The sequence below is a fragment of the Quercus robur genome, chromosome 5, assembly GCF_932294415.1.
Source record: "Quercus robur chromosome 5, dhQueRobu3.1, whole genome shotgun sequence".
Classification (NCBI taxonomy): Eukaryota; Viridiplantae; Streptophyta; class Magnoliopsida; order Fagales; family Fagaceae; genus Quercus; species Quercus robur.
Window position 1 is genome coordinate 61214285 of NC_065538.1, and position 121896 is coordinate 61336180.

Genomic DNA, 121896 nt, shown 5'->3' on the forward strand with positions numbered 1-121896 from the left:
GAACAATCAAGGGTCCGGTTGAGAATGGCGGCCATTAAGATAGCGTTCTTGAACTCGGAAACCTGGTTGGTGAACCCACTGTGGGGCGCGTACCAGAGGAATTTTTGGGCTAATTGGGAAATGGGGCATTGGGGGAATTGGGTTTCTGTAGAGGGTGAGATGTGGTAATTGGGGGTACTGACGGAATAGTAGGAGAGGAAGAAGAGAAGAGAGAAGAGAAGAGTGAGGAGAGAGAGAGAGAGAGAGAGAGAGAGGAGAGGGGATCTGTGTGAAGGTTTTTTAAGTCTGTTGGAGTTGAGGAACTGGTTCATGGCTCACTGGTGGTGGTGGATTTTGATCTTTCGGACCGGTCATATACGAATACAAGCGAGTTTTAACCTTTTTAAGTTCCCACTCTTTTATTTTTAAAGTAAAAAAAAAAGTTTTTTTTTTTTTTTTGACAAACAGAAAAATTAAAATCTCATAATATTTTTTTAAAAAGAAAATCTTAATACCACAATTCTATGTATCATATTGCGAGATGGTGGAGAAAAAAATGGCGGTTATATGTGAAATTAATAAGTAGTCATTCACAATTAGATATATCAAAAGTTTTCAAAAAACCAAAAAAAAAAAAAAAAAAAAAAAAAAAAAAATCCAAAACCAAAACCATAACTCTCTAAAAAAATTCTTGAAGGCTAAAAAAAATTATTGCATCCATTTAATTTTCCCCTCCCCAAAAAAAAGGAGGGTTTCTATAAAGTCCTTAGTAGTTTCAAATTTATAAAAATAAGCACAGATACTATCAAATAGGCTATCCTTATATAGTACAACTAGGTGTGGACTGTGGTATCTAATATCTATTATCTATTAAAATTTGAATCGTTTATAGCGTAATCTTTTATTTATATCTATAAAAGGAACTGTGGAAATTAAAACACCTAAAAATACATGATTATGATTCTATTTTTTGTGGATTGGATTTGGAATGTATAAAGTATGTCTTGCATAGACATGTACTAAATTACACATCAATATAAACTATTTAAACGATTATAAGGAACATTAAATATTTTTATGAATAACACCAATAGACATTTATTTAAAAATAAAATAAATGGAGATGGGAAGATTCAAACACAAGTTTTCCCTATAGAAAAACAAGGCTTCACAAAAGGCTTATAGAATTTCTATGTCCTCAAATCTAAGATACTGAAATAATCAAACGTCACTGTAGTAGTAGTACTCATCATTGAGTTCTCAATGAATCCATCTGCCATAATTTGTTCTTGGCTTTACATCCATGAGCTGACCATGTTAAGTGCCTAATTTATCACCTTCAAACATTCTATGATAGTTTGGAAGATCCAGAATTATCATCTTATTTTAGATTTCAATCAAACATATAGATTTGTACAATACCTATTTAAACATCTCGGAAAAAGGTACTTAAAAGTTAAAACTGACGATTAAACTTATTTCATCAAGTTGGTTTTCATACATAAAAATGAGCATGTAAGTGTCAGGAAACTAACATGCAAATAACAAAACCAAAAGCTTATATCAATTTCTTGTTTTTCTTGGGTTATCAGTATATCAAGCCTTTTCAATTAAAATGATCCATTTTCTTTAAACATCAAAATAGTTCCAAATAGGAGACAAAAATCAAAACCAACAACAGCTCTTAATGGTGAACATAAATCAAATTTCAACACAAACTGTGTAAAAGGTCTATTTCAAAACCTCAATTGTAGAAGCAACTTTGCTTCAAGTATAAAGTTTATAATTAAACCATAGTACAAAATATTCTAAACACTCATATCACCAACCACCTATGGAAAAGCAAAATAAACAATGAAACAAACACTTGTGTGGGTGCAGACAGAAAACACCTAGAAGATAATAAGTCATACTGTCTGATTCATCACATCACTTCAAGCAAAAATTTCATGGTAAACTTAAATCAAATCTCCAATAATCATAAACAAGAAGAATGTCAAATTTTATGATTAACACCAATAGACATTTATTTAAAAATAAAACAAATGGAGATGGGAGGATTCAAACACAAGTTTTCACTGTAGAAAAACAAGGCTTCACAAACGGCTTATAGAATTTCTATGTCCTCAAATCTAAGATACTAAAATAATCAAACGTCACTGTAGTACTAATCATTGAGTTCTCAATGAATACATCTGCCATAATTTGTTCTTGGCTTTACATCCATGAGCTGACTATGTTAAGTGCCTAATCTATCATCTTCAAACATTCTATGATAGTTTGGAGGATCCAGATTTATCATCTTATTTTAGATTTCAATCAAACCTATCAGATTTGTACAATGCCTATTTAAATATCTCGAAAAATGGTACTTAAAAGTTAAAACTGATGATTAAACTTATTTCATCATACATAAAAATGAGCATGTAAGTGTCAAGAAGGAAACTAACATGCAAATAACAAAACCAAAAGCTTATATCAATTTCTTGTTTTTCTTGGGTTATCAGTATATCAAGCCTTTTCAATTAAAATGATCCATTTTCTTTAAACATCAAAATAGTTCCAAATAGGAGACAAAAATCAAAACCAACAATAGCTCTTAATGGTGAACATAACTCAAATTTCAACACAAACTGTGTAAAAGGTTTAATTCAAAACCTCAATTGTAGAAGTAACTTTGCTTCAAGTATAAAGTTCATAATTAAACCATAGTACAAAATATTCTATACACTCATATCACCAACCACCTATGGAAAAGCAAAATAAACAACGAAACAAACACTTGTGTGGGTGTAGACAGAGAACACCTGGAAGATAATAAGTCATACTGTCTGATTCATCGCATCACTTCAAGCAAAAATTTCATGATAAACTTAAATCAAATCTCCAATAATCATAAACAAGAAGAATGTCACATTTTTTATCAGATTGATTCAAGCAGAAAAGTTCTGAAATTCAAAATGTTTTTTACTTCTATAATTTTAGCAGAGACAATTGCTCTTCAATAGAACAACCCACATGACAAGACGAACGACAGGAGGAAGGGATGAGAATAAGACCAAGGCACCACTATTCCATTGGAGAAGTAGAGGAGCGTCTACACACCAGTTGTCTGTTGTAGTGGCAAGGCTACCTTTGGTATGGCTTCAAATATGGGCACTGTGGTGAGCGTGCCTTCTGGAACATGGCTGGGGAGAAGAAAAACTGGAGCCGCTACGTTGATACGGTGCATCTGAGGATCTTTGGCTTTGATGACACACTTTGGCGCCAAGAAGTTCTTGGAGATAGGTGTGTAGTCCAAGATCTAATGGGTTGCCCTAAGTTGGCCGTCTGTATGAACGAACACCTCAGCTTTCAATATCTTGTCCAAACTCTGATGGTTCATAAAACCGAAGTTGTGCAAAGCGGCATTTTTATCTGGGAAACCACAAAGAGAAATAGGAAAACATTGTTAGCAGAGGAAATATACAGAGTTGATCAAAGAAAAACTTATATAATTATCCAAACCTAGACCTAAGACCCCTCCTGGTTGCCCTTCTCTTGTTGGGCAAGGGAGGTCATCATGCCATTCCCCTAATACAATCAAGAAGTCTTTGTTTGAGCCTTTATTGAAGTCAGGGAGGCATTGAATAAGCCTGACCGCGGGGTATCTAGACTTGAGGTAATACTCCTGCCCAGTGAGGTGGTGGAGATTGTAGATCCAATTGACATCGCAGTGAGTCAATCCTAAGCCCATTTTTTCATTGAGGGCATCTACACACCCAAGTATCCTGAACATATTTAGGGCGCACTGGGTAGGAGCTTGCCTATGGGCCCTAAGGTAGTCTCAGGTAACAATACCCATAGGGATTCTCATCCCTCCTTCTATGAAGGCAATCATCGAGATTACTACTTCTCCCTCTTGCCTATCTGCGTGCCATTGACCGTCTTTACAGTACCTAGTGCCTACTCCGGGAGGAATCTTATATTTAGCCCTAAAGTTTGCCATTCCCTCCTTGGATTCTACTAAGCTCTTGAATCTACCCATTTCTAAGAAGGGTTGAGAGAACTAAAAAGATTGAGAAAAGAGAGAGTGGAGCCGAGGAGGAGAAAAATATAGAGAAAAGAAAAATATATGGAAAAACAAAAGGTAAAGGTTTAGGAAGACTTACAGAAAGAAAGGAAGTATCCTCAGTCTGTCTTTTTGTATTTAAGAAGGCACAAATGAGATAGAAGAATTCACAGGTTTAGTGTATATGCGCTAAAACGAAATGAATGCTAAGACAAGATGAATGATTGATTTGAAGAGTATTTATATTGAATACAGGGTTAGAGGCGAGAGAATTCCCGCTCAGGTCCTAGCGAAATCCTCAATCATTGGATTCGCATCAAGTTGTAGAACGTAGGGGATAGAGAGTAGTAAAAATTTAATGAAAAGTGCGTCTCGTATGCCGATGCATCAGGAGCATGTCTTGGGTAGGTAAAAAGGCGCCTACACAAGTAAAGGTGAGGCATGAGGAGCACAAACTAGCTAGGGTGAAGTTGAAATCCTCCTTTCTTGCCGAGGAGTCAGAAAGAAGAATCCCGAGGGGCTATTGTAGGGATATTGGGCCCAGGAGTTCATTACCTATTTGTATATTGGGCTTGTGGCCCAAGCCGAGGACAACGTTTTGTCTAAGGAGAAGGAATCTTTGTCAGAAAAGACTGTGTTAGTAAATAAAGAAGTTAGTTTTGGTCATAATGGCTCAACAGGATGGGTCGAGAATAAACATCTCCTCGACTTGCAAAGGCAGAGGTCCAAAGAGGTAGTCTGTCGACCAAGGTAACGTTCTAGGAAGTTTTGTTGGTGCGGATAAGCAATGCAGAGGCATCAGACAAGTAAGGAGAAAGCTGCTACTTCTGCATTAAATGCACTGCAGCTAATTCCCTGGCCGCATTAATGTGGAGGTGATATCTGAATAGTGAATTTCAGCTTTACAGCTACTACATGAAGACTTACGGAAGGTTCTGATGGGACAAGTATCAACATCAACTATCTGTCATGCACGTGGAGTGAAAAGGATGAAAGGAAGAAGGAGTATAAGAGAAAGAGGAAGAAATGAAAGAGGGGGATCGAAAATCAGAAAAGAAATATTGTATCAATCTAGAACCAGACTTGTAACCACATTTAAGAGCATTATATAAGAACTAGTCTCCTTGGACTTTGCCAAGGACATTTTCTCTTCAGTTTAAACTTGTCTATTTTCACTCTTTTGTCACCAACCTACTTTACTTGTTGTTTGATTAACTAAAACCCAATTTTCTAACTCTTTCTCTACAAATTCATTGTTTTGGGCCTCTAAGTCCATTCATACTTTGGGTTAGGAATTCAAATCTGGTCCTTACACTCTCTATTTAGTAAACCCAATGAATATGGTAAGCCTTTTGATATTTTTTTTATATTTTACATTGAAAATTATATAACAATTTTTTTTTAATAATTAGGAATGGGGTCATCCTAATGTTTCCAATGGCAATGTCTAGAAATTAAATCCTCCCTCTCTCGGCTATCGAATTGTCAAAAAAAAAAAAACATGAGACAGAACCAAAATTTCACCTTTAAAGGTCAAAGTATGAAAAAAAAAATTCATCATTTAAGAATTACTTAGAATTTATAAAAAGATTCAACATTTAATTATTACATGAAAAAATTAAACTAACATCAATTTAAAGTTAACAAAATATAGTTAAAAATTTTCTAAATATATAACTCGTTTTTTTAATTCCTAAAATCATATATGACTGATTTATGTACTAAATTTCATGGTAGTTTCTCTTGACTCTAAAGCTAGAGACTACCGTTCTCTTATATAAACAAAAATATGTTGTCATAATCTACTATCTACCTTCAAATCCCCCCACCCCCCCCCCCCCCCCCCCCAAAAAAAATGATGATTATGACAATGAGAAAAATATAACTTTGAGAAAATTTAAAAACTAAAACCAAACTTTTTGGCATAAAAATAATGTTTTCAATTTGACTCTATAAAAAATAATCAACACTATAATTTATTCACAAAAAATGATTGTTGTTTTTCATAACATAATTTGTTTCCCTTTATCTTATATATAGTTATATCATCACCTAAGTTATATATAGACATAGTTAGCCTTTATTATTATTATTTAATTCTTATAACTAGAGTGAAATTTCTTGGGAATTAAAAAGAAAATAAAATGAAAGAGCTAATAAATTTTCCATTTCTAAAGTTTAAAGCTTTTTCTAATTAACATCATCATTAATTAGATCAATCAAATTTTCTTTGTAGAGTTCCTCAAAAAAAAAAAAAAAAATTCTTTGTAGAGAGAGAGATGCTTAGTTGATTTGTGATAACATTTAGAACCTTGAGGTAAATCATGCTTAGATTGTAATATTTAAAAAGGTTAAAAAAATTACCAATTAACTTTAATTTACATCTCACAAGGGTGAAGTAATTGCATAGATCCACATCCGACCCCTTTAATATTATGCTAATTACTCAAGTTTGTGTATTAAATTAACCTTTGTTCTTTAAGAGGTCAATAGATTTGGGCCAATTATTTCTAATTCATGAGGTCTCTTTGGGCCAATTTGATTTTTCATAGGGAATCAGGTATAAATTTTAAGAAGTTAACATAAAATTTTAACTATATTCTATAAAACTAAACTATATACTATAATTACTTTTTTTTTTTTTTTGAAGAGATACTATAATTACTTTTTAACAATATGTATTTAAAAAAAAAAAAAAAAAAAAAAAACCAAGGTGCCACCGCCCTTTGGTCCAAACTTAGTTCAGTCTCTATTATCTATACTACTATTTAAGAAGTTTTCTCTAATTGAATCAGATTTTTTTTTTTTTTTTGGTTCCAAAATACCCCCTATTTCCTTGGGTTTAAGTAGAGACAAAACCAAAGGATAATTTGATAAAACTACGTCTTTTAACTCCTACTAAAACATTACCAATAAAATAGGACCAATTTTTTTGTGATAAATAGGACAACTCTCTTGGTTAAAGATTTTCAATTTTTTTTAATAGAATTTTCTTTCCTTACTCCATGATGTCACATTTGTTTGTTTGTTTTTTTCTTTTTCTTTTTTTCAAATATCATCTTATTTATTTTGAATTTAAAGGGAAAAAAAAAAAAAACTCCTATTAAAAATCTATTACTATAACTTCCCATCCATATCCTTAAATTAAGCAAATTATTAAAAAAGTACCGGCCTCATCACACGCGCTCCATACGTACAATTAGGCTCTTTTTTTTCTTTTTCTTTTTTTCTTTTCCTTTTTACTTTAATGTAATTTTTCAATTTGAATTTATCCACTATTAGTGAGGTTGCACGGGAAGGAATATGTAGAAACTAAAATTTAAAATTTAAAATTTAAAATAGAGTAAACTACTAGGTTTAGTGAGTGCTAATTTTTAGGGAAAAAAAATATTAAATATGTGTGAGATATATTTAAATATAGAGTGTACTAATTTTTAGGAAAAAAAATTTCTTGGTAGTTTTTTTTTTTTTTTTTAAATTTTGTTAAATTATAATTTTAACCCTATTTTTTATTTTTTAAGAATAAAGATGATCTAATTAGATTATGGGTATTTTTGACATTTTTTTTTTGAAGTCATAACTAACTTTCTGAATCTTTTTAATATATAACTAACCTTCACGCGCATGCTCAAAGGCTCTTCTATTTTTTAGGTAAGGGTTAATTTAGAGCATTTATTATAATTTGAGATTACTACATTTTCTAATCACAAAAAAACCTAAGGGTGTGATGAGTCATGAGTATTATGTGTGGTGAAATAATTTTTCATCACGCTCCTAGGTTTTTTTTTTTTTTTTTTTTTTTTTTTTTTTTTTTTTTTTTGTGATCGAAAAATGTAGTAATCTGAAATTATAATAATTGCTCTAAATTAACCCTTACCCAAAAAATAAAAAAACTCAGAGGCTAGTCTATATTACTAATTACTTGATTCCTTATTTGGGTTTCATCATTTTCCGCATCAAAATACCTTCAAATTCATATGTTTAAAAAGATTAAATAATAAGGTTAGATATGTAAAAGTACTAATGTAAACACTCATGAATTTTAGTTACTTATCCATATCCCTTAAAATTAGGCACTTCCATTTCCCCTTATTCCTTCTTACTTAAGATTTGACTAAATAAATATTTCATTTTACAATGACATATTTTCAAGTTTGACAGAATAGGTATCATAAGAGTTTCCCATGCTATCATAGTCATTTATATTACCTGAATATACAATCTGTAAAAATGCAGCTTTATTCAGGATAAATAGGTGAGAATTATCACCTATAGCTGTAGAATTATATTAATGACAAAAAAAAAAAATTACAGAATTATTTGCGGGTACATAATCTATATCACCTAAAACTCCAAAATTATCACCACCAAATGTATGTGGATTACATAAAACAGATTATTGTTAATGCCTAGTTATATGTTCTCAAATCGTCCAAGGTTTGTTATTTTTCTTGGCTTGCATACTTTGAACTTGAATCTCCAACACTTGTAGCAGCAACCTTTGCTTCTCCAACCCTTGTAGTAGTTTCAGTTACAAAAAACAGCACTTGTAATAGCAGCAATCCACCTCCAACACTTGTTGTAGCCTTGTAGGTGTCTTCTGACCATTGGTAGACAATGCATCCTACATTATAACACACAAAACAATATACATAAGCATCAAAATATTAATCCCCCCTAAAAAATAAAAATAACTTAGAGCACATAGCTAGCCTTGCCTCATTAAGATTCTTGAACATGAATTAGCCCATTAAGATTTCTGAACCTTCCCCCATGATGAATCTCAAATTTTAAATCATCTTCCCCCCTGTTGTTGTTGTCTCTGTTCTGCATTAAATATTAGCTTTAGTTGGAATAAATAAATAGAAGCTTTCTCATAGGCTTTAGACAGTGGTTTCAAATTTGGGAAGAAATAGACCATTTCATTCCTTACTTGGACAGAATTGATCATTTGACTCAGAGTCTACCAATCCACCTGAATTGTGATTCTCACTTATTTGAATGCAAAAACATTACTCCAATATCAGAAGACCTTGTTCGTGCAAATCTTCTACAAAATACACAAAACCAATAGACAAAATCAACATGCCACAATTTACTGATAGAATTATATAAAAAATTGTAAAATCAAAAAGAAAGAAACAAAACAAAAAGGCAGTAAACAAAAAAACTAAAAATTTAAAAAGAACATGAGAGGGAGAGAGGGATGCCTAGCATATAAATGAGATAGACCAACAATTGTATGAAATCCTTGCCGATAAACTTCTGCCTACACACCACCAAATTGAAACAAATAAATATATCACTACCTATGAAAACCACAACACATAAAACTAAAATATCAATAACAGAATACATAAGGACAAATTAGAGTACCCACCTTTCATTTTTTATTTTGAGCGATGGCCTTCTTTGCACGTTTCTCTGCCAATTTTTTTATTTTTATTTTTTTTGGTTTGATACTAGACCTCTCAGGCTCTTAACGTAGCAAAGATTGTTTGTTTATTTTTATTTTATTTTTTTAATTTGAATTTGCAGATGGGATGTGAGGATAAGGATGGACAGAGTCAAATAAAATTGTAACTGCTAGACTCTATTTGTTTGATGATAATGGGGAGTTAAATTTTCTTTTTCCTTTTTTCTTTTAATATGAGGGGAGTTTAAACTTGTACATGGGTAAAAGAGTGGATGAATTTTTAAAAGTGTTTTTTTATTGTTCAAAAGATAATTGTTGTGATAATTGGATTGAGATAAGAATTGTGGTAACATTTACTCTTTTTTTATAAAGGTAATTGATTTGGAGATGTGTGTGTGTGTGTGTGTGTGTTTTTTTTTTTTTTTTTTTTTTAATTATCATGGCAGATGTATTCACAAACAAACGTGTGTTTGTTTTAATTTAATTTAATTTTTTTTATATAAATGGAAGATTACTCTAACTTCCCAGCCATGTCTTTAAACTTAGCAAATTATTAACATATACCTCTCCTTCTCTTTATCTTTGGTTTTTTTTTTTTTTTTTTAATGGAATTATGTATGGTTAGTTGGTTACTTTAAAGAAAAGAAGCAAACTCTCCTATCAAAATCAAGCACTTTTTTTTTCTTCCTCCCAAAAAAAAAAAAAAAAAAATCAAGCACATTTTTCATTAAAAAAAAAAAAAAAATCAATCACATGTTTATTTTTGTTTTTTTTAATCTCAAACAAAAAGAATCAAATTTAAAATAAAGTGATAAGCTTCAAACTAAACAGTTTTTAACAGTTTTCTTAATGCTCGCCTTTTACTAACTCACGTTCAAATAATTTACACAACTAACAAGCACCAACACTTCTCCTTGCTATAAAAACAACACAAACTTCTCCTCCCTCAAACCATTTCCAAAAACACAAAGCAGATGCTGATGGTGAATCCTTATCAACATCTCCCATTGTTCATGTTTATTCATTTTTATCTCTATTTTTTACTTAAAAATTTTAGAACACAGGCTTTTTCAACAAGAATCAATAGATCCTATCAGGATTTTCATACCAAAAGACTGAGCCTTGGCGTCTTCATCTTCTCCATCAATGACTTAGTAGCCAACGACTTTAGAGAGAAGAAGCACTAACATGGTCATGCAAACCTTTCTTTCACACTTCAAAGTAGAGAAGAATCCTTCCCATCAAAAAGTAATAATTTTTCTTTATAAATTTCAAGCCTAAAATAGGCATTCTTCATAAATATATTTCCTTCTTTTATCAGTTTGTGATATTTGAATCACACAATTGTATGTTGTTTGAAGTGACATGATTATATGTCTTTTTTATTTCATTTAATAGGATTAAACCAATTTTGATCTTATTGTTTCCCTTTAGACTTCACTTTAAAGCTTAGAAACATTAATCATCAATATTTATGGGTTGGGTTCTTTCTTTGTCGTTATATTGTGACAGATTTATTTACTCACATAATCTCACTGTGATTTGCAATTTCTCTATGATAGAACAATTTAAATAGAGATTAACAGGAGAGAACTAAGATAATTGATTATACCAAAAAAAAAAAAAAATTCAATTTAAACTTCTCCCCCGTCTTTTTTTTGGAATATTTATCTTTTGAGTGGTTTGTTCTTTAAAATGGAATTTACACCTTAAAATTTGAATTGAACGGATCATCTTAAAACTCAATGTTTGAACTTATACATTATTAATATTAGCTAAAGAGAGTGTGGATCTTACTTAATTCAAAGATGAGTTTACTAATTGTGCTATTAGGTCATGGGCTTATTATAGTTGCAGAATTAACACTGTTGTATTGTTCAAAATTGGATAATAGCTCCTTCTATTTTTCTATAAGTAACAGATTTCAACAATATACCACTAAACACGTGCACAACCAAGTATCAAAAACTAAGAAAATTTATTAATCATTTAGTTTCTTATAAACACGTGCACAACCAAGTATCAAAAACTAAGAAAATTTATTAATCATTTAGTTTCTTATAAGCGTGACCTCTCCATTGGTATGTTATTGACTTATTGTGTGGAGGCAGAGGTTATTTTGATGTAAGTTTAGATATGAATTAGGAAGAAAGAACCATTAGGTGCATTTGTAAAGAGAAAGGATACGCTTTTTTTTTTTTTTTTTTTTTTTTTTTTTTTTTTTTTTTTTTTATACTATTTTTTGGCAAACTTTGTTCCTAATTGAAGCTTCTAAGTCTAAGACAGGTAAATGTTTTGGTGTTTCATTTCAGTGTAGAAATTGTAGAGGTTGCAATATTTCAAGATTCAGAGGAAGACTACTACTATACTGTTATCTTTGAGGGTTCTTTTTATCCTGCTTTTAGACATGAGAAGGAATTGTATTATATTGATGACAACTAGCAAAGAGGTAGCCAATTCAACTCGGGAACAAATAAGACCAAGATGGCTAGACAAGGTGATGCTAAGGCATTTTGAAAATATATGGAAGAATATGGGTGTGTTTGGATACCGCTTATTTTGTTGAAACTGAAAAATTATTACTGAAAGTATTGTAGATAACGGTAAAAGTTAGTTGAAATAGTAAAGTTAGTTGAAATAGTAAAGTAGAGCCCCTGAATAGTGTCAAAAGTGCAGTGGGGCTTATGAATAGTTGCAAAAAATAAGCTGAATAGTGAAATAATTTTCATTTTTGATCCTAACCCAAATGCACACTAAGTAGTTAAGTACTGAATAACCCATCAAGCATTTTTGTGTCCCTTCCTATCTAAAAATAGGGAAATAGAGGGAATTAGCTAAAAAAGCTTCATTGCTCTATATATTTCTTATTTGGACTTAAGTTCCATGTAAAGTATATATTTTGTACAGTGGATGTTTGATGTATTTGCCTTGATGTAAAAAAAAAAAAATAATAATAATAATAAAAAAAAAACAACGCGAGGATTTAAACTGAAATCAACACTGGCTCAGAAACTCTTCTATTTTTTTGGGTGAAAGTTAATCATTAGCATCCATTATAATTTTGGATTACAACATTTTCCATTCACAAAAAAACCAAGGGGTTGAGTGTAATGAAAAAATTATTTAATCTATAAATGTATAATACTTATCACACCCCTAAGGGTTTTTTTTTTTATTTTTTTTTTATTTTTTATATTCTAAAATGTAGTAATCCTAAACTAGCCTCTAAGCACGCACTCATGTGCATGCTCAGAGACTCTTCTATTTTTTGGTAAATGTTAATAATTTGCATCTATTATAATTTGGAATTACTACATTTTTCAATAATAAAAAAACCTAGGGGTGTGATGAAAAAAAATATTTCACCCACAAATGCATAACACTCATCACACCCTTAGGTTTTTTTGTAATTGGAAAATATAGTAATCCTAAATTATAATAGATGCAAATTATTAGCCTTTATCAAAAAAATAGAAGAGTTTCCAAATCTTTGGGGTTTGGAAGTGAATGCACACAAGTAAGCTCACAATTTATTCCCAAATATCTTTGATTTAATTTGGCAAGGAACTTTTTCCATCACCCATAGTTATGGTTATTTCACTTAGCTTTCTGGTCAAACATCCTGGCTTGTGTTCAGCCTATAGTTCCCAATCAAATCGTTTACTTTTTTCTACCTAAAATAAAAAATCGTTCACTTTTTTATTTATTTTTAAACTACAAATTGTGTAAGTTGGGTGGTAAAGTAATCAAGACCAAATCGTATGTTCAACATTTTGGGACTATCAGATTCGGAAGACTTGTAAGCTGAAGATAGACGTCCATTGGTAGGTGGACAGTTCAGAGCGTGGGTGGGCTGGAGAAAGTACTGAGGAAATCTTGGGTATGCTCTCCACCACGCGTGTAAGTCCAAAGGATTTGACTCACGACCCTTCTCCCCAATTAAGTTATAAACCTATTCCCTCTCCAACTGGGCCTAAACCACATATAGACCTTTCCACATCTAAAGCCCAGCCCATAACCTCAATACAAACGTCTCCCTATCCGAAGCCTTCTAGAAAAATTGGACCATCAAGCCCACCACGCAGTTCTCCTCATCAAACCAAGGCCCACTTTGAAAATCATTCCTTACCATGAGATTCATCCCAATAGCTCAGTTAAACGTAAATCCACTAACCCATATGAATCCTTTCCTCTTCACTCGCAGGTGGTGAGAAAAAAAAAAAAAAAAAAACCACAACCTTGGGAAGAAAAGATCCTACGACTTTCCATGAGATTGTTGAAACCAAAAGTCCATAGGTTTACACATACATTTTGGCCGTAGTAGCTTTTTAGTTGGGATACGAATGTTTTTCATTGTGATATAAAAACAAGGTTTTTATACTCATTTTAAAGCTGGCCAACAATTCTCAAAATGGATCTCTAAGATATCGAAAAATTGGTGCGTTCAAGATGAAAGCTTGGGAATTCAAAAACAGTATTTAGGGACCTATTTGTGTAGTATAAAATGATGCTTAGTGAGAAGTCTGGTCATTTTAGAATTATATTTATTTGGAGTTCGTAAGAATCGGGTTTTAGGCCTAGAAAGGTCTTGTGTTTTGTGCAATATTGGTAAAGCAATTTTGTAAAATCAAAATTAGCCACAGAAACTGTAGTTGAACTCCTAAAACTCATTCTGAGACTTTATTTGGGTGGTCTTTAGGGCTGCGGTTAGAGGGGTTTGATGGGAGCTTATTTTGGAAGCTTAAAGATAGTTTAACTTAATATTTAAAAAAATTGGGTTTTCATATCATTTAGGGTAATCATGTAGTTAAGAAAGAGGTTTTTGATGGACTAAAATTGGAGTCTGAGTACTGCTTTGGATTTTTTTGGGGGTTGTCTTAATGGGTTTGAAGGGTTAAGCACACATAAGTAAGCATTTATATCATATACTTATGAATAGATGTGTTTCTATTTTTCTATTGATTTAATTTCCCGTCAGTAGAGCTAGTTTTAGTCTTGTGTCATTTTGATGGGGTTGTGCTATTGTTCATTAGGTTCAAGTTGACGTTGCTTGGCTCACTCAAGTTGAAGTTGGTTGGCCTTGTGAGGCAACTGGTAAGTAGAATTTGCTTAATTGGGATTTCCTTAAAACAGCAGTAGTTATTTTCAAACTCATTGTTTTGTAAGGAAATAAGAGAGCTACTTGTAAGTATCTTGTTATGACATTGTGAAAGATTTTAATAATTATACATTTTACAAAGAATGCTTGTGGGATGAGCTAAATTTTAACATGTATATGAATGTCTTTGATGAGGCTTCTTGTTATTGTTGTTGTTGTATATGAACGTCTTCAATGAGACATTTTAAGTGTGTACATGTTTTTAGAAACTTATGTTCAAATTGCATTTGATTTTTTATGAGGAATTTATTGCTCATTTTACTCATGATGTCTTGAGAAATTATCAGGGTCTGCAATTATGAATACTTTGTTCATGATTTTTTGGATGTGTAATTTTTTTGGTTCAATCTAATTGAGAAAAAAATAGAGAGAAGTCAATGAGTTCTAGCTCAAATGGTACCTCATTTCCGCATAAGAGGGTGTATCCCATGGTTGTGTGTAAACTTACCCCAAAAAAACTTAAATTTGCATTAGCTGTGTATATTGAGGTGAAGTTTATGTCCTTTTGAATGTTTTAATTGAGAATTTTATCTCATTTTGGTGCACTATTTTCAGCAGGTGGCCATGTAGAAAATTAGCCTCTTGGCCATTTGATAGTTGTTTCCTGTTAGACTGTGGGAGTTACTGACTCCAGGTTCGTATTGTTAACCATGCAGATGTTGGTTGACAGATAGTTCGGCAATCACCACATGCACCTGTACTATCATAAATAAGAAATTATATTACCATTAGTTGAAAATCTTGTTTAGTCAATGAAAAAGCAATTATGATGGGTTATCTCATTTATTGATATGTACAGTTAAACAGTTAGTATTTTCTTTTTCTTTTTCTAGCGATTGTTGGCTCTACATTACATAGTTTGTAATTGTGTTTTTTCTAATGTGGACAGATGTGTGGTTATTTTGTTCTTTCTTCATCACTGATAATTTTTTATCAGTGGTTTACTCCCCAGGAGTGGGTCCCAAGGGCCCTTCCACATCTTTAAAAGAAAAAAACTGATATTTTATTTGTCCTTTTTAGTTATACTTCTTGCAACATTTGGCACAAATAGTTTCTAGATTTTCTTTATTCCTTGAGCTTTCATTAGCAGCTGATTTTCTTTTCTTGTTCTTTTTTTTTTTTTTTTTTTGGTTCCCTATTGTATGCAGCCTGTGTACTTGGGCAGTGCTTTTTTCTTTTTGATTTTTAATGAATTTATTTACTTATCCAAAAAAAAAAAAAAGAGATGATACAAATATTTTAATTCTGCTTGGATGAAGAAATGTGTAATAGGAGATAAAATGAGGTAAACCGCATGATTCTGTTGGTAATGATAGAAAATTCCAGCTATGATGCAGTGAGAGGTTGTCTAGAAGTGGACCTTAAACATTATAATGTCTTCTACAAGAGTGCATTGCATGGGCTTGATGATAATGGAATTCAGAATCAAAGCACTGATTTTGTAAACAGGTACTAGTTGACTTAGATTTGTTCAAAAAGAAGTCTTTCATGCAAATATTCAGTTTCATGCACTTGTTTTAGATGGAGACAACCTTACCTATCAATGGGGCAGAGCCTAGTGACAATAAAGTGGGGTGAGGTTGGGATAGATCTAAGGTTTGGTTGTCAATGATGCTGAATTCAGCCATGCATACTAGCTACTTTATTTCGGGGGGAGGGAGGGTAGTTGGTGCGTCTTGCTCTCAACCGCGTGTGTGTCAAGTATGCTCTGAGGCAATCTTGGTTCATATTTTTTTTTTTGTTTGAATGATACCTTTGTAAGGGTACATTTCCATATCTTGAATGTTGATGCTGCGCTTGTAGTCTAGCCAGTACTTCTGCTGTTATGCCTTATTAATTTCATCACCATATCTATGAGGACTTTAGTGTGATTTTGGGTGTCTCTTAAAAACCAAAACAGGACACAATTAAAATTTTCTATTTTTGCTATGTGAAGGTTCTTTCTGTCAGAAGAGGGATGCTAATAATCTGCATTAAATTAAAGGAACGTATATATCTGATGATGATAACATTTTACTCTTTTTGTATTGGATGAATTCAACCCCACCAATTTATTAGAAAACAAGTACATAGTAAATTTTTCCAGTGCAGAGAAATGGCAAAAGGTCTCATATGGGCAACAGCAGAGGATTTGGCAAGGAATAGAGGACGTGTTCTCTCTCTTTATCGCCAGATATTGCGGAGCATCAACTCCCCAAAGCTTCCACTCACTTTTGCAGCAAGATTGGCTAAGAAAGCAGAGGTTCGTGCTATCTTCCTGTTGGCTTCTGAAGAGACATCCCTGCATAACATTGAAGACCTTATTGACACTGCTGAGTATTCTCTTTCCCTTCTAAGTTCTAAGAAAAGGTGAAATCCCCAAATATATACAATGAGTAAGTCATGTCTCTCTCTCTCTCTCTCTCTCTCTCTCTCTCTCTCTAAGTGGTTGAATCTCACTCAACCTATACAAGATACACATGGAACAAACTCATTATGATGAACTACTTTGATGTGACTTCTTATTTACTGAAATAAAAACTTTAGTCCTTTGTTCGTGATGCATGAATGTGTGTTTCTTGTGCACCCATCTATGACCATAAGCTAGCCAATTAATTCTCAAAAGCCTTCTTTTAGTTCCAAATTAATTAATTTATTGATAAATAATGTACTTTATTGAAAAGGAAAAACGCTGTTTACAGGGAGTACACTAGAGACCATCATAGTCATATATGTAAATTACAATGATCAATAAAATCTAAAAGAGAAGTGAAGGAAAAGGAACCCAAAGATGGCAGCCAATGAATTAAGGAATTCTGTAAAAACAACTTCAGATCAGGAATGGTCCTTTCACGGTCCTCAAACTTCAGGCATTGCGTTCCTGCTATAAACACCACATTAAGAAATGAGGAACTGCTTCCCAAATTCTTTTATACTGGTGATGCCCAAAACGGCCTTTCCAAGAAGATAACTTATCCAAAACTCTTAGTGGCATAACCCACTTTCCACAATTTTGAAGCTATAGGGCAAGGAAGCAAAAAGTGATCCACAGACTCCTCAAGAATTTTGCATATTCAACACAAATCTATCATTATAATGTCTTTGGGAAAACAATAGTTCCAAATTTATTTAAGTTGATTCATCATATATCTTTGTGAAAACAATAGTTTTGTGCTTCTCTTTCCATCTTGTCTATCTGTGAGGAACATTGCTTATATAATATGGTTTATATTGATTTTGTGTTTGGGATAATCGCTCATTATGGAGAAATCAGAAAATCACTTCCCATATGCTATTAACTATCCGATTTAGACAATGAATACAAATAATGAACTAATGCATTGTTCAATACGATAAGCCTTGCCTTTATGGTAATGCCAACATATGTCCTCTAATGCACAATGAAGCTTGTGAGGAATTTCAACCAGGTCTTTGATATAAATATAAGTGACATGATCAGAAGAATTATCATCCCCATTCAGCTTTACATATTATAATGTGGAAGAGAATTAAAAATAATGTGAGATGTGATTTGGAATAAAATATATAACTCTAGGTCAACTAAACAACTTGTGATGACGAGATTGCAACACAAAGGTTATCTTATGCTTTTTTTTGGGTGATAATTGAAGGTTATCTTATCTTTTTTAGTAAAAAGAAAGAAGTATCAAGAAATGGATTAGTGGCTTCATTCATTCATAATTGAACATGTGAATATTTGGAGGCAAAATTTGCATATCTTAAAAATATCTTTTGGTCAATATATTTTCTTTTGTACGCAGAATTTTTTTTTTTTTTTTTTTTTTGAGAAGTTGCAGAATTTTTTTTTTTAATTGCATAGATCCATATCCGACACCTTCAATATTATGCTAATTACTCAAGTTTGTGTATTAAATTAACCTTTGTTTTTTTAAGGGGTCTATAGATTTGGGCCAGTTATTCCTAATTCATGAGGTCTCTTTGGACCAATTTGATTTTTCATAGGGAATCAGGCATAAATTTTAAGAAGTTAACATAAAATTTTTACTATATTATATAAAAACTAAACTATATACTATAATTATTTTTTAAAAATTTTTATTTAAAAAAAAAAAAAAAAAAAAAAAAAAAAAACCAGGATGCCACCGCCCTTTGGTCCAAACCTAGTCCTATCCCTATTATTAATGATGATCATCCTTAATAATGGTGATCGATCATTTAGATTTAAATGATTATTAACATTTATCATTTTTATTAATTCGTTTAAAATGTTTTATTAATGAAACAAAGTTTCAAAGTTTATTAATTGTTTGGTTGAAAATATCAAGATTTGAGATTCCTCTCGTTGCTTGTTGTGGCTATGGAGGCACATACAATAATGGCGGTTGTGGAGGAAAATTCCCGGTCAATGGAAGCCAAATATTTGTTGGTTCATGTGAACACCTTAGAGTAAATTGGGATGAAATTCACTATACAGAAGCTGCTAACAAGTTTGTTTTCGACCAAATTTCAACCGGAGCCTTTTCCGATCCACCCGTACCCTTGGAAATGGCTTGTCACAACATTTAGATTCTTAGGCACTTATATATAAAAATAAGGGATAATTGCAGCAAACCCACCTGAGGTTTGGCCCATTTGCGCTTTGCCTACCCGTGGTTCAAAACTTTACACTTTGCCCACCTAAACTTCAATCCGTTACCCATCTGTTACCCACCTCTCCCTTTGCCGTTAGAAAAACATATTTTTAAAGAAAAACAAACATAACAAAGATCAAAAAGTTAGGGTTTTTTATTGCTTAAGAACTTTTGTGAGAATAGGATAGGATTGAGAAACAAATTCATTTCGTACAAGTAATCCATGGATTTTACAACCCATGTCGAGAAATCCAATCCTTGCACAAGCGGTGAGAGCATTGATAAGAGTAACCTCATTCGGCCTTGCATTAACATCAGACTTGAGCATTTCATCAAACACCTTCAAAGCATCCCAATAACAACGTCCTTGTATACACCCAAAAACCATACTGTTCCAAGACACCACATCACGAACAGAGAGTGGTATTTGATCGAAGACTTGGCGAGCATTATGAAGCAAGCCGCAGAAGGAGTACATGGAAAGCAAAGCGTTTTGGACAAAGACATCGTGTTGGAGACCGAGTTTGAATGTGAGGGAGTGAAGCTCTTGACCTTTGTGGGAAAGTGAGAGACGGGCACAAGCTTTGAAGAGGAAAGGGAAAGAATGGCAGTCCGGGAAAAGCCCGAAACAGCGGCGCATAAGATTGTAAAGAGAGATGCATTGTTGTGGTGAAGCAGTAGTGTTACTGTTAATGTTACTGTGTGAGTAAGCTTTGAACATGAAATTCCAAGTGAAGATATTGGGGTTCTGAATTTGAGAGAAAAGGGTGTAAGGGAAGTGGAGATTGTTGGCATTGGAGTGTGGAGGAGAGGCTGATTGCGCCATTGAGGGTGTGGGTTGTTGGATAGGATTGGAAGGAAGTGGGGTTTGGGGAAAGTGGTGCGGATTTAAATTTGAATTTGAATTCAAGTTCGACTTCTGGTTCTGGGAGTGATGGTGAAGATTATGGGATTGAGAAACCAGGTTGGGGAAGAAACCAGGCCAGTTTTGACAATGTTGTCCTTGTCCTTGTTGTTTTTGTTGTTATTTGCTTCGATATATCTTTTGTTTAACATGGAGATTGGTTAAAATTCATTATGCATTGAGAAAATTTGTTCTCATAGAAGTTCTTAAGCAATAAAAAACTCTAACTTTTTGATCTTTGTTATGTTTGTTTTTCCTTAAAAATATGTTTTTCTAACGGCAAAGGAAGAGGTGGGTAACGGATTGAAGTTCAGGTGGGCAAAGTGTAAAGTTTTGAACCATGGGTAGGCAAAGCGCAAACGGGCCAAACCTCAGGTGAGTTTGCTGTAATTATCCCTAAAAATAAATAAATAAATAAATTCTTGTACCATGGGTTATTAACTTATTATGAACTTTTAAATTATTTTCTTCTTTATTGCTACGAATAATATTGCTTGGGTAAATAAAATAGAAAATTTGAGTATTTTTGGTCTTCATTCTCTACTTTATTTTTCTTTATGAGCTTTTTGAGTTTGAGCGTGTGTATATTCTTTTCCTACTAACTTCAAATATAAAATTTATTATTTGAGTGAAAACTGAAATTTTTTATTGATCCTAAAATTGAAAATTCCAAAAAGATTGGGTCTTCGTTTGGAGAAATTATACAGTTCGCTGGTGGATCACGTCACTTGTTCACCATTCCACTAAAAAACTCCCACTTGTTTAAAATTGCTGAGTCAATAATTAATTTTTGTTTAAAAAAAATTTCTAACTTAGCAATTTTAAACAGGTGAGAGTCTTTTAGTGGAATGGTAGACTACGTCACTTATCCACCATGAAGATGTTATAATTTCTCGTAAGTTTGGGTCTTTAGCATAAAATGACACCACTTCTGTGTCTTCTTTCTTCTTTTCTTTTGAACTACAAGCTTGACAGTTGCAATGTGCTTGATAAGTTTTGACAAATTTCTATATAGGGTTAGTCTTCCTCAACACTTCCCCTAGAGTTGGGGTTGATATTCATGATACCCAACTTGCCAAGAAGAAATTTTGTTTATGATTAACTCATTTTGGAGTTTCTCACGTAATATATGGTAGTTTATTTCTATGTGCTTTGTGCATTCATAGAAGACAGGATTTGAATCTATATGAATGGCAACCTTGATGCCATAGTATAATTGGGTCGGTTATGAGTGTGATATACTAAGGTTTTCTAAGAGAGGTTTTAGTAAGGTGACCTCACAAAAAAGTAGTCGCCATTGATCTGAATTCTGCCACGTATAGCTAAGCTATTGAATGATAGATTGTTTTGTTTCTTGTTTTTCTGGGAAACAAGTGATTTACCAAGTAGTATGCTTTATCCAATAATTGATTTACAAGTGTCTTTGCATTTAGTCGAAGTTGTGTCATAATATGCTTGCAATTGGATTGAACTATCAAATGTCATGAAATTCCTTTTCTTGGTGTTTGTTTGCTATATCTCAATACTCAATGTGTTGCATCTAGATTGGGTACTCAAGGCTTGTCCATGAACTAACTTAGTATATGTATCACATATGTCAAATTTGGTTAGGTATATCAGTTTATCCAATTTGTCGATGGTAGATAGGATGAGTGGTGTGGACACCACATGATAGCACATCTGTGGAGATTAGTTTTATCATTTATGTTATCTTTATTTGTGTTTATCTTTAGTATTGGATTAGTATTTGAGATTGTTAGGATTATCATATTAGTATTTGAGATTATTGTAGAGATTGCATAGTGTTTGTTTGGTGGTGATTCCAAACACCTTAGGTGGAAAGCCTAAGGTTCTACGGTAGGACTAATCTAGGTGGGAAGCCTAGGTTGTCCTACATCAACTTGGTATCAAAGCCCAACCCGATCTCCCTTTTCAACAACCCAAAATCACGACTGATAACCCATAGCCACACTCACCATCAGCAAACAAATCAACCTCCAGACATGCCATTACTCAAATACTTACCCCACGAGATTTGCAAACCAAAGCAACCCAATTTCCTACCTCACGAGATCTGCAAACCAAAACTTGAACCAATCTGTACCATATACCCCCTTTGGCCACACGAATTCTTCATCCCAAAACCAATAGAGAAACCCACTACTCCCTCCAAGCCTGTGACCCCCATTCGTGCTCAACTTTAGGACCACCACCAAAAAAAAAAAAAAAAAAACGATCCATAACTTCAAATCCACCGTCGAAATCATCACTAACAACCGCCGCTGACACGTCGTCACCATCACTCCCACCATACTGCTTCACGGGTTCCGAGATCTAACTCACCAGCTCCAATCTCCACCTTTAAGTGCCGTTGACAGCCATCGCCGACGAGCCCATGCCGCCTCTTCGCCGTTGACTCCAACGATATTTCGTACTTTGCTTCGCCACTTCTTCTCTTTTAGTTTTCCTCTGTTTTTAGTTTCTTTAGTTTTAGTGTTAAATGTTTCAGTTTGACATGTTACTATTCGACACTAGCAGATTTTAGTTTTATATTATAGTCTTTCTTTATTGTGTTTCAAAAAAAAAGAAAAAAGTTAAGTCAGGTCAAGCAGAAGTCTCAAGAAGGTTCTAGTGCCACTACACGTGAGGAACACAAGCCCAACTTCCCATTATTAGTAGCGTGACCCACTGTTCAGTGAGGCCCAGGTTGTTAAGTCAGCCCAACCAAGGTGTGGACTTTCCTATCTTCTTGAATTGAAATGCACTTTCAAATTTAATATCAATATGTCTACTATGTGCCTTAACTTTACCTTCAGTAACATCCTACTGCCTTCATCTTTTATTCTGCTTAAACTTTCACATGAATTTAATATTTTAGCTGCTAGTTTATTTTCTTTCAGCCTTTTATTTTAGCCACAAAAAAAATATATTAAAAAAATCCTTTAATGTAATTAATTCTCAGTATTAGTAGTTGAACTAGCCTAATCACATTGCAACAATTAGGTCATTTTAATTTAATTTTTATTGAAGCTAGTATTGCTTGAACGCAACAACCTGTGGAATTCATGACTTCTCTTCACATATAATTTAACTTGAGTATTATCCTTACTATTCACTTGCTAGAATTAGTTTGTTGATATCTTTGCATGCATTTACGTAGTGGTCGTGTAGTAACTAGTTTTGAAGAACAGTCTAATTCCAAATCAGAGTCTAGTTCTGAATTCCACTCTAGTCCCCAATCCCACCTAAACATGGATCCTTCTCCTCTAGATGAATTAAGACAAGTCATTGCAGAGCTTACTGCCTATCTAGGCCACTTAGAGGCTAGGTATGACGAGGATAATGCACATAATGGAAGAAATAATAATAGACATGGACCTCATCTAGACAAGACCATAGAGACAATGAAGACAACTCAGCAAAGCATATCAAAGTAGAGGCCCCTACCTTTAATGGTGTTAGGAACCCTCAGGTCTACAATGATTGGGTGCAAGAGATGGTGCATTTTTTTGAGCGATATGAATTGTCTAAGGATAGAAAAGTTAGGTTTGCCAAAATGAAACTTGTAGGAAGAGCAAAACTCCATTGGGACAGTGTTGTTAACCACCTCCGCAAGACCCGCCAACCACCCATAACTCTTTGGGATGAAATGAAGGCCAAGCTCAATGAAAAGTACTTCCCAGTATCTCATCAAGGCAACTTGTTGGATCAATGACATGATTTGAGACAAGACAATAGGTATGCTATTGAGTACATAGAACAATTTGAAGAGTACATGATACATAGCAATGCAAATGAAGTTGAGCCAATTACCTTGAGTAGATTTAGGAAAGGTCTCAATTATGATCTTCAACGAGAATTGGTGGCCCGAAAAATCTCAACTCTTGATGATGCTTATACCTTAGTGCAAGATTTAGAGCTAATCCCTAAGTCACAAGATGGAAGGAGATTTGACAATCACATGTTGCCTCACAACAATTTTGAAGCTCCCCAAGGTAGATACCTCCAAGGTACCCAAAATAGGCCTTATCCCAACAATAGACCCTTACAAATAGAAGAGAATCCTCAGGGTAGATACCAACAAGGTCCCTAAAATAGACCCAATCCCAACAATAGGCCTTTGCGCTCGGAAGACAAAGGGAAGAGTGTGGTTAGAGAGACATTTAGGCCCAATTCTAGAATCTAGTGTTTTAAGTATCAAGGCTTTGGTCATATGGCTGCCCAATGTCCTAATAAGACTTTGTTGATTGAAGAATTGGATGGAGAGGAAGAGGTAGAAGTAGTTTATGAGCCTAACATTGAAGACATTGTAGAAATAGGAGAGGATGATTCCACCCAATTAGCTTGCATTAGAGTCCTACCATCTTTTGATAATCTCAGTGAGGGTAGTCTTGATACTCCTGTAATGAGTGTTGTTAGGTGTACTCTAGCGCAGTCCAAAGAAAGTGATGATTGGAAAAGAAATACTATCTTCCAAACCTTTATCAAGTATGGAACCACAAATTGCAAGGTTATCATTGACAGTGGAAGTTGCATTAATGCAGTTTCTTCTAAACTTGTCTCCCTCTTAGGTTTGAAGTTAGTTGCCCATCCTAAACCCTATAAGGTTTCTTGGGTAGATGATTCATCTATCACCATTAAGGAAAGGTGTCTTGTTCCTATTCATATCATCTCATACAAGGCTCAGATTTCATGTGATGTGATTCTAATGGATGTAGGACACATAATTTTGGGACGACCATGGCTCTATGATTTAGATGTCACTCTTTATGGTCGCTCGAACTCTTGTTCCTTCATGCACAATGGACAAAGGATTAAGCTTAGCCCAGTCAAAACTAAGTTTGTTAGTGCAAGTAAAAAAGAACCCAAAAAGTAAAGTAGAACCCAAAAAGTAAAGTATGAACCTCATAAATCCAAAAGAACTTGAAAGAGCTGTCAATCAAGACTCCATCATCTTTGCTTTGGTTGTTAAGGAAGCTGCACTAGATAGCTTTAAAGAACCAAGAAAAGAAGTACGGTCAGTGCTTCAAGAGTTCCAAGATGTTTTCCCTAAGGAGCTCCCAAATCAATTGCCTCATATGGATGATATTCAACACGCCATAGATCTTGTCCCAAGAGCAGTACTTCCAAATTTGCCCCACTATAAAATGAGCCCTCCTCAACATGATGAAATGGTTAGACAAGTGGATGAGCTCTTACACAAAGGATTTGTGCGTGAAAGCTTAAGCCCATGTGCAGTCCCTGCACTCTTGACCCTAAAGAAAGATGGATCCTCGAGAATGTGCGTGGATAGTTGCGCAATCAATAAGATTACTGTGAAGTATCATTTTCCTATCCCTAGGTTAGATGATATGTTTGATATGATGTCAGAAGCCACAATCATTTCGAAAATTGGTTTGACAAGTGGATTCCACCAAATTAGGATCCGCTTAGGTGATGAATGGAAGACTGCTTTTAAGACAAAGGATGGTCTATATGAGTAGCTTGTGATGCCCTTTGGTTTATCAAATGCTCCTAGCACTTTTATGAGAATGATGACACAAGTACTAAGGCCTTTCATGGGCAAATTTGTGGTAGTGTACTTTGATGACATCCTCATTTATAGTAAATCAAAGGAGAAACATTTGGACCATCTTAAACAAGTTTGTTCCACTTTGAGGAGAGAAAACTTGTGTCCCCACCTAAAGAAATGCTCTTTCTTCATTGATAGTGTCATTTTCTTAGGTTTTGTGATCTCATCTAAAGGAGTTTCTATTGACCCACAATAGGTCAAGGCCATAGTGGATTGGTCCAAACCCAAGAACATCCATGAGGTTCGTAGTTTTCATGGGCTTGTAACTTTCTATTGCCACTTCATACGTGGATTTAGTACAATCATGGCACCAATCACCGATGGTATGAAGCAAGGCAAAATTCCAATGGTCAAATGCTACTGGTAAAGCATTTCAAGAAATCAAGAAGAAGATGATAGAAGCACCGGTGATGCGCCTACCAGACTTTGATAAGTACTTTGAAGTGGAATGTGATGCGTCTAGTGTAGTCATAGAAGGAGTTCTTAGCCAAGATTGTCACCCAATAGCTTACTTTAGTGAGAAATTAAATGAGGCTAAGAAAAAGTATTCAACATATGACAAATAACTCTATGTTGTGGTACAAGCTTTAAGATATTGTAGCCATTATTTGACACCCCATGAGTTTTTCATTTATTCTGATCATGATGCTCTTCACCACATCAACTCCCAAAAGAAATTAAATGCTCGTCATGTCCCTTAGGCTGAGTATTTGCAAAGATTCTCTTTTGTTTTAAGACATAAATATGGTGTTGAGAATAAGGTAGTTGACGCTTTGAGTCGTTAAGTCACCTTAATTTCTTTGAAGAACACAAAAGTCATAGGGTTTGAAAAGTTACAAAAGGAGTATGAATCTTGCCCTGATTTTGGAGAAGTGTACACTACACTTAGGACTGAGCATCTTCAAGTTGTTGATAATTTTATCCTCCGAGATGGCTACTTGTTTAAAGCCAATAAGCTTTGTATCCCCCGCACATCAGTTAAAGACTTTTTGGTTTGGGAAGTGCACACGGGAGGACTTTCAGGACATTTTGGACGTGATAAGACAATTGAAGAGGTAGAGAGGCAGTTCTATTGGCCAAGTCTTAAGGGGGATGTTGCCAAGATAATTGGTTAATGTTGTCAATGTCAACTGGCTAAGCATTGCAACCAAGATACTGGCCATTACACTCCTCTACTAGTTCCACACTGTCCTTGGGAGGATATTAGCATGGACTTTATACTAGGTCACTCCTGTATCCTTAGGAAGTTTGATTCCATTCTTGTAGTAGTAGACCGGTTTTCTAAGATGGCTTACTTTCTTCCATGCTCTAAGACATCTGACGCATCCAAGGTAGCCAAGATTTTCTTTGATGAGATTGTTAAGTTGTATGGGTTACCTAAAACAATTGTGTCAGATAGGGATGTTAAATTCATGAGCTATTTTTGGAAGACCCTTTGCCACATGATGGGAACAAAGTTGAAATTCTCCATAGCATACCATCCTCAAACTGATGATCAAACTGAGGTTGTCAATAAGAGTCTAGGAAATCTTCTGAGGTGTTTCATAGGTGAGAATGGTAGGACTTGGGAATCTATACTCCCTGTAGCCCAATTTGCACACAATAACTCAGTCAATAGGTCCATAGGTATGAGTCCATTTGAAGTTGTTCATGGTTATACACCTAGGAGACCTTTAGACCTTCTCCCAATGTCCCCACATGATAGGGTTTCTATGTCTACAATAGAGTTTGCTAGTCACATGCATGAGCTGCATAAAGAGATCAACAAACGAATTCCTGCTAGTAATCTTAAGTATAAGACTCAGGTTGATTTACATCGACGTCATTTAGACTTTGACGTAGGAGATTATGTTATGATTCGTATTAGGCGTGAATGGTATCCTTCAGGAACCGTTAAGAAACTACAAGCCTGCAGTGCTGGCCCATTCAAGGTATTAAAGAAACTTGGACCTAATGCTTATGTGATTGATATACCTTCAAATTATGGTATTAGTTCTACTTTTAATATTGCTTATTTAATTACTTTTAAAGGTCCAGCAGTTATTCCCTATGACCCTTTTAATGATCCTCCCTTTTCTTCTTTGGCTAACCCTGTCCCTGGTCCTACACCATCTTATTTCCAAAAGGCACATAGAGATATTATTGATGTTATTTTGGATGAGCAATCTCTTTTCACTAGAGATGGAACAATTTAGCGCTTTTTGGTTCACTAGCGAGGACGGCCTGATTCTGATTGTACATGGATCACCAGAGAGGAGTTACAGCAGCTTGATCTCACTCTTTTGGAGGCTTACTTGGATACACTTGCTACCACCTCATCTCTACCTCCTATCACCCGCACATATGAGCGTCGACGGAGGCGCCATGCTAACCCAGTGAGCTTGTGGCTTGATGGAGCTTATTCTGATGTCACTTGATCCTTATGAACTTTACTCGACAGGGTCGAGTTTCTCCCACCCCAGGGGAGTTGGTGCGGACACCACATGATAGCACATCTGTGGAGATTAGCTTTATCATTTATGTTATCTTTATTTGTGTTTATCTTTAGTATTGGATTAATATTTGAGATTGTTAGGATTATCAGAATAGTATTTGAGATTATTGCAGAGATTGCATAGTGTTTGTTTGGTGGTGATTCCAAACACCTTAGGTGGGAAGCCTAAGGTTCTACGGTAGGACTAATCTAGATGGGAAGCCTAGATTGTCCTACATCAATGAGGGAGTTGGAATAGGGTCTCCATCACCTCATTAAGTGACAAGTTTTGCTCCATCAGGACTTAGAACTAAAAGTCTAAAAGAAGTTTTGCAAATAGATGAAAACACTTCAATTAATGTACTTAATTATATAATAAAGAGACTTGATTCTTTTCCAAATGCATATTTCGCTTACATAATATTACTACCAATACCAGTTATAATTGCATAGGTAGAAAGAATTTTTTCAAATTAAAATTAGTAAAGGTCTACTTAAGGTCGAATATGCCACAAGAAAAATTAAGTGGATTAATTATAATATCAATAAAACAAAAATGTTACCGTAACTTGAATACAAAAACTTAAGTAGTAATTGCATCTTAAAAGTAAGAAAAATAGATTTAAATAAAAAAAATAAGTATTTTTTTTAATTAATATTTAAATATAAGAAAAGTTTCCACTTTGGCTCAAAATTTGTTGAGCCTACTTTTGAAAGTGACAACAAATATGTAAGGATCAATATGATAATTTCACCTTCATAAAATATATATTTTATTCTCAACCAAACCAAAAAAAAAAAAAAAAAAAAAAAACTTTATATTTATTTTTTATTTTTTCATTTTTTCAACCAAACACACGTGAAAAAGTAAAATTTTGTTTTCTATTTTCTCATTTTTTTTATTTTATTTTATCCTTTTATAGTTCTATTGGAACAAGCCAAGTAGCCAACATTGGAACCCCAAATAAGGAACTCTACCCAAATCTTTGGGGTTTGAAAATGAATTGTTATTGGCACACAAGTAAGCTCACAATTTATTCCCAAATATCTTTGATTTAATTTGACAAGGAACTTTTTCCATCACCCATAGTTATGGTTATTTTACTTAGCTTTCAAGTCAAACATCCTGGCTTGTGTTTAGCAATTTAGTTCCCAATCAAATTAGGGACATAACCAGAATTCAAACTTAGGGAGGGAGGGTCAAAGTTCTTTGTTCAAGAATTTTAAAAAGTTGGAATATTAATACTAGAGGTTGACAACGATGCATTATTCGTATTAATTTTTTAAATTTTTTTTGTATTTTTCTTCTTTTTTTTTAAATCAATAATAGATATTTATAATCAAAAGTTCTGTAAGTTAATTGGCACTTCTTGATATTTTCAAGATTTGACTGAGGTTAGACCAATTCTTTATTCTATCCACATTATAAATCTTTAAAAAAAATATCTATTTATTTTTTTCACATAATTCTATACCTAATAACTTCATAATGCTATATATAAAAGATTCTATTAAAAAAAAAATACAAAAACTATAGTTAAAAGTTCAAATCCATGTCTAGTATTACTTAATAAAACAACTAAAATAATGGTTAATCAACATCATGCACTAATATTCAACAAAAAAAAGGGTGAGACAATTATTGGTGTCTTGGTTAAGGATTTTTTTTTTAAATTTTTATAATTAGTTGGTTAAGGTTGAGGTAGTGTAAAGATGTGAGATCTTTTCCCTTAAAAAATTACTATTTTGAAAAAGTAGTAAAAAAAGAAAACAAAAAGAGATCTGTTAAACAAGCACATGATAATGAACGCTAACTTTGAGTCTTCAACTATGTAAATAATTAATAAAGCTTTTCCCATCACTACATTAATTTAGCTAAGGCACAAAATTTATTACCAATAGACTAATCACACACATGCTCTAGTGGCAGTTTAGGTAAGACACAAAATAGTAGATTGTTGTTGTTTCACACGTGTACGTATTACATTTATGCATGCATGCCAAGTGTGTCCCAAAGTTAATAAAACATTAAAAATTAATTAATAAAATTCTAGCATTAAAAAGAAAAATTCCACAAGTTGCATTTAAGAGCAGCAGCTATTTAAAAAAATTAAAAAAAAAAAATTCATGGATTGAATTAAAGACACTAACTGATCCAAGTTGCTAGTGACACTAATAGGTGTGTGGATGGTGTGATTAGCAGCGTAGGAGTTGTTTATGTGACTATGGGATGGAGTCATTTGAGAGGGACAAAGAACTCTTAAATGAGAGGTAGAAATTTGGTAAAGATTATTGGGTTTTGTGATTTGTTTTGCTAAGATTTATAATTAATTTGTTATATATATATATATATATAATACTTAGATTGTGTCCAAAGATTTTTCTTTATTTTTTATTTGAATATGTGAATTGTTTTGTAGATTTTCCTTGTCGTTCAGATTTGTAAATTGTCCAAATGTTTAGCTAAATTTTTTTCTTGATATTCTTGGGACAACCAAACAAGGTATGATTTGATAATTTTTTTCATTTTGGTTTCATGGGTCAGCTTGTAAATTGTTTGGAAGAGAGGGCAAGTATATTAATTTTAGAGCCAAAAGTAAATTTTTTATGCTAATATATATATATTGTAAACACATGTTTCCACAACACTTTCTAAAATACAGTTTTCTCATCATTTTAAACAACGATACTAGAAATCTCCAACCAAACAGCCCCTAATAACTAAAAAGGTAATTATAGTTGCATATAGAGTAGATAGGGTTTGGCTTACCTTTAGTGCATTTTCAACTTGATATCTCTTTTTGTTTTAAGGATACAATGATAAGTGGTAGTGTACTTTAATCTCCACATTTTATTTAGTTAGTATATGATGTGGCAATTTCTCACTAAAACAATAGGAAATTCCAATTAAAAAAATATATATTGGAGATAAGCCAAACCTGAGTAGATATATATACTATGTGCATCCACCAATGTGAAACCTCTAGTGTAAGAAGATAAATAAAATAGAGAAGTGTAATATTTTTTTATTTTTGGTAAACCAATGATGATATAAATTAACTACGAATAAGTCTATTACAAAAAAGCTCGGCTTTATCAAAAGCCAGCAAGGTCCTCCGCCATATATTAACATAGTTAAAAGATAGTGGCTCTAAACATAGCCAATGCATCAACACATTGATTCGATTCATTCTCTACTTTCCGTCTTTTTGTTAGTTGTGAGTTTGATCGAGCGTGTGTATACACACTATCCAACCAACTTCAAACAAACTTCAAACAGAAAATTTAAGTTCCCTTATCTCCAAAATACTTTTTGTCACTTCTTTTCTCCCACTATTTAATGACTTGGAAAAGGTATTCTTGTGGAAACGAGCAGGAAATCATAGTGAACTATCCAGTAGCATAAAACTTGGAAGTTTCTCCGACTCTTCTAGTCTTCTCTTCTCTGTAGTAGTCAAGAAGACTTTTGTGGAAGTTTGTAGTTTGCTTGAAACGTTAAGATGACAGTATCCCTTATCCACCACAAGGACCACAACTAATGATAGAGTGCATGATTAATTTTTCAATTGAGTAAGTCAGTTTTTTTTTTTTTTTTTTTTTTTTTTTTTTTTTTTTTTTTAAGGTTAGTAGAAGTGTATGCATAAAAGACAAATTAACTTACACCCATATCTTTCTAATTATTTCAGGAAAAAAATTTTCTAATCACTACTAAAATAAACTTAAACCAGATATAAGTAATGTTGAATGCTTCCCACTAATTTTCCAAAGACAAGTATATAAAATCACCATGCACGTGGATACAAATACCAGGGGAAAAAAGCATCACATCTCCCAATCCTATTAAAAAAATTTATATAAAAAATAAATAAATAAATAAAAACCTAATGATATCATTTTTCTTTTTTGGTGAGGAAAAATATATGATGAGAAATGAGAGAAATACTTTTGTCAAGCTTTTTAAAATTTTAACGTTTGTAAACGTTTATGCGTTTTCTTATATTGACTTGGTTCTCAAAGAATGAATAATTTCTCCTATAAAAGTGAACTCTACAGATAAATTTCATACACTCTCTTTTTTTCTTTGGTGAAAATATCTAATGAACTCTTATTGAATGTTTTTAGAGTATCTATTAATCGAACCTTATCTTTTAGTTAAAGTTTATTTACGAGATAAGTTAGTATAGAATAAAACAATAATTTTGTAATAAATGTGGAAATTATAGTTGCATGTAGAGTAGATAGGGTTTGGCTTTATCTCCAGTGCATTTTCAACTCAATATATCTTCTTGTTTTTTTTTTTTTTTTTTTTTTTTTTGAGAAAATCTTGCTTTTTTTTTTTTTTTTTTTTTTTTTAGTATACAATAATAAATGGTAGTGTGTTTTAATCTCTACCTTTTATTTAGTTAGTGTATAATGTTACCGTTTCTCATTAAAATAATAGAATATTCTAATTTTTTTTTAAAATATTGGAGATAAGCCAAAACTTATATATATATATAGACACACACTATGTGCATCCATCAATGTGAAACCTCTAGGGTAAGAAGATAAATAAAATAGAGAAGTGTCCGCTTTTTTTCTTTTTGGTAAACCAATGCTGATATATATTAACTACGAATAAGTCTATTACAAAAAAAAAGCTTGGTTTTGTCAAAAATCAGCAAATCCTCCACAACATATTAACAGAGTCAAAAGATAGGGTAGTTTCAAACTCAATGCATCAACATATTGATTCGATTCATTCTCTACTTTCCCTCTTTTTGTTAGCTGTGAGTTTGAGCGTGTGTATACACTATCCAACCAACTTCAAACAGAAAATTTATTATTTGAGAAAAAACTAATGAGTGTGTATCATGAAAAATCTAATGATTAACGTGGGGGAGACCCTTCCAGCCAGTCAAGCTCTCTTTTCCACACAACCCTCAAAGTGGACTTTGCTAAAGTAGGAGAGATTTTAAAATAGTCTGGACAAGGGAGGAAAGTACGGTCAAAAAAAAAAAAAAAAAAAAGGAGATATGAAAAGAGAATAATTCAGGAGACACAATCCCACAAGGAAATTACAGCGGGAGGCGTTCGTCAAAAAAGACAGACAATGGTGTCCTCTAACGATTTTCACGCGGACAAATTATCTAAACTCATACGCCAGTTTGGTTACATCAGCAAAAATGCAAACTAACCAAAAATCATGTGGGCCTTTTTTTTTTTTTTTTTTTTCTTGAGAAAATCATGTGGGCTTATATCTACTATATTTTAAAAAAAATAATAATAATTGAACCGAATTTTTTTTATAATTTTTTCACACTGAAAACTATGTCCACAACAATTTTTACAACAAAACTTGTCATAAATTTAATGTCCAATAGTTAATTATTTATTAATAAAATAAAATTTAATTATTAAAAATGAAAAGTCTAAATATATAAATTTGATACTCAAAGTCTAATTCACAGTGATATTTGTTTTTTTTTTTTTTAAATCAAATTATAAGAAAGAATAAAAAAGTAAGCAAACAAATTATAAGAATGGTGTAGATTTCTTGTTAGGAAGGAGGGGCAGTGAGCACTCAGTACTCTCTTTTTTTGGAGGGTCCCAGGAGGAAATTTCTAAGTAACCTAAGCATTGACTTGGGTGTTTAATCCCTGTGCCTAGTGCAAAGGATTATTATCCTAATACTAGTACAAAAGGAACAATCAATCGAGCAAGATCTTGAAGCACATCCAAACACAACAGAATAAATCTCTGTTGAGAAACATATATATAGTTCGCTCAAGACCAAACTATAGTAGAGATACAAGGTTCTTAGTAATTATTACGTATTTTCACTATCATGCATCAATTTGAGTAGAATAAGCCTTTAAATAAAATGTCATAGGGATAAGATAAACTCTAATCTTAAATTCTTGTATTTAGTTTAAGAAATAAATTTCTGTGACTAAATACATATTTCTATAAAATCCATAATAACAAACATTATTTAAAAAAACATTATTCATATTGACATAATAACAACAAACATATTTGACTTTAATTATTTTGATCTTAAAACAATTAAATTTATAGAACGATTATAAAATGAGATCATTAGTTTTAAGCTCCTTCTTTTCGTATATCATTTCATTCAAAGTGCAAATATTTCCATGCTTACCTACTTGCGAATAAGAGGAAGGTGTTGAATTTGATAGAAAATGTCTTCATTTTTTTGTTTTTAATAATTTGATAATTGAGGAAGGGGGATTAAACCTTGAACATGTCTATTGAATATTGATATATTAGGGAGTACTGTTAAGCTAAATGCTCTGAAATAAAATTTCTTAATTAAAATTTTTTCATAAATCTTTGTAAACTCAATGCACATTGCCATGATAAGACCATAACAAACTTTATTTTTGATGTTTTTATGCCGCTCCTAGAGTAATTGTCATTTTATTTTTGGTTTAAAATAGGGGAGAGTTAGTAAAAATCTAACCGACCCAATGGACAAACAAAAGATTGAAAAGAAGGAAAACAAATTATTTGACATTGTTAAACCTTCCTTTTCAATTCATTTCATATGCAGATATTTGTGGCCAAGCATATCTACATATGCGAGAATACAAAACGCAACATAACATAATTTAGAAAAGGATTGACCAAGGCTTGGGTTGATCATGTTTGCTAAACGCACCATAACAAAAAGCACTATAGTAATTTCATAATTTGGTGTATAGGATTCTCTCTCTCTCTCTCTCTCTCTCTCTCTCTCTCTCTCTCTATATATATATATATATATAACGCACCATAATATAATTTACAAAAAGATTGACCACCTAAAAAAGAAATAATATCAATCAAACACACCCAAAATAATAAAATGACACTAGTTAATAGTAAAAGCCACCATACCAAATATTCATATTGTAAATAATCATTAAAGGCTCTTCATCTATAAGCTCAAAATAAAAATAATTCACAAAGATCTTCACTAGCACTGTTTCATTAGGTTTCCTTCAAAAGAAGAAATGCATTTTTGGACAAAATAGAGACATATCATAACAAAATCGTTGCAGTTGAAGAATCTACTGGAGTTCTTGGTGGGGAAGACAAGAAAGGCTTGGGAGGCATTTGCAAGAAATCAAGGCTTCCTTCCAACATATCCACCACTTTACTCATTGATGGTCGGTTTGAGGGATCAGTCTGTATGCACCACAAACTCACTATTATCATCTTCCTTGCACTTTCTTCATCCTCTTTGTTAATGAGGCCTTGCAATCCTAGTTCTTTATCTAGTTCAAGACGTTTGTAAATCCAATGTGGAAAATATATTTCACTAGTACGATCAACGCTAACATCAATATTCTTTCTTCCCCCAATCATTTCTAAAATCATCATTCCATAACTGTAGACATCTGACTTGTGAGAGACCCCTCCAAAATTTCTACAAAATAGTTCTGGAGCTATATATCCTATAGTCCCTCTTGCTCCAACCATTGATATGATGCTCTCTTCTCTAGAGCATATTTTTGCAAGGCCAAAATCAGAAATCTTAGGGCAAAAGTTCTCATCCAAAAGAATGTTGTGAGGCTTTATATCAAAATGCAAGATTCGTGTGTTGCAACCTCTATGCAAGTATTCTAATCCCCGAGCAATACAAACTGCAATCTTGTATGATGTTTCCCACGCCAATTGACGATCAACATTTGTGGAAAAATCTTTATATATGAACTTTTCAAGAGATCCATTTGGCATAAACTCATAGATCAGAGCTCTTTTAGAATATTCAAAGCAAAAGCCCATAAGAGTGACAATGTTAACATGAGAGGTTCTACTAATGCTTGCAACCTCATTTAGGAATTCCTCTCCATTACCTTTTGATTCTTTCAAAACTTTCACAGCCACAAAACGACCATCTTTTAACTTCCCCTTGTATACACCACCATAGCCCCCTTGCCCCAGTTTATATTTGAAAGTGTTGGTCATTTTCTTTATATCTAAATAACTGTATCTTCTAATACCAAGTGGACCGTGATTCTTTATAAAGGCTTCTACACTCTGATAGGTTAGAGTTTGCTTTTTCCAAAGAAAAATAGTTTTAGTAAATGAGAGCAATCCCAAGAAGTAGCAAATTATGACCATCAGAACTCCAATTCCAGCAAATGAAGTGACTGTAATCAAAGAATATATATCACAAAGTTATACGGTGCATAAAATAGTGTAACTCAAATTACTTGCTGAGAATCTCTTGAACTTCTAAAATTTGCATTCAATTGTGGTAACACCAGACTAGCAATGAAGAAAAAAATATATGTAAGAATTACTTGGCATTGGAGTTAGGTTTGATTTGATTGGAGAAGAAGTTATGAACATTAAAAGATTATCTATTGTTGGTCAACAAAGATGCATCATTAATTGTGATTGAAAATTTGAAGACATCTCTTTTAAAATCTTCTAATGGATTCTCTGAATAAAAGATAATAGAGTAATTTGAAAACTTATCATTGCATGAAAAATATATTTTGGTACATACTGTAAAGCCTTAATTATTAGCCGTACTCAAGAAGAAAATCATGATTGCTTGTGTTTGGCACTTAATATGTATTGAAAAATAAAATATATTACTTGTAAGATGGAATAATTTAATTTCCTTGCAAACTCGAATATTTATTGCAACACGATATCTGATTGAAGAGGCATCTTACCTAATGCTATCATTAGTACTACCCTGCTTCTATTATTCCCTGCATAACAAAAATTGTGTTAGTTAAACAGGGAAGATCAAGAGGACGCAGCTACGAATATGATTGAAGAGGAATGCTTGGAAATCTTAGCAATTTTACACGAACTATTAAAAACAGCTCCTATGTATCTTATAACCTAAATTTGAAACTAATTCGAATCAGGTAAAGCTTCTTCTGTAAAGAGTGGATTACGGCATGGAGCAGAAATAGCAGCACAGATATAAGAAATATAACTGCAACCAAAAAATATGAAGAAACATATGTGCTTTTTCCTTAATATATTTCAGTGCATATTCAAACATTTTTGCATTATTCCTGTACCCATACCTTTCGTTCCTTTGGTACAATAAGATTCTCCTTTGTTGTCAGTCTTACATTGACCTCCTTCGCTATGACACTCGCGACAATCTTCAGTCACACGCACTTCAAGAGAAATCTTGGCAGATAACAATCTAAACAGGTCATTACCTTTATATTGCCAGTTCCATGGGAGCTGAATGATTGGACATTTAGGTGGAGCGAGGGTTAAATTATAATGTGGAGGACTATAATAGATGTCATAGTTACTGCAATTTGTTCTATTAAAACCTGTAGGGGGAGGAATATTGAGAGTGCGGTCGCATTTGAACAGGTTCAGGTTGCGTGAGACTAGATGAAAAGAGATGAATGGAGATCTGGGACTGGGAAGAGGCCAATTTTTTAAGGATTCGCAACGATTGGAATCCAACACAGACTGCAATTGTGGGTCCTTGAATTGTATGATATTAGCCTGAGAGATGGTTTCAACATCGTACGACAGTAGTGTTCCATTCCTCTCCAGTTTGATCTTCGGGGTTTTCATTTGACGTGGATCTCCGCAATCATGTAAGATGAGCAAACCGCATTCTGGGCTTGTGTCATCGGCGAAAGGAAAACGAATCATGCCGACTGTTCCGCAAACAAAGGGTGGACAGCCTGGGGGGTATATCACTTCTCCTACAGCCGAATAAAGAAACACAAGGTGGGAGAGAAAAAGGAAAACAAACAGAAAGACAGAAGCCATTCCAAGATTCCACTCACCACCAAGGATAATCTCTTTACTCTAAATTAAAACCAAGTTCTCCTATCACGAGGTGAGAGAAAATTAAGATCAGAAAAAAAGAAGAAAGGAAACAGAGGCCACTCTACACCAGAAACCATATGTTTATTTTTTAAGTTCCCTTATCTCCAAAATACTTTGGAAAAGGTATTTTCGTGGAAACGGGCAGGAAATCATAGTGAACTATCCAATAGCATAAAACTAGGAAGTCTCTCCGAGTCTTCTCTTCTCTGTAGTAGTCAAGAAGACTTTCGTGGAAAAGTCTGTAGTTTGCTTGAAACGTTAAGATGACGGTATCCTTATCCACCACAAGGACCACAATTAATGATAGAGCGCATGATTAATTTTTCAATTGAGTCGATTTTACTCTTTTTTTTTTTTTTTTTTTTGAATTGTATTTCATGAATTGCAATTGAGATCTAAAACTGCTTGTGTTACAATTCAATAAAATAATCGGATTCATCAAAAAAATAATAATAATAAGATCGGGTATGTGAGCGCTTGTTTTCCAATGTCTTTACCTTCCTTCAAATTAGAAGAATTGAAATTCTTCCCTTGATATTACTGACCTCTTCTACAACACTTGTAACAATTAATGAGCTTTATGGAAAAAGCTTTGCACTTGCCTCTAATACCTTTTCTTTGCCAATTTCCACCTTATGAGCAAGTGACAACTCTCCAACAATAAGGAAACACTTGACCGCTTCAACGCATGCTTTTCATGAAGGAATCAGTGGTTTTTTTTTTTGAAAACAAGGAATCAGTGGTTAACAGTACAAAAAACAGGTTATTGTTTCTCCTTACATAACGGTAAAAGTTAAATGGTTGAATATCGAGGTCTATAATACATGTCATATTCTAAGGAGTATAGATACTTTATTTAGAGTGATGTATCCATATCATACCGATGTCATAATAGCCATTTTATGTTATAATTTTTTTAAAATTGCTTGTGCTCGTGTCCGTGCTTCCTAGATCATATTATTGAGAGTGTGATTGCATTTTATGGGTTCCAATTTGTTAGGCATTATGGGTGAATAAGGAAAGAACACAAAACAAATTTTTAATGGTTCGAAGGAATGAATAATTATATATGTATCCATATTGGGAGGACAAGTTGGCAAATGAAACAAAACAAGAAAAAAAAAAAGTCAAAGATGTTTTGGAATGAAAGGCATGAAAGAGTATTGGCCACCACTAGGTTCTAAAAGATTAGCATCTGAGGATGCAAAAAAAAAAAAAAAAAAAAAAAAAAAAAAAAAAAAAAACCTATTTTACATATTTTACATTAAAAAAAAAAATCTATTTTACCAACATATTTTACAACTCACCTTACATCCCAGTTTTTAGGGGGTGTTTGGTACATGTGTTTGAAAACATATGTTTTGCTGTTTGAAAACATGTGTGAAAATACGTGTGGGTAAAAAAGTATATGAAAATGCGTGTAATATTGTTTAAAAACTGAAAATGTGTATTTGAGTGGTGTATCAAACACTCCCTTATTTTTACATACAACTCAATAAAATAACATAACTACCAAATAAAATAATATAAACATTACTTTATGAAAGAGATGCGAGAGAGGAGAAAAGTTGACAAGAAAGGGAGGCAACCAATGAGAGAAGGAGAGAGAGAGAGAAGTGATAAGAAAAAATAATTAAAAAAGGCAAGCAACTGCTACAGTAAAATAGCAACCCAGTTGGAGCTTGTTTTTGTGAATTTGGTGAGTAAAATAGCAACTTGGGGAGTTTTACATCCCCAATATTGCTAATGCTCTAAAACACTTAGAGCATTCTCATCAACTCTCTCATAAAAAATGCCATTTTGACACTCCAAAATCCTACTTTATCATTTTAGCACGTCATTTTACAACATACCATTTATCAGATGTTCTATACTTCAATTCTATATATTAAAATAATATATTTCAATATTAAAATAACATTAAAAAAACCAACAATATATAAAAATACAAAATAAAAAAACCAACCACCCCCACCACAACCCACAGCCCACCCCTGTTGCCAGCAACCATCAACGCCCCACCCACATCTCATCCACCACCGTCTCACACCAGAAATAACACAGCAAACCACCAAAACCACCACCATAGAAAAACAAAAACAACAAAAAATACGATCCAACCGCATCCCACACACCCACCCACTGCCGCCGCTAACCCATCCACCACCGACGCACCCACTGCCGCCACTAACCCATCCACCGCCGACCCACCCACCTATCAACACCCCACATCCCACCCCACCACCGTCTCACACTAGAACCACCACAGCAGGACACCAAAACCACCACCACAGAAAAACAAAAACAACAACAAAAAAACATAGAGATCGGCATCAGGTGGCGTGGCGAGGCTAAACGGAGAAGAGGTCGCCACACACTGCCGAACCCACCCATCAAATCACTGCAAAAAAAAAAAAAAAAAAAAAAAAAAAAAAACACAAAAACAAAAACAAAAACAAAAAAACAAAAAAAACAACCCACAGCTATAGAGATCGGCATCAAGTGGCGCGGTGAGGCTGAACGGAAGAGAGGTCGCCACCCACTGCCAAACCCACCCATTAAATCACTGCAAAAAAAAAAAAAAAAAAAAAAAAAAAAAAAAAAAAACCCATAGCAACAGAGATCGGTGAGGCTGAACAGAAGAGAGAAAAGCCACAACAATGAGAAAAAAAAAAGAGTGAAAGAAGAGATGGGATGATAGGAATGTCTGAGGAGAAAAAAAAAAGTGATGAGAGAGGAGAGAGAAAGATGAATAAACAAACAATAAACGAAAATAGCATTTGGATCCGTACGCTCTCAAAAATGAGAGCGTACTGTAGCATGTTCTATATTTTTAGCACATTTAGCATACCTGATGAGGGTCCGTTTTTGTGTTTAGTGTACCAAATGTGCCAAATATTTGGCATTTGGCACATTTGAAAGACCTGATGAGAGTGCTCTTACTACAATTCTAAGATAAATTTATTTTTAATTTCTTCCGAGACTATAATAAAGTAATAATTAGTGTATTACCCTTTTTTGCATCACCCTAGGAGGATAAACTTACCATCAACAAATTTTCAAAATTCAATTATAAAAAGTCAACAGGTCTCCACTCAAAACTTAATTTAATTGAGAAAAAGAAAACAAATTTTTAGTGGTTTTGAAAAAGAGCATTATCAAGAGCGGACGCCATAAATTGAAATTCTCTAAAAAATTAAAAAATAAATAAAATAAAAAAAGTATTTATACAAATATACCTTCACTCTTTCAACCTCTGCTGCCGACAACTCAACCCTTTGTGTATCTTGTATTATAGCATCTATATTGTAAATATAAGGTGGAAGCAGAGTAACAAAAGAGATTGGAAAACAATAAATGCTTAACTGTTAATACAACATTTCTCCCTCAGCACTATCACAGATCTTGATGCCTTCATTTGTATATGAAACCTGAAGCCTGAAGGCCAAGCCTATATGGCCATATGTGACAGACCCCTCAATCCTAACAAGCCCATATATGATTAGTCCCCCTTCCTCTTGGAAAGCATCAATTTAAAGCTTGCCAAGACATCTTTCTAAATTTAAAGTTTCACTTGAGCACTGCATGTAAAAATCAATACCCATATCAACACAAGCCAATTTTACAATCAAGGTGAAAGTGATAAATAGACCATTAATATGAGTTTGTATAGTATTAAACATTCTTGTAGTAAATGTGAAAATTTTATGGAGTATATCAAAGCGAGATTTTATTAATGTTATTATGTTGTAACTACTGAGGAAGTTATGGTCGCACAGTTGCACGTGGAATATGTTTATATAACATACATTCGGTCAACTTGAAACCAAGAGTGTGAAGATAAATAAAATAGGAAATAGCCTTTTCCCTCTTCATTCTGTATGTATGGCCTATCAAGAGAGAGTTTCATGCGAGCTCTCTTTTCCATGCAACCCTCCAAGCAACTTTTTTTAGTTAAAACAGGAATAGATATATAAGAAGAGGACAAGGTCAGTAAAAAAGAAAAAAGAGGATTAGAAAAAGATGAATTCATGGGGGACACAAGGAGGAAAGTCGATCACAAATTCCCGTCATTATTAGGTCACCAAATTTCTTGACCTTTCGACACTAGGTAGAGTCATTTTCCATACATGATTATTGGACTTTTTAGACACCTATGTCTATGGTAAATAGTCACTTGAGCTTGGTTACTGCGACTCCCTTTGTGAGGATGCATCCCTTATCTTGAAGTTCAGAGGCTATTTTGCGGAGTTCCTCAGAGAAAGTTGTCTAAATCTCACCTAGAAATTAACCACTTTTTCTCATCAATTCCATGATGAACCTTCTGGGTGTTTGCAAGTATTGTTTTTATAACACAATGAGCTCTAAAAGATGACATTGAAAGCTTCATTAACCATAAGCTAGAACAACTCTCCTGTTTTCAAAATAGAATACCCAACAAAGGAAACCCGTCCTCTACTACACGCAGGAATTGCAGATCTCACAAGCCTCAGAAGTACTATTCCAACCACCATCTTCATTCCCATACCATATGACAAAGGAAGTCCCTTGGAATTACACCCAAAAAGTCTTGTCCTTAAAATAGGAAATTAAATTTGGAAACCTGTAATAGAGATTGTATAGGGTGTAACTAGTGGGGGGAAGATCTTTGTATCTGATGAAGAAGAGATCTAGAAAAGGAGAAAATAAGCTCTACCATGGATGTTGAAATAGCTAGTCACTGAACAACAGTTTACAAACTTATTAAAAATAATGCAAAGTGAATGCAATGTCGTCCCAAGACTGAAGAACCTGCCTGCCTAGATCTCAATACTCGTTTCATCTTGACATCAAAGACACCTCATACAATACTTTGCTAAAAATTTTAAATGAAACGTGCTTGGAAAATCTTACAAGTTCCATATGGCCACCAACCATATCATCTTCTTTGATGAAGAACTTTCACCTGAAGGGATAAGACACATCCAGGCCCTCCACATTACTATCAAATCCGAAGACATGATATATAGTAGCTCAAGTTTTTACCGATCATGGCTCCACATTTAACCCACTATCTACTTTACACAACCTGAAGGTGGATTGTGCACAACTTATATCAAGTACCATGATTGTTCCAGAATTCAATGATACCAAAGGAGAGGTTTTTGGAGAAATAAACCTGGAAGTAGAAATTGGGCTGACCATATTCAAGGTCTTTCAAGACTTGGTCGTGGATGTAGCTTTGTAACCTTCTCCCAGGTAGACCTGTATACACAAATTAGGGGAAGTCCGCTCCTTGCTACATTAAAATGTTATTAGGGGCAATTAGATAATCACAGTGATGGAAAAAGAACCTTTTGATTGTCTATATAAAGATCCATCAATCCCCAATGTAGGAGCTGATACCTTAGTGTACCTTTCACACCCTCCAATCATACATACAATTCACTAGCTGATAGTAGCTCAACCTCATACCCCACAGGCATCATGATGGTTGAATCAGCATATGCCTCTGGAAGAGGACTTAAGAATAATCTATCTAGGAATCTCTGAGCCCATCAAAATCAACCTTAATTTACTTCGTTGAATTTAGTTTGGGCTATGAGCCAACAAAAGAAGAGTGGATAAAAATAACCGCTGACCGAAAGGAGCATCAATTTACGGTAGACTAGTCATCCTAGAGAAAAGGAAGCCAAGGGGAAAAATATATTTTACATCCCAAACATCAAACAAACATTCCAAAGCTATCATAATTCACACACTCTGATTTCAGCAATTGGGCCAATAAGTATTTGGAAAGCCTTCCCCCTTTCTTTAATAGGAAGTCTAGTTCTCTATAGTCTATCCTAACAAACACAAAGCAGGAAACATTGACCATCCATCCATGTCACTAAAGATAGTATTACCAATTGGATCCTCGAAAATGATTTCTCATCCCAATTATTTAAGACCATTGTTAATTGGATGTATGTGTAGCATACTACAGTCTTACTCTTACAACTTTCGTTATTTACACTTCACACATATTAATAATGTGGTTTTCAAAATTCTTCTTTAGAAAATACTAGAGCCGTAAACTTTTACAAACCACTTATGTGATGAGTACTTATTAATAAGTGAAAAAGTAATTTTAGTTGTGGGCTCATATAAGAACCAGTAAAAATCGATAACAATTATAGTTTGTAAAAATATTGTAAAGTTTATAATTATACCGTTACTCTCCTTATTTACAATGATTCCCTGCTTCGGAAACCATGTGCAAGCCTCTCCATATTCCTTTTATCACCATTGCCTATTGGATGCCCAAGGTCACCAAAAGCTCATGGTCCATGGTCTGGCCCGGTATTGTCCAGGCCCGTGAGTAACCACTAGCCCAACGGGCATAGTCATGGGTTGGTTTTTATTTTTTATCCATAGGGTCATGCCCACCAAACAGGCACATTAACCGGAAATTTGTATCAAAATCATTTGGGGAGAGAAACTTAAGACATGAGAGAGAGTTTAGGACCACGCTTTTTTCTTTTCTGTTTTTTTCCTGAATCAGATCGGAAACTTTCCATTAAAATAGAAACAAAAAGTTACAGAGCATAAGTTTGGATTACACTGGACTAATAAAAATGTCATGAGACAATCCCCAAGATCTTAGAAGCCATCTATTCTCTTGGGATGGCTTAAAACCTTGAAGAGTATTCACCCTAACTCTAACATAAAGAGTAATTTCATTAATGAAACATTCATTTCTAGCTCTAGCCTTGAAAATTCTTGAATTCCTTTCTTACCATATTGCATAGACAGCAGCTTCTAGCATTAGCTTGCACGTACATAGATAAGGAAATTGCATGTTAAACACACTTGCCAGTACATATATTCATCTTTTTTGAAATATCCCCAATCTGTGTGTGTATAATAAGTTACACTTCTTTATATTATAGAATAATAAATTACACTTGATGGAACATTCAACTATTTTTTTTTTTGGCAAAGTATTTTTTTCAAAATTTACTATTAATTATATGGTTTGCACATACTTGTCATGCTAATCAAACTTTAAGATGATTAAAGATAAAAAAAAAAAACTATTTCATCCTTAAATTATTCAAAAGTTGCTTCTCAAAAAAAAAAAAATTATTCAAAAGTTTAGTTTTATTTTTAAATGTCTCTTAACTAAATACTAAATGATCAAATATAAGAATTAGATATTAAATGATACAATTAATATGAAATTTGTTATGCCTAATAAGCATTAATAGCCAAAAAGCATTTTTTTCAAAGCCAAAACCAAACATGTACTTCATCGGAGATCATGTTTGCACTTTTCAGAACTCTATAAGTATATAGGCTTGATGCATGAGACTTACAAATTATATAATCTATTATTATTATTATTATTATTATTATTATTATTATTAAATGATTTCATAATATTGTGCCATTTATGTTTTTCAAACTTCACAATTTTATACATCATTATTATTTTAATATATTTTTTTTAATTAATTGAAATTAAATTTCTTTCTTTTTTTTGAGAATGAAATTAAATTTCATCAATATATAAAACTGTCATCGTGCTACAGCAGACTTTGGTGCACATGCATGCAACAGGATCGATTTGACTATATCATTCACGTTGGGTTTTCTAAGAAGAATGGGCCCAATGACTAGAGCTCATCAACCATTGAACAAGCCCAATGAAAAAACTGAAAGGAAATTCAATTGCTGGGATTTGAACATTGAATCTTATATCCTCAAGAAATGTGGATTTTATGTCTTCTAATTATTTGTTATTTTATCTCCCTCCAAGCGCTTTATAGCTCAATTAGTTGAGACTATCTAGTATTTTAAATGGAGACATCCATAATTCAAAATTCAAATCCTCCCTCTTTTAATTAATGAGTTAAAAAAGAAAAGTCAGTTTTCTAGGAAAAAAAAGTTTTCCCAAAAAATGAGTCATTAATTAGAGAATATTTTCAAAAAAAAAAAAATGAAATGCTAGTCCTACTTGTAGTGAAAGAAACATAAATATAAAATCATAATTACATTCCAGAATGACACAAGCTACCAATTACATACGAGACCAAATTTAATAACACTAAAATGCAACTATGAAGCATGTGATTACTTATTATTTCGCAATTAAATATCAAAACAAGGCTTCACAAAAGGCTTGTCGAATTTCTCTGTCCCCAGATCTAAGATACTGAAATAATCAAACGTCACTGTAATACTCATCACTGAGTTCTCAATGAATCCATCTGCCATAATTTGTTCTTGTCTTTACATCCATGAGCTGACCATGTAAAGTGCCTAATCTACCTCCTTCAAACATTCTATGATAGTTTGGAAGATCTAGAATTATCATCTTATTTTAGATTTCAATTAAACATATCGGATTTGTACAATATCTATTTAAATATCTCAAAAAAAGGTACTTAAAAACCTTGTGCCATTTCCAACGGGGAGAAAATAGGCATTTGTCCCTAATTTACAAACTATGTAGCAAAATATCCATATTTTGAAACTATTTAGCAAAATGTCAATGTTTTTTAAACTCGATTTTAACAGGGACATTTTTTTAAATAGTTTCAAAACAAAGGTATTTTACTACATAATTTTAAAATTATGGGCAATTGCCCATTTTTCCCTTTCCAACTGATAACTGTTTCTTTCCTTTTTTTTTTTTTTTTAAGATAAAGTCAGCTGCCTACGTGGCCTAAAACCAAAACCTTGTGCCATTTTTTTTTTTTTTTGCTGAATATTACTTTAAAAAATAAAAAAAATAAAAAAAAAACCTTGACAACAAAATAATTGGGAATTAAGTTTTATATATGGGTTTGCCCGGACTTAACACATTTTTCTAAAGATAATTTTTTTAAAAAATTAATACAATTTTTATTGAAAATATTCAAAGTTATCAAAATTGACAGTCACTTTTTTTCTTTACCCACAAAATAGATACCGAATTACAATCAACTCTTTCTTGCTAGAGCAATGTTGGATGTTGGTCACAAATAACTCAAAATGACTTTTTTGTCATAGTAGTTGTGCAAATATACAAAAGAATTGTAATTTTGCATTTTAATTTTTTATTCTTTTATGTATTTCCCAAGGATAAAGAAAAAGTGTGGATGATGGTTGTAGTGCAAGAAAAAAAAAAGATTAAAAAAATTAAAGAAAAAAATGATATTTTAATGAAATAGAGTTTAGAATTATAATTTGATGCAAGTTTTTTGAAAAATAGTTAGGTATATATATATATATATATATATATATATATATATATATATTCTTATTCTAAACAAACAAAAAAAAAAAAAAAAAGTTTGCACAAGCTATTGTAAATGTTCTTAGCCATGTTGGTATATATCATAAGGTAGCCTTTAGGTTATTATTTCACGAATTTTATTGCAATAAATTGTAAAGAATTGACCCAAATAATTTGGGTCAAATTATTGCAACGATATCTTTATTGTAATAGATAATTGTTTCATATTTTTCATTACAATAAATTGTAAAATAAGTATTAGATCATTGCAATAATATATTCATTACAGCTTCATGTTTGTCATTGCAATAGATTGTAAAATAATTGATATTTAGTTATTGCAATGATATATTTATTGTAATAAGCTATCTCTTTGAAATTTCTATTGTAATAGTTATTGCCAAAAAAAAAAATTCTAAATTCAATTTAGTATTAAAACCTCTATTGCAACTGAAAATTGTAAATTATTGCAACTAATTATTATTAATGTAATAATTTACCATTTTTAAGTTACTATAGCAACGACTTTTAATTTGTAAATGTGAGCTAGAGCATACATGGCAAAAAGGAGAACAATATATTCCTTGTAGGTGCATCCAACGGGCGCTGATATGTAGGCCATTAAGCTCAAGAGTAACATGGAAATTGTCAATGTCAAAACAAATCCCATATATTTAGCTCTCCAAGGTAAAGGAATACTAAGCCATCCTAGTGGTCCATGGATCACTACATATCCACCCACATAGAAAAACATGTAAACAGAAATGGCAATAGCAACATCCACTTCGAAGTACACCACACTATAGTCATGCAATCGCAGTAGACCAAATATCATAAATAATGTGAAGGCCATCACATATGCAGAAAATCGCAGCACTACCCGTCTTTTGTATCGACCAACTAACATAACTCCCAAAATTAACATAATGAAATTTGTATACTCAACTGCCATGGATGAAATATAAGAAGTAGAGGCAGAAACACCAGCAGAAGTTAAAAATACTGGGGCGAAGAAGTTTATGGTAAAAATTCCCATCATTTGCATGAACATCTCTTGTACACATGCAATAAATAGTTTATGGTTGATGACACAATGAATACCCCCCAATTAAAACCATAGACATATTTAGTAGCTAAGGAGTTTGCATACTTAGTTGGAGCCTGGAGCAGATTCTAAAATATAGACAGGAAGAATCTACAATAGAATTACATGCATCACATTGTCAACATTCATGAAAAAATCATTATAATTAGTTGCAATAGTAACTTAAAAGTAGTAAATTATTACATTAATAATAGTTAGTTGCAATAATTTATAATTTTCAGTTGCAATAGAGACTTTAATACTAAATTGAATTTAGAAATTTTTTTGCAATAACTTAAATTGAAGAAATCAAAAATTTTTTGCAATAACTTATATTGAAGAAACCATTTTAATAACTTAATACCAATTATTTTGCAATACATTACAATAGAAATTTCAAAGAGACAGCTTATTGCAACAAATATAACATTGCAATAACTAAATATCAATTATTTTACAATCTATTGAATGACAAACATGAAGTTGCAATGAATATATTATTATAATGATCTAATACCAATTATATTACAATCTATTGTGATAAAAAAAAAATGAAACAATTATCTATTATAATAAAGATACCATTGCAATAATTTGACCTAAATTATTTTTGTCAATTCTTTGTTAGTCTACCTCTAGTCCTTTTAAAAGCATTTTTAGCTCTTTCAATGTCTTTCATCTCAATAAAATAATGTGGACTTTTAGGAGCAATAGCAAATAGCATCAAGGATGCAAGAGCTAAGGCTCCTGAAAGACCAAAAGACCACCTCCATCTTGACTTGGTCTCTGCCACTAAATAATTTATGGTTGATGACACAATGAATGCCCCCAAATTAAAAACCATAGACATGTTTAGTATCTAAGGAGTCTGCATACTCAGCTAGAATAAATTCTAAAATATAGACAAGAAGAACCTACAAGAACATAATAGTTTACATACATCACATTGTCAACATTCATGAAAAAATCATTCTCTTATAATCATACACAAACATCACGTACGTTAATTTTTAAAATTCTAAAATAAGAAGTAATACTCATAGAATACATCCTACTCCAAAACCACAAATGATTTGACCAATGAACAGGGTAGGAAGGTTCTTTACTGTTAAGAGTATGGATCCCACCAACACAAGTCCGAAACCAATAACAACCAATAGCCTTCTACCATATAGCTTAGAACATACAAATGCGGGGAGGATTGACATAGCAATAGCAAAGTAGAGGCATGCAACCAAACTATTAATTTTATTGTCATAAAATGAACAATAATTGGTTGTCTTTGTAAATTGCATTTCTCGGTAAACACCAGAAAGTGTGAGTGATTCCTTCGTGTTAGCAAAACCTCCTAAAATCAAAATAACAAATATTAAGCCCATATTCAAATGTATATTTCATTTCTTTTGGTGTAAAACATTTTGGCTAACATTATTTTCCTATATTTCATTACACTAAAATAAGTCTATTACATCAAGTATTAATACAAAAAAATTAGTATAGTGGTATTAGACATAATATCACATTTAAAAATTAAAAGTCGTTGCAATAGTAACTTAAAAGTAGTAAATTATTACATTAATAGTAATTAGTTGCAATAATTTATAATTTTCAGTTGCAATAGAGGCTTTGATACTAAATTGAATTTAGAAAATTTTTTGCATTAACTTAAATTGAAGAAATCAAAATTTTTTTACAATAACTTATATTGAAGAAACCGTTGTAATAACTTGATACCAATTATTTTGCGATATATTACAATAGGAATTTCAAAGAAACAGCTTATTGCAACAAATATAACATTGCAATAACTTAATATCAATCATATTACAATTTATTGCAATGACAAATATGAAGCTGCAATGAATATATTATTATAATGATCTAATACCAATTATTTTACAATCTATTGTAATAAAAAATATAAAACAATTATTTATTACAATAAAGATACCATTGCAATAATTTGACCCAAATTATTTTTGTTAGTTCTTTGTTAGTCTACCTCTAGTCCTTTTAAAAGCATTTTCAGCTCTTTCAATGCCTTTCATCTTAATAAAATAATGTGGACTTTCAGGAGTAGTAGCAAATAGCATCAAGGATGCAAGAGCTAAGGCTCCTGAAAGACCAAAAGACCACATTTACCCTGACTTGGTCTCTACTCTCTGCCACTAAATAATTTATGGTTGATAACAAAACGAATCTCCCCAAATTAAAACCGTAGACATATTAAGTAGCTAAGGAGTCTGCATACACAGCTGGAGCAAATTCTGAAATATAGACAGGAAGAACATACAATAGAATGTAATAGTTTACATACATCACATTGTCAACATTCATGAAAAAATCATTTTCTTATAATCATATACAAACATCACATACATTAATTTTTAAAATTCTAAAATAAGAAGTAATACCTGTAGAATGCATCCGACTTCAAAACTACAAATGATTCAACCAATGAATAGGGTAGGAAGGTTCTTTACTATTGAGAGTATGGATCCCACCAACACCAAAGCCAATAACAACCAATAGCTTTCTACCATATAGCTTAGAGTATATCAATGTAAGGAGGATTGACATAGCAGCAGCAAAGTAAAGGTATGCAACCAAACTATTAATTTTATTGTCATAAAATGAACAATAATTGGTTGTCTTTGTAAATTGCATTTCTTGGTAAACATCAGAAAGTGTAAGTGATTCCTTCATGTTAACAACATCTCCTAGAATCAAAATAACAAATATTAAACCCATATTCAAATTTATATTTCATTTCTTTTGGTGTAAAACATTTTGCTTAACATTATTTTCCTAAAATAAGTCTATTACATCAAGTGTTAATACAAAAAAATTAGTATAGTGGTATTAGACATAATATCACATCTAAAATTAAGAGTCGTTGCAATAGTAACTTAAAAGTAGTAAATTATTACATTAATAATAATTAATTGCATAGAGGCTTTTTAATACTAAATTGAATTTAGAAATTTTTTTACAATAACTTAAATTGAAGAAATCAAAAAAAAATTTCAATAACTTATATTGAAGAAACCATTATAATAACTTGATACCAATTATTTTGCGATATATTACAATAGAAATTTCAAAAAGACAGCTTATTGCAACAAATATAACATTGCAATAACTAAATAACAATTATTTTACAATCTATTACAATAACAAACATGAAGTTGCAATGAATATATTATTATAATGATCTTATACCAATTTGTAAGGACACGATTCGTAACGAACCACAACAGTGTTGGGCACGCTCGTAAAATGGCCCAAACAATATCATTTGTAGAGCATGGGTTTGAAAGGCTAGGCCTTGGTCGCCAGGCGGTGAGTCTTTCGTGGTATTCATACATGGTTAAGTCATTTTCGCCCTAGGAGTCTTTCTCCAGGAGGCGGGTTGGGAGGCTCTGGTTTTTGGCCATTTTTCCCAGCCTCTTCTATGAATTGCTTACTTTTCCTTTTATACTAGCCTGTATTTTTTATCCTTCGTCCACGTGTAGGATCAACATTCCAAGACTAATACTTGTCCCATCAGCCCATACTCAGAGTGGTTGGGAGTGGTTGTAAAAACTAGAGAGTATGGCTCTGTCAGGTGCAGAATATTGAATGGCAGTAAGGGCATCTTTCCCTGGTCATTACACTTTCCAGCATACCCCTTTTTATTGGCACCGATATTTTAGATTTTTTCCAAAGTTGTTTCTATACCATTTTTGCCCTTTCTTCTCGTGAGACCTCGGTTATGCCGAGGAGTGAATCGTCCTCGGCTGTGTCCCAAGGCTACTTCGTATTTGTATTGCCGAACCTGGGCCATCACCTTCCTCGGCTTAGGCCTCTGGACCCTAACAAGTAAATGGGTCTGGCCCACGGATCATTGGGCCCCACAATAGCCCCTCAAAACCCTGCTGTCCAACTTCTTGGTTGGAGAGGAGGGTTTTGGTAATACCAAGCCTTTATTATAGCCCATTCAACTCAGCCCTTTATTAATGTTGACGCCTCTTCATCTGCCCAAGAAATGTACCGGTCTACGAGGCATTCCTCTGAATTCATTCACGGCGCGCTCATGCCGTTTGGTTATCCAAAACGTACCTTTAATAGTTTCCCTTTACGAGACCATTCAAATTTAATGGTTATTGATGGTGTGGGGAAGTGGAGCGGGCATATTCTTGTTTGCAGATTTCTTTGGAGATCTGAACATATTAAATTCCTTCCACTTCGCCCCTCATATAAAAAGAAAAAGCGAGAGATTATTTTCTCTTATACATGAACCCTTTTAATCCCTCTGAAGTCTGAAACCTTTAGCTTCCTCCAGAGTTTTACTTTATTCACTTGTGGTATCCTAGCTCGTGATACACTCGAGATAGGAGTAAATAATGAAAGAACCATACCCCTCCCAGAAACTTCACATTCTTTCAAAGCTTAAAATGGCTCGGTCAGGGTAAGGATGGCGGAGACTCAAGATCCTTTTTACCCTCCTCTTAGCCAAAATCCGAAGTAGGGGCTCGTCACGTCAAACATTCGGCGTGACTGAGCTGGGGTCACCCATTATCAGTACCAGCCGTTCTCTCATGAGCATAGCTAACATGGCACCAGCGTGTTAGGAGTCAGGACTGAGGCAGGGACTAAGTGCCCCTGCTTCTTCCTCTCTTCGTTCACTGGTGTCTCCTTTTGCCTCTCTTTCTTCTTCTTTCCACCACCAGATCTATTCTGGTGCTTTTCCTTCTCCATCTTTTTCTCCTCTTTCTTTCTTTTCATCTCCTCCCTCTTCTTCTCCTCCTTCTTTTTATTCATCTCCTCCATCTTCTTCTGAAGAAGGTCCTCCTCTCAATATGGGCGCTATCTAGGCAGAGTTTGGAAAGACTTCGAAGACGAGTTTTAAAAAGACATCGGACCGGTTATATTGTTGTTGTTTTTCTTTTATTATCTTTGTAATCCACCTTCTGTATAGGCTTGTTTAAGCCATTCTTTGTACGTTGTAATACCTCTTTATTTTAATAAAAGTTGTTACTGTTTTATTTCATACATTCAATCTCTTTATTTCCGAAATGGTTATGCCGTGAATAGACATACTATCTTGTGAATTCTTTTTATTTTTACACTCTGACCGATGTCTAAGACCGAAATCCTAGTTAATAAAAAGATCTTACTCTGTGCTTATAGGCATTATTCGACTTAATACTACTGAATTGAAGAAGTGACGCTTAGGGTTGAAACCCTTATTAAGAAGAAAAAGAAAGGAACATTATGATGAGCCTATTAAGGCGGCCTGGCACAATACCGCCGACCTTAGAGCACAATACTTAGGGCCGAAATCCCTTATCAAAGAAAAAGGCACTATTATGAACTTACGAGTGCTGTTCGGCACAATAATACATACTCGAACCAATGACACTTAGGATCAAAATTCTCGCTAAGGATAAGATATTGTCATGATTTTAATAGAGTTGTTTGGCACAACAATGCCAACCTACAAAAACAACACTTACCCCAAAAATAGCCGAGATGACAACTGAATGCTCGGTATGGTGTAGGAAGTAACCATCCGAAGACATACAACTCGCAAAATGAACAGCCCCTCCAGGTTGCCGAATAGTAAGGCGTTTCACCATCTTCTTAACACTTTTAATAGCTTTAAACTTTTATGGTATTTGAGCTGAGGACTGAGTAACTTAGAACTTTTATCAAGCAGCCGACCTTATGAAACTCAGTTTTTCTTCCAAAACTCGGTTTTCCCCATAGGTTTGAGTCCGAGGACCATGCCATACCTTGGTTCTGTCCAAAACTCAGTTTTCTCATCTAAGTAGTTGGTTTCCCCATAGGTTTTTAGGTTTGAGTCCGAGGACCATGCCATACCTTAGTTCTGTCCAAAACTCAGTTTTCTCATCCAAGTAGTTGGTTTCCCCATAGGTTTGAGTCCGAGGACCATACAATACCTTGGTTCTATCCAAAACTCAGTTTTCTCATCCAAGTAGTTGGTTTCCCCATAGGTTTGAGTCCGAGGACCATACAATACCTTGGTTCTGTCCAAAACTCAGTTTTCTCATCTATGTAGTTGGTTTCCCCATAGGTTTGAGTCCGAGGACCATACAATACCTTGGTTCTGTCCAAAACTCAGTTTTCTCATCCAAGTAGTTGGTTTCCCCATAGGTTTGAGTCTGAGGACCATACAATACCTTGGTTCTGTCCAAAACTCAGTTTTCTCATCTATGTAGTTGGTTTCCCCATAGGTTTGAGTCCGAGGACCATACAATACCTTGGTTCTGTCCAAAACTCAGTTTTCTCATCCAAGTAGTTGGTTTCCCCATAGGTTTGAGTCCGAGGACCATACAATACCTTGGTTCTGTCCAAAACTCAGTTTTCTCATCTAAGTAGTTGGTTTCCCCATAGGTTTGAGTCCGAGGACCATACAATACCTTGGTTCTGTCCAAAACTCAGTTTTCTCATTCAAGTAGTTGGTTTCCCCATAGGTTTGAGTCCGAGGACCATACAATACCTTGGTTCTGTTCAAAACTCAGTTTTCTCATCCAAGTAGTTGGTTTCCCCATAAGTTTGAGTCCGAGGACCATACAATACCTTGGTTCTGTCCAAAACTCAGTTTTCTCATCCAAGTAGTTGGTTTCCCCATAGGTTTGAGTCCGAGGACCATACAATACCTTGGTTCTGTCCAAAACTCAGTTTTTCTTTTTTGCGTGGGACCTTGGCTTTAGGGGAGTTAGCTCCTCGGCCAAGCCCCTAGAACTATCCATGCGATTGACGCTACCAAGCGTAGCCCCTAGTCAAGAAGCATAGCCCCTAGCGGAACTTTACACTAAAACTCTATAACCAGTTGTTAGAAATGACAAAGGAACTCTCTCGACCTACCGCCTATGCCAACACACAAGTCTTTCCTACAGACGGCGCCAATTGTAAGGACACGATTCGTAACGAACCACAACAGTGTTGGGCTCGCTCGTAAAATGACCGAAACAATATCATTTGTAGAGCATGGGTTTGAAAGGCTAGGCCTTGGTCGCCAGGCGGTGAGTCTTTCGTGATGTTCATACATGGTTAAGTCATTTTCGCCCTAGGAGTCTTTCTCCAGGAGGCGGGCTCGGAGGCTCTGGTTTTTGGCCATTTTTCCCAGCCTCTTCTATGAATTGCTTGCTTTTCCTTTTATACTAGCCTGTATTTTTTATCCTTCGTCCACGTGTAGGATCGACATTCCAAGACTGATACTTGTCCCATCAGCCCATACTCAGAGTGGTTGGGGGTGGTTGTAAAAGTTGGAGAGTATGGCTCTGTCAGGTGCAGAATATTGAATGGCAGTAAAGGCAGCTTTCCCTGGTCATTACACTTTCCAGCATACCCCTTTTTATTGGCACCGATATTTTAGATTTTTTCCAAAGTTGTTTCTATACCATTTTTGTCCTTTCTTCTCGTGAGACCTTGGTTATGCCGAGGAGTGAATCGTCCTCGGCTGTGTCCCAAGGCTACTTCGTATTTGTATTGCCAAACCTGGGCCATCACCTTCCTCGGCTTGGGCCTCTGGACCCCAACAAGTAAATGGGTCTGGCCCACGGATCATTGGGCCCCACACAATTATTTTAAAATTTATTGTAATAAAAAAATATAAAATAATTATCTATTACAAAAAAGATATCATTACAATAATTTGACCCAAATCATTTTTGCCAATCCTTTGCAATCTATTGCAATAAAATTCAAAAACCCAGCCAAGATCCATGCTTTGTATTCATTTTGTTTTCGCTTATGGGTTTGTCACAGGAGAGAGAGAGAGAGAGAGAGAGAGAGAGAGAGAGAGAGAGAGAGAGAGAGAGAGAGAGAGAGAGAGAGAGAGAGAGTGGGATAAATATAAGATTTGTGGAGATTTATTTGGGTTTGATTTTTCTGGGGTGTACTTCTTTGTGTTCAAAATCTCAATGAATTGAGAAAGACCCATAACAATTTTTGATCTTGTTCCTCTCTTGTTTTTAGTATTATTTTTTTAATGTTTTTAGGAGGAGAGAAACATAAAAAGTAGTAAAAATACATATTTGTTCATGTTTTTAACCGATGTGGGTAATAGGAGAAAAACAGAGGTAATCTCATATGGGCAAAGTGTCAAGTTTTAAAACACAAGTAGGCAGAGTGTAAATGGATCTAACCACAAGTGGGTTTACTATAATTTGCCCATTATTTTTATATATTTTTTTTAATTGAATTTTTTTTTTTTTTTTTTTTTTTTTTTGAGAATGAAACTACATTTAATTAACACATCAATATATAGAATTGCCATCGTGCTAGAACAGACTTTGGTGCAGGTTTTATCATGTGGGAAATTTAGGAGTTTAGAACCAAACCAAATCATGTAGTAGCCTTTTTCTCTCTCCCTCGGTAGGAGCCTTTTTCTCTTGCCTTAGCACAAGTCCTCTCTCCCTTTTCCAATACGGGTTTTTTCTAGGTCTTAAGTAGCCTACAAGGTTTGGTTAAAACCCCTCATCGAAATGGATCATGCAATCACTGATGGGATTCAGCATCTTCAACTCACTAAAGAAGAGGAAGAAGAAATCTCCATTTGTGGTGTTTCGGGTCATGATGAGAAACATTGTTCTGGGTATCAAGGTAAGTCCGAATGTCACAGGCAATATGGGGATTGGATCAAAGCAAACAGTAGTTTTAAGGGGGTTTTTGAGAAACAAAAAGCTACTAGCAGCAATGGGTCAAAGGAAAGAATGGAAGAAGACATTGGTGCTCAGCACAATCCAATGACTGTTAGTCAGGCGAGTCTAGGTATGGAGCAAGCGAGGCACTTAATTGCTTTGTCAAATCACACAAGCTCCAACAACACAAACCAGGGGCAAGGCAACAAGTAAGTCGTGCTATCAGTGGAGAACCAGAGTAATGATGTTTAGGTACGCCCCTTGAGCCCAACGCCCTCTTCAGACGTGCACTAACGTGATTCCCAAAAGTCCTCAATGACGGGGAAGGAAGTAGAAGTCAATGCTTCGGATATGGGCTTTCAAATGCATTCCTCTGAGGCCCAAAAATCACCCAGCCTGAAACCCACAAGCAAACCCTCTCCAAAAAATGAGCCCACCAATACCCCTTTATGCCCAAAGAGAGGGAATTTAAAAAGGGTTGCTAGAGCCCAAGGAAAGAAACCCCAAAATTTTAATATGCAAGCACAAAATATTGCTGGGCTCTCGAGTTCAAAAAGAATAGCCATGCATGACTATTTGGATGAGAGTGTTGAAAATCCTCAGAAGAAGATTCGTGCCTCATAGCAAACTGATGTACTGAACCACTTGGAGAGATCAGCATGTAATCATTGAGGATGGTGGTGTGTTGTTGTCTGTTGTTTTGTTCTCCTAGTTGTTGTTTTGCTATCTCTGGTGTAGCTCATTTTCAGATGAATGAATAGTTCATGTATTTCTCATCCAAAAAAAGAACAAACTTTGGTGCACATGTATGTAATAGGATCGAGTTAACTATATCATTCACATTGGGTTTTCTAAGAAGAATGGGCCCAATGACTAGAGCTCAGTAAGCATTGCACAGGCCCAATGAGAAAACTGAAAGGAAATTCTACTGCTAGGATTTGAACCTTGAATCTTATATCCTCAAGAAATTCAAATTTTATGTCTTCTAATCATTTGCCATTTTATCTCCTCCCAAGCGCTTTATACCTCAACTAGTCTAGTGTTTTAAATGGAGACATTCGTGATTCAAAATTCAACATCTCTCAATTAATGAATTAAATAGGAAAAGTCAGTTTTTTGAAGGAAAAAAAAAAAAGCTTTCCAAGAAACGAGTAATTTGTTAGAAAATATTTTCCATAAAAAAAAAAAAAAAAAATGAAGTGCTTGTCCTGCTTAGTAGTGAAAGAAACATAAATACAAAATCATAATTACATTCCAGAATGACACAAGCTACCAGTTACGTATGAGACCAACTTTATAACACTTAAATGCAAATATGAAGCGTGTGATTACTTATTACTTTGCAATTAAATATCAAAACAAGGTTTCACAATTCACAAAAGGCTTATAGAATATCTATGCCCTCAAATCTAAGATACTAAAATAATCAAACGTCACTGAAGTACTAAACAAAGTTTCTCTCCAAACTAGTTTGGAGAGAAACCTTACAAACTCATCATATTTATTTATATTGAGTGTGAATTTTGAAAATCTAACCGTTAGATTACATGTTCTTATTACATCCTTAATGCTTACAAAATTTCAAGAAAAATCAAAGATCAATTGCTATGTCATCAAATAAATGTTATAATTTCAAGTTTTTGTAATCTAAAGTTGTATATAAAAAATAAGTTAATTGATCAAATAGTAAATAATATCCGATTTGAACGAAATTTGATATGCATGTTAAGAACATAAGAAACATAAAATTTAACGATTAGATTTTCAAAATTCACACCCAAAAAAGAAATATATGAGAAGTTTGAAGAGTTTCTCTCCAAACTAGTTTGGAGAGAAACTTTGTTCATGTAGTACTCATCATTGAGTTCTCAATCAATCCATCTGCCATAATTTGTTCTTAGCTTTACATTCATGAGCTGACCATGTTAAGTGCCTAATCTATCACCTTCAAACATTCTATGATAGTATGGAAGATCCAGAATTATTATCTTATTTTAGATTTCAATCAAACATATCGGTTTTGTACAATACCCACTTAAATATCTCAGAAAAAGGTACTTAAAAGTTAAAATTGACGATTAAACTTATTTCATCAAGCCGGTTTTCATACATAAAAATGAGCATGGAAGTGTCAGGAAGGAAACTAATATGCAAATAACAAAACCAAAAGCTTATACCAATTTCTTGTTTTCTTGACTTATCAGTATATCAAGGCTTTTCAATTAAAATGATCTATTTTCTTTAAACATCAAAATGGTTCCAAATAGGAGGCAAAAATGAAAACCAACAATAGCTCTTAATGGCGAACATAAATCAAATTTCAACACAAACTGTGTAAAAGGACTAATTAAAAACCTCAATTGTAGAAGCAACTTTGCTTCAAGTATAAAGTTATTTTTTATTTTTTATTTTTTTTGATAAAAAACGATATTTCATAAATCAAAAGCCCCAAGTACACCAGGAGTGTACATGGAAAGGATTACATCAAGATCGGAAATTACAATGATCAAGCATAACAAAAAAATTAGAGCAAGAAAAAGAAGTGAAAATAGAACACCAAGCAAATAAAGAGTGGAGGAGGAGAGATTTAATCTCAAGAATCAACCGTTCCGTCCCCTCAAAGCATCTATTGTTCCTTTCTTGCCAAAGACACCATAATACACAATGTGAGATAGCTCACCATAGGTCTATATTGTGCTGTCTACCAAATGGACCATGCCAGGATGCAAATAAATCTGCAACACTTTGAGGCATTACCTAGATCACACCAAAAAGGCTCCAAACCATAGACCATAACTCAAAAGCAATGGGACAATGAAGAAGAAGATGGTTTACTGACTCCCCACTTCTTTTACACATATAACACCAATCCATGACGGGTACACCCTTATTCCACAATCTATCAAGGGTCAAAATCTTGCCTAAGGCAGTAGTCCAAGAAAAGAAAGCAACTCTAGGAGGGATGTTTGAGCGCCACACAAGTTTCCATGGAAAGAGGTTGTCAGGGGTTGAGAAGAGGGATAAATAAAACTCACTAACCTTAAAGCCCTTATTCTTTGTCGACTTCTAGCAAAGTTTGTCTTGCCCCTCACCAGTAAAGGTCATAGAGTGTATAAAATTCCAAAAAATATCAAATTGTTCCATCTCCCAATCTTAGGGCTCTCTATAGAATCAAAGATCCCAAAGTAGTCGCTGATTAGGAAAAGACATGACATCCGCAAGATAGGAATCCTTGTTACAACTAAAGCTGTAAAGTTCTGGAAATGCCTCCAGAAGAGTACAACCCCCACACCACAAGCGATGTCAAAGTTTAATTCTACTACCATTCAAGTATAAAGTTAATAATTAAACCATAGCACAAAATATTCTAAACACTCATATCACCAATCACCTATGGAAAAGCAAAATAAACAACAACACAAACACTTGTGTGGAGGCAGACAGAGAACACCTGGAAGAGAATAAGTCATACTGTCTGATTCATCACATCACTTCAAGCAAAAATTTCATGGTAAACTTAAATCAAATCTCCAATAATCATAAACATGAAGAATGTCACATTTTTTATCAGATTGATTCAAGCAGAAAAGTTCTGAAATTCAGAATGTTTTTGATTTCTACAATTTTAGCAGAGACATTTGCACTTCAATAGAACAACCCACATGACAAGACGAACAACAGGAGGAAGGAATGAGAATAAGACCAAGGCACGACCGTCCATTGGAGAAGTAGAGGAGCGTCAGGTGCTACGGTACTCCACAGCATCTTCCCGTTAATTTAAGCATGTGATTACTTATTATTTCGCAATTAAATATCAAAACAAGGCTTCACAAAAGGCTTATAGAATTTCTATGTCCTCCAATCTAAGATACTGAAATAATTAAACGTCACAGTAGTACTCATCATTGAGTTCTCAATGAATCCATCTGCCATAATTTGTTCTTGGGTTTACATCCATGAGCTGACCATGTTAAGTGCCTAATCTATCACCTTCAAACATTCTATGATAGTTTGGAAGATCCAGAATTATCATCTTATTTTAGATTTCAATCAAACCTATCGGATTTGTACAATACCTATTTAAATATCTCGGAAAAAGGTACTTAAAAGTTAAAACTGACGATTAAACTTATTTCATCAAGTGGGTTTTCATACATAAAAATGAGCATGTAAGTGTCAGGAAGGAAACTAACATGCAAATAACAAAACCAAAAGCTTATATCAATTTCTTGTTTTTCTTGGGTTATCAGTATATCAAGCCTTTTCAATTAAAATGATCTATTTTCTTTAAACATCAAAATAGTTCCAAATAGGAGACAAAAATCAAAACAAACAATAGCTCTTAACACAAACTGTGTAAAAGGTCTAATTCAAAACCTCAATTGTAGAAGCAACTTTGCTTCAAGTATAAAGTTCATAATTAAACCGTAGTACAAAATATTCTAAATACTCATATCACCAACCACCTATGGAAAAGCAAAATAAACAACGAAACAAACACTTGTGTGGGTGCAGACAGAGAACACCTGGAAGATAATAAGTCATACTGTCTAATTCATCACATCACTTCAAGCAAAAATTTCATCGTAAATAATATTTCCTATTAACTTAAATCAAATCTCCAATAATCATAAACAAGAAGAATGTCACATTTTTTATCAGATTGATTCAAGCAGAAAAGTTCTGAAATTCATAATGTTTTTGATTTCTATAATTTTAGCAGAGACAATTGCTCTTCAATAGAACAACCCACATGACAAGACGAACGACAGGAGGAAGGAATGAGAATAAGACCAAGGCACCGCTGTTCCATTGGAGAAGTAGAGGAGCGTCGGGTGCTACGGTACTCCACAGCATCTTGGAGAATGATGTTTCCTTGCTTGTCCATGCAGTGGAAGGTGCCCAAGAAAAATCTTCCATCTCTAATTCCCACCAACATTCGGCGAAACAGTAGTTTCCTTACATGAGCTACAAAATCTGAACTGTTAGAGTTTGGCCCATCAGAACTCTCTGCCTGAATCAAGGATTTCTCTGCCTCTAGTTCCATAACCATGCACTTGAATCTATAACTATTTCTGACAAATAAACAGAAAAAGAAATTGTAACTCTGTTGCTTGCTGATAAGCCAAGTTAATTAACTAAATAAAAACAAGATTAAGCTTGTTCCACAAAATCACTATTGGTAATGTCCAGCCCTGGAAACTACTTTCATGGCAGTTTACAGAATACTCAACCGACAAGTACTATAATTTACTAGGATTATTGAAGAAAGAAAGGTCCCCTCTTTCTAATATTTAAGAAACAGATTTTTATATTTTGCTTCTCATAAACTATCCTTACAGCATGAGAAGTAAAACTTAAGTGTCAATTTAAAAATAAGTGCCAATCAATAAAAACTTCATAAGAGATATAGTGGCTAATAGAAGCTGAATAACTGTTGGCCTATAGAAATAAAGCCCACCCAGAGGCTGCATGAGAATCGACTGGGCTGATGTAGTATTCTATTAAAAAAAGAAAGATTTGATTTTCAATTGAACAAGATATATTTTGTCTTCATTTTATCAACCACTTTCAGGAGACAAGGAAAAAGGGATTTCATTGAGAGATTCCAATTATTTAGAGGACTGCCAGTCTGCCATCATGTATGCAAAAAGCCATTGAACCCCAAGTAGCATAAATTAAATCAAGTAAGAATGACTAACTCATTAACATAGGTAGTACAGTTGTTGGCATGTAGGAAATGCTTTGGCAGCATCATAGAGCAAGATTTGGCATGTTGTTCCCTTTTGGCAAGAACAAGACGCTCTAGTGGCAGGGGGCTTTTAGTGATCAAATTGTTGTCTCTATTTCTTAGACCTCTTTACGAGTGGTCAACATCATCAAGAAATTATCTCCTTTTCTTCATTCTGGGACTTTTGTATCATTTAAACTCTAGATTTCGGTCCTAAATTTTTTCATTTAATCTTTCTTATGAAAGCATACCTAACTCCTCCATAGAAAGATACTTTGTTTTAATAACTATGAAGAATAGGAACAAGAAAATAAATTTCTTCAAAAGTAGCTATTTCATACAGAACTCAAAATCATCAAATCCTAGATGTTTATCTTGACCTGTATTTACCCTTGGTATCTGAGAGAGAAACGCATAAAAAATTTGACATTGATTTGTATTACCCCTCAGAACAGAAAAATGCAAGAACGAATTTGAATTAAATTCATAAAAAAAAGTAGAAGAGGAAACCAGAGTAAATAGATTGTTTTGGTAGTATAGACAGCAGCAAACAGCACATAATGCCAGTCTTTTGGTATCAAGGCAAGAACTTTCTTACCTCACACAATCTATACCAAGTATAAGGGATCAATGATGTCACAACCAGCCCAAGTAGAATGGACATATTCTGGCAATTGGTACTGGAGTGCTTAAATTATAGTGTATATTAAACCGAACAGGTAACATAAGAGGGTTAATCAAGCAGCATTATGCTATTAATTCTTGGCAAATTCAAAACACTTACTACAGCTGACTAGATCAGGTATTTATCATCAAGTACATTACATTAATTTCCAGAATAATAGACTGGGTCTTAGGCCAATACTTGCAAGATATACAATTCAAAAAAGAATAAGGACCAGCAATAACAATCCAAAACGGCTAAGAGAGAAGCATATTAACAACACAATTTTAGCCATAAGAATTAAAAAGCAAAGAGAATTATCAGTAAGTTTCCAATAGGAGTGGACAATCTTATGTCCTGAAAAATTCTTCTACTTCTTTCCTTCCATAGACATCACATAAAACAAAGAGGTTTGACTTATCATATATCTTTGCTTAAAATTTTCAAATTATTGAACCCAAGTTTTAATGTGTATTAACTAGATTGCAACATGCTTGAACTCCACAAGTTCATGAGTTCAAGACCTACCTAATGTGTGTGTGTAACTTATCAATTAAAACAAAATTTAATGTAGTGGGAAGAGTAAAGAAGAGAGGAATATGGAAATTTTAAGCAAACAGACTTGTCTTTGCATCACTGCTTCAAGAAGTTGACAAATCCATCGGAGAATTCATTTCACTCACAGCCTTCTCAATTCAAAAATCACATTTTTATAGAAAGTTAATAAGCCACAATATCCTACTCCATAAAACATGACTAGTATAGCACACAACAGATACTTTCTCATCACTAAGAGCTTTGCAGCTCAGTGGCACAACCTGCTCTCCTTTATTAGAAAACCCATGGATCAAATCCCCCCTCCCCCATTGTTGTAAATATCGAATAATTAAAAAAGAAAAATAAAAGATATCTTCTTCTCAACCAAAAATTTATGGAAATTCACAAAAAAATCCACTAGAACCGCCCTAAACAACGCCGACCCTATTCTACTCCAATTGCCAGGTCCTCTCCTATCTCTCCCTTGCCGGGGATCACAGTTCTATCTATGCACAAGCAGTTAAACCAATACATACCCAGTTCAAACACAAAATAAAAAGACTAAATAAGATAATTCTTAGAGTGCATTAGGAAAATCCTCGTACTTCAATATGCAAAATCCCCACTAAGATTACATACATAGCCTATACTGTTTTTTTCAGTCTCATCTTTACAGTGGTAACAAAAAGCACTCAAACACTTGCATATTCATCACTTTTAACCAAATGGGGTGCTCTCAAACGAGCCCCGGATCTATTCCACTATGTTTTTGTTGACCAATTAATAAAATTAGAACAAAATACACAGAACAAAGAAAAAAACTGACCCCCAAAAAAAAAAAAAAAAAAAAACTTGTGTATGAATTTCATTAAAATAATAAATCAAAATCAATAATATCAGTAAGGTGGATTTACCTTCAATTCGCTTTTGTTTTTTCAGAGAGAGAGAGAGAGAGAGACAGCAAAGTTTGGTAATTCAAGGACTTTTGTCAAACGTTGGAGCCACTAAAAAAAAAAAAAAAAAAAAAAACCTTCTATGCCTGGTTTCCACACGTGTAACAATCGTGTGCAGGAGGTGACGAAATAGGGAGCTTAATCCCCTGCATCTCACAACAAAAAAGAGATACTTTGTTTTTTCTTTTTTTTGGGCCTTCAATACCTGTTTACTCATGTGGGGCCCAATGAGCTCAAAGCTGTTTAACGGTCCTGATTGTTTTTAACTCTTTGATAAGATGCTGACGAAAACACATATTAAAAACACAGTCTTTACTAAAAAAAAAAAAACACTAGTACTACAATATAGTGCGTTTCCGAAGAGAGTTAAACGGAAAACACACATCTCTCTCTCTCTCTCTTTCTCTAGGGTTTTTCTTTTGCTCTAAAATCTGAAAGGTAAGCTTTCTTTCTTGGGTTTTTTTTTTTTTTTAATCTATTAATCATTTTCGTTCCTGAAACTATTACTATTGATTTAGCTTTATCTTCTAGTACTTCTGAAATACTCTGCAATTATATATATATATATATATATATATATATATATATATTTTTTTTTTTTTTTATCTGTTCTTGAAGGCAATATTGTGGGGTTTTTTTTTTTTTTTTTTTTTTTTGAATCTGGGTTTTCTATTCTGAGCCTTTTTTCAATTTTCTGGGTGAAAGTTTTGGTTGAACTGTTCTTGGTCTCTCTTTGTTGAATGCTACCCATAATATACTTTTCTTTTTCTTGGTTTCTTTCCATGTTATTTTGTATAAGTTTTTGTGTGGGCAATTTGTTACAGATGTAGCTTTGTGTGGTTTTTCAATTTGTTCATGTTTGAATGCTGAAAAACTAGAAATTAATGAACTAGAAACTCAAGTTTTGAGTCTGATAAGCCATGGTATTTATTAAATTGAAGCAAGGGTCCATGACCGTTTGTTCAGCATGAATTTTTTGTGGAAATTGTTAAATGGCATAGGTGCATTTAGGTTGAGTAGGAAAAAGTATTTAAACTTAGACTGATTTTGCACTTTCAGGAGCCAAGTTGAAATTAGAAAAATGGGTGAGACTGGGAAGCGATACCGTGGGCAGAGGGACTATGATGGGGACAAGAATCAGAAGAGACGGATGAATGACAAAGATGAAAGGGGGAATGATGAAGTGGTTGTTTATAGAATACTTTGCCCAGATGGGGTCATTGGTAGTGTTATTGGCAAGAGTGGGAAAGTCATAAATTCTATTAGGCAAGAGACGAGGGCAAAAGTTAAGGTTGTGGATCCATATCCAGGTGCTAAGGACCGTGTCATAACAATCTACTGCTATATTAAGGAAAAGGCGGAGGTTGAAATTGATGATGAGTTCAGTAACAGGGAACCTTTATGTGCTGCTCAGGATGCTCTTCTCAGAGTTCATGCTGCCATTGCAAATGCTGTGGCTTCCATTGGAGATTCTGACAAGAAGCGGAAGGATAGGGAGGAATGTCAAATTCTTGTTCCATCTAGCCAATCTGCAAATATCATTGGTAAGGCTGGGGCAACAATAAAAAAACTGAGAGGTAAGACAAGGACAAATATTAAGGTCACGGCCAAGGATGCCACTGACCCAACTCACTCCTGTGCTTTGGACTTTGACAATTTTCTCATGGTTAGTATTACTATACCTCATTATTCCCTTGATATTATCAATCCTTTTACTTTTCAAAAAAAAAGTATTACTATAACTCATTCAATTTCTTTATATTTTTATTTTTTATCGAAGTTTGTTATAGATTATTCAGATTACAAAATGTTGTCCTGGTTACTATTTACCGTGGAACAGTCAATTACTTTTTCATTTTTTTCTACATGCCAAGTTGTATTGCTGTTGATTGGGTATTGTGCATGGATAGTATATGTAGTACAATTTATGCCCTTCATTATGATTTTTCATTTTTCTGTCAAGGTTCGCTTTCATCTTTACAAAATTTATTTTACAGTATCTTTCTGTGGTTTAATTGGCCAATGATTTCTAGTTTAATGGCATCTACTCCCTTGTAAGAGCAAGGTGAGAGTGAGGTGGTGGGTTGAAGATCCTTAGATGCATCATTCATGTGTAACTTAACTTATCAATTAGAAAAAGGCTTTTTGGGTTTTAATTATTCTCTTATCATATGATTAGATTGCTGGTGAACCAGAGGCAGTGAAGAAAGCGCTGTTTGCAGTTTCTGCAATTATGTACAAGTTCACTCCTAGAGAAGAGATTCCTCTTGAGACGACTGTACAAGAAGCTCCTCCAAGTATTATCATTCCATCAGATGTCCCTATTTATCCATCAGGTGGATTGTTTCCAAGTGCAGATGCTATGACCACTAGATCTGTTCCTCCAATCATAGCTGCATCAAATGTACAGGATCTCCCTGTTTATGCAGAAACAGGGAATACATGGCCCCTTTATTCATCTACTCTTCCTATGATGTCTGGGTTCAGCAGTGCCTCACGATCTGAGGAGTTAATTGTAAGAGTATTGTGTCCCTTTGACAAGATCGGGCGTGTCATTGGCAAGGGAGGTGGTACAATTAAAAGTATAAGGCAGGCTAGTGGTGCTCGTATTGAGGTTGATGATACCAAGGAGGATCGTGATGAGTGTATCATCACAATTACGGCAACAGAGGTATGTGCTTTACTTCCTCAACTTTTTAAAAATAGTAATAATGATGATTTATTCTTCAGAATTTCTCAAACTAGATGGAGCAAGGGATGCCGTGTTGCCCTCTAATTCTTCTGGTTTGGTTTTTTTTAATTAGAAATCTAATTACATAGATGCATCTATTATGCCCTCTTTCATAGTTGATAATCTTTAAAATGGATGGTTAGATAATGGGGAAATTCTATGTTTTGACATCACTTGTATGGAAAAATTTGTGAGGCAATTTTTGGCAATTTTCAATATTTCCTGTACCTTACAGAGGGCATGCTTTTTATTTATTTTTTTTTTGTCTTACTGATTTTGATATATATTATTGCAAATAGAAAGTAGATATATCTGTTATAACATAAATATGTTTAAGATCATAGCAAGAGTAGCTGTCTCTACTTGTTTGTCAGTGTTTGTGTTGTTCGTTGGTGAAGTGCATCGACTCCATTCTATCAATGTGCTGCACAATAGTATTCATCTTGAAAACTTGTTGATATGCCAAGTTTCCCTTGTTTTCAGTCTCCCGATGATCTGAAATCCATGGCAGTTGAAGCTGTTCTGTTGCTTCAAGGGAAGATTAGTGATGAAGAAGATGACACTGTTTCAATTAGACTCCTTGTTCCATCTAAGGTTATTGGGTGTATCATTGGAAAAAGTGGCTCTATTATAAATGAGATCCGTAAGAGAACCAAAGCTGATGTCCGAATCTCGAAAGGTGATAAGCCTAAGTGTGCTGATGGAAACGATGAACTTGTGGAGGTTTGTTTTCTAGAAGTCTGTCAGATTTGTTGTTTACTATTTCTTATTTATGGGTCATATATTATAATTAAATTGCTCCTCATTTAGGTGCTTGGAGAAGTTGGTAGTGTTAGAGATGCACTTATCCAGATTGTTTTAAGGCTTCGTGATGATGTTTTGAGAGATAGAGATGCTGGCCATAACCCTAGTGTCGGTGCTGATTCCTTGTTCTCAGCTGGCACTGGTCTTTCAGTTCCATCTGTCCTGCCTTCTGTTCCCCCTGTTGGTTCTTTGGGTTATGATCAGAGGGTCGAAAGTGGAAGTGGACTGGGAATTCTTTCTTCAAGTGGCCTCTATGGATATGGATCTTTGTCGGTATGCTGATACTGTTATTTTTACTTCTTCTTTTTTTCTTTTTTTAATCATATAGCTGCTGAAACCACAACTTTGTTCACCATCATAATATATGTTTGTCATGATCAGTGCTGGTAATTACTGTAATTCCTTCTACTCATCTAGGTGTGTACCATCAGTCAATTCATGGAGCAAAGTGATTATTATAAGATCTTACTAAAATGATGTTTAGCATTACGACGTGTTACTTGGTTCAACCATTTTTTGCACTTCTCAGTGCTTTTTTATTGATATATATATATATATATTTTCCCTCCCTCCCTTTCTCTTAAAACAGTGTTTGATACTATTAGTTCCTCTATCCTCTTCTCACTTTGTTTCACAAGAGGAAAAATTCTAACTTGTTCTTTATTAAGTAGGTTGGAAATTTGCCAAGGTAGTAAAATCTGGCATGATTTTGAAAGCCCTTGTTGGTTTTTTCTAATATGTGCCTTTGATTTAGACTGTTTGTTTATGATTTGAGCTTTCTAGATTGAATAAGCTTTCTAGTTGATTCAATCTGAGACGGGTTTATGATTTTTTTTTTTTTTTTTGGTGGTGGTTGTTTTATTCAATTAGTTGCAATTTGCAAGTGTTAAACTGGATCCTAATTACTGTGGTTCAGTTGTTCTATTTGATGTTTGTTTCTTGTTCAAGTGGGGACATATTTCTTCCTTTTTGTAGCATTCATTTTCCTTTTCCTTCTTTATGATAGATGGGTGAAAATGGCTATGGATCCTTGCCCACATATTCATCCAAGCTGTATGGAGGGTTAGTATATTATTATCTTGTGATTTGCTCTTGAACAATTGTCCTTTGGCTTTATTTACTTATTTTTAATCTGGGTCCGCTTTTAATTCCATGTGCCTATGCAGGTTGCCTCCCCCTTCAACACTTGAGATTTTGGTCCCTGCCAATGCAGTGGGTAAAGTGATGGGTAAGGGAGGGGCCAATATAGCAAACCTTCGGAAGGTTGGTTCATCTTCCTGTTTAAGATTTTATTTTCTGACCACTAGTTAGCATGCTTTAATCTATATAAAGGAATCTAAAGTGTTATTGTGGAGTTCCATTTCTGTAACCTGTGAATTTGTATAATGTATAAAATGGTACCTTCAACTCTTGCTTAGGCATTTGCCAAGATGGCTGTATTTTGAACCTCAATTTTCGGAATTGTTGGAAAGGGGTATAGAATCTATATTTTTTGGTTACTTAAATAGTAATAATATTTAGTTACTTATCAAAAAAAATAATATTTAGTTGCTTATATAACAGTGGGAAGGAGGTTATAACATTTTTTTTTTTTTTGATAAGTAATAAGATATATTGATATAAAAAAGGAAACACCCTAGTACACAGGAAGTGAACAAGGGGACAAAAATCAAAAACAAAAATTGCAAGAATCTAGGAAAACAAAAAAAGAAGGGAAAGATTTGTTTTGCAAAGCAAACAACCAATCCAACAAAGTTCTAAAAAATAAAAGCTTGAGGTCCGGAATAGATCTCTCAATATCTTCAAAACGACGACTATTTCTCTCCCTCCAAAGACACCACATTAAGCCATGAGGAACGATGGACCATATATAACCATTTCGATGATGACCAAAGCTGCCTTGCCAACACCCTAACAGCCCCAAAACAATATGTGGCATAACCCAAGATACTCCAAATAAACCCAAAACCATAGACCATAGATCCATAGCAATGGGACAATGAAGGAAGAGATGGTCAACCGATTCACCATTACTCCTGCACATGCCCAAAACAATATGTGGCATAACCCAAGATACTCCAAATAAACCCAAAACCATAGACCATAGATCCATAGCAACGGGACAATGAAGGAAGAGATGGTCAACCGATTCACCATTACTCCTGCACATGTAGCACCAATCCAAAATCCACACCTTCCTTTTTCGCAAATTATCAATCGTCAAGCATTTCCCTAAGGCAGCAGGACCATACAAAGAAAGCTACTCTAGAGGGAATCTTCTGCTTCCAAATACTTCTCCAAGGAAAACCGAAGATGGTAGGACCAGCTAAAATTCTATAATAATCTTTCACCAAGAACCCCTTAGCTTTGCTAGGAATCCAACACATCTTATCCTCACCAAACCCCCTTATAGAAGAACCATATATGGTTTCCATGAAGCTTGACAAAGCCTCTAATTCTCGAACATGCACACCCCTAAAGAAACTCACATCCCAAAAAAGGACACCATTGGGGGATTTCATAAGCTCAACCACACTAGCCTCCTTATTCCTGCAAAATCTGAATAGTTCAGGGTAGCTAATTGCAAGAGGTGTCTCTCCACACCAACGGTCTTGCCAAAACTTCACCCTAGACCCATCACCAATATCATACAGAATGTGGCGAGAGAAAGAAGGCCAACCCTGATTGATACTCTTCCATAAACCAACACCATAAGGACCCTTAACAGATCTGGTACACCATCCCCCCCACAAACATCCATATTTCAACTCTATCACTTGTCTCCAAAGGGCATCCTTCTCAATCCCAAATCTCCATAACCACTTCCCAAGTAGAGCTATATTGAAAAGTCTTATCTTCCTTATCCCTAATCCACCCGAAGAAATAGGAGCGCATACAGTAGCCCATTTAACCAAATGCATTTTAGGTTCATCACCAAAACCGCCCCATAAGAAATTCCGCTGAAGCTTCTCTATTCGATTAGCCACACTAGCAGGTATAGGAAATAGAGAAAGGAAGTAAGTGGGTAAATTAGAAAGGGTGCTTTTGATTAGAGTGACTCTACCTCCCTTTGATGGATACAAGCGTTTCCAACCCGCCAATTTCCTTTCCATTTTCTCCAGAATCGGATACCATTTAGTCTTATCCTTGAAATTAGCACCCAAAGGAAGACCCAGATATTTCATTGGCAGAGAGCCCAGCTTGCAGCCAAGGACATTTAGCAATAAATCAATATTAAGCACTACTACATGTTCAAGAAATCAAGTCATTGGACTTAGAGCCAAAAATCCCACGCTGTTTACCCTGATTATTTGTATTACCTTTGTTCATATTTGCTACAGCTTGTTCACATTCTGATATATATCCTTTAAGATGCTGGTAGTAATTCAAGATACGTATGTTTCCCAGCAATGGCATTGTTCCTTCTATTTTGTTGAAGTGGACAATTTTCTAATATTTCATACTTATTTTGGCATTACATCAAATAAACTTGACTCTTCGAACTCAAATAAATAAATGTCTATTCACCATATTCTTTTGTTTTCCTAGCCAGTGAGCCATAACTCAAGGCACTTCCTTCTCCCACAATAGTGGGATGGAGGATGAGGTCATAGGTTCAAGACCCACTAGGTGCATGTGTAACTTACCAATAATAAAAAAAATGTTCTTTTGTGTACCTAATTTAATCTAATGCCTTATGTTTTGATTTTACCTCTAAATTCGGATGTCTTGGAACATCATATACAGTACATCTTAAAATATTGAACAAATTTGTTTGATTGAATGACATTTTAACACCTACTTGTTTTCCCTCCAGATATCAGGTGCAATGATAGAGATTTCTGATTCCAAATCTTCCCGTGGTGATCGTATTGCTCTTATATCAGGCACACCTGAACAGAAGCGTGCAGCTGAAAACTTGATTCAGGCATTTATAATGGCCACCTGAGTTTTAAGGACGCATCTAGATGTTGAAGGTGAATAGTTATAATCTTGGAATTCTTTCCCTTATGGTTCCTCTCCTTAGTTCCTTTAGGTTTGGTTCTGGAGAGGGCTTCTTTTCTAGGCTTCTTCAACTGGAATCCTCCTGTTCTTCCATGGCAGTGACTATCAAGATTGTGCAGGAAGATCTGGTGGTGGTTTTATGTTTAACCGTATAGGCTTCCATCTGTCAATCTATTCTCCATCTGCAGTATCTTAGAACTATTAGGACCTTTCTTTCTTTCCTTTCGTGTTATATAATCTGGTCATGTCTTTGACTAATGTGGAGTCCCTCTTATTTCCAATGCTGTCATACTCTATAAAATTGATGTTCATGCCCAAAAATGTTTTCAAGGATGACCATAATTGTCAAACTTTTAATATATGTGTTGCTTTTCTGGCCATTCAACATCTCACTCTCAGCTTCTTGCTAGAAGAATCTTTTCTATCGGTGACAAGTGCAGTGCTGCGGTGATGATACCTTATTTCAATATTCTCCTTGGTTTACATTTATAGAGTGGTGGGAAAAGAGGCTCAACTTCTGCAATTAAATAAAATACATGATATACTCTCTCCCTCTGTGCATAATTCTATATTGTGCCTTATCCTAGGTTTATGATAGTTTGTTGCAAAGCTAAATCAAGAAATCATCATTTCTCAAGTATATATATTATTTCTGGGCTTCTCTACATGCTCTATGACATTTAGTGCAGTAAATTTCATATCACATCTGACAAGTCGGCATATGCTTTGTATCTGAAAAGCCTATAAGATATAATTTTTGGAATTATATCTCCTCAACGTGTTATATGTGTTCCACCTTCTGGTCTACATTCGATACATATCTCAAGATCACAACTATTAGTACCCTGCTAGCTCTTATTACTCTCCTTTCAAAGATAATTCTGTACTTCTCCTTGGTCCTGACTAAGGGAAGAGATGTTCAGCTTAAGTGGCTATTGGATTTTTCATAGTTGCCAAACCTATCCGTTAATCATCATCTCCTCTGACTGGGGAATATTTTGGCATTTCAAAAATACATCTAAGCTTTAGTATTAGGGTTAACTTAGTTCTGGAAATGAGCCATGCGTTGATAAGATTCTTATTTTTACAAAGCAAAATGATATTGTCACTACTTTTTTTTTTTTGTGTGTGTGTGGGGGGGGGGGGGGAGGATCTTTTTGCAGAGGCAAACTACGCCATTTTATTGAGTTTGCTTTCTAGGATATAGTCTGGTTGTCTATCCATTTTTATTGAATTTGTGTTGACAATATTCTTATTTTTACAAAGCAAAATGATATTATGTCACTATATAAATATATTGTTTTTTGGGGATCTCTTTGCAAAGGCAAACTACTCTGTTTTTATTGAGTTTGCTTTCTAGGATATAGTCTGGTTGTCCATCCTGATCTGCCAAGAGCCTTTAGCTCAACACCTCCAAATATTTTCAATGGAAATCTTCAGGTTTCAAATACCCCCTCCCTTGTTATAACCTATTGAATTATCAAAAAGGTTAATCCCAATCATATCGTAGTATGCAAATTTTCATAATTGTCGTAGTAAACTAGCATCTCTGTTGTTGAGGCTGCCTTCCGAGTGTCGACTGCACTTTCTCTCATGTTCCCATACTATCTTTTTTGGTTGAAACTATCATGTCCAACCTTTTTAATTATCTGTCTTGCAAAAGGGTCTATGGCATCTTACCTGTTGGAATTTCTGGTTCATGGTGTAGATAAATCATTTTGTTTTCATGATGTTGTACATGGCTCTGCTTCCTTAGCATCTGATTGATGGCATATGCGGACAATCCAGTCAAAAACTATCATTCCTGCTTCAATCTTTGTTAATGAAAACCCCAATATAGGATACAAAAATTTCATTGTGCCTTGCACTATTTATAGGATTCTTAGCCAACCTAGATGAGCAGAAAATATATCCTTGATATATTGTTGATCTTTCTCCTACTATTTCTCTTGTGAATTTCTATGTTTTCTGTGCTATACATTCCAATTGATTTCATCATTGTGGTTGTCCGGATGACCAATTAAGTTGGTGTGTGTGGTAATCACTGAGGATTTGGTGTTATGGCAGCACATTGTAACATTGGTGTTAGTGGATATCTGAATTGATGTTCCCCCAGTGATGTTATGCATGGTGGTGAAATTGTTGGAAGGTGTATATGTTATGATTAGCAGTGGAGTAGTACTGAATTACATGTCTTTACGCTTGTAAACAGTGCTATAAATTAATTTACTTGTAATATAAGTTTCAGGGATTAAAATTTAGAATGCAATGAATTTGCTTGCATTTTGCATTTCTAACATTCTATATATTTTACCTTTTTGGAGGGAGAGAGGAGTTGGGCATTAATACTGGACAATTTTTTTTGAGAATATGAATAATCCGCATAAAAGGCAGTCACAAATTCATATTTGTACCTCTAGAATATTGGAAAAATGAACACTGATTGTGACACGTCAAAACATTTCATTCATCATCTCTAACATATCCAATATTGTGTATTTTATATGTCCACGTTGGAAATGTCAGTTTAAATCCCAATTTTATATATATACATATATATATATATATATATATATATATATATTTTTTTTTTTTGAGTAAAGGTTGAAAACAATTATACATTTGCATGAAATTTATGTTTATTTTAACATAAGAACATCATTTTTTTTTTTATGCTCACTTTTTAAAACACTAAGCATCATATTATCTATTTTATATGACATTTTAATAAAATAACAAAATTTCTTGATTTTTTAATTGTTCTTTATTTTCACACAAAACAATTACCATATATTCCGTTTCTTTGTCTTCAGGATATGTAAAGAAAGAATAAAAATATAAATGCAAAATTAATAGTGCTAGTATAAATTTACATAATTATTATAGTAGTTATGCATTTTTACACAATTTTACATGGTTCAATATGGGTGAATTGGGTTTGACTGGCTAAATTTTGGTTATTTTTCTATTATACAAGTACTAGTAGGAGTGCTTAGAGGTGCTAATTGAGTTTCAAGGTGCTAATTGAGTTTCAAGAGTTTCATTGGTAATTATTTCTATGAATGATATTGGATGTGCACAATTAAACACTAATATTAATTTCAATCTAAATATGTGGATTATCTTGAATTTAGAGTGGAGGGGGTGGGGGTGTGATAATTATTTCTATGAATGATATTTGATGAGCACAATTAACCACTAATATTAATTTCAATCTAGATCTGTGGCTTATCTTTGGGGGGGGGGGGGGGGGAGGGCGTAGCCAGGAATGAATACTTGGGGGGTCAGGTTGTAACAGAAATATACTAAATATAATTCTTAAGTCTATTGGATACAAAATTATTAACTTTCATATATCATCATATACTTGAATATGTTAGGAATTCAACCGAAATTCCAAACCTGTGAGAAACAAAAAAATAAAGAAAAGAAAATGCCAAAAGAAAAACAATCACACGCACAAGACAGTATTTACGTGGTTCGGCAATTTGCCTACGTCCATAGAGTTGCAGAGATTTCACTATTATAAAAAAAAATTACAATGTGCGGTTACAGTGTTTTTCTTTCTCAAAAACAACAAGAAGACAAAACCCTAATCACAAAAAAAAAAAAAAAAAAAAAAACGGCTTTTATATCATCCGCACAGGATTCACAATAGGCTACAAAAACGGGCCAAAAATTTTGTCGGCCCAAGCCTCCGCTCCATAGACTAAGACTTGGTAAATCTCTCATTCTTCGGGTCGGGTCAGGTCAGGTCATCAACCAGATCAAATCATGCCTGACGACGATTTTTCATGGAATAAAATTCATCCATTATCATCTCTATAGTGAAATTTCCTGCAATTTCCTTCTCTATATAAACTATCATATTATCTGCCAAAAACTCATCCTCCATTCTATTGCGAAGTCTTGTTTTTAACAACTTCATAACTGAGAAAACTCCTTCTGTAGTTGCTGTAGAAACTGGAAGGGTCAACACAAGACGAATAATTCTATCAATCAAAAAATAGATATTAGACTTTCCTGAAATTTGTAATCCCCTACATAGCTCGGAAATTGTACTCATATTCTGAAAATCTGGATGTTTTATCACATCAAGCTCATAATGTTGCAATTGAGACTCTAAAAGTTCTTGTTCATGTTCAGTGAAATCTTGAGGATAATATTTCTTAACCAAATTGTATATATGAACAATTTTGAATAATCTAAAAGCATCCTTGGGATTTAAAGCTGAACTAAGAATGACAAGTTCTGTTGTTAGCTCAGAAAATCTACTTTTCAATTCTTGCAATTGAAAGTATATTACAACTGTAAATATGCCAATTCTAAAATGATGTTCCATTGTTAAATCGTCATCTTGACGACGATATCTACCTCGACCTTTAGTGTAACGAGCATTCATATCAGGAATATCAATTTCATGTTGCTCACAAAATGATATAACACTAGCAAGTAAAGGTTCCCATCCATCATCTCTCAACTCTTGAATAAGTGATTTTGTAGTTGAAACTAAATGCATGGCATTTAAAAGGTCTTGAGAATGTTGTTGCAAAGCTTGACAAAGAACATTAGTAATTCCCATTATCTCTTTCATCAAATGCAAGATTAAAATAAATTCAAATGATGTTAATACCTGATAAGCTCCCTCGGCATCACCGCGTTGTTTATAGTTAACCCCTTCCTCAGAGATAGTGTTGATAACTTTGCAAGTAGCATCAAACATTTTAATCAAATTATAAATAGATTGAAAATGAGATCCCCACCTAGTATCTACAGCTCGTTGCAAAGTACCAATCTAGTTTGCACCTCTTCCAATCTCAATTTCATTAGAAGCAATCATATTCTCAACTTGTTCTGCTTGAGCATGTTGCAATTCATCATTACGCTTACTAGAACCAACAACAATATTGATAATATTAACCAAATGATCAAAGAATTGATGAACATATTTTACTTCTCTACATGCTATAACTAGAGCTAATTGCAACCTATGAGCCATACAATGTACATAATAAGCATATGGGCAATCTTTAAGAAAAAGAGTTTGTAATCCATTCCATTCACCATGCATGTTACTAGCCCCATCATATCCTTAACCTCGAATATTTTTAATGTGGAGGTTGTAATGAGAAAGGACAGCACATATCTCATTCTTTAAAGTCAATGCAGTAGTGTCTCTAACATGCACAATATGAAAGAAACACTCTTTAATGAAACCTTCTTTATCAACAAACCTCAAAATGATGGCCATTTGCTTTCTCTTCGACTCATCCCGGGCTTCATCAACAAGAATGCAAAATTTTGCATCCCCAATTTCTTCACGAATAGCATTTCGCACATTACTAGCAAGAATATGCAAAATCTCCTTTTGAATTGTGGGTGATGTATATTTGGCATTTCCTGGAGCATTTTCCAAAACAACACTAGCTACTTTGTTATTGAAAGTTGATGTGAATTTTATCAATTCAATAAAATTACCCCTATTTTTTGAATCAAGGCTTTCATCATGACCTCTAAAAGCACAAGCTTGGAATGCTAGCCATCGAGCACACTCTACTAAGGTTTTGAGCCGCAACCGATTATTCTCTAATTCTTTTGACGTTTGTTTCTCAATTAGTTTGTCAATATGTCGTGAATAATTCTTTAAATCCTCGCAGCATTTCACAACAATTTTATGTGGGGAGTTTGGTTCTTTCCCAACATGACGAATTAAAGGACAATTCATTCCATCTTTCACCTTTTTCCAATTATTAAAACCTGTTGAAATGAATGCATCTGATCCGGGACGACCTATTGGTTTCTTACTAAAAAGGTAGCAAGGTAGACAATATATCGCATCCGTTGAAGATGAATATTCCAACCAATCCTCATGTGAATTAAACCATGAAGGTTGAAATCGACGATGATGAGTATCATCATTGTATGGATAGTCTATATTTTTAGGTTGATATGGACCTTTTTCGATATAAGCTCCTCGGATTTCATCTTGTTTGTTGATAGGAAATTCACATATTTGTTTACGTGAACCTGGATCACGATATATCTCTTCAAATTGAAGTTTTGGACATTTGGAGGGATGTTCATCAGGCATTGAAGTATTAACATTTGTTTCTACAGCCACAAGTGTCCTAATTTCTGAATTGCTAACATCTTTTTTCTTAAAGAATGCATCAATTGTTTTTCGTTTGTTCATAATTCTTTTAGCTTTAAGAATATGACTCAAAAATTAACCTGAAAAAAATTTTAAAAAATAAAATTTTAATTAGAAATTTTTACTTAATTATATGAATGTTATTCATACTAAAAAAAAAAAAAAATCTCCACTATAATTTAAACAGTCAACCCATTTTTAATACAACTTTAATTAATAATAACCCCTCAAACAAAAACAAAAATAATTTAATTAATTTGTCTTTTATAATGTATTGGTTAATTTAATTATATAGCTTTAATTATTGTTGTTTAGCGTAACAATAAACTATATTGCTTTAATTTATTTGTCATTAATTATACAATTAACTAATTATAGTATAATAGTGATACTGTAACTAATTAACTATCTATTGTATCCATTAGCTAATGGACCGCAACTAAAATAATATTAATCAATAAAAGTTGGATGGTGAAGTCCTTTAAAAAAAAACAAAAAAAAAAAACTGATATTATTTATATTATATGATTTTCAAAATTTTTTTAAATTGTTTTTTTCCAAATTTCAATTCCAAAATTGAAACTTGGGTAATATGTGAAGCTCAAGCCCAAGTACTGCAGTGAATAACTTCAAAATCCATTCAAAGTTTCTGAGCCTTAAAGAAGTCCAAACCAAATAGGATACAACAAGCCCAACCCAACACACAAACACACCAACCAAAAACAAAAACACTTATAACACACAAACACACAACACACAACCCACAAACACACAACATACAACCCACAAACACACAACACACAAACATTGTTGTGGTTGTACAACAGGACCCAAAAAAAAAAAAAATTGTTATGAGTACAGGCGTGTAAGACGCAAAGGAGCACAGTGTGTAGACAGCCAAATTAAAAAAAAAAAAAAAAAAAAAAAAAAAAAAAAAAAAAGGGTGAAAGTCAGCCAAATTGGCCAATCAGATTCTCACAGTTCCACATCAAAAAAAAAAAAAAAAAAAAAAAAATGCTGAGTTTCATTTATAAGTTTCATTTCATTCTTTATTCAGTCATTCAGTGAGATAAAGAGAGAGAGACTGAGAGTCTGAGAGAGAGTCAGAAAGAAAAACCTTGAGGGAGGGCCGGACTGCCGGAGGAAGCAACGAGCACCGCTCACCGGAGCAGAGGCAGAGGTGCAGAGCGATGAGCCGATGATCGATCTACCGTCTACGATGTCGATTTGCGATTCATTTCCTTTTTAATTTCAGTGAGATAAAGAGCAAGAGACTGAGAGAGAGTCAGAGAGAAAAAGAGTGAAATACCTTGAGGGAGGGCTGGAGGGAGCACCGAGCGGCGAGCACCGGAGCAGAGGCAGAGCGATCTGCGTTCTCCGATCTCCGATCTGCGATGAGGGGCGATCGGGCGAGCGACGACGAAGACAACGAGCTTGCTGTGGCGACGACGACGGCAACGTGACCGTCCATGGTTTATTGGGTTTGGTTTTGGTTTGTGTATTGGGGATTTTTTTTTTTTTTTTGATAAACACCTCTGTGCTCTGTGTTTGGTTTGCTGAGTTCTGTGTTTAGTTTGCTTTTGTATTGGGGTTTGATCTCTCTGCCAGCGACGACGCGACGTGATGGGATTCTGCCGAGCGCCAGCAACATGATGGGTTCAATTTCTGATTCTCTGTATTTTTTTTTTTTTTTTTGGTTGAGAATCTGTGGGCTTGCCGTGAGCGAGCTACCTATAATGGGCTCGCCGTGGGCTTGGTTTTGGTATATATATATATATATATATATATATATATTTTTTTTTTCAGATTTTAGTTCAAATTTTTTTTGGGTTTTTTTTTTTTTGCTTGAAAGTAGAACAGATAATTTTTTTTTTTTTTTTTTTTTTTAATTTGATGGTGTTCCTAATTTTTGATTGAGGGCTGGGAGAATGGGTGAGAAATGGCTGGGGGGGCCGGCTGTGTAATGTTGGGGAGGCCTATTTATTTTTTCTTCATAGTCTAATGGGAAAAAAAAAATTTTGCAGGGGCCACGACCCCCCCCAAGCCACTATGTGGCTCCGCCCCTGCAAACACAGAACTCAGCAAACCAAACACAGAGCACAGAGGTGTTTATCAAAAAAAAAAAAATCCCCAATACACAAACCAAAACCAAACCCAGTAACCCACAGACAGTCACATCGTCGTCGTCGTCGCTCGCCCGGTTGCCCCTCATCGCAGATCGGAGATCAGAGAACGCAGATCGCTCTGCCTCTGCTCCGGTGCTCGATGCTCGCCACTCGGTGCTCCCTCCGGCCCTCCCTCAAGGTATTTTGCTCTTTTTCTCTCTGACTCTCTCTCAATCTCTCGCTCTTTATCTCACTGAAATTAAAAAGGAAATGAATCGCAGATCGACATCGTAAACGGTAGATCGGTCATCAGCTCATCGCTTTGCGCCTCTGCCTCTGCTTCGGTGAGCGGTGCTCGTTGCTTCCTCCGGCAGTCCGGCCCTCCCTCAAGGTTTTTCTCTCTGACTCTCAGTCCGGCCCTCCCTTAATGTGGAACTGTGAGAATCTGATTGGCCAATTTGGCTGACTTTCACCCTTTTTTTTTTTTTTTTTTTTTTTAAATTTGGCTGTCCATACACTATGCTCCCTTGCATCTTACACGCCTGCACTTATAACAATTTTTTTTTTTTTTTTTTGGGTCCTGTTGTACAACCACAACAATGTTTTTGTGTTGTGTGTTTGTGGGTTCTATGTTGTGTGTTTGTGGGTTGTGTGTTGTGTGTTTGTGTGTTATAAGTGTTTTTGTTTTTGGTTGGTGTGTTTGTGTGTTGGGTTGGGCTTGTTGTATCCTATTTGGTTTGGACTTCTTTAAGGCTCAGAAACTTTGAATGGATTTTGAAGTTATTCACTGCAGTACTTGGGCTTGAGCTTCACATATTACCCAAGTTTCAATTTTGGAATTGAAACTTGGAAAAAAACAATTTAAAAAAATTTTGAAAATCATATAATATAAATAATATCGGTTTTTTTTTTTGTTTTTTTTAAAGGACTTCACCATCCAACTTTTATTGATTAATATTATTTTAGTTGCAGTCCATTAGCTAATGGATACAATAGATAGTTAATTAGTTACAATATTACTATTATACTATAATTAGTTAATTGTATAATTAATGACAAATAAATTAAAGCAATATAGTTTATTGTTACGCTAAACAACAATAATTAAAGCTATATAATTAAATTAACCAATACATTATAAAAGACAAATTAATTAAATTATTTTTGTTTTTGTTTGAGGGGTTATTATTAATTAAAGTTGTATTAAAAATGGGTTGACTGTTTAAATTATAGTGGAAATTTTGTTTTTTTTCTTGAGTATGAATAACATTCATATAATTAAGTAAAAATTTCTAATTAAAATTTTATTTTTTAAAATTTTTTTCAGGTTAATTTTTGAGTCATATTCTTAAAGCTAAAAAAATTATGAACAAAAGAAAAACAATTGATGCATTCTTTAAGAAAAAAGATGTTAGCAATTCAAAAATTAGGACACCTGTGGCTGTAGAAACAAATGTTAATACTTCAATGCTTGATGAACATCCCTCCAAATGTCCAAAACTTCAATTTGAAGAGATATATCGTGATCCAGGATCACGTAAACAAATATGTGAATTTCCTATCAACAAACAAGATGAAATCCGAGGAGCTTATATCGAAAAAGGTCCATATCAACCTAAAAATATAGACTATCCATACAATGATGATACTCATCATCGTCGATTTCAACCTTCATGGTTTAATTCACATGAGGATTGGTTGGAATATTCACTTTCAACGGATGCGATATATTGTCTATGATAGGATCTTAGTAACCAATGAAGAAATGAATTGAATAGAGTAACCAGGGAGAGAGATAGAACATTCGAGAAAGAGAATTAAGAAGAGAAGAGAGATAGATGGGAATTAGAGAGGAGAAGATATGAATGAGAATGAATTCTTATTATGCATCAAAAGACCCCTACAACCTTCTGTTTCTCACCTCTTATACTATTACCGTTCCACATTCTTAACTAACTCCAGCTAAGCTAACTAACTTCCATGACATCATCACAACAGCCAATGACAACACACAGTAACTAACTAACTATCACTAACACAACAACTAACTAACTCTCACTACTCACCACTCATTCTCTAATTACAATTCTCCTCATTACAAATCTTATCAATTCCCTTCCCCTTAAAAAGACCTTGCCCCCAAGGTCCACCTCCCCCCAACGGTTACAAAACCTTGCCCACAAGGTGAGGAAACTGCTGCTGCAAGTTGTAGAGGGATTCCCAGGTAGCATCTTCTGGAGAATGACCATGCCACTGGACCAAGACTTCAGAGATAGTTCTAGACCGGAGCCGTTTAGTCCTGTGTTGAAGGATAGCAATAGGTTCAGGATTAAGTACACCAGCAGAAGTAACAGGAGGAAGAGTTGGAACTGGAACTACATTTGATCCCAACTTCAGTTTCAAACATGAGACATGAAAAACTGGGTGGATAGAACAATCAGTAGGCAAGGTAAGTTTATATGCCACCTGACCAACCTTCTGCTCAACTTGGAAGGGACCATAGAACCTAGGAGAAAGCTTATTGAAACCTTTCAACCTCAATGAGTGCTGCCTATAAGGCTGTAGCTTCAAATAAACCCAATCACCAACAGTAAAACTTGTATCAGATCTATGCAAATCAGCCTGAGATTTCATCCTAGCTTGAGCAGAAAGTAAATTCTGTTTCAGCAAGGAGATGAGGTCCTGTCTGTTCTGCAGTAACTGATCCACAGCAGCCACTTGGGTAGCACCAGGAATATAATCCAACAAACTGGGAGGTGGTATGCCATAAAGAGCCTCAAATGGGGTCAGCTTAGTTGAAGTATGGAAATTGGTGTTAAACCAATACTCAGCCAAGTGAAGCCAATCAGCCCAAGCATTAGGTTTGTCACCAACAAAGGCCCTCAAGTATTGTTCAAGGCTCCTATTCACCACCTCCGTTTGGCCATCAGATTGGGGATGGTAAGCTGAAGACATAGCTAGCTCAGTGCCCTGCAACTTGAATAACTCCTGCCAAAAATGAGCTGTGAAAACTGAACCTCTGTCACTCACAATAGTCTTAGGCATTCCATGGAGCTTAAACACATTTTTCATAAAAACTGCAGCCACTTTCGCAGCTGTGTAAGGATGAGAGAGGGGAATGAAATGGACAAATTTAGTCAATCTGTCAACTACCACAAAGATCACTTCATAACCATGAGACTTAGGTAACCCCTCAATAAAATCCATACTGATATCAAGCCAGGGTTTATCAGGAACCGGAAGGGGCTGTAATAAACCAGCAGGCTTGGAAGTGCTCACCTTCACCCTTTGACAAACCTCACAGCATTGGACATGAAGCTTGACATCTTTAACCATACCTTTCCAAAAGAAATCCTGCCTTACCCGATGTAGTGTCTTCAAATAACCCGAGTGACCACCACAAGGAGAATTGTGAACATGCTGCAACACTAGAGGCTTCAATGGTGAACTATGGCTGAGGAAGATACGACCCTTATAAAAAAGAAGACTATTATGAAGGGTGAAACCAGCAGGGGCAGAATCTTCAACAGCCAAAGCTTCAAATAATTGCTGGTATTCATGATCAGTATTATAACTATCCTTCAGAATGTCCAACCAGGAAGAACAAGGAAAAGAAATCAGGAAAAAAGAGGCAGAATTAGAGTCCTCCAACCTGTTTGAGTCCTCCAGTCTCCTTGAAAGGGCATCAGCAGCCTTATTTTCTCTGCCATGCTTATATTCTACCAAAAATGAATACCCCAACAACTTAGTAATCCACCTTTGTTGAGTTGGAGTTCCAATCCTCTGCTCAAGTAAATACTTAAGACTTTGGTGATCAGTCTTGATTACAAAGGGCTTTCCAACCAAATAAGGCCTCCACTTCCTAACTGCCTTCACTAAAGCCAAAAACTCCTTTTCATAAGTAGATAAGTGAAGACTTCTACCCTTTAAAACTTCACTATGATAAGCTAAAGGTCTGTTACCCTGCATCAAAACAGCACCCAACCCCTTACCTGAAGCATCACATTCAATAACAAAGGGTTTAGAAAAATCAGGTAGTGCCAGGACAGGAGGTGTAGAGACAGCCACCTTGAGAGCATTAAAAGCCAAAGTAGCTTGTGGAGACCATTGAAAGGCATCTTTTTTAAGTAATGCAGTCAAGGGAGCTGCAATAAAGCCATAATCTTTGATAAATTTCCTATAATATCCGGTCAAACCCAAAAAACCCCTCAAAGCCTTTATAGATGTAGGAATGGGCCAATTTTGCATGGCATCAGTCTTCTTGGGATCAGTTCTAACCCCTTGGCCTGAAATTAAATGCCCCAAATACTCCACCTCTTCACAGCCAAACACACACTTGCTTTGCTTAGCATATAGTTGGTTATCAAGCAACACAGTCAAAACCATCCTCAAATGAGAAACATGCTGCTCAACAGAATTACTATACACCAATATATCATCAAAAAATACCAATACAAACTTCCTCAAATATGGTTTGAACACCTTATTCATTAATGATTGAAAGGTGGATGGTGCATTAGTTAAACCAAATGGCATAACTAGAAACTCATAATGGCCTTCATGGGTTCTAAAGGCAGTCTTATGAATATCCCCCTCCTTCATTCTAATTTGATGGTAACCGGACCTAAGGTCTAGCTTAGAAAAGATCATAGCACCACTCAACTCATCAAGCAGCTCATCTACAACAGGGATAGGATACTTATCTTTAACTGTAGCCTTATTCAAAGACCTATAATCAATACACATTCTCCAACTTCCATCAGCCTTCCTTACTAACAACACAGGTGATGAAAAAGGACTATGACTGATTCTAATATAGCCTGCTTCCAGTAAATCATGAACAATTTTTTCAATTTCAGTTTTTTGATAGAAGGGATACCTGTAGGGTCTCTCACAAACAGGTTCAGTGCCCTCCTTCAAGACTATCTGATGCTCATGTCCTCGGAGAGGAGGCAATGCAGTAGGCACTTCAAAGACCTTGTTGAACTCATTTAGTAACTCAGTAATGGCCCCATGTTGCTGCACTGGTGTGGAAGGAGTAGGACAGGATATGATTTGCAGCAGGAGTCCTTTCTTGATGACTGGTTTAAAGAATTGGTCAGCTTCTTGAAGAGTGAGACCGGATGGTTGTAATCCTGTAAACAGAATTTCTTTACCCCCAAGACTAAACTCCATGACCAACTTCTTGAAATCCCATTTAATTGGTCCCAAAGTACATAACCATTGAGTACCAAGAACCACATCACAGTCACCCAAGGATAAAACATTCAAATCAATCTGTAATTCCTGACCTTGAATTCTGAGATTAACCTCATGGCAAGCACCTTGTGTCCTAAGTACTTCCCCATTAGCTACTTTAACTGTGAAGCTTTCTTGAGTTGACAATGGCAATTTCAAGGATGACCATGAAGAAACATCCAAGAAATTATGAGTACTACCACTGTCAATCAAGATAAGCACATCGTGATGATGAATTCTACCCCATACTCGCATTGTACCTGGAGAAGGACTTCCAAGTAAGGCATAGAGAGTGATTTCTGCACACCCTGCCCCTTGTTGCTGCAATTCTGTGGAAACATCATACCCCACTAATCTTTCTTCATCAAGAACCTCTTGCTCACTTCCCGAGTTGTTCTGTTGAAACCCTTCCATAAGGAAAATCTTTGGTGTCTTGCATTGATGTCCCACATACCATTTATCCTCACAATGGAAGCATAATCCCTTCTTCTTTCGATCTTCAACCTGCATAGCAGTAAGCTTCTGTACTGGTAGTTTGGTAGTCTTCAAATCATTCCTGATTGGTGGGGGTCCCAAAATTGAAGGCTTAGACACTTCACCCCATGATCTGACATTCTTCTTACACGCAAAAATGTATTCTTCTTGTATTTTGGCAAGACCAAAGGCTGCATTCAAATTCTGGGGATTCAGCATCCTAATTGGTAATCTAATTTCATCCCTCAGTCCACTCAGGAAACAGCTGAGTCTATGCTTCTCGGATAGTTCCTTAATTCGATTGGACAAGGCTTCAAACTGTCCCTTGTAAGCAGATACAGACCCCACTTGCTTCAATTTTGTTAGATTTTCCATAGGATCATCATAGGAAGAAGAACCAAACCTCACGTACAATGCTCTAACAAAGGCCTCCCAACTAGTAAAAAGACCCGCCTCCTCTGCATCTTGAAACCAAATCAGGGCCTCATCTTCCATATGATATGATGCTAATAATATCTTTTGGTTGACCGGGGTATTATACAAATGAAAGAATTGATTGGCCTTGTACACCCAACCTGATGGATTCTCACCTTTAAACCTCGGAAACTCCAATCTCACAGCTTTAGGAATCATCGCAAAATCTTGTTGTGGGTTTGTCACTATTGGAGATGAGGTTCTTGGAGGAGATGACTGATGTCTCTGTTGCCAACCGTTACCAGCCTCTGTAATACCTTGCACTGTCTCTGTTAGAGCCTGCAACAAACTTGTGACTGCATCCAATTTCTGATGAACAATACGGAATTCTTGATCATGTTGCTCGATCGTCGATGACAGAGCATTGACTTTTTCATTTAAGAAAGAAGAAGATCGGGTTTCTGCCATAGTAGCAGAATGGCTCTGATACCAATTGATAGGATCTTAGTAACCAATGAAGAAATGAATTGAATAGAGTAACTAGGGAGAGAGATAGAACATTCGAGAAAGAGAATTAAGAAGAGAAGAGAGATAGATGGGAATTAGAGAGGAGAAGATATGAATGAGAATGAATTCTTATTATGCATCAAAAGACCCCTACAACCTTCTGTTTCTCACCTCTTATACTATTACCGTTCCACATTCTTAACTAACTCCAGCTAAGCTAACTAACTTCCATGACATCATCACAACAGCCAATGACAACACACAGTAACTAACTAACTATCACTAACACAACAACTAACTAACTCTCACTACTCACCACTCATTCTCTAATTACAATTCTCCTCATTACAAATCTTATCAGTCTACCTTGCTACATTTTTAGTAAGAAACTAATAGGTCGTCCCGGATCAGATGCATTCATTTCAACAAGTTTTAATAATTGGAAAAAGGTGAAAGATGGAATGAATTGTCCTTTAATTCGTCATGTTGGGAAAGAACCAAACTCCCCACATAAAATTGCTGTGAAATGTTGCGAGGATTTAAAGAATTATTCACGACATATTGACAAACTAATTGAGAAACAAACGTTAAAAGAATTAGAGAATAATTGGTTGCGGCTCAAAACCTCAGTAGAGTGTGCTCGATGGCTAGCATTCCAAGCTTGTGCTTTTAGAGGTCATGATGAAAGCCTTGATTCAAAAAATAGGGGTAATTTTATTGAATTGATAAAATTCACATCAACTTTCAATGACAAAGTAGCTAGTGTTGTTTTGGAAAATGCTCCAGGAAATGCCAAATATACATCACCCACAATTCAAAAGGAGATTTTGCATATTCTTGCTAGTAATGTGCGAAATGCTATTCGTGAAGAAATTGGGGATGCAAAATTTTGCATTCTTGTTGATGAAGTCTGGGATGAGTCGAAGAGAAAGCAAATGGCCATCATTTTGAGGTTTGTTGATAAAGAAGGTTTCATTAAAGAGTGTTTCTTTCATATTGTGCATGTTAGAGACACTACTGCATTGACTTTAAAGAATGAGATATGTGCTGTCCTTTCTCATTACAACCTCCACATTGAAAATATTCGAGGTCAAGGATATGATGGGGCTAGTAACATGCGTGGTGAATGGAATGGATTACAAACTCTTTTTCTTAAAGATTGCCCATATGCTTATTATGTACATTGTATGGCTCATAGGTTGCAATTAGCTCTAGTTACAGCATGTAGAGAAGTAAAATATGTTTATCAATTCTTTGATCATTTGGTTAATATTATTAATATTGTTGTTGGTTCTAGTAAGCGTAATGATGAATTGCAACATGCTCAAGCAGAACAAGTTGAGAATATGATTGCTTCTAATGAAATTGAGATTGGAAGAGGTGCAAACCAGATTGGTACTTTGCTTCTAATGAAAAACACTGTAACCGCACATTGTAATTTTCTTTTATAATAGTGAAATCCCTACAACTCTGTGGACGTAGGCAAATTGCTGAATCACGTAAATACTGTCTTGTGCGTGTGATTGTTTTTCTTTTGGCGTTTTCTTTTCTCTATTTTTTTGTTTCTCACAGGTTTGGAATTTCGGTTGAATTCCCAACATGTTCAAGTATATGATGATATATGAAAGTTGATAATTTTGTATCCAATAGACTTAAAAATTATATTTAGTATATTTTTGTTACAACCCGACCCCCGCAAGTATTCATTCCTGGCTACGCCCCTGTGTGTTTGGTTTGCTTTTGTATTGGGGTTTGATCTCTCTGCCAGCGACGACGCGACGTGATGGGATTCTGCCAGGCGCCAGCGACGTGATGGGTTCAATTTCTGATTCTCTGTATTTTTTTTTTGGTTGAGAATCTGTGGGCTTGCCGTGAGCGAGCTACCTGTAGTGGGCTCGCTGTGGGCTTGGCTTGCCGTGGGCTTGGTTTTGTTATATATATATATATATATTTTTTTTTTTCAGATTTTAATTCAAATTTTTTTTTGGGTTTTTTTTTTTTGCTTGAAAGTAGAACAGATAATTTTTTTTTTTTTTTTAATTTGATGGTGTTCCTAATTTTTGATTAAGGGCTGGGAGAATGGGTGAGAAATGGGTGGGGGGGCTGGCTGTGTAATGTTGGGGGGGCCTATTTATTTTTTCTTCATAATCTAATGGGAAAAAAATAAAATTTTGCGGGGGCCACGCCCCCCCCCCCCCCCCCCAAGCCACTATGTGGCTCCACCCCTGCGGGGGGGGGGGGGGGGGTGTGGGGTTGAGGTGAGTGTTTCATTTGGGATCTCTCATCAAGAATTGGAGAAGGTACACTAGCGTCACTACAAGAAATTATTAGGTCCACCGTAAGACTATTGAAATAGTCATCTCAATCAATAAAATGCTATTATTTATGCAAGCGTGATATCATCTAATAGTTTATTATTTTGTTTTCTTATGCTGATTTGGAAGCTGGCTCATATACTTGTATAAGTGACATCATTTTATTGGTTGGGAGTACTATTTCAGTAATCTTTCTAGTGAACCTAATAATTTTTCCGTCATAGCACATTTGATTGGAGAGGTGAGCCCAACCCATGGGCTGTATTCTACAAGGGGAACCAATGGATATTGGTGTAGTAGTGGGTCCATCCAAAAATCCAATTATGCATGGGATGATTGTATAATATCACGAATAATGAAGGATAGAGGATATTCACATCATAGACACTAGCATAGTGGCAATAAGTGTGTGTGTATATATATATATATATATATATATATATATAATTTAGCTACAAAATTGATTGTAGCTTAAAGTTATAACTTTACTTAATAAAACAAACATTACTACATATTTTAAAAAATCTAACCGTTGAATTGCATGTTCCTTACACTCTTAATACACATTTCAAATTTTATGTTAATCAGATATTATATATTATAAGATCTATAAACTTATATTTTATACATAATTTTAAATTACAAAACTAACAATTTAAACAATTTATTGATAGCATAACTATTGGTCTTTAATTTTCTAGAAATTTTACAATCGTGGAAGATATAAGAAGAAAATGTAATCCAATAGAGGAATTTTCAAAATTTACCACCAATAAAAAATATTGAGTAAGATTGTAGTCTTAGACTACAATAAAATTATATATATATATATATATATATATAAACAACCAAACTAACGGACCTTATTTTAGGGATGGGCAAAGCAAAATGAAAATGACTACACCAAAATATTGTGTTCCCGTAAGCAACAATAAAATTATATATATATATATATATATATATATATATATATATATAAAAACAACCAAACTAACGGACCTTATTTTAGGGATGGGCAAAGCAAAATGAAAATGACTACACCAAAATATTGTGTTCCCGTAAGCAACAATAAAATTATATATATATATATATATATATAAATAAAAACAACCAAACTAACGGACCTTATTTTAGGGATGGGCAAAGCAAAATGAAAATGACTACACCAAAATATTGTGTTCCCGTAAGCAACGTGGAAATGATCTTTCATTGGTTGATCCGTTGTTGTATACTTGTATATACTGTATAGGGTTCATGTGTCATCTGCATGTCTACCACTTCATTTCTAAGAAATTGTCACGTTGTCCAAAAATGTGTGTGGCTTTCACTTGCGGCGGAGTAATGGAGTGTGTGAGTGTGTGACTCATTTGTGTAGCTTTCTTAAAAGCGTGTAGAGAGAGAACGTTGTTTAACTACAAAGTCACGACAAGAGGGGTCTTATTTACTGTCCTTTTAATAAGAAAATCAGGGTGGACATCATTCCTCCCATTATTTTATTTTAACTATCGATTTTAAAAATAAATATTAAAAAAAAAAACCCAAATCAAAACAAAACTAGAAGATTATCCCAAAAATAGTGGTGCTTTATTGGATGGGCTTTCAGTGGCGGGGGATAATGGGCTTTGGTCCTGGTGTTGTAAGAAATATAATAGAAAAATAAAAAGGAAAATTAATAAAAGAATTAATGCAAATGTGGATTTTTTTTTCTTTCCTACATTAACAAAACATCTTGGTTTTAACGCATTAAAACTATGATGTTTTGAGATGAAGTGGCACTTGATGGATTCGTTATCAATGTATATATATAGTGGAGTATATAACACTAGGAATACCTAAATTCAAATTTCTAAACGTGAGACAAAATCAAAATAATCCTGAATTTTAAGAGTGCGAATTACTATTTAGTCAAAATAGAAAAAGAAATAAAGCCAAACACACTGCCATTGGAATTTTTTAATTGAGAGAGAGAGAAATCAAACACGCAGTCACTTGATTTTTTACCAAAAACAATTCGATCCCAATAACAATTAGGGCTTTGTTACCTTTAAAAAAAAAAAAAAAACAAATTCTTTTGGGAGGGACCAGCAACCACAAGAATGGAGTGGATGAACAATTTATTTCCTAGGCTATTTGGACACATTTAAAATTTTTTTGGAGTGAAATATAATTATTGACCCAAAGTTTAAAATTTTATATATCTATTATACTATTTTATGTTATTTTTAAATTTAAAGAGGGCTATGGCTAGACTTGGCAAAGGGTTAGGTTGATCGTGTTGGGGTTCAAGTTCGACTTGATTCATTTGGATTAGAAATGTGTCATTCTAAACAAGTTACAAAACTTATGATCTTACTCACTCTTTTCATAGTTAGGTCAATTGATATGACACATATGTTGATAGTCTATCTTTTTCTTCTTTTTAATAAAAATAAAAGAACAAATAAGCAAAGACACTCAAACATAAAAGCTAAAATTAGACCGATTTTGGGTCTACCTGTTTTTCATTGATCTAAAAATTACTAGCTGCCCATATCAATATTTTCCTTTAAAGTTTGGACATGCTATAGCATTTGGGCCAATTGTGTTATGATCCTAGTATTCCTATATTGCTTTAGTGTAAGTTTAAAAATGTGTATATAAGCTTTTGAACACCCTTCTCTCGCAAGCCGATTTTTAAGGGTGAGTTCTACTTATGGGTTCTTAACATTTGGTATTAGAGCTAATAAAAAAGAGAAAGGGCTACCATCCACCAAGTTAGTATGAATACCCCTTGAAATGTATTGGGGGCGTGTTAGGGTGTTTTCACTGATACAAGAAGGAAAAAAAAAAATTTAAATAAACAAAAGGGTTATAAAAGAAGATATTTGGGCTAATATATTGGACCAATGTATTTTCTTTAACCAATTGAATTAATATTAGAATTAATAAAATATATAAATTTTAACACCTCTCTCTCTCTCTCTCTCTCTCTATATATATATATATATATATATAGCGCTATATATCAATATTAATTGGCACTAAAATTGTTTCCATGTGCGTGTGTACAAGTATATAAGGCTTTAGATGCTTGTTCTGTGCAAATTTGTCTTAAATTTGTTGTTGTTGTTGTTGTTGTTGTTGTTGAGAATCCGTTTATTTGATTACATATCTAAATGCACGTGATCAGAATCCTTTTAGATGTCAGTATAAAAAACATGACTTCTTTAAGCTGATATCATCATATCACTGAGCTTTACACACTGTTGGGTGTATTACCTAACATTGTGCAAAGGTTGGTTGGTGAGAAGAAAGAGAAGGATGCAATAGGACCAAACTTTTTAACAAAGTCCATGAAAACATTGAAAAGGTCAGAATTTTACCCCTACAACTTAGTAAAACTATATTTTTTTTTTAGTAACTCTCAATTGAATCTACTGGTACTTTACTATTCTTATTTAGTGGGAAAATACTGCGTTTGATTCCTCATTACTCTCACCTAAATAAAAAGTAGTGGTTAGTAGAAATTGTGCTCCGTTTCCAATTCACAAAAAATGAAAGCTATTGGTTACCATTGCTTTCACAAAATTATTCATCAAAAAAAGTTTAAAGTCTAAACTTTTAAACTACTTTCTTATTAGATTACCATATTATAGCATGTGGGAGAATCAAGGATAAGCTTTGGAAAGCGTAACGAATCGCCGCGTGCGTGACGCAACACAAAACAAGGACAATGAAAGGAAACGGTTGAGAGGGAAAGAAAGAAAGAAAGAAAGACAGACCCAATACGCAGTGTCTGATTCTATCTATCTATCCATCTATATATATTCCAAATATTCCAATACGGCAATATATAATAGATAAAGATAGAGAGGAGCATGAGGAAACTGTGTGTGTGTGTGTAAGCAATAGTTAAATATAAAAAGAACATCATTCCCGACATTCTTTTACATTCCATGAGCGTGTGTTGTGTTTGTGCGTCAGTGTTAAAAAGACTAGAAACTAGAGTCTAGAACAGAGATCTGAACAAGCTTCTTCCATGGCGAGCAGGAGAGGTTTGCAATCAATATTGTCACAAAGGATTTGCAGGGGGAGGAGGAATATTGGAGCTGTCCCAGAAGCTACTACTGCTGCTGGTTCCTCCTCTCAAAAGCTCATCAACTTTGAGCATGAATACAGTGCCCACAAGTGAGCTCTCTCCCTTTTTTCTCTATCTACATCAAACTTCGGTTTTTGATCTCTTTTTGATGTTTTGCTTTCTGGGTTTTGCTTATTTTCGTCTAATTCTGGACTCTGAATGTGTATATACGCGTGATGGATTATATAACATGGTCAAGACTCGTGCTTTCTGTGCTGATTTATTGTTGTTGATACTCATGAAATGAGTAGATTAGCTGTCTTGAAGTAATTAGAACTATTTAATTTATCAGGGAGAGGTGTGATTAGACAAAACACAGGATCATTTAGCCTGATTCAATTCCTTGAAGATCTGAATTTTTGTTTTTTTGATTGGAAAAAGTTAAACACACACCTAATGGGTCTTGAACCCACGACCTCACCATCTGCTTGCCAGTTGAAATGGAGCTCATTGGCGAAGGTCTGAACAATTATAACTGATTGTAAAGAAATTTGATTTCTATCATGCTATGTTCTGAAGGGTATTCTTAGACTACCTCAGATTTTTAAGCCTTAAGGCAGATGAAGACTGGCAATTATCTAGAAAGTGACAGTCCCGGCCCTCTCTCTCTCTCTCTCTCTCGGTATATAACCCAAACATGGTGCAAGGCAGTTGGTAAAATCATTGTCCACATGGTATCTGTCTGCCCACCTTTGTTGGCCTTAGCTCTCACAAGGCAGGGCCTTCTTACTGAAGATGGTTGGGACTAGAGTTACCTTACTTGCCTTGTGTTATATGCATGCAGAGGAAGTAGGAAGTAAATGTAGTGTTTCACTTGAATAAGCGAAACCTTATCTTTTTGCTAGACAAGGTACTGAGTCTTGAGTCCTAAGATGAGTTAGCGGTGAGTTGGTTCATGGTTTTTTGATAGTTGAGTAAACTCTAATCTGGAGGCTGGATTTCTTTGAATTAATCCAGCTCTTACTTTAATTTTGATAAGTAAGAATGATATATATACGAAAGGCTACTCTATGCATGAAGAAGCAAAGAGCAAACCCAGAAAATACAAGAAAAAGAAAACAGAGAAAAAACAAAAAAGAAAACCAAACAACACATTAATTACAAAGAGAAAGAGAGCTAAGGAAAGAAGGGGGAGAATCACTAGTTGTGAGTCCCCAAGCCCGAGACCAATCAAAAAGAGTTCCATTAAAAGAAGCAAGCATCTGAACACCGGAACTATCCAAATCCTCAAAATTCCGCCGATTCCATTCCTTCCAAATACACCAAAGGATGCACAACGGAACTAAATTCCAAATCTGAGACAAGTGCTTCCCCAACCAAAAAGCAAATCTGGGATTGATTTAGGTATAACCCAAGACAAGCCAAAAGTTATAAAGACAAAGCTCCATAACCGATAAGCCATCTCATAATGAAGAAATAAGTGGTCTACCGTCTCTCCACAATGTCGGCACATAATACACCAGTCCACAAAAACCAATCTCCTCAATTTTAGGTTATCACCCGTTAGGATCTTATTCCAAGCTACACACCAAACAAAAAAGGAAACTTGCCTAGGGGCCTTTGCTTTCCATATAGCTTTCCAAGGAAAGACAATTGAGGGAGAGTTCCTTAATTTGTTATAATATGACCGGATGTCAAAATCCCCATTAGGCTTCAACTTCCATCTCATCCGGTCTCCCACATCCATTGGAGGAGTATTAGCTCCCAATATATGAAGAAAATGCAGCCCTTCATCCATCTCCCAATCATTAAATTCTTGAATAAAACGAACATCCCAAATTCTTCTATCCTCCGCCCCCTACCTTGACAAAGAAGCTTCTACAGAAATCTCCTTATCAATGGCAATACTATACAGCCTTGGGAAAGCCAAATGAAAAGGATGATCCCCATGCCACCCATCCTACCAAAACCTCACTCAATTACCCAACCTAACAACAAACTGACAATTTTTGCTAAAATCCTCCCATCCTATACGAATACTTCTCCACAAACCACACCCTTGAACTCCCCTACCCAACTTTGAGTTCCATCCCCCCCATTCTTCCCCATATTTTGAAGCTACCACCCTTCTCCATAACCGATCCTCTTCCTTCCCAAACTGCCATAACCATTTCCCCAATAAGGCTTTATTGAAAGTAGTAAGTTTCCTTATCCCCAAGCCACCATTGGCTATAGGCGCACAAACTTTATCCCATCCTACCAGATAAGTCTTGCTATCACCCTATAGAAGGTCCCTTTGCAACTTTTCAATTTTATTGGCCACATGAGTAGGGATTGTGAATAACGATAGAAAATAGGTAGGAAGACTAGATAGTGTACTCTTGAGTAACATCAATCGACCCCCCTTAGACAAATACAACTTCTTCCACCCAGCTAGTTTCCGCTCAAATTTTTCCAAAATAGGATTCCAAATTGAAGGGGAGTTATGTGAAGCCCCCAACGGCATACCAAGATAAGACATAGGCAACTCTCCAACTCTGCAGCCCAAAATTTCAGCCAGGGTATGCACATCATCAACCTCCCCTATTGGAACCATTTCACTCTTACTTGCTTCTTTGTAAAACTCTCTTTCAAGACACACAATAGGGAAGGAAACTCCTTTGTATGTACCAAAGTGATATCAAAGACTGAGAATGGATCAATGAGTGGAGCATTTGGAGCAAAATGGCAGCTCACTTAGTACCAACCAACTACAAATTCTTGAGATGATCACTGACCTTTTGCATTCACTCTGCACCATGAAGAAGGTGAGAGCTTGCAAGCCCCTCCTTGAGGACACCATGGAGTAATGTGGAGTCTCCGGTTAGGAACAACACTCACTCTTATTCTCCTAGATCATTCAAAATGGATTTCACACATTTCTTAACAATTTCATGGGAAGATTTTTTTCAAGGTGAGGATTTTGTCTCTATTGCAAAAGGACAATAATAGCGAATTCCATGACAGTTCACATGAAGGTTTCCCATAAGTCATTACATTGAGTCTGAGCCAACTTCTATTGGAGAGAACATATCAAACAATTCATCTAAGATTGTGACGTTTGTCTACAACATAAATTAGAGCAACTGTCACATGCTGATCTCTTGCAACATTTGCCTATGCCAGATCGGTTATGCATGGATATCTCAATGGACTTCATTGATGATTTACCTATTTCTCAATAAAATCTACCATATTTGTTGTTGTTGTTGATTCTCCATGTACTCCCACTTCATATCAATTGCACATCCTTACACAGCAGTTAGTATTGCCCAAGTTTTCTTTGATAACATTTTTAAATTGCATGGGATGCCTTGAACCATTTTAAACAATTCATTAGATAATTCAATTTCAGTTCATCCTGTCTCCCTCAGACTAACAGGCAAACTGAGGTAGTCAATTGAACTGTGGAAATGTATTTGAGGTGTTTTTACTAGCTCCAAACCAAAGCAGTGGGTGAAATGGTTGTCTTGGGCCGAGTTCTGCTACAACATAAGTTGGCATTCTGCATACAAAAGAACACCATTTAAGGTGGTGTATGGTAGAAAGCCAACTTCATTGTTAAGTTATATCAGAGGCACAGCAAAGGCTGTGGCAGTTGAGCAAGAGCTACTGCACAGGGACCATATTGTTAAAAACTTGAAGGTCCTTAAGGAGGCTCAAGCTCAGATAAACAAGTCTACTATTTGCATCACTAAGAAAAGTGGGTGACTGGGTCTATTTGAGGTTGCAGACCTATAGGCGAGCCTCAGTATCTTTGAAATGAAACCTCAAGCTAGTTCCACAATGTTATGGTCCATTTAGAGTCTTTCAGCAAATTGGCCAGGTAAAGTACAAGCTTGAGCTACCCCCTGAGTCACAAGTGCATCCTATATTTCATGTGTCCTTGCTCAAAGAGAAGATTGCAGCTAAAGCGTCCTCACCACCTTAGTTACCGTCGGTATTGGATACAAACAATAATTTGGTGATCAGGCTTCCAGCTGTTTTATATCAGCAGATGTGGATTGTTTGGACATCCTTGTGAATTGGCGAGGATTATCTCTAGCAGAGGCCTTGTGGGAGAGTCTTGATCATATGAAGTTGCAATTTTAGAATTATGCCCTTGAGGACAAGGGTCATCCTAACGGGGGAGGGAGTATTATGTGCATGCAGAGGAAGTAGGAAGGGAATGTAGTGTTTTGTTTGAATAAGAAAAACCTTAACTGTTTGTTAGATGTGGTAGTTGTGGTCATAAGGGACTACTGAGTCTTAAGTCCTGTGTTGTGTTAATGGTGAGTTGGTCCATGTTTTTAGGATGGTTGGGTCTGTTTTTCAGAATTTGAACATTAAGTATCTTTGTATAAATTGTAAGCTTTCCATTTGAATAATATCATTGCGTTTATTCTAAATCAAAATCTAATCTGATGGCCGGATTTCCTTGAATTAATCCAACTCTTATTTGCTTGTCTATAAAACTCTCTTCCAAGAGACAAAATATGGAAATAAGCTCCTCTGTATGTACCACCTTGATGGTTGCATAGGGTGAATGTTGTACTCTTAAGTCGTTTGCATTGTTGAAAATGAAAAGTGCGTAGTGTATAGTAAAGATAATGGATGCCTAGTTGGTGGATCATTTCATTGTCCATCATGCAGTTTTTAATGGAACCTTGATGGTTGAATAGGAAAAATGTCGTACTCTTAAGTCTTTTGGATTGTTGAAATTTGAAAATGAAAAGTACGTGGCATATGGTAAAGATGATGGATGCCTAGTCAGTGGATCATCACATTCTCCATCATGCAGTTTTTAATGGGTTCTGTAAATTATGATTTTTTTTATTTTATTTTTTTATGATTGTTGTTTACTCCAGAAGTCTGCAGTGGGCTATTTTCTGGCTGATTTTCATGTATAATGCCCTTCTGTTGGAGTGATTTATTGAGTATTTCCTCCTGAGAACTTACTTAACTCATCCACTTTTCTGGATCAACTGCAGTTACCACCCAGTCCCCATTGTTTTTTCACAAGCAAAGGGATCATCTGTATGGGATCCAGAGGGCAACAGATATCTGGATTTCCTCGCAGCCTACTCTGCAGTTAATCAGGTAAGAAGATTGAACAATTTATGATAACGTATGTCACTGCACCAGTGAATCAACAGTGCTTTATCTCTACTATTTCATAAACAAGCAATCTCAAAAGATGAGATACGGAAAATTTCATCTGCCCTTGTAAGTTATCAAATGCCATAAATTTTTCTTGCCAAAATTCATTTCCAAGTTGAAATATGGAAAGTTCCCATTAATTGTATACTTGACAATATCATTGTCGTGCTTGGTATTTCAAAATCCTATTTTGTCTGATTTTTGCAAGTCACTCCCACAAGCTTTTTGCCTCTACACCTGAATATACCACAATGCCATTGGAGTTTATGAAACTTAGAAGTCCTTAAGAAGTGACCAATGCCTCTTTTTTTTTTTTTTTGTTATTTATATTTGTATCTGTATCTGTATCTGTATATGCATCTGTATTTGATTTGAAATGGAATCCTTGTTTTTCAACTCTGTAGCTTCACTGCTGTAGGGTCATTGTCATCCTAAGATCATGAAAGCGTTGAAAGAACAGGCAGAAAGGCTTACTCTCAGCTCTCGAGCCTTCTATAATGATAAATTTCCAATATTTGCCGAGTATCTGCGGAGTATGTTTGGCTATGACATGGTACTTCCTATGAACACTGGTGCTGAAGGTGTGGAAACAGCTCTAAAGTTGGCAAGGAAATGGGGTTATGAGAAGAAAAAAATTCCCAAAGATGAGGTAGGTGCCAGGATAATTACGCTTATTTTGATAACTATCTTAATAGTCTGCTTTCATTATTTCAAATTATTGGATATTGAGGCAAGTGAACTCCTTTACCTGAATTAAGGTTACTGAGTACTATAGTTGTTTTTGTCTGTCTGACTTTTTTATTTATAAGGTTTTTGTCCATCTTTACTTGATTGTTCGTAAATGCCTAATGTAATATGTACGTGTTGGGAGTGATCTAATGTATGATGTCAAGTAATACATGGAAAAGACAAGTAGAGGAAGCTTAGGGTAGAAAATTTGAGGTTTTCCTTTTTTTACTGCTAATGATCTTTCAGAAGGCAAGCAGCAGTGGCAAAGCATCTTAGGTTGTGGGAAGGAATAAGATATTAAGGAATTCCAAATATATTTGTTAATATTAGTTTTAAATGTAGAAAGTATAACTTTTTGATAAGTAATAAGGATTTATTGATAACAAAAAGAGAGAGACACCCAAGTACACAGGAACTATACAGGGGTGTACAAATCAAATACAAAAATTACATAAATCGAGAAAATCCAAAAAAGAAGAAAAAGGATGGTTTCTCCACACCGAGAACCAGTCCAATAAGGCTCTGAAAAAAAGAAACTTGAGATCAGGCATAGAACGCTCATTGTCTTCAAAATACCTATTATTTCTTTCCTTCCAAATACTCATCAAACAATGAGGAACAACCATCCATATATCTCCATTGTGATGTCGACCAAATCGACCTTGCCAGCAAGCAAAAAGCTCAACAATAGACATTGGCATAACCCAACAAACTCCAAATAAATCAAAAACCATATCCCACAACTCCAGAGCAACTGGACAATGAAGGAATAGATGGTCAACGGTTTCACCGTTACACTTGCACATATAACACCAATCCAAAATGCAAACCTTTCTTTTCCTTAAATTGTCAATTGTCAAACATTTCCCCAAGGCAGCGGTCCAAACAAAGAAAGCCACTCTAGAGGGAATCTTCTACTTCTAAATGCTTTTCCAAGAGAAAAACTGATCATGTGGCCAACTAGAAGATGGTAGTACACACTAACCGTAAACCCCTTACTCTTACAAGGTAGCCAGGCCTCTCCTGAGGATTCTAATCACAGACCTACCATGGCATGCTTAGAAAGAGAAAGGCGATAGTAGCATTAACATTGTACTGCTGTGTCCATTGACCAACAAAATCAATAACCCGTCAAGGTGCAGCCTCAATTTTTAGGTTTTAACCATGCACTTTGTGAACGTACGCTCCTCCTCAGAAAGTATAAGTAATTAATAAATATATTGAGTTGTTACCTACTGTGTTTTGTGTGTCACTATCTTAAAGTCTAGTTGCTCTAGTGTACTTTTTAGTTTGACAAATGAATTTTTTTTTAAAGATTTTAAAATCTTAAGCAGAGATTAAGACTTCTTGTCTTTCCCTCATGCAAGAGGCTGATATATCAAGTGCCAGGCGAGCTTAAGTAATCAGCATGTGTCTTCAAGATGTGTCACAATTTGAAACATGGACTCTGTGGGATTGGGCTAAAATATTGTGGCTTTGGGCTTATTTGCTTCATTTATCCTTGAGTTAGGCTATGAGGCCTAAACTTAGAATATGTTTGTAACCTATGATTATGATTATTAGAGAAAAATATACTTATATATGAGCACTTCATATTGGTCTCTCTATTTCTCTAAGATTTATTTGAAACAGAACGAAATAGTTGAGTACTTTAATAACTACATTGGTTCCCTCTGGATAGTGGATGCATCAATTTATATCCTTACTCTTGTCAATGTAGCCCCTCCAACGGTAACCTCCTCATTACTGCTGCTGTCTTCAGTCTTGGTACCGTTTGACAAAAACATTCTAGCTTTCTTTTTTCTTGTTCTAGATTGGCACTACCTTTGAAGGATCACAAAATTCATTGCTTTCTTATTTATTTATTTATTTTATCTTGTCATGGATTGATATTAACTTCTGGATTTGGTAATGCTAGTAAAAGAATGTAGCCAATGAGCTCTAACTCAAACAATACCTTATTCCTTTGTAAGAGTGAAGTGGAGGGTGAGGTTGTGGGTTTAACATCCACTGGTTGCATGGTTGCATTAGTAACTTACCAATAATACTAATAATAAAAAAAAAAAATTCTAGTGAAACAACATACAAAGCTTGATGTTCTAAAACCTTTTGTGTTTCTGTTGGAAATATGAACTTTTTTAGATAGTTATGTTTTTCTATTTAATTTGGTATACTGACTCCTTCTATATAGTTAAAAGCTAGCAGTTATTCTTGCTTCTGTTGTGTAGGTTTACTTTGAGTTGTAGTTGTTAATTTTGTGCTTAATTGTTCTTCCAGAACTTGTACTTTCTCTATTTTGGTTAATGATCAATTATATGGACAAGTTGAGTTTACTATTTCAGACATTTTACTCAAGAAAACCTTATGCAGGCAATTATTGTTTCATGTTGTGGCTGCTTCCATGGTCGCACGTTAGCTGTCATCTCCATGAGTTGTGACAATGATGCTACCCGTGGTTTTGGACCGTTGTTGCCTGGCCATATTAAAGTTGATTTTGGGGATGAAGTTGCCCTTGAGAAAATCTTCAAAGGTTTAGATTTACTAAAATTTATGTTTTATTGGTTCTAGTTGTACTGTACCCAAAATTGAGATAAGTTATCTTATTTTTTATAAATCATCACATGCTTCAAACATTCTTTTGTGATCCATCTGAACTGCTTCAAAACCGTAGAGGAGAGTTTATTGAACTATTGATTATAGCGCATTTCTGTTATTTGTTGCAGAAAATGGTGATCGAATAGCTGGATTTCTGTTCGAACCCATTCAAGGAGAGGCTGGGGTATGTGTTTTGGAAATGAATATTTTCTCACTTTAGGGCTATGATATGTGTTACAGGGACTTGGGTATATCTTTTGGTGCAAGGTTGTGCCTGACTCTTAGATCTGTCTTGTTTCTAAATCATAGAACTAGGACATGGCTGATGGTTGGTTACTCCAATTTCTATTTGTCTAATCTGTTTGGCTAAAACGAATTGTTTATGGACTGTAGTAACATGCCCGTTATATAGACATAGATATCTCATCTGCAGGTAGATTAGAATTTCTAGTAAACCAGGAAGGTACTCTCCTCTTCCTTGTTTGATACACTTAAAGAATATGTGCTTAATTTCTAGAATATCCAATGAATATCCCATACTTTTTTTTTTTGTGAGTTCTGTACCTAATTGCTACTTTCAACAATTGACCGTTAATGCAGGTGATGAGAGAGCAACTTTATCCAGAGCTATTGTGTCAAGTTGCTCTGAACCACACATTGCAACCATGTAACACTGGCAATGGGAAATAACCAACTTTGTTTAATTAGTTTTTAAGCTTTCTTAACATGTTTTCTGGTCAAATCCATTGACCTTTCATCAAGAATTGGTTAACAATTTCATATCAGTTGGTTCTTTTTAACTATGACTATATAAAGCTCCCTATTTTTTTTAGGCACTGCCTCCTTTTCTTAGTATGTTTTTCCTCTTCTTTTTGAGGGAAATCAAGGTCCCATCCCTCCAAATTTTGAATTCTTTGTTTTCTTGAGAAATTTTTTTATTTATTTTGGTAGGTTGTAATTCCTCCAGATGGTTATTTAAAATCTGTCAGAGATCTGTGCTCAAAATATAATGTTTTAATGATTGCTGATGAGGTGCAATCTGGCTTAGCACGAACAGGAAAAATGCTGGCTTGTGATTGGGAAGAAGTGCGCCCAGATGTAGTGGTGAGCACCCCCCATCCCCTCCAAAAATATCTCTCTCCAGATTGTTTATAATTTTCATGACTTTTACCAAGTCTTAGATGTGTATGTAGAAACATTTTGGATAATGATGTTTACTTGAACCATTATAGTACAATATGATTGCAAGTTACACCAGGAAAATTACCCATGTTGTATCCCTTTGATTTGTCCATGTTAGCCTCAATTCTGTATTCACGAATCAAGAGGACATGACACTCATATGGTCATTTTCTCCATTTTGGATACATTGTTATATCTTGTTCAAAAATCTGTACGAAGCTGGGTTGCTAAGTATTGATGTATTGTCCACAATTCAGTATCCAAATAAAATATTTAAATTTAAGTATCCTGTTACATCTTTAGGGGTTGAAATGAGCGGCCTACACATTATGAAATGACGGCTCTGTGTGTGTGTGTGTGAGACTATGAAGGTTTCATACTCTATTCAAAACTTTGATTATTGCATTGTCTATTTGCAGAAGCTTTTTATACCACCATTTTATTTATCATAGCTATGAATTTGTAATGGAATTATGTTTATCCACCCAACTAATTTGATCATACAATACCACATAAGAAGACTTTGGAAGAAAAGTTTTAAAGCCTTAGGAACTTGGTTGTTTTCAGAAGGCCATAATTGCCATCTATTGGACTTGAACTTGAAAGTGGACTTTTACTATTCCTTGTCTATATGCAGAAGTACCTTCAAAGTGTTTTTGTTATAGCTATGAACTACTAATGCCAAGGAACTCTAGATCAAATAGCACCTAATATTGGGATGGAGGGTAAGGTCGCAGGTTCAATGCCCACTAAGTGCATGCATAACTTATCAATAAAAAAAAAAGAAAAGAATGAACTTATAAATTCTGATAAACTTCTTCCTATCCACCCATAACCAATATCTTATTATGAGATTCCAAAAATCGTCACACAAGACTGAATAAGACAGCTTTGAAAGTGAAGAATTAAAATTTTGGTAATTGGTTCTTTCCAGAACTATGGACTTGTACTTGAAACAAGAAAAGCATACTTTTAACAGGATTCACAATAGAATTGAGTATATACTTTTTTGAAGTTAACCTAACATTTGTATTCTTTGTTTTCCCTGCCTGAGAAAATTCTTGTCTCTTTGCATTGTATTCCTAATGTGTCTTGCATGATGAAAAAGAGATGTCATATCTGAATATCTTGTCATAGAGGCTAAGTTTGAGAGATGTGAAATGCAATTTGCACAGTATCTTCATTACTTCTTTCTTATGCTTGGGAGGCATTTTTTTGTTTAAACTAACTTAACAATCTTATTGAATACTCCAATGTGATACAATATGTATAATAACTTTTTCGTTTTCTTTTCCAGATACTTGGAAAAGCTTTGGGTGGTGGAGTGATACCTGTAAGTGCAGTGCTTGCAGACAAAGATATAATGCTTTGTATCCAACCTGGAGAGCATGGAAGGTTTGCATTTATGAGTACTTGTATTTCATAAATGATTTGTTTCTTAACCTACTTACTATTTCATGTAATCAGCCTTTAATTTCTAACTCTTGTCCATCTTGATCTAAAATATTTTGCCTGGACACATTACAACACCCATTTATATATTCTGATTCAGAAAATGTTTCCAAGACACGTGGCTCCAGTTTTGTAAGGATTTTTTTTAATAGTGCATACAAGTGGAAATGGTCAGGTTTGATTTACACATAGTAAGTCGATTCACTTCTAGTTATATGGCATAGCAACCAAAGAAGAACAGAGTCAAGCCAATCAGGATAATGATGCAGTAAGGTTTTAATGGTTCAACAGTAATGCACCTCACTTTGGATGGTTGGCCAGTTAATTCTAGTTCTGCAAATAACATGCAAATTTATGCAAATTGTACATAGACAAGCAGTGTTTTGTAGAACAAAGTACCTCTTGGAAGAAACACCATAATAGATATTGGACATGATATGGTTAAAGTTCAACCTAGAAAAATACATTTCTCATTCTCGGATTGGGGTTCTGTCTTATTTATAAGATGCTTCCTCCTAGATTCATTTTGAGGGCTTGGTTAGAAGTTGATAGATCTACCTTTATTCATTCCTCTTGGAAGGGTGTGGTTTCCTTCTCCAAGTGACATAATCAAAGCAGTTATATGGTTGTTCCCTCGTGTCTAATGGGGTTTAATAATAAACTATATAGGTTTTGCAAATTTTTCTGTCTTTAAATCTTTCATTTAAATAAAAGAATGCTATTGAAGCTGTAGTGAGTGAACAATCCTAGAGCACTTAGATTTGAGTTTTTTAATATCATTGTGGAAGGTAATAACTCTGCTGATATTCTTTTGTTGCAAAGGAGATAGGGGTCTTGGGATACTTTTAATTTCCAAGGGAGTGATTGATTTGTCACAAGTGTTTCAAGTGTTTTCCGCTTTAGTTATATAGAAGTGCTGAAAAGATGACTGATAAAATAGCATAGTGAGGAGCAATGACCGTGGATTTTTTCTTTGGAAAGATATGCCACACTGAGCACCTTTCACTTATCAATTTTTTTAGTCTTTTTCTGTCAGTTAAAATTTTTTGTATTTGTCTTTGCATTTTTGCTGTTTAAAAACTTCTATGCTGCAGCCAATGAGCCTTGACTCAAATGGACATTCTCCTCTTGAAAATGTGAGTGGAGAGCTAGGTTGTGTGTTCAAAACCCACCAAGTCAAAGTAGATGTGCATGTCACGACCCAAGAAGAGCTAGCTGTATTTGTGCTATACCCCAAAGGACTAGTTCGATCTAGTAAACACCTGGTGTGGGATTTAGCACATGCTTGCACAATTACTCTTATCCTTTCCAATCCATGTAATGTGGGGTATCACAATCTCACCCACTTAAATTCTTGACATCCTTGTCTTGTCCCACTCTGTGTTGTAGTGCCCTTGAGCCATATGGCATTACCAGGTTGGCTTTAATACCGTTTGTCACAACCAAAGGTAGCACTAGCTATATCTGCACTATACCCCAAAAGGACTAGTCAAATTACAATTGAGCTCTTAATCACTTATATAGCCTAGTTCGACCTTGAACACTTGATGTGGGACTCAACACATGCTCGCACAACACACTTATCCAATCCAATCCACATTACCTAAGATATAATAGTGTAACTTACCAATAAAAAACAAAATCATGCTGCATGATTATGCCTTTTTTTTTTTTTTAATATTAAAATATTTTCTTTCTGTTTCCCAAAAAAGGAAAAAAAGAAAAACATTTTCTTGAAATTGCTGTGTCTATTAGGCTGAATCTAAAAATTCTCTCCTAAAGTTGTTTACCATTTTCCATTAATTTAATTTTTACTATCTTCAATATTTTTTTCTTTCATTTTAAGTCAGCCATTTTCTTGGTGTTGCTGTTGGGATATATTATATGAGAGCTCACACTTCTCTTATTGTTCATTACTCACAGTACCTTTGGGGGAAATCCATTGGCCAGTGCAGTTGCCATCGCCTCACTAGATGTCATCAAAGATGAGAAACTTGCTGAGAGGTATCAAATCCACTGCCTAATGTTGTATCATGAGATGATATAAACAAGTAGGACAATAACAGCTACATTGTTATTCCATGATAGAAAATTTATTTTCTTTAGTGGCTTAATTATCTGGAGATTCAGACAGTATTAAGATTTCTTACTATAATACTTAATACCCGATTTTCTATTTAGCAGAAACCAATATATTTATACAAGAATGATGCATTTGATGATTAATGGAGTTTTCTCCATTTCTCACTTCTATGGATTGTATTCATCCTGACATTTCTATTCAAGTATCTGACTAACTTGCATTTCTTGTTTACCCAAAACCCAAAAAAAAAGTGTCTAACACGTTCCTGGTAGGAATGGCAACGGGACAGGTTTGAGACAGGTATCTCCTTCCTGTGAACCACCCAGCAATAGGGAATAATCATCCCAATCCAACTTATAGCCCAAGGCAAAGGTGGGTGGGACAGGTATTCCCATGGGTGTACTATTTATGGTAGTTTAAAGCTGAATCATTAACTAAATCATACATTTTGCAACTATGTTTATTCAAGTATATAAAATTGCTTTGACTGACATCCTGCAATGAAGACACATATATATACACAATCATCAATTTGAGAACCATAGAAGGACAAAGGAAAGGAGAAAGCAGTAGTCAGCTGAAGAGAGCTTTCACAAGGCTCTCAAAAGGCCAATGTAAAAAATGTGGTGGAACAACCATTTCATCTGTATTATGGTTTGGAAAATAATACTTGTTTGTACTTTATGCAATAGCTTCTTTGAAATTTCCTTTTAAAACTAAAGCCCAAAGGTTTTAGTACTTAGTAGAGCTTCCATCTTTCAACTCAATCGGATTACAAATTGGGGTTTTTCATAAATAGAGTTTACATAAATTTAGGCTTTGAAATAACTATGCTTTCTTTTCCCAAATTCATCATGTATATCTATGGCTGCCTTCATTATTTTTTTTTCTTTGTTTTTTTATCCCCATTTGATGCATAAATTGTCTCTTGATATTTCTCAATTCTATAGATCTGCCCAACTGGGACAGGAGTTAAGGCATCATCTACTTAAGATTCAGCAGCAATACCCAAACTACATACGGGAAGTTCGAGGTAGAGGTCTGTTCAATGCTGTGGAGCTCAACAGCAAAAATCTGCGCCCTATTTCTGCATATGATATCTGCCTACAGTTAAAGGAGAGAGGAGTTCTTGCTAAGCCCACCCATGATACTATCATCCGATTAACTCCCCCTCTCTCAATAAGGTAAGGAAACATGCTTGGTGCATGTTCAAGATTTTCATGTCATCAAAACTTTCAGGTTGTTTTCATTGTGCTTTTCTTTCACATAGTTGACATTTTAGTGACTGGGAAACAAGGTTGGCAAGTGAGGGGACTTTTGGGTATCATACACCAAATAGATATTACACTAGAATGAATAACTGTATTTTTTTAATAATTGTATGACTTATATTTCATGTATATTTTCAGTTTGGATGAACTCCAAGAAGCCTCAAAGGCACTGAGTGATGTTCTTGAGCATGATCTACCAAAGATGCAGAAAGCAAAGCCAGAGCATGTCTCCCCAAATAGTTCTAACATATGTGACCGATGTGGCCGAAACTTATATGCTTCTCCAAATGAAGATAATTGAATAACATGTACATTACTTCTTAAGGCAATCAGTTGCTGAAATTGATATATTATACCTTTACCATGGATTTTCAGAAATGCTTTCTCCTCTAATTGTTGATTTCTCTTTTTAATCTTCTTTTTAATAAAATTAAGATACTTATCTTAATCTAGATTTTTCTTTTTTTGGGTTTAATCACAATAAATGCATCGATGAAGGAATATTATAAAACTATTAGCTTATGCCTATTTAATCCTGATCAATTGTTTATTTTGTAAAGAATTTTCTGTTTTAAATCATATTTTTCTGGTTAGGATCAAATAAGAGCTCCAGTTGCTCAATGTGCCAGACTTCCACTTGAGATGCCTTAAGATATGAATAAGCTTGGCAAGAAAAGCCTTTGAGCTTATAGAAAATTTAGTGACAGACATGTGGTCTGTCAGATTGGAACCTTTACCTTGGGAAAAGAGCATTGCTTATAATGTTCTTTTAGAATATCTTTTGTTTAATGAAGAACAAAAATGCATGCCCTACGCTTCTGTGTTTGTGTGTAGGCTCAGCTGGAGATAGATATGAATATTATTTTTAGTGCAAATTATAGATACCACTCTCTTAGTAGTCTCTTTTATGAGGCATTTACCTCCCTTGCGGTTTGTTTATGAGGTTTTTGCTAATTTTAATGGAATTTGATGATTTAACAGATACCAACAACACCCATTGGAAAAGAAACAAAGAAAAAGGTTGTTCTGCCTTAAAGCTTACGCCTTGTAAACAGACACAAACTAAAATAATGGTTGAAGGAGAAATTTAAAGAGAGAACTAGAAATGTGAGGGCTGAATAATTTTGTGTGTGTGTGTGTGTCAAAGTGCCAACATCATATATAGATTATAGGGAAAGAAATGAAGGAAAAGACGGTTCTATCTTAAAGCTTACGCCTCGTAAACATATATACAAACTAAAGTGATGATTGAAGGAGAATTTAGAGAGAGAACTAGAAATGTGAGGGTTGAACAATCTTTTTTCTTCATTTCTTTCCTTATATGTGATGTTGACACTAACACATCATCAAATTCTGTTATAGGTACTGAAAAACCCTCATCAGCAAACCACAAGGTAAGTGTCACAAAATAAATCGCAAGGTAATTCCACGCCTATAAGGTATACAATAGGGCGGTACATGTAATTTGCCTTTTATTTTTAAAGCTTCATCTAGTAAAAATTGAGTGAGGGGTCGATCTGATTGAAACCTTTACATGGTGGCCAAAATTGTTTTTAGAATGCTCTATGCTTAATGAAAAAGAAAAATGCATACTCTGATTGGGAATCAGTGATGGGTTGTCGAGTATGATACGACTTGGTTACTTGTCTCTTTTATTATTATCCCACACACTAGGTGTCTTTTTTTATGGGGCAACTGTCCATTCACACATCCCTCTCACTGTTTTCTTTCCATTTTCCTTTCTAAATAAAGCAAAGGGGTCACTAAAGAAGAATATCTATGTGTTATACTACAACTTCGTGGTTTTTGCTTTGATATCTCGTTTGTACTGCTTTTCTTCTACTAGTACAATTTTGCTTTGTTAAAGGAGATATGGTGTAGACACAATAATGCATAACTTTTGGTGGGAATTAAAGGAGGCCCTTTTCTTTTTTATTAATGGAGGTCTTCTTGATCTAGACTTTTTTTTTTATGAGCCTTGCTGGAATAGCTGTTTTGTGATTATTATCTCATCGTGTGTGGACTCTTTGTTTTTCTGCATCCAATGAACATCAAATTGTTTTAAAATAAGTTAATCTCCTTATATTATAGATCTATTTTATTTTATTTTATGCCTGAATTAGTGGATTGTCAACTATTGCTAAAATACTTGGACCAGTTTTCTTTTTTCGTAATAAAGAACAAGTGAGTAAGTTCAACAAATTCAAAGAAAATATTCACTGCCGAAGGCCTTGTAGCTGAATTGACACCTCCTCATGTACAAAGTGCTTGGGGGTCTAGGGGGGAAAGAGTTCGAGCTGCGAGATTAGCAGTATGTTGTAATTATTTCTAAAAAAAAAAAAAATATTCACTAAATCATTGTGGCCCTCAGTTCCTTAAATGGGGGATCTAAATTATTGTGACTAATAGTTCAGGACATATATAAAGAATATAGCAGCGTATGAGGAATATTGTGAGACACCACAGACTACAATATTAAAAGCTTATATTTTAATAAATCATGACCAATTTAGGGCTCATAGTAATTCATAATAGGGTCTAACACTATGAAAGAGAAAGAGGATTACAGATTATATTTTGTCATTTTGAGAAGACTACAAGAAGTTAGAAGTTTTCCTGGTGTTGGAGGGAACTTTTTGTAGGCTCAATGTGAATAGGTCCATTGCCATTGGGTCCAAGCTTGGCTCAGCTTAGTGTTGCCCAAGATCATCGTATTCAGACAATTCCGCAACACCCCCGTGCAAAGGGTTGATGCAACCAAGCAAGTCCCATTGCGGCAAAGCAACGAACCCGAAACTTAGCGACCAACATCCAATGCAATAAGACATGCACCATAATTCTACTGTCTAGAGTGTCACACCCTAAGATTACATTTCCTCAATTGACCTAAGGGGATGGTGTGTTTTGGATAGAGAAAAAGTATACTGTTTCGTGATTACTAGGACATGTAATGTTCATAAGTTATGTATTATTTATTTATTTATTTATTTATTTATGAGTTAATATATTTAATCGAATTTCAGTAGTTTTCAAAATAAATAAATAAAATCAGAGTTAAGTAATCCTAATATATATATATATATATATATATTTGTATATTTATAAATTAGTGTATTTGATTAGTACCTAAATACCTACTATCTCTAAGTGAATAACACTCTTAAAATTGAGGGTGAGGTCAGGGGAGATATTATATGCCCTAATTAACATAATAACACTCTTTTTAAGTATTTTATAATTACTCATACAATTTTTTAGTTATTGTAAGTTAGATTCTTTCGTTTAGATAGTTGTATTAATCAATACAATATTTCTTTTGGTAAAAATAATTAAATTCAATTATGTAATAACACATAGTAAAAAATTAATTAAAAACCTAAGATACATTATTAAAAAAAGTAAAAAAACTAGGCCGAAGTTTGTCCCACTCACAAATCTAACAGTGCAAAGCAAAAAGAGAAATATCACTAAAATCTATTACATGCCCACGTACAGGGCCGGCCCAAGCGTTTTGGAGGCCTAAGGCGAAATCTTCAAATGAGACTTTTATGTCATCACTTAAATAATATTTAACTAGCATTTTATAGAATAATTTTTTTTTTAAATCCATTCTTTTTACTTTTTAAAATGATTTTTTTATTATAGAAAATGCTAAAGTTATAACAAATTTTATTACAAACTGGTGTTGTAATGAATGTGATCAATGACATGAGGTTTACAAAAATATTAGAAATATTATAAAATTTACAACATGAGAATTACAAAGATATATCACCAATCACAAATATTCCTTCAAAAATGCATTCAATAGTTTGTTGAAATCTACCTATTATATTCATTGTCACATCAAATTATAAAAGTTATGGAGACCACCACGTACCCTTGATGCAGTGATTACTCCACAAATATAAGTTCTTGTAAGGCATGGGGGCAATAGTCGAGATTTAAGTCTCTAGAAGGGAGTTTCATACATATATATACTTAGATTAGGCTAGACTAGAATTTTTATCTTGTATAAAAATAATTAAATAAATAGAAGTTATGTAGTAAAATTTATAGTATTTTTAACATTTTCCTATTTGAATTAATTGTGATTAGTAACACGTTTATTTGTAAGACCTATTTATTTAAATTTGTCTTATCTCTATCTTTAGCATTACTTAATTCTTTGAGCCTTCTTAATAGTGAAGAAAAAAAAATGTAAACTAAAATGTTTAATATCTCCCAAAAATATTTATATATAAAAAATAAATAAAAAATAAAAAAAATTTGCCCCCAAATTTGTGGCCTTCTCTAGTAAGGGGGCCTTTGCCTAGGGCCGGCCCTGCATGCCCAAATCCATTAAGTGGATCCATTAATTATTATTGTTCGTACAAATAAATGAAACTCCATTCTAGATATCTCATAATAGATATTTCATAATAGGTTATTATTCTTGTTATTATTATTACCCAATAAATGCAGTTAGAGAGTTGGAATTCTTTGGTCATACAAATAAAATCAAGGGACAGGAGGGTTAGGTGTAACCTATCTATGGTTGAGTGTGGATCTTTCTTCATGGAATCTTTGGGGGAAGTTTTGGCAATGATAGTCATAGATGCCTTACTTTTCATCTACTATGGATGCTTTTTCAAGCATTCACATTAAGTATGTATACAAGCCTGTCATATTAATGTTAAGGAAGATGAAAAGTCAACATCTTGATTTTATTTATGACCATAAATAAATAAATGAATAAATATATATATATAAAGAGAGGGTTTAAGTTGTACTTGTGTAAAAAACAATTCAAAAAATTAACATATATAACCAATCGTATTACTGTTAATTGGGTTTGTTCAATTAAAGTTTATTTATTTATTTTTACATGAGAATATTGTAAAATTTATTAAGAACATAAATTTAGTACATCATAAGCAATAGCTGACTCAATCCGCTTCAGAGTTTCCTTATTCAAGTTACAAAATTATCAGTATTATTTACCTCTTTTGGCATATTTTGCCAAAATATGTACTGGTTTATTCTCTTGCTGTTACATATGAGAGACACTGGCCGCCCGAAAAAACTTGAAGTTTTTTCTCGTACTAGCCATACCCCTTCCAAGATATTTGAAATGGTGATCAGTGGAACACATAAACCCATGAGGGCATCAGCTATAATTTTTGAATCAGAATCACCTCGTGTAAACCAGTATCCCAGGCAAAAGAAATCCCTTCCTCCATAGCTTTTGCTTCAATCTCCAATGGCCCTAGTGGTTGGTGAATCTTTTTGCTCATGGCTGCCGTTACCCTATCTTCAAGTTCCTTGACAACCACACCAGCACCAGCTTGCTGATTTTGAGAAAAAGGTTGCCCCATCCACGTTAACTTTATAGCTATGTGCCGGTGGTAAAATCCAAAAGTCCTGCAAAGTGCCCCGCTGCTGTTGAATAGAGTGATTGGTAGTCTGAAATTCATCCAACATAACCCGTGCCATTTTACAATCATGGTTGCCTTCTGTTGAATGAGTGTTTTATTTTGGGAGCTTATATTATTAGGTCGCCATACGCACTATAAAACTCTTTATGGTCCATACAATACGCAAACATATGTTCATTTAAAACAAGGTTCTTTATAGTAATAACAATTTATGTGAAAGCTGATGGAAGAAATCTTATGTGAATTTCGGTGAAAGCAAATGGAGTTTTAATGGAGAAAACTAAAGAGATCAATGGTGGCATTTTGTTTGGACGGAGGGAAAGTTGAAGTGAATGAGTGATTTTCTGTGGAATATTATCTTATTATGCATAACTAGTCATAAGTTTTTCATTAAATTATGCATGGTATATATAATATCCAAACATATATTCACATATATAAAACAAGATTTTTTATAAGCATGATTATAATTTTTGGGTCATGTTAACGAGTACTCTTAGGGTAATAATTAATATTTCATTTTTAAAAAGTTTTGATATCATTTTTATGAGAAATGAAAAAAGGTATTAAAACATTAATTTTTTTTTTTCCATAAAAACTTTCTTTAAATGGATTAGTAACCATTGTCCTAAGGGTATCCGTTAGCATTTTCCAAAAAAAAAAAAAAAAAACTCTTCATATTTTCTTTATGAATGGTATACTTCCACATTTGTGCCCATGATGAGGTGATTGTCCTATCATTAATAATTATGATTAATTAATTTAACTTTTTCACCACTAATTTATTATGTCGATAACGAGTAATTCTTAGATACTCCCGCAGTACAAATAATGGTACTCCTTCATTTCACATTCATTATAGAGTCCACTCATTAAATTTATAGTGAGGTTCACCATGAATGTGAGAGAATGTAGCACCATTTTTCCATATTTTGAGAATACCTAAGAATTTTCTAACCATAATAATTTACGAAATGATAATATTAGCAAATTTAAGGGCATCTTCTTGTTCAGAAAATTAAGCATAAGGTATATACATATGGATTTTGCTAATGTGTGCTCTAAGGGCACACAATAATTTTTATTTTTGGGAATTTTTTTCTCAAGAATTGAAAAAATATTGACAGTTTTTTTAATTTCCAAAAAAATGTTTTAAAAAATAAATAGCTTAATGTGTGCCCTTAGGACACACATTAACCGGACCCTATACAATTTGCATATCATTGTTTCCACTAAAAATGCTCTTTCAGGAGGCCAATTCCAACATAGGTACGTACTTAATACTCTATGATCATATGCACAATTGGATGACACACACATATATCTTTTTTTTTTTTTTTTTTGAAGGCACATATATCTTATTTTCTTTCTTCTCATGCTACCTCAAAGTTGTTCCCATTTTCCTAGCCTTGATTAACATTTATGGCTCAACTGTATGTATTATATACGATTTGGCTGTAAAACTAAAACCTACCTCCTTACTATGGGTATGGGTAGCATGAACTTGTCTTGTCTCTAGTCTCTACAGGCCTCGAGTTGTGGGAAATTATCTGGGGCCTGCAAGGGCCACTTTGTCTACCTCTTGCTTGGTTTTTTGGGGCATAATTTATTACTCTTTACATTAAGAAGTTCCAAATTAAGCACCTTTCGAGCTTCTGATTTAGGTTCGTAAAGCATGATAAATTGACAGTATGATAAGAAGAAAGATATACGTGTTGTATGCCACTATGCCCTACCTTAAGATCCTGCTAATAATAACATATTGATATCTATGGTCCACTCCTTAGCTGTGCCAAAAATAGAAAATGTCCTACTTACTCATCCTGAAAGATGATGAAGTAGCTCTGTAACTTCAAAACCTCAATAAATGAGCTGGGCTTGTGGCTGTAACCGCTAACTACGCAGATCCCTACAATTCCATTGACAAATTGATATAATATAATTTTACTATATATAACTTATAAATTTTATATGTCACTATTAAGTAATAACCAAAAAAGAAAAGAAAAAAGGGAGACATAAATTAGATTCAGATCGTTTAACAAAGAAAATTCTTGAAAATTAAACACATACAAAAGATGCTCACTTTCAGTCCTATCAAAGCTGACCCATTAGGAAGTTGCAATAGCCAGTCAAGGTTTTCGAGAACAATATAATTTGAATATGATTCCATTACATTATCATATTCTGCTTGATAAGGGTAATTCTTGAAGTCTAAGCAAAGGGGACGGACCTGTTGTATCTGACGACTTTGCTAATGCACCCGTAAATGACTCAACAAAGCTGATGGTCCATCTCAAGGCTGACGAGTGCGCCTCTAGATCACTTACGCATGGACGAGACAACCAAAAAGCATAGACGAAATAAGTAATTGACGGGATGAAGCTGACAGGGGTGAAAGGAATTCTTGATGGGTCCAACATGTCTTTTACTTGGGCTCCACGTATGAATATACCTTGCACCCCACGATAAACCCAATCAAGAAGACTCCTATAAGGAAAGGATTCCACAAAATACGCAAATTAAAAAAGATCTCTCCCACAATGAAACATCTTCCTATCCAAGGAACGAGTGTCAACCCTATACTACTATAAAAACCCCAAAACTCTCACAAATCAAGGTACGCATAATTTCTCCCAGCTCTGACACTCTAGAGTTGTAGAGTTCTCTAACTTAACATTCGAAGGGTATTTAGCTGGTACTACATCAGTATTCTCTATAAGGTCTTCTCTTTTTTCTGTGTTGCGTAGGTGTCGTTTCGAGCACGCGAGGACTGTGTAACTCACTGGTGATTTTCGACATCATCAATTGGCGCCATTTGTGAGGACTTGCAACTTGTAAGCCATACTATCGCTTCCCGGACAAAAAGTTGCATGGTACTTACTCACTCAATGGCAACAACCAACGATGTTCAAGGAGACGAACCACGTATGATTGCCCTCGAGAGACAGGTTCAAACTTTCGCCGTTGCGGTGGAACGCCTCACCAAGTAAAACCATGATTTGGAAAAGCAGTTGCGCCAAAAGAATGCAGGGCTTAACACTTGAGAGGAAGACCAAGAAGGCACCAGCACTGAGAGAAGGGACCAAGAGGGGCCGGAGGGTAGCAATGACCTAAGTAGACCAGAATGACAGGATACGAGCCGTTCGTCCGTCACAAATATGGCTCCATCTCATATGGTCGCAAAGATACAGATGATGAAGAAACGGATGGACTTTATGATGAACGCCCTCAAAGCACGGGGTGTCTAGCGACCTCAATGACTTGGTCCACCGAACTAATTTGCCATTCACTACATTCGTTAATTCGTTCCCTCTTCCACCAAAGTTTTGCATGTCCCAAGTGGAAAGTTATGACGGATCCAAGGACCCCTTAGATCACTTGGAATCTTTCAAGACCCTAATGCACCTTCAAGGGGTGGCAGACGAGATCATGTACAGGGCCTTCCCCACCACGCTAAAGGGTCCCGCAAGGATTTGGTTCAGCAAGTTGACGCCTAACTCCATTGGTAACTATAAAGAGTTAAGCGCGCAATTTGCTTCACACTTTATCAGGGGGCATAGGTATAAGAAGTCCATTGCGTGCCTGATAAGCATCAAGCAATGGGAGGATGAAATGCTGAGGTCTTACATATCTCGCTTTAACAAAGAAGCACTTTCAATTGACGAAGCTAATGACAAGATACTGGTGGCTACATTTAAGAATGGGCTGTGGAAGGGTAAATTCCTATTTTTTCTATATAAGAACGACCTAAAGACTATGTCAAATGTGCTTTACAGGGCAACTATGTACATGAATGCGAAAGATGCGCTACTGGCCCGAGAAGAAAAACCCAAGAAGAGGGAAAGACAGGAAGACATACGACAGGATAGGGGGCGGAAGATGGCTAGGACCGAAGAACGGCGAGAAGACAGGCGCTCCAAGCCCCCTATAGGGAAGTTCACGAGCTTCACCCCGCTGACTGCCCCGATCGACCAAGTCTTAATGCAAATTAAGGACGAATGAGCCCTGACCTTTCTTGGCAAGCTGAAGGGAGATCCTAATAAGAGGTCTAGAGACAAGTACTGCTGTTTCCACCGTGATCATGGTCATGACACAACTAACTGTTACGACTTGAAGCAATAAATTGAAGCTCTCATCAGGTAAGGAAAGTTGCAAAGATTCGTCAGCAAGGAGAGAACGGAACCACCTCAAGAATAGGTTCCACAATGGGAGAACAAGCGCCCTAGGCTGCCCATAGGAGATATAAGAATGATTGTATGAGGCACTGCGGCCTCTGGTTCGTCCAGAAAGGCCCATAAGACTTTCCTAAAGATGGTTCAAAATGTCCAGCTAATAGGCTTCGTCCTAAAGATGGTGTTGATTGACAACCCCATCATCGAATTCTTAGAAGAAGATGCTCGACGTCTCCACCACCCGCACGACGATGCACTCGTCTTTAGCATCCAGGTAGGGGACTACAACACACACCGAGTCCTGGTTGACAATGGCAGCTCCACTGACATCCTTTACTACCCAGCGTTCCAACAAATGAGGATTGATAGAGAACGACTAGTTCCAACGAACGCTCCGCTCGTTGCTTTCGAAAGAACAAGGGTATTCCTCCTTGGCACAGTCACATTAACCATAACGGTTGGCGACTACCCTCAACAGATCACTAAGGATGTAACATTCCTTGTGGTCGATCGCTCGTCTGCTTATAATGCCATCCTAGGACGACCTATCCTCAACTTGTGGAAGGCTGTAACTTTGACCTACCATTTGATAATCAAATTCCCTATCAATCATGGAGTAGGAGAACTGCATGGAGATCAGGTAGCAATGTTAGAGATGGATGATCATTTACAAACCATAAACATAGAAGAACAATGTACTGTAGCAAATCCCGTTGAAAAACTTGAAGAAATACTTCTCGACAATTCCAGACTAGACCAAACGACTAAAGTCGGCACTCTCGCCAATTCGCATGTCCGCCAAGCATTGACGAGTTTCCTTAGAAAGAACTAGGACATCTTCACTTGGAATCATGAAGACATGCTTGGGATCAACCCTTCAGTCATGGCACACAGGTTGAATGTGTCGCTCATCTTTCCTCCTATCCGTTAGAAGAAGAGGGGATTCGCCCAGGAAAGAGATCGAGCTATAGGAGAAGAAGTTCGCAAATTAAAAGAGGCAGACTTGTCCATCAAAAAAAAAAAAAAAAGAGGCAGACTTCATCAGGGAAGTATACTATCCTGATTGGCTGGCGAACATGGTGATGGTCAAGAAAGCCAACGGAAAATGGAGAATATGTGTGGACTTTACAGACCTAAACAAGGCATGCCCCAAGGATAGCTACCCTCTCCCACGGGTCGACGTCCTAGTAGACTCTACAGCCCAGCACCAGCTATTGAGCTTCATGGATGCTTTTTCAAGATATAACCAGATCAGAATGGACGAAGTAGATCAGGAGAAAACTTTGTTCGTTACCAGCCAAGGCCTCTTCTGCTACAAAGTGATGCCATTCGGCGGAACGACCTCAAGAACGCAGACGTGACATATCAGAGGTTCATGAACAAGATGTTTGCACATCAGATGGGAAGGAATGTCCAAGTCTCCGTTAACAACATACTAGTAAAAAGTCGAAGGGAGGACGACCATTTGGAGGATCTCAAGGAAATCTTCGACACCCTTCGCTCTTACAACATGAAGCTCAACCCGAGTAAATGTGCATTTGGAGTGACGGTAGGAAAGTTCCTAGGATTCATGGTATCTCAAAGAGATATCGAGGCCAACCCGGACAAGATCAGGGCCATAGTGGAGATGGGCCCTCCCAAAGAATGTGAAAGAAGTACAAAGTCTTAACGGTAAAGTAGCCGCCCTGAATAGATTCGTGTCAAGGGCAACAGATAAGTGTCTACCCTTTTTTTGAATACTGAAAAAGTCTTTTGAGTGGACGGCCGAGTGTCATCAGGTATTTAAGGATCTAAAGGCCTACCTCTCTTCCCTATCGCTGCTAAGTCCTTCACAGCCAGGGGAAGAACTGTTCCTCTATTTGGCCGTCTCTCCGGTTGTCGTTAATGTGGCCTTAGTCAGGGAAGAAGACAAGGTGCAAAAGCCCGTGTACTACGCTAGCTGGGCACTTCGTGGTGCGAAGGAAAGGTACCCACCGATGGAGAAACTTGCCTTCGCTTTGGTTACGACAGCCCGTAAGCTCAAGCCGTACTTCTAGGCCCACACGGTGACCGTATTGACCAACAAGCCCTTACGGCGTGCAATGAGCAACCATGAAGCCGCCGAGCGATTAGCGCTATAAGCAATGGAGTTGAGTGAGTTTAACATATAATACTGCTCGTGTACTACCAATAAGGGGCAGGCCATCGCTGACTTCATTGCGGAGTTCACGAATGGGGAAGGCTAGAGGGCAGATAAGCATCCTTAATGGAGTATACATACGGACGGATCGTCCAACAGACAGGCTGGTGGAGCGGGTATCATACTTCGTTCTCCAGAAGGAGACAAGATTGAATGCATGGTTCGTCTCGACTTCCTTACCACCAACAATGAAGCAAAGTACGAAGATTTAGTGGTAGGACTTGATCTCGCTAAAGTAGTAGGGGTCGCGAGTGTAATCATTCATCGCGACTCTCAGATCGTCACAAACCAAGTAAACAGGGATTACGAATGTAAGGGTCAAAGAATGAAGAAGTACTTAGAGCAAGTAAAGAGAAGGGTAGACGACCTACAGGCCAAGATTGTTCAAATCCCTAGAGGAGAGAATGAGCAAGCTGACTGTCTTGCCAAAACTGTTTCAGCAGAACATATGGTCATCCCCAACAAGGTACTCTCCTTTGTTCAACTTTCACCACTAATAGATCCCGTCGATGTGCAGGAGATAGGTTTTGAGAGTAATTGGGCCACACCATCAGTCTCCTACTTAAAAAACGGCGCATTACCAAACGATAAGGAAGCCGCAAGGAAGCTAAAGGTCCAAGCAGCACGATTTGTTCTGATAAAGGATGTCTTGTACAAGAGAGGCTTCCCCTACCCATACCTAAGGTGTTTGAGCCATGAGGAAGCAGACTATGTCTTGAGAAAAGTCAACGAAGGGATCTGCAGGAACCACTCAGGGTTAAGGTCGTTGGTACACAAACTGATTCGAGCTAGATACTACTGGCCTACTATGCAGAAGAATGCCCAGACTTATGTCAAAGCTTGCGACAAGTGTCAAAAGTTCAGTAATATCATCTGACAGCCATCGGAAGAATTGACCCCAACAACTGCCCTGTGGCCATTTGATTAGTGGGGATTAGACATCATGAGTCCATTCCCAATAGCGGTACGACAGCTGAAGTTCCTTATAGTAGGCATAGACTACTTCACGAAGTGGGTAGAAGCTGAAACCTTGGCCACCATCACAGAAAAGAATGTGCAGAGTTTCTTCTGGAGGTACATCATCTGCAGATATGGGATCCCTAGAGTCCTGGTCTCAGATAACGGAAAACAATTCGACAACGACTCTTTTAGGGATTTTTGCTTACAGTTGAGGATCAAAAACCACTACTCCTCCCCCACCCACCCTCAAGCCAACGGACAGGTTGAGGTCACAAATCGATCCTTGATTAAAATTATCAAGACTCGGCTCAAGGGGACAAAGGGTATATGGTTTGAAGAGCTGCCAAGCGTACTATGGGCGTACAGGACAACAGCCAGAACACCTACAGGAGAGACACTGTTTCAGCTAGCATACAAAAGCGAGGCAGTTATTCCAGCTAAAATCGGGCTCACAGGCTACAGGGTGGACAATCACGATGAAGAAAAAAATGACGAGGCTATACGTCTACAGCTTGATCTACTAAATGAAGTCAGGGCGACAACTGAACAAAAACTCACACAATACCAAGATCTCATGGCCAAGCACTACAACTCCCGAGTCAGACACAGAGACTTCAAGGTGGGAGACCTCGTTTTAAGAAAGGTGACAGGCGCTACTAGAGATCCCACCCAAGGAAAGCTCGGTCCTAACTGGGAAGGACCCTACAAAATCACTTCTTGGTAGAGGAAAGATACCTACTACTTGGAGACATTAGAAGAACAGAAGTTGCACCATCCATGGAACATCGAGCACCTCAGGAAATACTACTAGTAGAAGACAACAGGGAAAGCAACACTTCTCATGTCCAGTTTATTTCTTTTAGTTAAATTTTTACTTACAGTACTTTTTAAGCCCGAAGGGCAAGTTTTTTTATCCTTTTTAAGAACAATTTTCTACTTATGCACACATTTACCAAGATAAGAGGAGTTATTTAGATACAAGTTGTGTATATTTGTCTCTACTAAACTACTTTCATTATTAAGTTCACAAATGGGCGAGTTCATCCTATAAG

At 35.0% G+C, this 121896-nt stretch overlaps 9 protein-coding genes, 1 long non-coding RNA gene and 1 pseudogene across 14 annotated transcripts in view; 6 read left to right on the top strand and 5 right to left on the bottom strand.

Moving 5' to 3' along the window:
* LOC126726552 (O-fucosyltransferase 30-like) overlaps positions 1-337 on the bottom strand; it is a 1973-nt pseudogene extending 1636 nt beyond the window's left edge.
* LOC126726556 (uncharacterized) overlaps positions 1-9734 on the top strand; it is an 18421-nt gene extending 8687 nt beyond the window's left edge. The window contains exon 5 of one of the 2 annotated variants that reach the window (XR_007655985.1): positions 9569-9734. This is a non-coding gene — a long non-coding RNA (uncharacterized LOC126726556). Of the gene's footprint in view, positions 1-2967; positions 5259-9568 lie in introns of those variants that run through there. The other variant, XR_007655986.1, reaches the window with a different exon arrangement.
* Positions 9735-14468: 4734 nt separating this feature from the next.
* On the top strand, positions 14469-17148 carry LOC126726554 (uncharacterized). Of its 2 annotated transcripts, none has more exons than XM_050431821.1 (2): positions 14469-14540; positions 16691-17148. In XM_050431821.1, exon 2 carries the CDS (start codon positions 16700-16702, stop codon positions 16955-16957), a length of 258 nt encoding a protein of 85 aa, XP_050287778.1. In that variant the 5' UTR covers positions 14469-14540; positions 16691-16699; the 3' UTR covers positions 16958-17148. The 2 variants fall into 2 exon arrangements, with proteins under 2 accessions (XP_050287778.1, XP_050287777.1); XM_050431820.1 differs by having other exon boundaries at positions 14478-14540; positions 16696-17148.
* A 17889-nt stretch (positions 17149-35037) lies between these two features.
* LOC126726551 (PR5-like receptor kinase) lies at positions 35038-38055 on the bottom strand. Its single transcript, XM_050431817.1, has 3 exons — positions 37187-38055; positions 36821-36859; positions 35038-36286 (listed from the first exon to the last, which is right to left on the bottom strand). Exons 1-3 carry the CDS (start codon positions 37899-37901, stop codon positions 35172-35174), a joined length of 1869 nt encoding a protein of 622 aa, XP_050287774.1. The 5' UTR covers positions 37902-38055; the 3' UTR covers positions 35038-35171.
* A 23461-nt stretch (positions 38056-61516) lies between these two features.
* LOC126726553 (uncharacterized) lies at positions 61517-64927 on the bottom strand. 2 transcript variants are annotated; one of them, XM_050431819.1, is made up of 2 exons: positions 64784-64927; positions 61517-62006 (listed from the first exon to the last, which is right to left on the bottom strand). In XM_050431819.1, exon 2 carries the CDS (start codon positions 61988-61990, stop codon positions 61646-61648), a length of 345 nt encoding a protein of 114 aa, XP_050287776.1. In that variant the 5' UTR covers positions 61991-62006; positions 64784-64927; the 3' UTR covers positions 61517-61645. The 2 variants fall into 2 exon arrangements, with proteins under 2 accessions (XP_050287776.1, XP_050287775.1); XM_050431818.1 differs by having other exon boundaries at positions 61517-62012; positions 64784-64917.
* A 207-nt stretch (positions 64928-65134) lies between these two features.
* LOC126726550 (KH domain-containing protein At4g18375-like) lies at positions 65135-72742 on the top strand. The gene is made up of 8 exons (XM_050431816.1): positions 65135-65260; positions 65882-66488; positions 67002-67493; positions 68037-68276; positions 68364-68630; positions 69364-69419; positions 69524-69620; positions 72175-72742. Exons 2-8 carry the CDS (start codon positions 65904-65906, stop codon positions 72304-72306), a joined length of 1869 nt encoding a protein of 622 aa, XP_050287773.1. The 5' UTR covers positions 65135-65260; positions 65882-65903; the 3' UTR covers positions 72307-72742.
* Positions 72743-76134: 3392 nt separating this feature from the next.
* On the bottom strand, positions 76135-77085 carry LOC126728494 (uncharacterized). The gene has a single exon (XM_050434303.1). It carries the CDS (start codon positions 77083-77085, stop codon positions 76135-76137), a length of 951 nt encoding a protein of 316 aa, XP_050290260.1.
* Positions 77086-77157: 72 nt separating this feature from the next.
* LOC126728495 (uncharacterized) lies at positions 77158-78453 on the bottom strand. Its single transcript, XM_050434304.1, has 2 exons — positions 77597-78453; positions 77158-77350 (listed from the first exon to the last, which is right to left on the bottom strand). Exons 1-2 carry the CDS (start codon positions 78451-78453, stop codon positions 77158-77160), a joined length of 1050 nt encoding a protein of 349 aa, XP_050290261.1.
* Positions 78454-87712: 9259 nt separating this feature from the next.
* On the top strand, positions 87713-88876 carry LOC126728497 (uncharacterized). The gene is made up of 2 exons (XM_050434305.1): positions 87713-88646; positions 88824-88876. Exons 1-2 carry the CDS (start codon positions 87713-87715, stop codon positions 88874-88876), a joined length of 987 nt encoding a protein of 328 aa, XP_050290262.1.
* Positions 88877-93215: 4339 nt separating this feature from the next.
* LOC126726559 (ornithine aminotransferase, mitochondrial) lies at positions 93216-108561 on the top strand. 2 transcript variants are annotated; one of them, XM_050431823.1, is made up of 10 exons: positions 93216-93733; positions 98633-98741; positions 99220-99450; positions 101901-102060; positions 102254-102309; positions 103077-103229; positions 104605-104702; positions 106683-106763; positions 107793-108026; positions 108252-108561. In XM_050431823.1, exons 1-10 carry the CDS (start codon positions 93585-93587, stop codon positions 108412-108414), a joined length of 1434 nt encoding a protein of 477 aa, XP_050287780.1. In that variant the 5' UTR covers positions 93216-93584; the 3' UTR covers positions 108415-108561. The 2 variants fall into 2 exon arrangements, with proteins under 2 accessions (XP_050287780.1, XP_050287781.1); XM_050431824.1 differs by lacking the exon at positions 93216-93733 and having other exon boundaries at positions 99206-99450.
* Positions 108562-116932: 8371 nt separating this feature from the next.
* LOC126728498 (uncharacterized) lies at positions 116933-117535 on the top strand. Its single transcript, XM_050434306.1, has one exon. It carries the CDS (start codon positions 116933-116935, stop codon positions 117533-117535), a length of 603 nt encoding a protein of 200 aa, XP_050290263.1.
* Positions 117536-121896: the final 4361 nt, after the last annotated feature.

What these genes read in the sequence shown, in the direction of transcription:
- LOC126726554 (XM_050431821.1), top strand. Translation starts at nt 16,700, where the DNA reads ATGGCAAAAGGTCTCATATGGGCAACAGCAGAGGATTTGGCAAGGAAT.
- LOC126726551 (XM_050431817.1), bottom strand. Translation starts at nt 37,901, where the DNA reads ATGGCTTCTGTCTTTCTGTTTGTTTTCCTTTTTCTCTCCCACCTTGTG. An exon ending in TTGTACCAAAGGAACGAAAG is followed by an intron (nt 36,860 to 37,186) that starts GTATGGGTACAG and finishes TTTGTTATGCAG; the next exon opens with GGAATAATAGAAGCAGGGTA. An exon ending in AGTACTAATGATAGCATTAG is followed by an intron (nt 36,287 to 36,820) that starts GTAAGATGCCTC and finishes CTTTGATTACAG; the next exon opens with TCACTTCATTTGCTGGAATT.
- LOC126726553 (XM_050431819.1), bottom strand. Translation starts at nt 61,990, where the DNA reads ATGGTTATGGAACTAGAGGCAGAGAAATCCTTGATTCAGGCAGAGAGT.
- LOC126726550 (XM_050431816.1), top strand. Translation starts at nt 65,904, where the DNA reads ATGGGTGAGACTGGGAAGCGATACCGTGGGCAGAGGGACTATGATGGG. An exon ending in ACTTTGACAATTTTCTCATG is followed by an intron (nt 66,489 to 67,001) that starts GTTAGTATTACT and finishes TCATATGATTAG; the next exon opens with ATTGCTGGTGAACCAGAGGC. An exon ending in ATGGATATGGATCTTTGTCG is followed by an intron (nt 68,631 to 69,363) that starts GTATGCTGATAC and finishes TCTTTATGATAG; the next exon opens with ATGGGTGAAAATGGCTATGG.
- LOC126728494 (XM_050434303.1), bottom strand. Translation starts at nt 77,085, where the DNA reads ATGTTTGATGCTACTTGCAAAGTTATCAACACTATCTCTGAGGAAGGG.
- LOC126728495 (XM_050434304.1), bottom strand. Translation starts at nt 78,453, where the DNA reads ATGCCTGATGAACATCCCTCCAAATGTCCAAAACTTCAATTTGAAGAG. An exon ending in CAAATGGCCATCATTTTGAG is followed by an intron (nt 77,351 to 77,596) that starts GTTTGTTGATAA and finishes TATGGCTCATAG; the next exon opens with GTTGCAATTAGCTCTAGTTA.
- LOC126728497 (XM_050434305.1), top strand. Translation starts at nt 87,713, where the DNA reads ATGAATTGTCCTTTAATTCGTCATGTTGGGAAAGAACCAAACTCCCCA. An exon ending in AAGAGGTGCAAACCAGATTG is followed by an intron (nt 88,647 to 88,823) that starts GTACTTTGCTTC and finishes TGTTTCTCACAG; the next exon opens with GTTTGGAATTTCGGTTGAAT.
- LOC126726559 (XM_050431823.1), top strand. Translation starts at nt 93,585, where the DNA reads ATGGCGAGCAGGAGAGGTTTGCAATCAATATTGTCACAAAGGATTTGC. An exon ending in CCTACTCTGCAGTTAATCAG is followed by an intron (nt 98,742 to 99,219) that starts GTAAGAAGATTG and finishes TCACTGCTGTAG; the next exon opens with GGTCATTGTCATCCTAAGAT. An exon ending in AAAAAATTCCCAAAGATGAG is followed by an intron (nt 99,451 to 101,900) that starts GTAGGTGCCAGG and finishes AACCTTATGCAG; the next exon opens with GCAATTATTGTTTCATGTTG.
- LOC126728498 (XM_050434306.1), top strand. Translation starts at nt 116,933, where the DNA reads ATGCACCTTCAAGGGGTGGCAGACGAGATCATGTACAGGGCCTTCCCC.